Genomic DNA, 121,896 nt, shown 5'->3' on the forward strand with positions numbered 1-121,896 from the left:
CTTGACAGGTAACGGTCCTGTGGTTTTGGATACCAATCAGTCTGCGAAAAATGTTTACGTTTCAGCTGTGCTTTGACTCTCAGGTGCCCTGTATTGTAGATTGCACCACCACAATTAAGATCTATCAGAGTGAGAGCGGTTTTACATACAGGACACACACACACACACACACACACACCCAGACCTACAGTATATGGAGTGTTCCGGTTTTGTTAGCTGTGTTGCCTTTTTCCTGCCGGATGGAGACAAACATATTTTCACCGTTAGAGGTTTGCGATCACTCAGAATGAATTGTTTCAAGCATCCTCTCTGTTAATTTCACTCACGAGATTAAATCGTCCCAAGCAGAGACTCGACCAGCCACGTACGCACGATTTCAGTCTGTCTTTCATGTCAGTGTGGTTCGACGGCGCGTGTTTATGCTTCTGTGTGTTGGATCCTGACAGCTATCACTTCTGACACAAAGTGGTTGTTTTTCTGAAGGCTTTGCTCCGTTTCATGGCGTAATAGCTTCCCTGTGATGACGGCGAGGACCTCTGCTCCACGCTGCTCTCAGCCATGACTCCTGCAATATTTACATGTTTACGCTCACAATTTCCATCTGTTGTTTCTGGAACAATCAGCGGCCAGCCGGGGCCCGGAGAGAAGCACTGCTGTAAGTCGCGCTCAACTTGGGTTTCATGATTGGGGAGGCTGGGCCTGATTATGCTCGACTCGGCTAGAGGGGAGGGAGGGGAAGGTTTAGGGGAGGGAGGGGAAGGTTTTCTTTCCTTCAAGGCCCTCTCAAGGTTTCTGACGGAGGGCTGGAAGAAAAAAGCAAAGGGGCTCCGGGGATGTGTGCGAGCTCGCCCTCCGAGAGAAGCCTCACCAGGGTGAGATCAGTCACTGCGGGCCCCGTGACCCCGCTCACCCCCGATCCTCCTGGCCAGGGCCAAAATCACTAATGGATTTCAGATACATTACAAAAAATCAATCGCAAAGTTCAAATGTGGTCAGAAACGTTTTAATGCGGCCGATTATGATAGAAATCAGTACGTTTATCCACCATGAAGTTAGAACAACAAATTTATGAGGAGCGGAATAAATTCAGTCATGGTTAAAGGAGCACTACGTAGTTTTGGGTCACCGACCGAAACAAAACAAAGCAAAATAAACAAACTCTCTTTGTTTTAATGACTGAATAAACCAAATAAACAAAGTCACCTTAAGAGGACAGCATTGTTACATACTGTTTAACTTTGTTTTTATTTGGCGGACCCTGCCACCTTTCCAGCTTCAGGCAATGTTATTTTTCTCTGGGAACAGCTTGTTTATTTAGTTATGGTAACAAATAAGTGTGTATTATTACATCATTGATATTGTAAAAGTTAAAATTCTCGGTTTCAGTTTGTCCACAGACAGTCCTTTTCACCTTCTACATGTGCAAAATATGAAAAATAAAACATTTATATTTATTATCAGTTTTGCCTTTCAAAAAACAAAATGAAGGAATCCGGAAAGATTTTTTGGAAAAAAAAAAACGACGTTACCTGCAGCCGAGATGTTATCGAAGTACCAGCGGCAGTGTTATGTGCTACAAAATGGAATGCTAAATAATCATTTAGAAGTCAAAAGAAAACTATTACTACTGCGAGGTAAAGTTAAACCCCCCGAGGACGAATGGGAGCTCTCAGAGAAAGGCTGATACTGATGACTGTGTGGATAGAGGGAGAAAGAAAGCAAAGAAACACAGGCAGGATGAAAGGGTGTGTTGGTCCCTTGTGATGTGGCTGCAGACGTAGCGGGTCCCAGCGTCAGCCTGGCCCAGCGTCGGATTTCCCTATGCCGGAAGTGGCGCGTTTCCCCTGGCGACAAGCTCTTCCTGCAAAATAAAGAAATCATTAGGAAGATGACAGCTGGGCCGGCCGGCAGAAAGCCCAGGGGGCCCGGCCTCAGAGAGCTGCCACCCAGCATTAGCTAGCTGCGCTTTGCTTCACCATCACCTCTTCCAGAGGGTAAACAACGCCGCAGCGACGCGCCTCTCAGAGAGATCACCACTCACTTTGTCACACTCCATCTCGCATCTAATTTTTCTTTTTCTATCTCCGATCTGCTTATCTGACACTTTGGCTCTCACTCGCACACAACTCCTTACGGTCCCAGAGGATGATGGGTGGAGGAACAATGCGAGAGGTCGGCCAACAAACTGAAAAACTGTTCTGACATGTGAACCCCAAATCATGCGTAGTGAGTCCGGGGCTGAAGGGTCCGGGCTCTGGCGCTGACCCCTGGCAATCACGGCGTGTGGCAGCCACACTGGGGCCTCCGCAGCGCGGCCTTCTGGGAGCGCGCCGCGCCGCATTCCAGCCTGAAGTCCTCCGCAAGCATTTCCTCCACAAGCCATCGCTTACTTCTGTCTGCCAGGCACACGTAGCCAGAGAGCCAGAAGACTTAAGGCTGCATTAAGAGAGCTCTCCCGAAAACCATCAGTACTTGACCTCAGCTGAAATGATTACACTGTAAGGAAGATATTCTGAAGTTGATCCCAAAAGATAGTCTCATCTTGTGCTTAAGGGCCTATGGAGGATGAATGGATGCTGCCCTTGGAGCAAATGATGCTGTTCTTGCATTTAGTTGCTTATTATTTCAAGAGACGGCTGAATCGTTCAGAAACCTCATTGACTTCTTTAATTTTTAATTTCATTTGGTACCAAACACAGAATGATAAATATATTAGAAAAATGAGTCCACATTATTGAAAGTTCACTATCTTAGGAGAAAGAGAATAAAAAGAAAAATAGACACTACTCTCAGATTCTTGCAATGTGAACCTAGAGCTAGGAGAAGTATAGCTCAGTTTAGCTTAGCCTAGCTTATCTTAGCATAAAGAGTGAAATAAGAGTAAAAAAGCAGCCTGGGTCTTGAGCTCTAAACAATCAGTGTTTAGGCACCTAAAAACTAAAGGAAGTCAAGTATTAACGTACATAACTGCCAATAAAACCAACAATTTTACACTTATTACACATATTTTTTTACAGATTAAAAGACAGAAAATAAGAGGAAGTGTGGAGTTAAGCACCAAACTCAAACTGAAAAACACACCCAAGATTGTAATCAGTCTGATAAATGATAATAATGAGAATAAACCATTCCATCAATGTCAATCAAGTTATTGTTCCAGCTTCTTCCCTTTGGATGGCACTACAGCCTGTACACTGAAACAACAAAACACAGGAACACTTTACTCCCACAGGCTATCACTGCGATGCACAGTTAAAGGGTAAGTCTGCCAATTTTAGATAATCAATTTAGTTAACAGGTTTTGGGGAGTACTACTGCATAGGTGAAAAAAGTACTGAGACCTGTAAACATACTTTAAGGTGGAAAATTGTTGTAGTTTAAATCAGTCATACAATGTCAATAGTCCACCAGAACATCCACTTGCTTCCATTTTAGCTTATACGTTTACATTGTTTAATCACAGAGTGTATATTTTCGAAATTCTGTCTGTCAAAACAGTGACACCAAAAGTCTGATGATGTTGTGAAGCAGTGTGGGATCATGGGAGTTCTTATCTTCATTGTTCCCAAACCTCTGAAAATCCATCCGACTCAGGCTGAAACCAGGCTCACAGACGAGGTCGTACATTAAAGTTTTATCCACGTAACGCGCAGCCACGTTCTGGTGTATACGATCAAATGGAACACACCTTTACCTGGAATACATTCCTGGAAACATTTGGGACAGTGTAAGTACACAACTCAACAAAATATATAACAAAAGTGTAGTCCTTTTTTGGGACATTTTACTGTGGAAATGTTACGTACTATATCTTTAAATGCACCGTTTTTTTACACAGCAGGTATTTACAGTTAATGTAAACAAAACATAATCATCCAATCCATGTGTCGTAAATATGCAGTCATCTGTATTAATTGTATTGTTGGGAGCTCAGAGTACACTTGACTTGTATGTAGAGTTTTTATTTATGTTTCTCTGTTGTTTATCAGTGCTGCCGTTTATTATAAATTTATTATGAATTTATGTACATTTCTTACTATTTTACATCTTTGTTTGTTCAGCTTTGCTCTATTTGTACGTGTGTGTGTGTGTGTGTGTGTGTGTGTGTGTGCGCACTGGGAGCGGGGGTGATGATCAAAACATGACACAGCCTCACAGACACCTCCAGGTGCCGCGACTCCGTTGCCGTGGCGATTAGGCCTGACATGGGTTAACACCTGCTAGCGCTCACTCATGGAGATTAATGTGGCCGCTCAAACAGGACACACACACATGCACAAGACACAAACACAGGCGCACACCCACACTGGACCCCTGTCCCCTCTAATGGGGACTGATAAAAGACAGGCTCCATCTCTCGCAAACAGGGCTGACTCACGGGCAGCTCTCGGTCAGCTCCCCCTGCAACCATTTCCACATGCTGCTGCATTTAGACATACGGGCCCATGACTAGGAAGCAGGACGCACTTTCTCTGGACTCACTCTTCACCGCGGCACTGTGGCAGAAGGCTGGCGGCTGCATTTTCTCGCCTGAGATTAAGTTACAAAAACTCATGTCAGCAGGTCACCGAGGCCGACAGGTAGACAGATGTTGGCCGCTCTTTACTGTCTCTCCCGCAGATGTTTTAAGCAAGCCGCACACATAAAAGATACAAACGTCAATCTATAGGAGAGAGGCCGACTGACAGGTAAAGACATCCTGAATGAAGCAGGATGAGCAGGCTGAATCTAAACTGCTTTGAGGCTGTTGACACACTGGGGCTCATTTCCCTCATTTCCATGGCCGACGTCTGAGCCAGAGGCCAGCGTGGCCGAGGCTCGGGCTTATTTACACACACAAATGAGGCAGAAGTCGCCCAGATGGGCAGAATGCCAGGATCTGCGTCTGACAGTGTCATTCAGTTGAATACTCGATAGACTAGATAGCTTGGATTTTATTTGTTCAACTATTTTTTTCTGCCCTTTTTACATGGAACAGAAATGACACTTTCTCAATTCTTTTTTTCCAGAAACGTCTCAGACAGATGGGAAAAAAACAACCTCTTTCCAGAGACAGCGTCCCTGTTACTCTGGATAGTCCACAGACCTTTGCTGTCAACAGATTTAAAGGGACTATTTCTTCCAAAGACGTTTAAAAAAAAATAAAAAAAAATAGGATAAGGTCTGTGGATCATCCAGAGTAACTTTGAAAAAGGCATTTTTCCAAAGCTTTGTAGCCTGGTTAATAGCACTGCTCCAGGGATGGCAATGTCAGCTTGTCCAAAACTAATGACGTCTCCCACTAATTAGATCTAATAAGCATCACACACTGCAAAATGAGAGCATGCTAACATTCTCACTGTGAGGGGACAAATGTGAACATCATTGACATAACTCATATTTGTTACGATGTCACGATGACTGCAATATACTGACAACCACCACTGTGTGGTCGTCACTGTATGCCCCATTACGGTTTGCTGCTCTTTGTTTTTTATTTGACATCGAGACATCAGAGCGAGGAAGATGTGGGTGCATGACATGATCCTTAGGGAGACTAAAAGAGTACCAGAGTGAACACAAATGAAGGTTCTGTGTCGCTGCTTTAAATTCCTTTTTTTTTTTCTTCTTTTAATGTCGCGAGCACCACAGAACAAACTCTACCCATCTTGATTGTGTTTGGGTGGTGGCAGAAATCTCAAACTCTGCGCACATACAACCGTAACCATCTCAGGTCAGTCAGAGCACAAAGATTTTCTGTCACTTGGATGAACCTTTTCACTTGTACTGCCAGCCCTTTCAAATAACACTGATTGAATACTGTTGCCCTTTCATTCAAAAGTGCACCTCCGACCCCACAAGTGGTTTTCATTGGGCCGCGCAGCCCGGAGCGGCTCCTAACCTCCATGCCGGCATGTGTCCCAGAGCACTGACTGTAAAATCCATTTGGGACACTAAGCCCTTAATGATGAGGGGATGCTGAGGTAAGGCAGGTACCCTGACTTCCCTCCTAAACGCTGATGGTTTTTGGACAACTCTAACTCCCCTGGACTCGGGTGTCCATCTGGGCCAAATCACTCACATGGTACTGTTTATTTGGCCTGTTAGAGACTCGGGGATAATCGGACCCCCCTGGTTTTTTTTTTTCCTTCTTTTTCCCCTGGTCCTAATAGCAATTGATATGCGCTATTAGAGGGTATTCGCTGTGTAGTTTGTGCTCACATGAAAGCGGTGGTCTGTTTACAGAATTCTAAATGATTGGGATTTGGAAAGCATTGTCATCACGGTTAAGACCAGGGAAAGGATACAAGGCACTTAATAACAATGAAGAGCCGTGGGCACGCTTCACTGACGGGGCAGAATGTTAGAGCGCCTAAAGATACACTGACATAACCATGAAACTGTGGACGGGCACGTTTTTTTTTTTGTTTTGTTTTGTTTTTTCTGTTGTTGCATTCGCTGGAGAAACGGAGGAAACAGATTTGAGTTCTGTAGTCGAACGCGCCTCATCAGCCAGAGTACTCTTGCTTTGCTCTGACACTCTTGTATGTTTCTTTAGGAAACCGATTTGAACTCAACATAATGTGAAAGACCTTCCAAAACCGCTCCGACCGTAGTTATAAAAACAAGCTCATTCTGGTTAAAACGGACAGTCATACTTCATTTTTGAGGAGGGTGCTTCCCATCAGCTGAATCAAACACTGTAGGAATGATAGTCATAATAACAGTGGGGGTTTTTTTTTGGTTTTTTTTCCATTTATAGTATGCCAACTGCCGCACTCTAACACAAGCAGCATGGAGGATCTCAGTCTGTTCGTGATTATCAACAATACGTCAGCTAGCGTTAAATCTGAGAGGAGCTGTTGTCGCAGCGCTGTCACGCTATGGGCTGCCACTATAATGCCACACAGCAACAATAAGGCCTTTGGGGTTTTTTGTGGAGCTGCCCAGTGGGGCACACACTTATTCCAATGTTTCTGAAGTTTTTTGTTTTTTGTTTTTTTTTTGTCATCTATTGATCAGCCCTGTCATTGTCATGTACATTTCACAAAGTAAAGGAGGAGGGAGGACAACAAAGCTCGGAGGTGTAAAAACAGCCTCTGGGCTTCTGGAGGCATTGTTTCGTGTCTCAATACAAAAAAGGGAGGAGTGAGAGGAGCTGAGGCTGGGAATCACCCTAAGGGGCGAGGGCGCTGGGGTGGAGGCACGCTAAGAAACAAAGTCCAGGTGACATCCAAGTGTCGGTGTCGCCCATTTAGGGGACGGAGCGGCCGTATCGGTGACGGAAAGCGCTGCGGGGCGTACGCTCCGTCAATGCTGGCGTGATCCTGACAGGGAGGAAAAGAGTCGAGGTTTTCTTAGGAGGACAATGTGTGTCTTACACAAGGCCCGACTTATTGTGCAGGTTAAATGTTGCCCTCTTTCACTCGGTGATGAATGTGTTTTTCCTCTGTAATTGGTCCTTGAAAAACAGCCATTAGGATTGGGACAAGTGGATTATTTTTCTCGTAAATTATGAATATATGAATGTCTGTGTCAGAGTCACCAGGCTTCTCCAGCAGAGCCACACTAACTCTGAACAACAGACCTTTGTTAAAGTTAACACACATGACAGTCTGCGGTCATGGAGACACCTAATGTAGTCGGAACCAACACAAAAGAGGTTTTGAGCACTTCACTTGGTGTTTATGTCGTGGACATGTTATTGCATTACAACGGTGCAAGATGGCGTCATAAAACTTTATAGTGCGCAGAGCAGAGAGATCAAAATGAAGGCTGAGCTGGAAGCTGGCTTTGGTTTGACCTGTGAGCACTGAATACTTGTGTAATGATGATATTAATGACTACTGAGTACTCGTGTTAAGATCTTATAACAACTGAGTATTTGTGTAATCATTTATTAATGATAAGTTCAACAGAGCCAAATTAAGGGAGCACCAAACTGGACACTCTCCGCACAAAGCACAGCCATATTTATTTTTAAAAAATCTAACGAGGAGAGATATCCTCTAACTTGGAGGAGACCCAGAGAGTGTTCACATATTTTAATTGGTAAGTCTCAGAACCTCCATGAAGAGTCACAGTCATGACTATGAAGAGGGATGCTACAGGTATTATGAGTCAGCAGCCACCTTGTGATGGAACCATACACGCAGCAGAAAACTGATTCAGGCCAGAGGAACTCCAGTTTTGCCTCCGTCTCTCTCAGGTGTGAGTCGTTTTTTTTTTTTTTGTTCTGAGATCCAGGCTGGGCCTCCGTCCAATCGCCCCGGTGGTCGGACGTTTTCCTATGACGAGGTCTGGTCTGGAGTAATGGATCTATTTAGCAGTAATATTCCTTAATGGAAACAGCCTAATTACGACCGCAAATAACCACATGCCTTCACAAAGGATTAAATGTACAATAGCAGAAAAAAGGCAGGTATACATTTTCCAAATTATGAAAAAAGTGAAATATGTGCCGTTCGTAGCAGGTTTTTAAAAAAAAATCTAAAAAACGTCTCGGAGCAAGAGAGAAAAATGCTTTGTCACTTTAGATTTCACAGCGCCAGCCTGAACCACAAGGCTGCTGGTTTGGATTTCAAAGCCCTCTACTTCGAGGGGGAAAACAAAAACAAATATTTGTTTTGTGGTTTATTGTGTTTTAATACGGCAGCAGACGAGACGCAAATTGAATGCAGAGAGAAGTAAGATGCAGACCGGGGGGAAAGGATCCGTCTCTCGCTCAGAGGAAGATTTGTGATTTTGATTACCGGCCCAGTTTGATCATTTGGGTTTTTAATCTTTTTGATCGTGTTACTCAGATACAGATTTCATAGGAAACGAGAGCTTTTGTTAAAGGCTTTGCTTGATTTAGCTCGTCCCGTCCTCTCAGCTTTAGTCTATATTCATCCACAAACTTTCTTTAGAGCCTCTCTGACTCGGAGGGTACAAAGCGAAACTATCTCTCCCAAACAAATAAGAGTATAAACCCCCGCCCTTGCTGTGTGGATCATCTCAAATAAGGCCCGAATAGAAATCCGGGGTTATTAATAGGGTCACAGTAAGTGGCAGGTATAGTGAAATGAGGCCGCCGGGGACTGCTGATTGTGAGTGAGGGCCTGTGATCATCACTCATCGCCAGCAGTTACACCCCTGTCGCTGCCGTCGTTTGGCCCCACTGGCTGCTAAAATTGAATCTCAAGTTGTGTCCTATTTTGGTTTGAGGAACAGGTGATGCTCTTGGCCCCCGGCATGTTCCCTCGCCTCCACACCACCCCCTTGGGGCTGTTAGCGAGTGCAATGACAACATAGTTTTTCCTAGAAAAGGAGCGGAGGCAAAGAGGGCCCTCCGCTCCGCAGCTCAGATCAATACCTGATTAGCCTCGTGGCACGCATGGTTTTGTTTAACATGGGAGAGGGAGACATTTTTTCCCATGAGCACCTCAATAAGAGGAGATTTGTCTCTGCTTTTGTTTGGTAAAATAAATCCGCGTTGGACAGCGAACAGTAATCAGCCCAGCACTGTTTAATTCGCTGTCAGCTTGCGTAGCGCAGAGCTGTCCGTCTCGCTTTGTTGGCCTCTGTTGACAAATGCTTGACTGACTTGAAAATATCCACTCAAATTAGGCAAATCCTTTGTTCCCCCCGCGCGCTCTGACGGAGAGTCGCGGGCTCAAGATGATGAAAGCATAAGTGCAAACGAGCGAGGGGATTGGATACTTCGTTAAAGAGGTCATTTTCCGGAATTGTAAAATGACATATTCCTCTGGTTTGTAAGAAGACAAACAGAGAGGATGTGTGTCATTGTCAGCAGCAGCACACCTGGACTCTCCTGCGCTCTGCACCTGCCCGTCTGCTCTCAGTGTAAACTTCTCCCAGCCCATTTACATGCCGGTCAAATCCTATTCAAATGGCTCCATCTAAACTCCCTCAACTGACTCGCGATTACACTTCAATTTGTATAAATTAGAAATAATCAAATTAATGCTGCAGGCTACGATCTCTAATTGTTTACACTGTCATAATGGAGCATTTTGTGTGTATTCGTTTCTTTCTAAACCCAGTTTTATTCCTCTCGGCCGTCTTGAATCTTGCTTCTGACAGCCGTAAACAAATACCTTTCCTGTTACTCACAGCAGGGGTGGGATTGGAAGAAATAATGCGGCACCGGCGTGACAAAACAGTTGTTATTAGCCTGGCGCAACTACCTAAAACTTTCCTACGCTCTCACAGTTATTTCTACCATGTGGGTGATTACGGGGGAGAGCAATAGATATGCACGGACAAATTATAGTCCAATCTGGGATGCTTAGGTTTGAATGCCGGCATGCTTAACTACAAAGACGATGACGGGGAAGAATCATGAATCATATAAGCGGAGGAGAGTGCGGAGCCAGAAGTTGAGCATGGATGGAGTATTGGTGCAGAGTTATACATTATGTATAACTATGAGAGTGAATTTAAAATGTTCCGCAGGATGCAAAGAAAATTACATCCCAGGGGAAGGTACCCCCGATGCTGTAACTTCATTTAAAGAAACAAGCCGTTTATATTAACCACAACGAAGACAAACTGGTACAGTCCTTTCTGTGAAAGTGATCACATCTTTATGGCTCCCGTCGCTGCTCTTTACAGATCTGTTTCCCAGAGGTATTTGATGGGGAGAGCCAAAGCGGGAGGAAGTGTGGGTCTGCAGCCCCCGTGTTAACAATGGCTCTCCTCAGACCCCCCGGCCCAGGCCCAGCCAGTCATGAAACACCATGGAGATGTTATTGACCTCAAGGTTAACTCTCCTCAGGTAAGCCTGGGAGATAATGGACAAAGAGCAGTTCTTTTACAGGTGGAGTGACACGGCATATCCGCGCCGCGCAGCTCCTCTCGCATTGACAGATTTTCTAATTCACTGCAGATTCCCATAAAACTGGGTGGCCAGGGCCAGCTCTGCCCAACAGAGGGCCCATTCATGCTGGGTGGGATGAGGGGGCCCGGCCAAATTAACCTGGATTAATTTAAAAGAGCAAAGGGGTCCTTACATCCGAATAAAATGAAGATCAATAAATTAAATGTCCGGGTCAGGATGTCAAGTTGCAGCGATGATCGACTGACACACAGAAAGCTTACGCTCCTTGGCTGAGAGCGGGAAGAAAAAAAAAAAAAAAAAAGAACGGGGCGAGAGATCCTTAATTACTTTATTCCAAAGGAAGAGAAGTGCTTCCATGCGTCTCTCTTTACATGCTAGAGTTGCGCTCCTATAAACACACTCACGTCAGAAAAGAATGCTCATTACTTCTCTCATTTGGCCGCGGGATTAGTTGCTGCAACAGAAAGAGTCATCAAAGAAAACCACTCGGAGAATTTTAAACTTGTTTGTTTTCCCCAGTAAGAATTATTGTTTAATGTGTGATTTATGTCTCTCAGGATTTTCCAGTAACTTCTGTTTTTTTTCTCCTCCATTTTTATGGCGAGATTGTTTTCTTCTAACGTGCAGCTGAGTTGGGGAGTAACAAAGCACAAATACTTGTACTAACTAACAACAACTTTTGACTTTTACTACCTACATTTTAACACAAATATCTGCACTTTTTAATGCATTTGGGGGGAATTATCAAATACTTTTCATTTTGCGTTATTGCACACCGCTTTCCCAACATCACAAGACTAATCTCGACCAATAGCAGATGCAGCAAAGGAGGAAATGACATAAAAGACAAAACAAGATGGAAGCAGACAGAGAAGCAGACTTAAATGGGAAGATAAAGACAGCGACATGGCTAAAACTAAACCGAGCAACATTTACTCTGAGTACATTTCAGAGCCTGTACTTTCTGACTTCTACTCAAGTTGAAAAGTCTTTTTTAGTATCTGTATTTCCACTGAGTAAAGAATGGAAGTACCTCTGCACCACTTCTGCTGTACAGACAGGACATAAATGAAATTGTGCCCATAAAATGTATCAAATCTTCCACTTCTTCACCTTTTAACTCGTGTCATAAGGAACGTTAATTCGTCCAACTGACACTACGAAGTCGTCACTTCAAAATAAAAAGGTGTGCCGCAAAGAAAAAAAAAGTTGATCATGACCGCCGCAGTGGAGCAGCACGGACCTAAACCTGAACCACATCATGTCATTCACTACATGATCAATTATCCAGTGAGGGCAGCCTTGTAAGGAGGCCATCTCATCATGCAGCCATTAATATCTAAACAGTGTCTGCCTGGAGATGACATATAGGACAATGGAAAGAGGGCCAAAGAAATGAGCGAGTGGCCCAAGCCCAAGCTGTTAGCAGATTAAAGTGACTTAAAGATGCAGGGACCCGAATTCTCCATGACAGAAGCTAAGGCGGGTGGTACAGAGATTTCGGTAAGGTCATCTGAAGGGTTGTGTCTGCCTTTCTTTAATATGTTAGAGTACTGTAGGGTCACTAACAAATAATGTGTTAGAAATGTTTATTGATATTGATCTATGACACAGATATTTAACTTCAGTTTCAGTTTGTTTTTTAAGTTGTATTTTGGTTTTGGTGATGATGTTTTTAAGTGACCTTTTCACTGTTTTCACCCACCGATATATAACGACTTTTAATTTCACATGTAGAAAGTTAAGATCAAATGCAAAGAGATCATTTGCACGTTGGATGACAACGCAGAATCCAGCAACTGGAATCACACGTGGAGAGCAACGCTTGTCATGTGACAGCCCCCTGCCGAAGTTGTACGAGTCATAGGTACAATACCGACATTTCAACAATATATGTCATATCATGCTCACATGTTTATGAGCTGTCTTTGGCTGGCGACGGTGGTTGTTGTACGGCTAAGCGAGAAGGCTGCCAAGCCAGAAACCACTGGTCAAGGCAGCTCTTCAGCATTTGTCAGCGTGAAACCACTGGATGTTTTTAATGTGACAGAACTGCATGTTGTTAATGAGATGTTCTGACATTTGTGGTGACAAATCCAAGTTTATTTATAAGCTAAAACATGATTTTTCCTTGACCCTTCCTGAATGGTTTTCGGGTCTAAATCTAACCAGACCAAGAGCAGCATTAAGAAGACATAAGATTGAAAACTGAAAGAAATGTAAAGTTACGACATGTTGTGGTTTTTGCAAAAAAAAAAATGTATTGCCCACATTTATTCGGGCGATTGGGTTGCATGTGACGATTCATCAAGGAACAAAAACAGAAAAAGGGATTCCATTTCTCAAGTGATGCCTGCCCACAAATGGACCCTGCTTATGATCCATGTAGGCAGCCTCCAGCCTCGCTGCTAATCAAGCCTGTGCCCACTTGCTGCACTTTTTGGCCTTTCCCCAGAAAACACAACCCTCAAGTGGCCTTGCCCTCTTTATTCTCAAGTCTAGTCGGCTGATTAACCTAAATTAATCACCAACCAGTCATCCACCTTCTCAAGCTAACTGCATGTGATTTATTTAGTTATTTACTCATTTTCCCTTGTATTTTCTTTTTTAATCAGTGTAATTCATCCCACTTATTTTCAATTTTACCCAAATGACATTCTATTGCTATTATTAAACCTCGCTGCTACACCTTACCTCGCAACTAACACTTATCACAGCTGCTGGAGATAATACAGCTGCTCTTTGTTTAGTTGTGATTTTTTTACGCATTATGCACGTGATTGAAGTAAAGAAAAAAGGTTTGAGACTGTTAAAGGAAATTGGATTATTTAATTTTCCCCCATCCACTTGCAGCTTTATGATGGCCACGATGGTTTCCTAAATTAAATACCAAACCTGTCGCTAAGGCAGGCTTCACAAATATGCCAACAGGATACTTCCTCAGATTAGCAGGGCTGTTTACACAGTCCCCTGGTAATCTGGGCCACAGGGGACATACCTGTGCTGTGTCAGAGACAGAGCTAGAGTTACACAGTGGGACCAACCAGCCACAACGGCCCACACCAGAATACGATCCAGAGGGTCCAGCGGGACTGGCCTGGCTCCAGAGAGGTTGGCACTGGGTACAACTGGCCTCGTCTCCCTCAGCCAGACAAGGGGAGGAGCAGTTTGTGTGTGTGTGTGTGTGTGTGTGTGTGTGTGTGTGTGTGTGTGTGTGTGTGTGCGGCTGAGGGGTGTACCGGCTGCCACCTCTACATCCTTCCTTCCTGCTCTTGTTTTTTGAGGGGGGCATACTTTGGTAATCGGCTTGTCTACAGGTCCATAAGCAATACTGTTGGTACACACACACACACACACACACACACACACACACACATGCACCCACATAGAGGAAGCTTTCCGTCAGGTAAAAAAAAAACAAAAAAAACAAGGGCAACTGTGCCTTGTGCACCCGGACAATGACAGCACACAGAGAATACTGGTGTTATTGTGCGGTGAGGGGAGGGCAGTTTTAATGGAGCCTAAAGCTGATGGAAAGATAATCGGAGAGAGCAGCCCTGTTTGAACCGCACGGATTATAATCAGACGCACAACACACATACATAACTGTCTGCTAATGCATCCACACACTGTGAACAAAAAGAAAGAAAGGTGAGAGGACTCAAGGCAACTGTCTTAACTGAATTTTTGAGTTTTGAAATTAAGTTATTGAGTTAAGAAATAAACTCAATAGAGTTCTAAACTTGTGTTGAGATATTTAACTTTCTTCTTTGGTCTAAATCTGTATTCGAAAACTCATTAAAGTGAACAAATCGTCTTCAATTTTTGATATACAGAATTTTAAAACGCAGGAGGGTTCCCAGAATTTGTATCCAGTGGGCCGTGTCCCTGAAGGCAATCCAGGCACCCCAAACATCCAACAAATGCAATGACTTAGGACAGAAGGGTTAAAAAGCCTTTAGTGTAGTGGCACAAAATATCTTTGGCCTTATTCTGTAGTAGCAACAGCCAATGGGAGGCAATCATGACCCAGTTAATAACATGACAGGTGAAAAATTTGAAAAAAAATGATTAAAAAAAACAAACATGAGCCAATATTGTATAGAAATATATGTACATAATAGAAATTAGATTTCCATATATATAATTTTTTTTTTCATTATTCTTTAAGAGGAAAAATAAATGTTCTTAACACAAGTTTAAACATTGGTGAACCTTTATTTGAACCCCATGATCATTTTCCCTGCATCCTCCTGCTGCCTCTCCATATAAACAGATGTCAAATGAGGACAAAGGACGGGGATGAAGTGACAGACAAACATCATCTGTCTCCTTGACCAATCATAACAACACACACTCCACCCTGATATGTGTGTGTGCGTGTCGAGCTCTCCTTCACCACAGACCAGCACGGGTCTAGTTCAGGATTGTTTTACCTGTGTCCACCTGCCCATCAATCCATCCATCCCTGAACCAGGTGGGGTCTTTACATTCAGTTAAAATGTCCAAATAAGTGATAGTTTCATACATTCATAAGCAATAATAAGCAGACACTTGTGTCTACTTAAAGTTTATAATGAACATATGCAGCTGCATCTACTGCAGTTAAACGGTGATAAGAGAAGAGATGAGAGATACATAACAATGCTAATGACAGTGACAGTGATAATGATGCCATTACGATGCCCGTCCCTGCCTCCTCCCTCTCTCTAATGCAAAAAGCAGCTACGGCGGTGTGCTCGCAGAGGCAGGAGGATGATTCTGGAGTAAATCACTTGTGGAAAGGTGAAATGTGGCCAGCACGAGCCGGCCCTAATCCATGCCAGACATGTGCAGAACACCAGAGGAGCAGGTGCAAACAATTGAAGCAGCTGTCAGTGAGCTGCCGTGATCTCTTTTGATATCTTAATTGTTAGTCAATCCAAGAGCAATTTTGGCAACATTGCTGTCAGCCCCAGGACTCGCCCCTGCTCGGCTCCCATCTGTCAGGGGGCTCGGGCCGGGGCCATGGCGCTGCCGACCGAGGGCCCGTGTCTCTGGGATGTGTGTGTCCAGCCCATCCGGCATCTCTGAGGGAAATCGGGCCTGATTGCCGCCATTTCCGCTCACTTTGGTGGTTTGGGTCGGGGGTGCAGGCTAATGCTGATAATTGCCATGTTTCAGAACTACTGGAATTCGTCAGGCCTCCCACCCCAAACCCTGTCCGGCCCTGTCCCGGCCCCCTTGTCGGTGAAATGTTCCTAAACATTGTGATTAGCATAAGAGCAGAGTGTGTGTCAGGATAGATTCGGGTCCAGGATCTGACACTCACCAGATACCCCCGCTGCAGAGTCGTTAGGACAAGGGTGATCAGGAGCTGCGTGGCCTGACCTGCACTGATGTGAGACCAAGCAATCAGACGGTAAACAGCACCACAAAGAGAGCGCTGAGCTAATGCAGCGCTCTGCCAAAAGCAGCAAAATGTCTTTGAGTTTGACTCAATGTTCAAAAAACGAAAGCTGAGGAGTTCCTCACAGGCTCGCACACATTCACAGACAGCCGAGAGGCGTCATTATAAAGAGATAACTCACGGTGCAATGACAGTGAGTGACCTGCCTCTGCCCATTCAACAGGAGGTGAGGCCCGACTCCAGGCCCAGCCTGACCCTCTCACTGATTTATGTGGCCCCAGTAAGCCGGGTCTATTTGAGGGCCCAGCGAGGAATGAAAGTGTTAACAGCGAGTGTTGGGGAAGGTGGGCGCTGAGGGGAGAGTTATGAGTTTTCTCAGCTGAGCGACCAGCTTTGGGTTTCTGACATTGTTTTCATCCGGGAGGGAGGAGAGAGCAGGAGTAGTAAAAGGTGGTGGTGGTGGTGGTGTTGGTGGTGGAGGTGGTGGTGGCGGCAGAAGGGGGGAGAGGCAGGCAGAAGGATGGGGTGGGTTTGGGTTGGGGGGGAGGAAGGGGGGAGTCCGTGGAGCCCGCAGGCTTGAACTCCACAGCTGAACCAGTGACCCCGACCATCCATCAGTGCAGGGGTGTGACAAGGCAGGGGCAGGGGTATGTGACAGGAGGGGGGAGAGCTGGTGACGGGGGGGGACTGAACTGAGGGGCTATAATGGGCTTTGGGACATGGGAGGGGTGAGTCACAGAGCAGACAGGGGTGAGGAAAGCAAAGACCAGTGTACTGTAGAAGGACGGATGGGTGGCGGGTGTATGAAACAATGAAATAGATGTGAGTGTGACACAAAAGCTCATTAAAGAAAAGATGAAATTAAACATCTTCCAGAACTAAATACTTTTGAATTTGTTACCTGTCGTTATCAGTGTTGCTATAACACATTTAGGTCAGAAAAGTAAAAAGTTTAAGAGAGACTCCAAAGAAGGCGTTCTGTCTTTCGTTCTGTAACATCAAAAGAGGTAATATCCATTATATATAATATTATTTATATTTTAAATTTCCTACCCAAAAAAGTTCACGTTCTTTGGTACTTTGATACACCTTGGGTGAATTTAAAGTGACCAGACCTGTTCAATTAAACATGATTAATCAAGGATGAGCTGAAAGAGATTCATCATCGGGACACCAAAGTAATGGCTGCTAAAATTGGGGTCTTGCCGTTTCATGTGAATAATAAATTATAAATCAGTCATTTGCAGCAGTATTAGCCATTTCCGAGATTACTCAGTTATATACAAAAAAAAAAATCATGGTTTAAAAAAGTATAAACTTTTCTGACTGATTCCAAACTTTTGAATGACGTGTGGATTATAATTTGCCAACTCAATAAATCCACAAAAAAACAAACCTCTGCTCCATACAACAACTACGTTTTTGTGTCATACTGTTTCCACTTTGGTGAGTTTTAGTCAGAGCTCAAAGCCAAGTCGAACCCTCCCCCATAAAGGCTCATACTGCCAGCGTCTTTCAGCTGTTGCCCAAGACTCACTGTCACTTGTCTTTGCACAATGCATGGCCAATGGCTAGACTGGATCCCAGCATCCGTCCTCAGAGGGGCATTGGCCCTCGGCCAGACAGGCCTGAGCTGGGGGCCCCTGTCGCACTGAAAGACTAGAGCAACGCTAATGGTTAAGTCCGAATCGAGAAGGGGAGGTTCACTTTAATGTGATCCAGTTTGGAAGTCCATAACACATATTCCGGTTTCATTAGGGGCCAAAGATGGAGCCTTATGTCGACGGCATTAGCAGTTATAGGGGTGACTGTGTTTGTCTGCTTGACACTGTGTAAAAGAGGGTTAAGGCGCAGAGGATGAGGAGGGAGAAGAGGGGGAGATAGAGAAAGAGAGAGTTCGTGGCCCTCCCAGTTAGGTTATGGCACTGCAGCACGGACAAATCCATGAGCAAGCGAAACCACTGTTTTAAATAGCAGGTATCTGGTGTCAGCGTGCCCTGAGAGAGGCCCTCTCCATCAATATGTTCCTTTGCCCTTGTCTGCTCCTGATATCTTTATCTTGTCAGGACCTCTCCTGGATGTTCCACCTCAATGGCTTCCGTCTGCACTCGCCCCGTCCTGTGCAGATGGACCGCTGCTGGTCGCTCCGCTTTAGGCCCTTTAGGCCGGATGGGGCTAGAGCAGAGGGAGGGAGGGACTGAGGGAGGGGGAGTTAAGGTGCAGCGGGGCCCAGCTGAAGGCAGTCTTATGTCAACCTGTAGTCTACAGGGGCCTCATTACACAGACGCCAATGGAGAAGCTTTTAGAGGGTAATTAGACCATTACAGATAGCCGGGGGAATAAATGAGCGCTCCCTATATCCTCTGAATAAATGAGATGTTAAAATGTGCAGCTATTTTCTTTCTTTTTTTTTTTTTTTTTTCGATTAGCCATGCATTTTGGACTGTTCCTTTTTCTTAAAGGTACACACTGTAGTTTTGAAGGGAAGACATTTTAATCAGTAGAGAAAGATCATTGACTGATTTAAAAAAAAAAAAAAAAAAGTCTGATCAAACTAAATAAACAAACTCTCTGCTCTCGCATAAACTGAATAAACAGACTGACCTGTGTACTGGGGACCTTATTTTATAACGTGTTACCACACAAATTGATATTCCTGAGATGCGTTCTCTTCACTGGGAGAGTTTTGTGCATTTATAAAGCAAATGTGAGTGGATATCTGTGTGCGTGTGTGTGTGTGTGTGCGTGTGTGCATGTGTGTGTGTAGGTGTATCATATTTAAAAACAATTTAAAAAAGAAGAAATTAAAACTCAGATTTCCAATATATACAATACCAATAAGGTTCTTATACAAAGTAAATACTTATCTTTTTCTATAACTGAGCAAACAAGCTGTTTGCTGTTTGAAGCTAGAAAGGTGGCACGGTCCGCCACGTATAAACAAAGTATAAAACAGCATGAAACCGTGTTGTCCTTTAAGGTCAGTTTGTTTATCCAGTTTATTCAGGCATGAAAACGAAGAGAGTTTGCTAATTTTGTTTGTTTAGCATTAAAACTCTTCCGATGAAAATTCCCCCAAACTACACAGTGCAGCTTTAAACGCCACAGACATAAACAGCGTGCATATTTTACAGTCTGGTTTCTATCACAAATCCACTGTGCTGAAACTGACTGGACTCCAGTCTGGTGGCAGCAGGAAGCTTCCACTGTTCTTTCCTGTAATTTCGGGCTTACCCTGAGATGAAAATGGGAGCGGGGATTGTGGGAAATGACAGATGCGGCTCGGGAGGGCCATTGAAGAGGTCATATGTCATCACGGGGTCGCACACGCCCTTTGAGCAAGGGCTGGGGGGGGGCGGGATCCCACACTACCTGGAGAGATGAGGCCTGGGAAATGCAGCTAACCTGGACTCGACTGACTCCGCTCACCTGTCAGTCTGGCCATGATGAGTGTGCCCTGGATTTATCCGTCCATCTTACCACAGAACTGTTCCAGCAAAGTGTTTTTCTTCTACAAAACATTTTGCCTTTTCTAAGTACTTTCTGTATCATCCACACATAGTGGAAAACAAGCTCTTGTACTGTGGGTTTATCAGATATTACACCTATAAATCATTAAAACTATCAGTGCCATGTTCCTCCGTCTGGTGTGTCCTGCCAGCGTTAGAGTGTCTGAGACCGGCGCCTGCCCCATATTTCATCTTTCCTCCTCTCTCCCCTTCGGTTTTATTCTCTTCGCAGTGTGTGTGTGTGTGTGTGTGTGTGTGAGTGAGAGGAGCTCAAAAGCGAGTGTGTGTGATTTTTAATAGCCGTCGGTTACCTGCTCACATATGATACCCCTCCAGCCTGCCTGGGCAGATGGCTATTACTTTCCAGTTGTGAAAATCAAGCTTATACAAACACAGGCAAGACTGAGACGCGCTGGACCAAGTGTAGTATCCCTCTGATAGATAGTGTTAGTGCGTGTGTGTGTGTGCGTGTTTGTGTGTGTGTGTGTGTGATGTGATGAGGGCTGATTCTCTGGTGTCTGTCATGCGCAGCCTATCCTGTGGAAATCATTAAGTAGGAGCACTAGGCCGTCACTTCCTGGCAAAGCATGCAAGTGAGATGAAGAGCTTTATCACTTTCCAGGACAGGTGGGGACATTATTGAAGGCCGGACAGTATTGGTGTCAGAGCGGAATCAAAAGTGGAAAGGCATTTTTTTTTTCTTTGCTTTTGATTTTTTTGTGTGTGTGTGTGTGAAAGTTGTTTTTGAGTGTTTTTAATTTCTGCAAGTGTGTGAACATTCAGAATGTAAAGGTGCAGTATGTAATTTGGGGGGTTTTAATCAGAAGGAAAAGATCTTTTTATGCTTCCTATGCTTCAACAAACTAAATTTAAAAAACTCTCTTTGTGCTCTCGACTGAATAAACTGAATAAACAATCTGAAATTAAAGGACAACACAATTTCTAACTGTGCCACCTTCACAGCTTCTAACAGTGTTCTGGGGACCTTATTTTCCTCTGACAACAGCTTGTTTACTCACTTATGGATATGGAGTTTGTATTATTACCTCATTAATATCTAAAATATCATGAGTTTTATTCTCCAAAGTTACATAGTGCCCCTTTAAATCAAGCTTTCAGACACTTTTGAACCATTTCAAATACCATTAAAATGTGCCAGCTTAGTATTTCAAATTTACTACCATTGTTGCAAGCACTAAAATCAAATATCTTAAACTATACAACTTGTATAGCTTTGATTTGTAGATGTGCAACAGCGATCTGTAATTTTCCACTTTCATTAATCGTGGCCACTTCATTTTAGGTATGAAACCTGAACGTCCTGCTGTCTTGAAACTCAATAGTCCTTTTAGTGTCAAGGTTGGCCCTGTCCTGCTGCCTCTCTCATGGAATCTGCCGTCATGTGACTTGCCCCCACTGTCCCAAACCGCCGGGGTTATTGATCACCTCGCTGCTGTGAGTGAGACGTTTACTGTAGCCCATACCGCTGCACACCGGAGAGCCACGCACGGATCACTTCTTTTCTGTACAGTCAATCGATAGATAATATTGTGGTAAATTATTCAGCCTCTTTCGACATGTCCACAATGTCATGTTTGTACAATAATAATAATAATAATAATAATAATAATAATAATAATAATAATAATATTCTCGTAATTAAAGTAGCTAACATCCTGAATATTTACATATCATATCACCAAACTAAATGTTGTCATGAATTATATTAACGCAATAACTGCTTTAGTTTACTTTTGCTCTAATTAATAGGTGAGTCAAAATTAAACAGAATATAGGATTAATAAAAGAAAAAGACGTTTATGTAATTATGTAACTTTTTTCATATTTACAGCTCAACCTTTTTTATATTACACAATCCTAATTTCAGCAACAAGAATTATAAACCTTTTGTCAACCTTTTACTTTATATTATAGTGTCACAATAATTGGCTACTGTGTAGTAATTACTAACATTAACTATGCTGATAACAATTTACTATTTTTAAGTATTATTATTTTAAGTATATAAGTATTTCTATGTATTCTCAAGAAGCTAACAGTATTATTACATTCCTGCAAGAGAAAGTTTAATTTTCCAGTTTGATTTGATAATTTAATTGTCCATACATGTCCATTATTTCTGCTGTCTTCTTTGCACTGTATAGATCATGAATTATACATTTCTGTATTTCTGCTCTTGAGACTTTAAAAACAATGTATGTCAATTATTTCCACATTGAAAACCTGATCTTGAGGGTTATTTCCTTAAAGCAGTTCTTACACTAAAAGGTATTCATTAAGAACTTCATTAGCCAAAGGACAGTGTGCTGCCGGGCTCATTAGTGCAGAGTGGTGATGAAGGTAATGAGGTGGGATCAGGTGTCGCTCTGACCGCTGGCCCCTGCAGCCCTCAGACGGGGGCAGACAGTGACTGGAAGCCCTGGAAGGCCGAAGCCCCTAAGCTCATCGGTGGACAGCACTTCCATGTACATATACCGCCATCTACTGGCCACGTATCAGCCAGTTATTAGCAGCCTCTCACGGAACTTTATAGAACATCAGCGCAGAGTAACAATCAACCAGAAGGGTTTTTTAGGCGGTGACAGTTTCTGATTATGTTCATCTTGCAGCCGTCAGCACCTCCAGCACAATAACATATTCACTGCATATGAGGGAAGGACACTAAAATCTAACACAGCAAAACTGTGAGACTAGACGTACTTTGATCATTATTTGTAGCCAGTGTTGTAAAAAAAAAATACCCAAAAGTCATATTTGTTAAAAGCAAAGAGATGGTGTTAAAATATTACTGAAGTTTCTGGCAATATAGTAAGTATCAGAAGTAAAAGTCAAAGTAAATTATATATTTGTATGTGTGTATGTACTGTTCTCAAGAACAATTTTGCACATAGTTTACTTAAGTATTTCCATTTTATGTTTACTCACTACTTTTTCTTGATAACTCAAGCTACTAGTCACTCTGCAGACTGCATGCTACATCGGGGTAAGAGAGGCACATTCTTAAATGCTATTGGTAGAAGGATGAAAAAAACACTGATACATTATTAACATGCATGTACCATTTACTTTTATTTTACTATTATTATTACACAAGTACATCTATTGCCAAAAGGTTACATAAAAGTACATTTAATATCTGACTCTTCAAACTTTTAGTCAAGTACCAAATTAGCAATTTTACTTGATATTGTTACTTTTATTCAATCATGACTTCTGGGTCATATGTACAACACTGTGCACGCTACCTGGCCAAGTGTTTAAATAATCAGACTGTGTTGTTTTGGCTCTGATGCAGTTTGTAATCTGCAAAGTAACTTGTACCTAAGCAATCAAATAAATGTAGAGAGTGAAAGATACAATACTAACCTCCAAAAAGTAAAGAAGTAAAAAGGAAATATTTTGTGTTGCTCTTCTGAAACATACTACCATTGAGGACAATCAGCATTATCTTAAAATGTATACGTAGAAATTTTACAATATGGCATTATAAGAACTAATGAAATGTTACATATGCTGGAAATTCATATAATAGAGATATCATAACTCTCCTTATTGGTCCCTAAGCATTGTTCAGGTGACAAAAGTGTCATTAGTCTTAAATCTGCATTTTGTTTTTTTTAACAGGAAACAACAGGGGTAGGTAATCTCTTACCTTGTCATAATGAATCAGAACAGATTCCATTTAGAGCTGTCTGGTGGACCATATTCTCAGAAAAAGTACCTTTATGTTCTCTGCGTCGACCCCCGTACGTCACCCTGTGGGCCAAAAAAGTAGGAAAGGACTTTATAAGTGACATACTGTACACAAGCCAAAAATTCTGAACAGAGCTTCTATAATAATTCTGTGTGTGTGTACGTGTGTGTGTGTGTGTGTGTGTGCGCGCACTTGTGTGGGGAAAGTCCCATGTGTGCCTGCCTGAACTCAGAGTCCTCTCCGGGTGTATACGGTTGAGCCCGGCCCCGGACAGGACCCTCGGGTGGCGTAAAGTACACTTTTGCTTCGCACGGTTCATAAAATGATCAATAATAATCATAAGTCAAAGTTAGAGCTCCTATCACAGAATAATTTGTTAATATTGGGACACTGGGGAGTGTTTGTTCGAGATCCCTATTGACTTTTTAAAGAAAAGGCCATTCAGTCATTGCACGTTCCCTGAACTTCACACAAACTCACACAAATTTCAGCTCGAGTGAAACCTTTGCATCATTACCCTTACTCTGCTGGTCAGCTTTCACTCAGCATCACCCCTGACCGCACTCCTATATCGGAAACCTTCATAAACTTTCCACATATTCCTCCAACAACACAAACTCTCAAACATCCTTGGCACAAGTCAAAGTCTGCGATCCTTCTGGCAGCGGCAGCAGAATACAAAATAAACTGCCTCTAATTGTGATGCTGTGACCATCTTCCCCCCCGACAGTTATTTAGCTTGGCTGCTGCCTGGGGCTTTGTGGTTTCAACCAGAATAGTCAGTGTGAGAGGGAGAGCACATTATTATTCCTGCTGCCCGCTACGCTGCACATGCTAATAAGGGAGAACCACTGGGATCTCTTTTTTTTTTTTTCTAAATGGGGGAGACGGTGATGTCATCAGTGGGCTTTATCAGAGTTGGGATCTGAGGGGGGTGTAGTTTCCTCTGGTAGAGACTCTGGGGCCCAGGAGTGAACCCGTAGGTTTGCCAGGGAGCCTGTTTAAGGAGATTACTCAGTCACCACACCTTTGTTGCATTATGGGCCGGAGTGAAAGGCCATGCACTGTGAACACCCCAGTGAGACGGCAGACTGACAGCTTTTTGACACCAAAATTCGACAAGGACAGACATCAGAATTCATTTGAGCCCAGTTCTGTATTCCCATCATCTAGGATGGAGGAAGATTATACCTTTTTAGGCAAGACTTGCCTTGATGGAAAATGCTTGCATACGATAGGACTTTGTTAACCATCTGAAGTCTGGCTGATTTTCTATCAATCACCAAATGTTTGATCATGCACAATATGGAAACGTTAGCGCAATATTATACAGCATTAGCTGTTCATGGCAGGCTCTTGAAATCTGATAAAGACTCATACAGTACATTGGTGGTGGTCTCATACAATAGGCTTTATGTTACCTGATCCAATCTGCTTGAGAAAAACCTACAAAATGAGAAAGACACACTTTGAAAAAGTCATTTTGGAAATAATTGTGATCCCACAATTGTATTAAGTAATTTCCCCGTTGTCTGGTAAAGAGATGGTTAAACTTCTCAGTTACACTCGGCATTCGCAATATTTCAGAGGTATGAAGTGACGTCTAAATCATTGGGTTATCACAGGTCCCATCTAATGAGTGGCGGCTAAACACAGTAGCTTGTACATAATTTTAACTTTCTGTTAATGCCTTATTTCTGTGAAAACAGCATTTGAAATGCGTAGTCACAAAAGTTATACACTCTAACAAAGTCAACTAGACAGCTAAAGCAAGAGAGCTGGGATCAAGCTAGCAAGACAGTAGCCACACTGAGCTAGCCTGAAACTTAATTTATATAGTGATTTTTAAATATTGATTTGTCAGCTATCTGTAAATGAAAGCAAAGTCTTTGTTAATTAATTTAGTTATTGCACCTAAAAAAAAGAGGCAGTCACTAAATCCCATTGAGTAGAGCGAAAAAAAAAAGTGCTTTAGTCCTGCTAACGCTAACTATGCTACGTTATTATGGATCCCAGGGTTTTACTCACAGGACTCGCCCTACTCCACCTCTGATTGGTAACCTTCGTTGGTTGTGTCTTTTCACTTGACCCGAACTGCTAACTCATAATATTTCCCCCGTCTGTTTTTCCTGTGGCAACCCGTTAACAGCAGACAACCGACTGCAACTAAAAGAAAAAAGTTATGGTTGCATTTTTACGTGGTCTTTATAGGGTATATGGTGCGATGTTTGGCTTAAGATTAAGCTATTGTTATGCATCTAATCAGACAAAAACTTGAAAACACTTCCCTCTCAGCTTCACCACATTAAGGACAAAACCCGGGGTAAACTTTATCCTTATTTCCCATGGCAGTCGAGGAGTGTAGTGACAGTCTGAGACTCCCCGTGGGTGGGGGAGTTCCACAATGTATTCCAGCCACACAGAGCCTGATTTTATTGCCCTGATAAAATGTCCTCCGGGGTAATCGTGACAGGCAGTTGCCCCTTTTCATGCCCACACTGCAACGGCGCTGCAAGAGACCGGAGAGAAAAATCACACATCCCATTTCTCACACCGGCTTGTCCCTCTTACTCCGGCCCAAAATGCGTTTTATGGACATTTCCCCCCCGTTTGCTGCAGATGGGTTAAATATTACATCAAAGCGTCTTTAATGTTTCACAGTACCTCTCACATTTCTCCTCAGTATCGAGTTCAAAACTGGTGCAGCCTGCATTTTTACAGTAGATTTAATGGATCAATGTCCATAATCACATTAGCACTGGCTTAACATATAACAAATTTCACCGTACCGGCATCAAAGACCTGAACTCTTGTTATAATCAGGCATAGCATCTTTTTCCTTCCACTCAAGATCTATGGGCCTTCTGATACTGGGAGAAACAGAAAAATTGTCAAGGGGGTGATAAGCTGCAGTGCGCGCTAGCTGTATGTGAGAAAAACATTTGTCCCCCATAGTCACAGATGCTTTGAGCACCCCCTCAGTGTTTTCATGGCTCTCGCTGATAATCCTCTCCTTCTGCGGCTCTTATCAAAATACTGCTCGGCACACAATCGTTGGCGAAGTAATAAAAACTAATAAAAAATTGTACAACTTCTAAACAACAAAAACTTTTATTCTTCAAGGCAGAGGGCAGTGGAAGGCGGGCCGACTGAGAGACACAATTTCTTTTAGTCAAAGAAAAAGAAAGCATGATGTATGATGTCCGAGTGAAATAAATACCCCGACAGTCTTCACTCGGCACTTCCTGCACGAGGCCAAGAGGCCATCAATGAATAATACAGATTAGCACAAAATTCAAACAGACAAACTGCAGACAAACTAGAATTGATGGCTTCCATTGAGCCACTCAGGGAACGGGCCATGACGCAACCGGAAAAACATGTCGGGTTCCCCCGGCCAGGTTAATCAAGACAAGCTTCCCCTGCAAAACAGTATATGTGTGTATACATGTGCGTGTTTGAACCCATTTCTCATTCATAATATGCAATCTTATTTTCCGGCTGATTGTATTTGCCATACATACACAGGCCGTATGCATGAGGTCTTTGCCCATAGTCCTCTAGCATAAATAAACAGGAACACTCCATAATCCATCATCCCGCGTGCTGTGGGAGCGTGCCCAACACAAACACGGCTTCTGTTTTCTATCTGTGTGAGAGGGACTGTGTGTGAGGGCTGGGATGGGTAGCACTATTATGTTAGTGCTCAGCCCATGACTGTGTAACATAAACCGCCTGCACTAAATGAGGATTATACAAATGAGCTTCCTCTTTGCTCTTTGTTTCTGTGTCACACTGTCTGGACACGACGCAGAGTAGACAGACCAATTAGTTTAATTCTTTTTGGAAGCCCTTTTAAGATGACTCCCATCAGCGGCTGATGATATGTTAAGATGGCATATTGGAATTAAACCAGTTTAGTCGTGAAGAACTGTGTATGAATTACATTGGCCAATATAATGATCCTCTACAGCATGTCAAACAACCAGTGTACTTAAACAGAGTGGTAAGTCCCGAGCTGAAGCCTGGCTGGGAAAATCTGGAAGCAGGAGGTGATTAACTACTGCACTTTCCTTCCTCAACAAGTATCGTTAAATTCCCAAAGAGCACTAAACACCGACGGCTCCGATGGAGCTGCACTGAGGACAACAGTGAGGGGTGGTTGTTCCAGGCAGCTTCCAGGTGCGAGTGGTCTCAGCTGACATTCAAGGATAATAAAAAAAATTGTCGAACGTTTAATAGAATAAACAGAGGTACAGCTATGTGGCCTAAACTGTTTTTAGGGAAACTTTGCTTGTCTACATATTGGCTTGTTATCTTCAGCTATCAAACTGTAGCTCGTCTATCAATTACCCAGTAAAGTGTAGCAAGTAAACTTCTTAGCAATAGTCAGCTACTTAGCTTGTACAGTCCAGGCAGTAAACTGTTAGCTAGTAGATGAAACGAATTTGCTTGTAAACCAATTACCTTGTTAACCACCATCTGAACTAGGCTTTTAGAGAGTAAACTGCAACTTGTTGACTGTAGCTTGTAAGCAAATTAGCTGAGTAAACTTTACCTAGTAAACTTATTAGTTGCTGAACTAGCCTAACTGGCTCATGAATGGATTAGCTTAGGCTTTATCGAGAACACTAGGATAAAAATACATCTTCTTATGTTCAAAACCTTTGCAAAACTGATCCACTGTTCGCTGTGGTGAGAGCTAATTAGCAGTATGCAGTAAGTATGCTAATATGCTATAGCTAAAAGGGAGGACGTGGTAAATTTTATCGCAACTTCATTGGAATCATGCGAGCACACTGACCGGAGTATTTAGATGGAAGTTCCACCTTATTTACATGGAGCTTCACAAAGCAACTAGCATGACTGTAGACTGTGTCTTTCTGTTACTGTCTTTCTACTGTATGATGTGGTGCAGGCCTTTTTGTACATTCGTTGAGTCAGAATAAGAATAACTGAATGGGCGAAACAGTCTGTCGCTCCCAGTCTGACACTCCGCGGGACTCCCTGACACTCCAATCTCAATAGTTCCCAGACGTTAGCTGCAAATGCTAGCTGCCCAGTAGAGTTGCAGCCAAATAGGCCATTTGGGATGCTCTTTTAAAAGGTAAGACCATAAATCAGTCAAGTTATGTATTATTCTCACATCTAGATCAAATTATCATTAGTCTCTTTAAATCACTTGACAATCAAACATTTTGGATATCCGTCGTTACAACTGGTCTCTACTCTCTGGTTCTGGTTGCGACAGTTCGGTTTTGGCATAAGGAGTGAGATTGGTTAGTGTAATCAGCCAGATGGAAGCAGTGATGGGCGGGTCATGCCTTCACCCCCCTGAGAACATGTTGCATGCTGGATGGTGATTGCGCTTAAGTACTAGTGCCAGTGTGTGGTGTTAATAGGACCTACAGGAATTATTAATACTTGACATGATACCTTTCAAAATAAAGGAGGAAATACATTTTCATCATAGGGTCCTTTAAAGCCCCAGAGATTAAGCTACATCCTTTGTAAGGCTAATTCTCTGTAGTATATGAGTGGTTACTGAAGGTAATTGGTGCCTTATGTCAGATATATAGTAACAACTGACCTCATGCGCAATGTTTTCTGCTTAAACCTAGATTGACTTCGTTGTTGCAGGTCTTGTCATACAACACCATCAGATGCTCCGGAGCACAAATTCAAAAGGTAACAATGGTCGGGCCATTGTACCCAGCATAATGCACTTCACAATATCCTCATTCATTGCATGGGGACTTTATTTACAGAACCCTCCGGGTAACGCAATGCCATGCTCTGATCACACACCACCAGCCCACTGCATGTAATTATCCTCAGCCAGCTCTCCAATCTGTCACTGCCCAAACTCATTTGTAAGTGTGCATGTACAGTGATTAAAGAAACTTCTGTGCCATTGTGGGAAAAAACGGGGTTGGGGGGGGGGGGGGGGCGCTTCTATCGCTCTCCTCCTGCCTTCCTCCACATTCGGGGAATTCTCCAAGAATGAGGCGAAGCTGCCTTGTCACAACGAGCCAGGCAGACGTGTACAGATCGCCAACATGGCTAATGCATCTGCGGCACTGGAGCAGCAGTCGAGTCATAATAATTAAAGACATACAACATCTCAGGACTTCATTAATCATGGTTTATATGGACTTTGAAGCCCTAATGAAAAACAGCCTGCCTCTCTGGGTTTATTGTGTCTGTACAAATTGTGGGGATGGCGAACGCCAGGAATGCCCCCCTCCTGACCGGCTGTGCAGGATGTGGTGATGGAAAACAAAAAGATAAGATTTGGTGAAAAGCTAGTGATGGTTACGGAGAGGTCAGCGGTCAAGGCTGTTTATGTAGACGCTGAGCGCCATACAGTCAGACAAAAGTGGAGCCGCTGACAGCGACGGCTGTGTTTGCACGTTTGTCCTCTTCAGTGGTCAACGTCTGGCACAACACTTTATGTCCTAGTCCTCGCAAAATCAAGGCCTGTGGTGCTCTGGAGATTCACGCACTGTCGCATGTCATCATCCTTGATTTGCTATTAGTTCCTCGGATTCTCACCACACTCTCAAGCCCTCTTGGAGGTGCATTACAGCGAGATCAGAGCGAGAGATTACTAAGTATTAAGCTCTCAGTGCCAGACGTGGAAATTACAGAGGGATTGTCAACGCCAGACTTCTCTCCGCTTGTTTTCTCGGAGAGAAAGAGAGCGGTAATGCTTTACTCAACACATTTCGTCCCAATGGCTTGTGACTGCTCCCTGGCATTGCTGTCAGTGGTGAGTCACAGCCAAGAGCGTGTGTGTGTGTGTATGTGTGTGTGTGTGTGTGTGTGTGTGTGCAGCTTCAACAAAAGCAAAGGAAGACAGATAGGGAGAGACTGCTCAGGTCTCCTGCCCGGGCCGCATGCATCTTCTCCCAATAAAAGTCTCTTTGGCAGGTTTACGTCGCATTAGCCCACCGAAGCCAAGGAAATATACAGTGGAAGGGAGAGACGGGAGCATCCATCATCAGCAACGCAAAGGATGAAGTCATTTTATTATCTCCCTAATGATGTGCCCTGCCTACAGGTGCAACAGTGCAATATCCTCCTTTTGGTTCCAAAGGTAAGCTCTCAGAATCACCCCGGGGTTCTATCCATCAAATACCTCTATTTGCACGATTACTACTCTCTCTATACGCTTTGTAGCTATTTCAGTAGTAACATATACCTTCTCTAAATACACATTTAATAGATAAGTGCCGCGCAGTCAGAGTCGGTCCTCCACAGCTCTGCAGTAAAACTGAAGTCTGTGTGGTAACCACCTGGCAGTGATTCATTTCCTCTCCGACGCAAGCTCCTCACTTAAATTTGTCATTTTATGGAGTGCCTCTGACAGAGCGCAACTGACAGATGAAAGTTAAAGTGGCCCCTCGGTGTAAACAAGTCAGAAAGTCTCAGAGTTTTGGCTGAATTAAAGGAGGACAGAGAGGGAGAGAGAGCGTTTATCTGAGAGCCAACAGGCATGGTGCACTCTGGGCCCTGCGGTTTTGGTCGGCGTTCCTCCCAGGTGAGCTCACCCTGGGCCAAACCTCCTTCCCCCTCTCACCCCTGTCCTGGAAGACACAGAGGACCTCGGCTCTCCAGCTTGACTCACCCAATATTTTGCTGGTAGTCAAAACAAAATTAGCGCCGGCTTGTTATTTCTAGTTAGCTCACCCGTGACCCCTGTGTTCATCATTTCTGTGGAGCAGGGAAATGTTTAGCTGTCACCTTTGGGTTTCTGGGGGATTAGGCTGAGCGATCGATTCGCTAAATTGATCATCAATAAGCTACAGAGAAATTCTGGGGAGGGAAGAAATAGGTGGCAGAAAAAGGATGAATACAAGAAGTTAGGAGTCAAAAGTGAATACGAAGGACTGAATAATCACATCATGAAATCAGATTAATTATCTTATTTAATAAATTAAGGCCTAACAATTATTTACGCATATATACAAAGAAGAAGAATATATCTAACTGAGCACTGAAGACATCAGCGTGTAAACTTGGGCCCGGCAGCATAAACGCTCACCCAGAGAACTAAACCTAGACAATAACGCCACCCTGTGTTCATCATGTGCATTACAACCTTTTAAAGAAGTTCACTCCCATACATTCTAGGACTGTCAAGTATTGCAGGGATATTGATTGGTATGATATAAAGGTTAAAAGATCCTAAAGGTTGACATCCCAATAGATCATGTGTTGTTTGCTTGATTGTGGAGGGTTTTTCTCTCCAGTTTTGCTATAATTCAATGTCTAAAGGCTCTAATGGATGTAAACAGCTGGTCTTAATGTATCCATGAAACTGAGATTGACAACACAAGTTACAATATCATAATTATAAATGTGCTTTCTAACACAGAAGCAGTGGAAACCAAATGATTTTGAGTATTATATGATTCTAAGATTGGATTTTTATTGCAGTGTTAATGGACGATTTTGTCACTGAGGTTTTCATAAATATGAGATTAAATACATAATTTATCAGCAAGTCTGTTAAAACAAGAATAAATAAATAAAATGTAGACATTACATTCATAAATATTGCACATAATTGCTCAGTGAGAAACTTCACCCCGCAAAATGGTAAGACAGCTGATAGCAGCATTAGTGTGTGATGAATAACAAGCAATATTAGGAGAACATGTCTCTGTCCCGGCTCTATTGTTCTTTTCCTTGACAAATTCTTTGGCAGAGTTGGATTCAGAGTTATTTAAAAAATAAACTACATCAAGGCTGTAAAAAGCTCCTCATCCTCCTCATGTTCTCTGTCTCCTTTTTCAGGCCGTCCACCTCATCTTCCTCTCGCCGGTTCTCTCTGGGATGCAGGTGGAGGTAGTACAGCACGAGACACACCAGCCCCAGCACAGAACACACACAGATTATACAACTGACTGTCAGAAGTGTTTCCATCTGTAGCAGCTCTGGCTTCAAAAAGGCCACCAGCAAAGGTGCTGTAACGTTAATAATAGAACAGAAGGAGTAGTAGATGATCATGGCTACTCTGGTGTCCTGTCCTTTGACGTTGAAAAAGGTGAATGTGAGGATGACTCCGATGATGGCTCGGTACAGATGCTCGAGGCCTGCTGACGAGCAGAAGTTGGTCTGGAGCAGGTGAGTCCAGGTTGTCCCCAGCAGCCAGACGACGGTGAGGCCAACTGTGGTGTAGGTGCTCAGTACGAGGAGGAGGGCGTAGCTGAGGATGTGGCTGGTGATGGTGCAGAGTTTGTAGAGGAGGTAGACTGCTGTAGGGGTGCCAGAGGGCATCTCACTGACATGGGGGAGGGATCTGCGCAGGCAGCGGCGATAGTCCACCAGGGCCCAGGCGATGTTAAGGAAGGAGAACACCATAGATAAATCTGGAAGAAATGGACAGGGGGTGTAAATAATGTTCCCATGTTCAAATGTGTACGTTACACATAGCACACCGACATTTCTGCAAGTTTGTGTCACATTATGTGAATATCAGACGTTCATGTCGAGAGGTGGAGGGGATGATGGTGGCATTAGAGCTTACAACTTTCAACATATCTAAGCCTGAAACCACTGGACATTTTTAAAAAGATGGAATGTGGAGGGGATGGTGGCATTGTTGCAGCTTAGTGGGAAGATTGCCAAGTCAGAGATCGCTGTTCCAATATTTCTAAGTGTGAAACCGCTGGATATTTTTAACTAGATCTCAGGATGTGGAGGGGCTGGTGTAGAGGTTTCAGCTAGGTGAGAATGCTGCTAAGCCAGAGCCCAATGTTCTGAGGCAGGATGTTAACATTTGTGAGCGTGAAACCACTAGATATTTTTATTTTAACAAGGAGCCGGAATGTGGAGGGGATGGTGGTGGTTGTACAGCTCGGCAAGAAGGCAGCCAAGCCAGATACTGCTGTTCAAGATAGCTTTTCACTGTTTGTAAGCCTGCAACCACTGGATATCTTTGACAAGACGTGACATTTATTTTTAGCCATGTTTGTGGCAATATAACCGGGTAAGCCAAAACGTGATCTTTTCTCAACCATAATCAAGACCATAAGCCAATCACAACATGAAATTAAAAATCAAGCCTAAAGACATGTAGGGCTGCAACATTGAGAAATGAAAAGTTTCTACATATCTGTGGTTTGAAGAAAAGTACTTTGCCAACATTCAACACAAGTTGACATTCTGCCCCTACTTACACTGCAAGACTGAGCACTCAGCGTGGCCCAGCACTATGTATAGTTGTAGAAGCAGCTGGGGAGCGCTCTCCAAGAAAGTCTCGAACAGTTTGAGCATGCTCAGATCAGTAGCCAGGCAGAACAGCTTGTGGTGCACATCTTCACTCTCTTCCACTGTGTTTGTTTTTGTCCAAACCACTTTGAAGCCTTGTTTTAACAGATGATAATACCTAGCAACATGCCAAACACATAGAAAACAAAGTCAGACTCATCACTCATCTTTTTCTGCTGTACAGGCGATGATGCATTAGAAAGAATGTTTTTTCCTTACAGTGCACTACAGCTTAAATGTGGTTATTCCAGTTTGCACATTTCATAATTGACATGATTGCACACCCCTGTGCACGCTAAGCATACTGCACATTGCGAACTGTAATATGCAGGCACTCCTTATTTAAGGGTACGTGAGCAACTCCTTATTATTTTCTCCTTCCTCCTTGTTATATGCAAATATAATTACAAGGGTCAGTGCCCTCTGAAGCAGCAGCTCTCTTATCAAAGTTGACACCATTTGTAATCATTGTTCATTTCATACCTGGTGAATATGCCTATGCCAAGTAGGTGCAGGGCAGCAAGTCCACCTTTGGACATGCCTGATATGGTTTCTTTCTCTGCCATGTCGTCCCTGTACCAGGCATAGCTGAAGATCTGCGTCAGCAGCAGCCCCGCCAGAACGAACATTAGAGTCAGTCCAGTCCACACAAACTCTCTCTCTTGAAAATATTTCAGTGCCAGTACAACATCTGTCCAAATGTCCATCACATACAAAAACAGCCCAACAATGGTTAAAAACCACCGCAGTCTTGTGTATTGATTTTCTGAATGCAACATTTTGTTGAAAAATTCAACAACTCTCTGACGAAGGCAGAAATGCAGCTGCTTTTTGAAGGTTCTGAGGAAAAGCTGTTGTGGACAGTGCTGCGTTGGACCTCGGCTGTTCAGGTGCCATTGTGGGTGAATCTGCAAAAGTGTAATAGTGTGTTAGGAAATATAACAATCATGAAAAAGACTGTTCTCAATATGCACTGGCTCTCTGTCACTATCGTGTGTAACTTTACCACAATGTAAAAGAAATGATTGCATAATGATGAGCTCTTCAAATACAACGTGACTGCAGTCAGCTGCTGTGCACATCATCCTGACCCTTTATCTCCACCATAAACACTAATAATCAATTATCAGCAGGAATTACAATATGAAAATGAGCCCTGCCTTGTGCACTCAGAACAATTACATAACATAACCATCCTAACATATAGGTTCTTACATTTCTCACAGAATGACATTTCAAAACATTTTTCACTGAATCCCAGGCTGTTTCTTCACATCCTCAAGTTTCACTGTCATGTTAGACTTTTTGATCAGTTGCCATTGGTGATAATGATATAACTGACAAAGTGTGAACAAATTCAAATGTGACACTCGTAATCATCTAATAAAGCCAAACCTATGTTAATTCAATATATTTTCATTACTTTTTGTCCTCAATTGTTCTGATATATTCATAAATAAATCCTATATTGATCACTTTCTGCCATAAAATACACAGAGTACTCCATACATTTCATCTTACAAAGATCATAGACACACACACAAAGAAAACACAGTATTTGAACTTACCACTATATTCTGTCCATGGTAGACTGTTATGTAGCCGAGGAGGCAACACTTCTGAATGCTGGAGTTTCGTCTTCTTTTTCCTTGTAACTCACAGCTAGCTCCACCTCAGTGACAACCCTCCGAGCTAATAAAGTCAAGTCGGAAGTATGTGATTACATAATGGACCTTGTGCCTGTGTGCATGAGTGTCTGGTGTGTATGAGGGTGCGTGTGGGTGTGTGTGACTGGGTGTCAGTTCATACTTGAAATTCCCAGCCAAAGCCTCATTTTGTGATGAAATTTTAAGGTATCTCCTGGACAGGTTGTTTTGTTTTCAGCCTGGAAGTGAACTCGCCAGGCCCAGTTTGTCTTTTCGACTTAAGTGAAAGAGAAAGAGTGACGTCACACCTCACACAGTGGCTTTCCTGTCATTTCAGTACTTACAGGAAGTCACGAGGATATCCTGGCCTGAGATCAGGAGCCTTGTCATGAACTTCATATTCCCAAAACTGCCACAATGTAAACCATCAAATGCTCTAAAAAAAGAATTAGTGTAGCTTTATTTTGACAAAATAAATCTTACAAATTAAACATTGAATTAATAAGAAACAAAAAGCACCAGTTAAGCCTTAATGGTCAGGTATGACCAGTAGCTTATGCTTATGAGTGTTAACTAATATTGCTAAACTATAACTAAGTCAGGTTCGGGTCATAAAGGTACACACCAACTTGTTGTAGTTTATTTATTGATTTCATATTCATTTATTGTGTTAATTAAGTTGCTTAGTAAGAGGGACTGTTGCTAACCTAAATGTTGTTGTGCAGCAATATGCAAAGACATTTAAGGTAATTTTATCTCGTTACTGAGTCAGTATACTGACTTTATCACTGTTTTCTACGTGTTTTACTGTCATGCTACAGTTAGCATTGATCATGACACTATGACTGCCATGGTCCTGCTTTGAGTCTGCACATTTTTGATATGCATCACTTCCTCATGTGCATTCAAACAAAAATCGATGCAGGCCTAATGTAATTCAAAATGCAGCTGAGAGTAATGAAATCTCGCAGTTTTGAAGATCTGGCCATTGTTTTACTGTGTGCTTTATTATTGTTTATAGTCTCGGCAGATGAAGCTTACCTATGTGGATATGTTCTCTACTGTAACCTCTGGATTAACCCAGCAGGAGGCCAAAGGGGAAAAATTAGCCATTGGTCCCCTTTGAACCTTGTTCCTCCCACTGTGTGGACATAAGCTGACATACACATAGCCCCACTGTAGCAACTTTGTAGTATTTCAGTTACAGGAACAGGTCAACATTTTGGGAAATATGATTATTGGCTCACTTTCACATGGTTGGATTTGAAGATTACTCCCATGTCTGTAAGGTAAATATATAAGGCATATAAAACAGGGTAATGAGCCAGACTAGATCCAGGAGCAGTGGGCTACTTCCTGGAGTCTTGTCATCACACCTGAGGTCGGGTTGCAACCAGCATCTAAGAAATACCCCTGGATAAAACCCCCTGCAAATCCACAACCGTTTTTTTTTTTTTTACACTATGGTTTTAGTACCGAATTAGATAATGTGTTATTAGTTAGGGAGCTTCAGAGATACTTTTTCTCACCACTGACATCAAGTGTTGGGTCTTTGTAAATGACTTCATTAAGTGTGTTCTCAACCCGCTCCAACTGAAAAGTGTCTGTTTGCTAAGCAAACCGGTTACTTGCTGTCGTTCCACAGTAACTGTAGCTCTGTAGCTGTAGGGCCTGTAGGACAATAAACAGAAATGTGTCAAACTATTGGTGATGCAGCCTTGTTTATTCTGCTATAACACAGAGACGTGGACTCCAGCCCGACACTGTGACCTTGTTCTGACGAGCTGAAACTACATAAAGTAAATGACACGAGACTCTACTCAAGAGTCAGAAATGTTGTGAAGCTGAGGTATCGAGGAGTAAAAGTAAGTGGAACGCAAGGTGCAAGAGGATAAGGTGCAGTTTTTATTTACAGTGATAATAATATAAAGTGCAAAAAATATTATGTCTGCTGTGCAGTGTGCGTTATAAAGGCTGATGGCACCAGGCAGGAATGATTTCCTGCTTCTGTAACTGGGGCCAGTTGCTCCCCCAAAAGATCTCTCATGTAGACTACGATGTAAGTTTTGGTAGTAGCAGTAGTAGTAGTTTTCACAGACTTACTCCGGACCTGCAGGTGGCGATAGAGAGCCCCAGCTGTTTCTCTCCCGTGCGTAAAGCGCGTCGTTGGTCAGGCGCAGCGGCTCTCTCTCCGCGGACCCCTCCCACTAGCAGAAGAGTGACACGCCATTCAATCGCAGCCTGGCCCTTCGCTCGTAGGAAGCAGGAGGGAGCTTTGAGCGTCCTCGCACTCCACGACAACAACAGTATCCGACAGAAAGCGACCACATCGGCGCTGCGCGACGCAAGACAAAAAAAAGTTGGGCCGAATCTCGCCGAGATGGGGATCCGAAAGAAGACCACCAAGAACCCGCCGGTGCTGAGCCATGAGTTTGTCATCCAGAACCATGCAGATATTGTTTCCTGTGTTGCTATGGTGTTCCTTCTCGGGCTGATGTTTGAGGTGAGTCCACATGTTGAATGGGGTCCTGGTGTTTGAGGGAGGGGGTGATGATCGCGGACAAGGATGCCGAATGCTCCCCATCTGCTCTCCTGGAAACTGACATGGCTGTCTGATCTGTTCTTCACACTACTTCCTCTCCTGATCGAAAAGTTTTTTCTGTGCACGGTGGCCTTCATCTCTCCTCTCTTCGTGCTTCTTTTCTTCAAATCCCGCTTGATCGACTCACCCAGCTGGTGTATCATCACCCCCCTTTTTTTGTTTGTTTGTTTGTTTTTACGCGAAATGTTTGCCTGCATCAAAGCGACTTGGGGAGAAAACCAGAGTCCACTTTCCATCTGGCTGCTTCCCCACGTTCAGATCGATACCTCAAATCGTCCGCAGGCCCGCGGTTCCGACCAGAAAAACACAAAGTTTTTTAATGCGCTGCATAATTTATACAAGTGTCTCATTATAATGCATTAATGCGACGGTGTGTGGAGCTCTGTGGTCACGTTATTGTGCAACGCTCTCCACTTGGTTACTTTAAGCGTAGATGTGTTACGTGGCAATCATACAACGACTGAGGGAGAGAGAGAGGGCTGTCATCACACAAACCCCGCCAACTGCTCAACTCAAAGTTGCCTTCAGGGCCCGGCGGCGGTTTGAATGCAAACACATCGAACCGGTCTCGGTACACACACGTCCGGACCCCCCTTGTGTGCGCCACGCTGCTCCACTTTCACACACATTTATGGCTCATTTCAAGCGCGTTTCTTCCCCAGTGAAAAGCAGCGCCATTAGCGTCAGGGCGACGTGTGTAGCTCACCCACTTCCTGTTTTGTGTCTTCACAAAATAAAACACCCACAACGGCAGCCGTTTCGACGCTTGTATCGTAATTTTAAAGGCAGCGAGGACTAACGGTAACCACTCAAAACCGTGTGTTTTCGTGGCATTTTTACTCGACTGCGAATTCTCCTTCTGTTTGTTTAGCATCCTTCTCCTTCTTCTTTTCTTTTTTTTTTGTACACGTCGCCCTTTTGTTGTGAAGGAGGAATCAGCAACTTCCCAGTTCCACCTGCGCACACTTCACACGGTTGTGTCGTGTTTGAATGCACATCACACATCATCCTTATAACCCCTGTTTTACATAAAGAGTCTTTATGATCCAAACAGTTAATTTCTTAAGCATGGCTTTCTCTTGTTCAGATTTGGTAGAACTTGGTCCCGTTGTTCTCCCTGTTGCTCGCTTAAGAAGCAATAATATAGCATAGTTTCCATATGGTCTTCTAGTTTTGGCATATGTTTGTGTTTTATCAGCCTCAAATAGGTGTAATACATTGCTAAAATAAAACATGAAGTGTTACTTAAACTAATATTCATTGCATAAGTCACTCTGTGTATTAGTAGTCTTGCAGGAGATCCGTTATGTCTTCAACCTTGTTGAATAAACAGTCAATTATATTTGGTCTGATTCTTGTTTAAAGGTGCTCTATGTACTTTTGGAGAACAAACTGAAAGTCAGAATTCTCTTATTTATGAGATGAGTCTAATTCAGAAATATTTCTTTTTTCCATGACTAAATAAACAAGTTTCTCAGATGGAAATAAGTTCCCCAAAACACTGTTTGAAGCTAGGTGGCAGGGTCCGCCACTTGTAAACAAATTAAAACAGTATGTCTTTTTTTCTAAGCATAAAAACTCTTTATATGAAGATCTTTCTTTTCTGATTAAAATGTCCTCCCCAAAACTACAGAGTGCACCTTTTAATTATATGCTCAGGCTCTCATCACGCATTTGTTGTTTTGGTTTTTTTTTTGTTTGGTTTTTTCTACAGGTCACTTCAAAGTTTGCAGTGTTATTCATAACGGTCCAGTACAATGTCACCATATCAACAAATGGTAAGTTGAGCATTAAACGGACAGTGTGGTGTGTGAGAACAGATGATGATGCATGCAGAAGGCTTTTGGATGTGGCGCAGTGTTTCCTTCAAGTTGTCTGGCTGAAAGCCTCTCATTTGGATTCTGGAGCGGTACTTGCGTGGCCTTACACAAACCCATTTGAGAGCTCTCTCTCTCTTTTTCCTTTTTTCCCCCTTTGGAGCTAAATTTAGTCCGCCTGATTTATAAAGTTCTCTTGTGGCAAGGTTGTGCTGGGTGAATTTGGGCTAAGGTGTAATACAGGCCTCTCAATTCGAGTCCGGCTCGTTTCAAGGTTAACAATCTCTTTGCCAACTTGAGATAACTGTCGGAGGAATGTTCGACCTCAGAGGTTTTTTTGCTCTCTGGCTCGCCGGCTGGAGGTTTGCAGGCTGCCAGCTGGGTGATTCACTTCTTATCTGAGGGACCTGACCACTTACCTGCCTCTGTAACTTATTTACAGCATGTATCAAATTAAGTAAATAACATGCAGCACCTGCAGCTCTCTGTAGTGCAGCGGATTCAATCAGGCCATCATATTTTTGCTCCGTCTGTGCTGACTTATACAAACAGTCGGATTGATTTCTTGATGTAGTAACATTATGTGGTACCACTCAAGCTATCTCAGACTTTGTTCCTGTTGTATCGTCTATCTCTCAGCTGCAGGGCCTCTCATTAATCACAGTGCTTCACGCACACTGCGTTGGAGGCTGTATAGATAATATGCAACTTTAGAAAGACAGAGGAGGCTTTGTGTCGAGGAAGTCGATGATTCTGGCGGTTTCGGAGTGGTGTAATCCTGTGCAGTCTGGACTCGCTAATCCAAACACCTCTACCTCAGGAATTAGGGATATTAAACTTATGAATCACTTGTCTGAATGTAATTGAAATGGCTTGGTGGTGCATGTCAAGGATGCCAGATCACAGCACATTTTCATCTTGGTCCTCTGACTCTGTGACCCCTTTTCATGCAACATAAAGGCCCAGATGAGACGGACGTGAACCACTTCCACCACGGCATCAAGGACCTGGCCACTGTCTTCTTCTACATGCTGGTGGCCATCATCATGCACGCCATCATCCAGGAGTATGTGCTGGATGTAAGTGACCCGCCCACAAGCATAGGGACTCCAATCCCTCGGGTCTGTTCTCGCATCGTTTTTTATTGTTGATTGTCTTTGCAGAAAATGAACAGGAAGAAGCACTTCTCCAAAACGAAGCACAGCAAGTTCAACGAGTCCGGCCAGCTCAGCGCCTTCTACTTGTTCTCCTTCGGCTGGGGGACGAGCATCCTGCTTTCTGTACGTCCAGTAGATAGACTGGTCTCGTTTGCATATGTTTTAATCCCACAAACTGTCCACAAGTTTAATCCAATAGCTTTTTTTGTTTGCAGGAAAAGTTCCTGTCCAATCCAGTCACCCTGTGGGAGGGTTATCCCCATACACTCATGCCGTAAGTGTGAATGTTGCATGATCTAGATATTGTGTCTCCTGTAATAAATCAGACATCTGGTTATGTAAAGGTGCCACCTGGTGAATTCATGCTGCAAAATGCAGGCCAGGGCTAACTGGTTTGCATGTTAACTTTAATAAACATCTCCAACATAGATGCCACAGTTACTCGTACACATTCTGTGGATATATTTTTGTTTTCAACTATAATTCTTACGTATTGGACCTTCTTAATTTATGCACAGTGACACAACATGATTAAAAAACATTGCACTGAATGTGACCCTTTACACTGAAGCCATGTGATAAATGGAAAACTTTCATGATTATTTTCTAAGAGCTCTAAGTGTGGCTCTGGATTCTAAAAGCTTTTTATTTTTTGTGACGTGTGTTTTCCTTCAGATTCCAGATGAAATTCTACTTCATTTGTCAGCTGGGCTACTGGTTACACGCTCTCCCAGAACTGTATTTCCAAAAGACAAAGAAGGTGAGTGTGCGCCATTCTTCCCATCGTGTGTGCGCTGGGTTCATCGTTTTGGAATAACAAGGCGTACTGCTGCTTGTGTTTGGACCCCGAGGCTGTATCCTGTTTGACTTCCTTGGTTATGTTGCATTGTTTTCAAAGAATCCCACTCTTCTTAATTCTACGTGCGGAGCCGCATCGCTGTAAATATTTTGACCTTTTTTTTGTGTGTGTTTGTTTTTGGTTTGCCTTTCCTGTTTAGGAGGATATTCCACGCCAGCTTGTGTACATCGCTCTGTACCTGGTCCACATTGCAGGCGCCTACATTCTCAAGTAAGAACCAGCCACTTAAGGAGGCCTTAAGTTACATGTGTTACTGTGTTGTACCTGTCAGATGTGAGAAGGAGAATCATGTCTCCCTGTGTCTTTCAGTCTGAACCGTCTGGGTCTGGTCCTGCTGGTGTTGCACTACTTTATCGAGCTCCTGTTCCACGTCTCCCGCCTGATCTACTTCAGCAATGAGAACAGGCAAACGGGGTGAGTTTCAGTGTGCTGCGTTAGTGATTTCAGATATTTAAATGTGTGCAATAGGAAGTCTTGAATGTGGCGTCATGCTCATCCTCCTTGTCTTCCAGTTTCACCATATGGGCCGTCTTGTTTGTCCTTGGACGGCTGCTCACCCTGTCCCTGTCTGTCCTGACCGTGGGCTTTGGCCTCGCCACAGCTGAGAATCAAGGCTTTGACTGGTCTGCAGGAAACTTTAATGTCCTCTTTGTTCGGTAAGTGTGTCTGAGGAAGAGAAATCGCAACAACTTGGTGTTGAAATTAGGGTATAAAACTTGTAACGTTGATGTGGATTCACTCTGGTCTGAAAATGTGCAAGCCTTAAATCAAACACTCATCAAGCCACAAAAGATTTCCACTCTGGATTATTTCTTATTATTAGAGTTGGTGATTGTGATGCACACTTAAGTCGTTTGGGGTTTTTTTTATATCTTTATATTGAGCAATTCACTGCACAGCTGCTGTTGGGTTTATCTGAACATTTAAGCCACTTTCACCATCATCCTTCATTTAGAAGAAAGGAACAGGGGATTATTACCAGACTCACCATGTAGCACAGAGTTTAAACAATCATACAGGAAGGGCTCATTTGTAAAAGGGGAAGTGAAATTATTCACAAGCTTCAATAAATTAGTCTGAAATACAACCACAATGAGTCTTGAGGGGGAGAATTCTTCCTCTGTTGCACTTACTAAGCTGTCAATCACTTTCACTGTTCTTCAAACATAATACCGGAAAATACAGAAATACAGAAAACTATGCTAAAAAAGGGTGTCAAGAACTGGATTGGATATGAATCTCTGAGGTTTAAACTTGTGTCTACTTTTTTTTTGATTGCTGACTTTCCCCCCTCTCTATCAGGATAACTGTGCTGGCCGCCATCTGCCTCACTCAGGCCTTCATGATGTGGAAATTTATCAACTTTCAGCTGCGCCGGTGGAGAGAGCATGCCCAAGCTCAGACCTTGAAAAAGAAACAAGTTCCTTCCAAGAGCAAATCGAAGAAAGACAAAGGTGAGCAACAAGCACAAAGCGCTGGAAAAAGCGTTCCGTTTAAAAGTCCCATACTGTGGTAATTTTCAGGTCCATCATTTTTTTGGGGGGTGTCTATTAGTAAGTCTTTACAATGTTCTCCTGCTGCACACTGCTGCAGGACCTCTATTCACCCGCTGTCTGAACGCTCCATTTTGGTGCCTGTCTCTTTAAGAACCCCGGTCCCCAAAAAGCTTAATCTGTTCTGATTGGTTAGCTGTCACAGGCCTGAGCAGGCACAGCCCATGTGTTTCAATTGCAGCTCTACCATTGTTTTGAAACCACAGCCGTGCTGGGGGCGTTGATCAGGTCGCTCACTGTATAGTAGTGACATCACAACCTGACATGTCCTGACAGCTCATTTTGTATGTTTCTACATGAAGGCTGTGTGCCTATCTGGGTGGATTGAGGGTTTTGAGACTTTCACATTATTTGTATAGCTCTTTGAACGGCTTTATTATAAAAAAACAAAACATGGAAATCTCTCTAATATGGGGTCTTAAATTGAAACGAGTCAAACAGGAAGTAAAAAACAGGAAGCCACAGGCTGTGTGAACATGATAATAAACGCACAGTGTGCATGCCCACATACACTTATAGTAATACCACATGAGTTAAATGTAACTAATCTGAATGTGTCCTTTGCTTTTAGCCAATGGAGTAAACGGAGTCTCCCACGGAGCTGATTCACCAAGAGCAAGAAAAGAGAAGTCATCATAAATACATTCCCATCAGCCCCCTCTATCACCTCCCTCTCAAAGAACCCCCCCCCCCCCCTCCCACCACCACCACCACCCCCACCCCGTGCCTCTATGGCTGTATCCAACCAACACGTCCTCCAGCTCCTCTGCCATGAATATCCCACACAGGACTGACCTCCCAGCTGGACTTCCAGGGCCAGATTGCAGTTAGCTTTACTTTGTCGCCAGTCGTCCAGCACGCCTTGATTTCAGAATCATCGCTGCGCTGTGCCATTTCCAATGAAAAAAAACAAATTCCGAAATAAACTTTAAAAAAAAAAAAAAAAAAAAAAAAAGACCTTATTTAAGAAGTGCCTATTGATACGGATTGTTTTGTACAGGGTGTGTAATTTTAAAATATCAGGAATGATGACTTCAGTGTTTAATGTTCCTCCCAAGTCAGGTCATTTCATGCTTTTTTTTCCCCTAAATACTGTATATTCCAGCCTGTTTTAATTCCCTTGTCCTTCTTGTATGTGCTCCTCTTCTTTACCACTGACTCCTGTCCCTTTTTTGAGGGTAGTTTTTTTTTTTTAAACATTGTATGGAGTTTATGAATTTCCTCATAGTATCTCCTATTTTTCCATGAGTGGCATTCAAGTGTTTATTATCTCCAATTCAGGATATGACTGGGTTCACACACCAGACTGTTCAAAACTCACCGACATTGATGTGATGTCTCCACAATGTCAACGGCCAAAAAAAATTAAAAAAATAAATGTAAAGCGATGTAGCATATAAACATTTTCAGTATTGATAGGGAAGAGTGTACAGAAGCTACACGAGGACGACAGGAGACATCACCCTGTAGGACCACACGTAGATTCACGGTTCAGTATTGTGCAAAACTGCCCCGATGTAGCATCTGGTTATAAGAGTTCAGAGCAGCTTTGTAATCACAGCAGACTAGATTTCCCTCGCCATGAAATTATACTTAATAGCTCTGCCTAAAAACGCTGTCAATAAATGTACGGACCTCCTGTGTTTTTTCGTGGATTTGAGCAATTATCAGAAACTACAGGAGATGGAAAAAGGACGAAATCAGGCAAAACATACCTCGAGTGAGCTTGATTGAATGACTGTCTTGTTTGATGTTTAAGTGGAATGGGTTTACTGTACTTGTTTGGCCTTGCATATTACTTACATAAAAAGAAAATAATAATGTCCACAAGATTTGTTATAAAAGCACAGACTGGGATTAAGAAAACCATATTTTTGTTTGGCTCTTTTCTTGTCCTCTCCCCCCTCCACCCACTGTTGACTGTGCCAAATGAGCCTGATTGACTGTTGATATTATACCTTTTTGTACTTACACGCCATGACACGAATCTACAAAGCTATGGAGCGCAGTTGGCTGTATTGTAAAAAAAAAAAAGAATCACCAAGGTAACACGAGAAATAAACCCTGTAAGGCATTTAAGGAACACAGCAGGGTGGCATGGTTGTCTCCGGCAGCGTGTGGTTCACTCGACTTGTCCGGATTATCTGTCGTCAAAAGAATAAAAACGTTTTATTGGAAATAGAGCTGTAAACTATTATTTTGCTGCCATAAAAGTAGCCGAGTATCACACATCTGCCTGAAAGGGGTTTTACAGTATGTGCAGCATGTGATGCCCTCCATACTCAGTACAGAAAAGGAGGAAAAACTAGAGAGTTAATTTTTGACAGAAAGCCCCAAGTAATAGACAAAACACTGGTTTAATTGAGTTCTTGTAACCGTGATGAAGAGGAGGTGTCAGAGTTATCTGGCATGTCAGCGCAGGTCGGTCTGTCCAAAAATTACATTTTAGCATCAGTGATTGCCCTAGAAGCAGGGCCGTCATCTGGATTTTAGAGGTACTTAAGTCACGTGCCCCTTCACCCCCAACCCATCACTCATTTTCTATTTTCATTTTTTTATTTAGCTGATGAAATCAGTATTTCAACTTGATGTAAAAGGTGTTCGAAAGCCTTCCACGCGCCGCCAGGAATCTAAATAAAAAGGGGACAAGAGCTGAAACTTTGAGTTATTTGCCATTTTGTCAGCCGTACAGTCAAACACAATACATATTGAGTTTGAAAACACTGAAATTGGCAGGTAAAATCTCCAGCGTGTGAGCGCATATTTAAAAACTGTGTTGACAGGTGCTGCTGATCCTCTGGCAGCCACCCTGCCAAGAAGCAGCACCGAAGCCAGAATTTTAGAAGCACAGAGGTCATGTATCCCTCCAACCTACCTCTAAAAACTCTAAGAATACTCCATTTTTCTTTTTTAGTTACTTCAGTTATGATATCTGATTAATTTGGTTAATGGCGTGCAAAATTTAAATTGAAACATGGAGGCGTAAAAGGTGTTTGAAAGCCTTCTGCACACCGCCAGGAATAAAAGTATGTGGGAGAAGTGCAAAAAAAAAACATCTGTTATTTACTCTTTTGGTGGTCTAATAGTTACAATTAAATATATTGCATCTGAAAACAGTAAAATGAACTCTGTTTTCTCCTTTTTTGTTTTCTTTAAAGAGGACGACACCTCAGTGCTGTCATCGGTCGCTACGGCCCTGATTTCGAATGTAGCACCCTGGGCACATATATTAAATAATCCAGGACAAGAATTGCTTTAAACACTGAGCAGACCCTGTCCTCAGGTACACAAACACAATAGTATCACTGTCAAACGGGAGCAACTGCGAGAAACCCCTGAATACAAATGGTGAGTCCACATTGAGTTTGAGGTGGCTCTCACCGTGCGGACGCTTCCTCTGCCCGCCGCTTGGTGGCGCTGTTTTACAAGTTTTTGACGTGAAGTAAACGCCTGCTGGCTCGTGTGATCCGTGCCGTGGATGGTTGACCACACAGTAAATCAAGGTAGCTACAGAAGTAGGACACCCTCATTTGTGACACCTCTGACGCCTGCAGTGGCGGTTTTCTGTTTGTGGTTTGATGATTTGGCTCATTTGTTTTTAAAGAAAAAAAAAACAGCAGATGAAATGACAATGACATGGGGCTAGTTGGGGGGGAAAAATCCCAGATATATTGCACGTCTCTCTCACGACTAGTTCAAGTGTTAAAGCAGGTCCTGCCATTAAAAAAAAAAATGAACAGATATCTGAATGGAGGGAGACACGAACAACCTTCCCCTCACCACACTTGTACATTTGCGGCACTTTTATGGGTTGATATAAATCTTTATGACCTTACATCTCGCAGTGTTCCCACAGGTGAAGTCGTGTTGCTTTTACATTTAAAAACACTTTTTCCTCTCGGTAGTGAGACCTGGCTTGAGTTAGGAGGGGGGGTCGTGCGGTAGTTTGTCCACCGCGGGTCATAACATACGTTTAAACATAACTGACAGTCGTGACGCGGCGGTGTTTCAACTAACTGGTAACGGTTGTCGCGTTTAATGTAAGTAAAAAAAATAATAATGTTATTCAGTCTCGTGGGCAAGTGCCGTGTCATCCTGGCAGGTAAATCTCCGTAGTGCTTGCTCGCGGACCCCGGCGGTAAGTGAGTTGATACTGCCGGAGCCCCGTGATGTGGTTTGGTGTGGGGGAGGATAGCAGCTACCAGCCAGATAAACACTCAGCATTGGTTTGCACAGCAGGAGTAACATGGCGGCACAGTTAGCCAGCAGAAATGTTGTTTCACTACCACGAAGGTCAGAGCCGCGTCTGATAAACGGAATTTAACAGCGAGGACACGGAAGAAAGTATTCAATCGTAAGTAACCACGCGTGTCGGTGCGGCTTGTCGTGACGGGACGCGGTGTTTTCGTTGTGAAATCCGCGATCCAATGCGAGGTCCTCAATCTCGGTTGTGTGTCTTGTCTGGCACAGGCTCTCGCTTCGGCGTTAGCTTATTAGCAAGCCGTTAGCTTGTTGGCTAAGCCCCGCTGCCTGTGTCAGTGGTGTTTTCTGCAGCAAACTCAATCAGACGGCGGAGACAGCGGGCTTGCAAAGCGAGTTATTGCAATGTTTGTCAGGGTCGTTTTTTCATTAAGTGGCGGTGTGGCGACATGTACATTTGGCGTTGGGTACGCCGTGGCGTGCACAATACTTTCATATGTCATTGTTTTTTGTGCTGAGTGAGCGGGTGACCGTGCACACAACACCGGACTAAGTTCGCCAGCTCCAGCAGGAACATAGTTAGCATGCTAGCTGCGGGGCTAGTCTGGCTTTAACGTCGTTGTCAGAATATACGAGTGAGTCAGGACACTTCTCACCAGCATGTGTTTGAGCGGGCAGTAAACCTTGTTTGTTGTGGTGTTAGCCATGGCTTCGCAGGACTCGTTACGTTAGGTAAGTTGACAAAATGTGTGTATTTGTTCAGGGTGCTGGGACCACTCTTTTTTTTTTTTTTTTGCTGAACTAATGTTTCTCTTGTGTTTGCCTGGAGTTCCTATGCACTGTCGAGGTGCTCCACTCATATGCTAGCTAGCAGGCGAGCTATGATGTGAGCACTTAACTGAAGCAGTAGATTTACATTAAATTAAATAAATAAATAAAGTAAAAAAACATATAATTTCAAAAAGTTGACTCAGCTCCACACCAGGAGTTCAGACTGTGGCTCCAAGATTGGAAAAGGAAAAGGCCAGCACGGTGTTTTTAGCAGTTTGTTGTAGCATCGCTTTTTCAAAACATCACATTTAAAAACCCAGTCACTACCGCTTCACGTTAGCTTCATTGCGGGCATGTAAATACAGGCACAACTTTCAAATCGATCACGTTGAGATTGCTCCCTGATAATGCAGGCTCAAGGCACCCATGCAATATGTGGGGGGATGCTGCTTGTGTGTTGCTCTGTTGTGCCTGTGTGGAGGGGCACACTGCACTCCTTTTAAGGGCTCTCCTGCTTGACTGATTCGGGACTATACAGGCAGACAGCTTGTGCCATTTCGATGACTGTCAACGCAGCTCTCGGTAATGCTGGAGGAACGCATCCCGTGGAACCAGTTGAGCAGCTTCTGTTGCATCACTCTGCCCACCTGATGGTGTACTGTATGCGGGTCATATCACTGATAGCAGATGTGACGTGACTTGCTGTCCAGCTGCAACTCCAGGGTCTTCTGCGCAGTTGTGATGGATCTCAGGTCAGAGCTGCCAGTAGTCCTGTATGGAAAGTGAACCCTCCAAGAGGTTGCACGAATACATGAGTTTATTTAAAGTGTTGTCTGTTAACCATTTTCAAAACAAATCTCATCCTGCCCACTTGAGTCATATTATATCTCGAAGGCGCAGTACCTGAAGTTATTGACTTTTTGATTTGCAAGGAAATAAATCTCCCTGAGTATTTATTTTTGTGTATGGTGTCTGATCAGATTGTCCTTGAAAGGCAGGACAAGCAGTAAATTATCCTCCTCCACTGACAGGATTTTAACTTACAGGGTGTGTTAGGTGAGGACATGGTACATGCATGTGACAGGAAAATCTAGGCGGTCACGTACAGATGCACTGCACTCCAACAGTACGTTGTATCACTTGTTTGCATCGTTTTAAGGTCAAGGCATGCTTGTCTGTATTAACATTAACACAACACTGGCTTTAGCTTCATGTAATTTCAACTTAACAGCGCCAAAGCATGACAGTGTTGGAATGATGACAGTCCAGGAATTCATGCAAGCGTGTATGCTACTATGTGGATGTTTACACAAGGATAACTGACTGGAGGTTTTCTCACACTGCCTTGGCACAGTGCGTATAATGGGTGTTACCTAGAAGACTGCCTGAACACACTGCAAACTACAGCTATAGCGACAGGTGTGTGACAGTAATGCCCAGTTTGTCACATGATTGAGGAACAATCTCTACATTCGTCCCTCGCCCTCTTGCCTTCCCTCAGTCTCGGCTCCAGTAAGCACTGTAATTTCCTTCACAAAAACCCATCAATCTGTGTTTCTCTGTGGCTCTTTTTGGCTGCCTGTCCCCTGTTCAATGCAAGCTCCTAATTGGAGTCAGATCTCTCTCCTGCAATCACAGGACTTTTGCCCTGTGGTCGGTTGCTTTGTTGCGTCACCACCTAAGTGATATAGTAATCGTTTGACCCTTGGTCTGTAGCAAATGCTGCTAGTTCCTGGATCATTCTCTGTCACTATTGGTCTAATGTAAACCTCCAGTGATGAGTTATTTGTACAGCAGCTGTACCCACTATAACTTAAAATCAAATTACATATTTGTATCGGGGGCCATATGCTTTGTAATTTGAACAGATTTGTCATTATGCGATATCTTCAAAAACAAACACATTTCTTTGTAAGATATTAATAGGCTAGACTAACTACACTGTAAAGACATCTTCAACATTTGCCTATTAACCATGTAAAATGGGTTAAATCAATAAAAAGAACTCACAAATGTGATTGTTTTAATTGTCCTGAACCCTATAATGGAGCCTTCTGAAAATGTATAGTAATTGCTGAGGTTGTCTGTGAACTGGCATCTCTGAATTTAATTTGAATTTATATACATTTCCTTTTAATTTCATTTTGGGGGGAGGCTGTTGTATTATACTTGAGATCAAGATGGATTGATTGAATTTTGAGGCAGTGAAATCTGTGGGAAATTCATCGGTTTAGGTCCTTAAGTGAAATGCTGATTTTGCGTATCCCAATTGAATGCACAGCATAGCACAGTACATGTTGGGGTGAACACCTAAATCACATCAGTTGCCCACGTAGATGTAGCCAGTTTTACAATTAACGGGCATATCTTATTAACTGAATTTATTTCAGGCCTGTAACCAAGTCATAGAAGAATTTAGAGCACATCTTCAAAATTCACCTCTAAACTTTTAAACTTGATTAAATCTTGAATGATTAGTCAGTTAATCAAATATTCTATCAATAGAAAATTGGCGATAACTTTGATGGGTGATTAATCATAAATCTGAAACTTTTCTGGTTGCAGCTTCCAATTTTTAATATTTGTCCATTTCCCATCAGGGAAAATTTCTTTGCAGCTTGCACTGTTGGTTGGCCAAAACAAGAAAATTTTAATATGTCAACAGTGTTATTGATAATGAAAATAATAATTAGTTGTGCCCCCAGAGTTGTTACTGCGCTTCTTTATTTGACTGTTCAAAACAAAATACTTTACAATTCAAATCTCCCTCTGAGAAATGCCAGTTGGAGAAATTTTGCCGTATTATGTCAAAGGTTATGATGATGAATGTGTAACATATATGCAATCTAAGAAACACTGTTTAAAGTAGGACATTAGTCCCCTTTTAAAAATGTCACATTTTACTACTTGACTACACTGTTCCTCATTTCAACACACTTCTCTTTGCTAACAACATCACGTTGACTCATTTGACCCTGGCTGGAAAATGACATCCCTGTCTCAGCTGCTTAGTACAGACAGCTTCTGAACAACACCATACCCCTCCATCTCACACAGGCTCTTTAATGTGTACTCTTGGCCAGGCTCCTTTTTTAAAAGCATTGTCAAATGACAGCTTCCAGAAGTGAGGCTGGGAGGAATTTGCGGGACACTACTGCCCTTTCATGCCAGGAGAAACTAGAAGGACTTCTCTGACCACACCAGTGTCAAAATCATTTGAATAACGAGGTTTACATTTGGAAGGAAAAAAAGAGAAATGAATTGGACCAAACTGGAAGATTGACTTGGCTGCGCGATAAGACAAGACAAACAAACACAGAAGAAACCATGCGGCTTTCAGTCAAGTTTAGATGTAACAGACTGGACCACATTGTGTTATCTGCCCATCACATGCTGCATAAGGTCCACAGAGTATTCTTGACATGATGCACCGCTCCCCCCCGGTATCTGTTTGCCTTGTCTCGCTGGGCATCTCACCCTGCTGTCTCTGCGTTTGTGTTGTCATGGAAACAGCAGTGTGACAGGTCCTGGGTGGGCGTGAGGGATGAGCAGTGGGGAAATGGCCAGGTTTTTACAGTGGAGGGAGGAGGGCGGCGGGATGTTGTGGGGTGGGTGACTAAAGCGAGGCAGAAATGGTTGATGGAAAGCTGAGAGGGCTTTGACATGGAAGAGGAGGAGCAGGAGTATTTACTCTCTCTCTGCTTCCAGGCATGTTGTTATTGTGTTGTTTAGCTGACCTCAAATCAGCCGAACCATCTATCTGTGCTGAGAGTAGGTCTTGTCTTGTTGACAACAGGGCTGTACAGCAACATTTTGGGAAAGCTCTATGTTTGCAAACAAGTGCACTGTTAAGAGGGTTTTTATTCTGTCTTGAAAGTTTGTAAAAAACAAACTTTTAACAGTTATGTTTTCAAGGTTCATTCTCCAACACGGGGTTGTGCAATGAAAGCAAGCCGTAGTCTCTTTAGGCTGCACAAGATGGAGTGTTGAGGATGAATTAAGGGGTATCACAGCCCGAGGAAAGGAACTGCTCCATAGTGTGGTCGTACGGCAGCGGATAGTTCTGTATCTTGTGCCAGACGCCAGCGGGATGAACAGACTGGCTGTGGTGGTTTTTGTCCTTCGGTGGCCTTTGGGATCTGTGTAGAAACCGCATCTCACCGACAACACTGACTCTCAGTAGATGGGTACGAATGATGATCTGGGCAGTTTTATGGTTTTCAAAGTTATGAATTTGAAAAACCTCCTCGAAAAAAAATACTCAACAGAGGGGAAACAGAATCTGTTATTTTATCTGCATGATCACTCGTGTAAACAAAATGGATTTTAATATTTGAAACGAAAGAATCTTGGCATATTTGTTTTTCTCCTGGATTTGAAATAAGGGAGCATTAAATAAACCTGATAAAAACATGCTATTAATGTAAATATGAACAGCTGGTAAAATAACCAAAGTGAAAATATAAAATCAAAGCTGTGGGTTTAAATTAATTCTGTAAACTTTTATAGTAACAATTTAGATGTGATAAAGGCTTCAAGAGCGTTTTTTCTTTCTTTTTGTGCTTGAATTTTATTCTTTTAAAAGCTGTACCAACCCTTTGTTGACATAACCTTGACATCTCTGCGATAATTTCTCATGTAATTCCCTGCGGCAGTCGGTTCATGTTAGAATGATACGGCCAGTTATTTAAATCTGTAATGTTTTTAAATCTGAGATTTGTAACATCACACCGCAGGCTGCCTCATGCTCTTACTCCCATGGAGACACCACCGGGGGCTCCAAGGATCTTGATGCTTGCAGGCAATCCAATGATTTCGACAGTCGTCCACACTCCTCCACTTATGTAGGTCAGCTACTGCAAAGTGCATATTGATCTCTCAAGCTAAATGATATTGTGGTGTCTACTGCTCATCGACGAGAAGGTGCCCTCAGCCGCTTTGGCTTGAACAGAGGAGGCAACAGAGGTCACGTGACTATGTGACAATGCTTCTGCAGCTGTTTTTCCCCTCTGTTGTGAGGCTGGTATTGCTTAGCTTTACAATATAGTAGATCTAATAACTGATACTGCTTTGATTTATATTGTAAGTACCTTAAAGGAGCTGGGCTTCCTTTGCTTATTCCACGGTCATAACTGGTCTGATAGTGGTGATAAAATATGCTATTTATAAAGCACTTATTTAAACATGGAGCCTTTAAAGTTCTTTATGGAAAGGCATAAAAACAGCCCCTCGAGAAAGGGAGATCATAAAGGTTTTCTTTAAATTAAAGCATGACAGGATCTACTTGTACATAAAGGTTAGGCAGTGTGCTTTGAAGTCTCAATCTGTGTGAGTGTATTGCGCTCTCCTCCGCCACAATGTGTTTGTGGCACTGGGTGCTAGCATGTGGTTGGCACCTTTCCCACTGCCCAGGGTGGAATCCTTGGCACCGAGGGAGGGAGAGAGAACTCGAATTGAGCAAGCTGCCTGCTGGAGTCGGGTGGGTGGTCCAAAAATATGCAGCGTGAATCGGGCCCAAGAAAACCTTTTATACATTGTGGAGCAGAGGGAAACGGCACTCGTTCACCACCATCGTAGGTCGGGCTAAGGTAGCACAGAATGACATGTGCAGAGCACCAGCATTTCTCACTCGCTCGTCATAAAGCCAGAGGAATGCGGGGATTCAGTTTCAGGCTTTTCATTTCTGTACACATTGTGAGGGTCAAACTCTGACCGGCATGATTTCTCTTTCCCTCTCTCTCTCTCATTCTCTCTCCCTCTGTCTCTGGCTCTCTGCTGACTCAGCAGTGTTCCTTCAGTGACCTATAATATGGTTTTGCTTGCTTTAACTTTACAGTTTTCAGTCGAGTAGGGAATCTCCTTAGTTGACCTGTGGTTTCCACCTATACTGTACACTTCAGGTATGCTGTAGGTTGTTACGTCTAGATTAAGCACAGGGCAATGAGCTGAAGTACTTGTTATCCTTTTATTAATCGCTGGGAAAATAAAATGTTGCACAGGTTCACAAGCATCGTATCACGCCCCGTTAACTCCCACAGTGAACCACAAATGGTGAGTGAAACGACCAATATGAGTAGGTGTGCATGGCATGCATGTGAATCAGCTATTCCTTAAGTGTTGTACAGTGACATAGAACAGAATGTACTAATTATTTCCACAAATATGAGATGTAATCAGACAAGTATCAGTTTTCATATGATCAACTAGACATTCATAACACATAAACACTCGCATAGCATACAATTATGAAATGCCTACTGCACATGCTGAACACTCGAAGAGAAACATAAAGAAAAGTCACAAAGATACTATGAATGTATCTACATTTCAATTGCAGAATGAACATGCACTACATATGTTTTCGTAACTGAGGTGCTTTGAGGACACCACTGTCGCTGCAAATACCTAATAATGGTATGATGGCAATTCCTGATGTTTGTTTTCAGGATGATTTTGTGTAGTAATGCTAACAAAACAAGCAGTGATTACGTTTTGATTCATATATGCAAGCAATGAAATTATGCATGATTTAATTGCATTCCATCCTTAATTGAGTGTGTTACAGCACATGTATTTGTTTTTGTGTTAAAGTGCTACCATTCATAACTTTTTACTCCAGAGGTTTTTGGTTTTGGCACCTGGAGATGTGGACACCCTCCCATCTCATCTGGCAGTGGCGAGCAAAACAAAAGCACTCATTGGATAGGAGATTACACAAGAGAGTCAGAGCCGTGATGCTACACTGATGTTCCTGCTACAACAGCTGACAGACAATATCTTTGTTTTAAAAAGTCTGCGAAGGGTTGAAATTCTTTGACTCGTACTTTGTTTGGGAAGTACTTGGGACACTTTTAGTCGCTTTAGCACACATTGAACCTGTGTTTTTTTGTGTGTGTCTTACTAGTCTTGACAGAGAAATTGTATTTTCATTGTTAGCAAGATTTGAACACATGGAAAATAATAGTGCAAAAGCACTTTGTAAAATCTATGATTACTTTGTTGTCAACTCCATAATGTTTTTGTACAGCAGTATGTTATGGCCTTGTTTTTAACATTAGAAATCCCAAATAAATGCTAATTTGATAGCTATTTGCTAATATGCACACTCTAATATTAGTTTATTTATTGCAGGCTTGAACACTGTTGCCTCACATTGCAGATTTTCCCCATGTCGTGCAGGCCTATAACATCCACAGTTAACTTAAATTGGATATCTTTCCATGCACTGTGTTGTGGTAATACAGTCACATGGCTAGTTAGATGCCACCACAGTGTTTGAAATTACGACCAGAGGGTTTCATCAGTGGTCACTGGATACTGACTGGAAATGGAGGAAATTAATTAATTGTATAATACCTTGTTGGTAATTATTAAAGTAGGTCTTATTAGCAAGGATAGGAGTTGTCAAACACTACACCTGTTTTCTAAATGTTATACTGGAGACATCTCAACAGATGTACTTCAAACAGGGGTGTTGCCATAATCACTTATTTCACAGCAAACATAATTTTAGCTCCTCTTACTGACTTGTCAGTGACTTGCTTTGCTAAATAGCTAAATAGAGGTTAAATAACCGTATTTGTTGGTCTACCTGACCTGGCTGTCACCTAGTATTTCAGCAGGGGACTGTGAACGGAGAGAAGGACAGACAAGAGAGGGAGAGAGAGAACGCTGCTTCTCTTTGCTCTTTGCTCTGTCTGGTCCAATTACATGTTCCACGGTCAGAGCAGCAGCACTCTTAAGCAGGTAATGCTTAGATTTAAAGGCATACCCCTAAACATGCTCCACAGATTATTACCCTGCTCATATGTTGGTTCACCGGAACATACGAACAACATGAACCTTCTCCACCTGGTCCAAATCCAAATTTGGACCGTCTTTTTGTTTAGATGGGTTTTTTAGCTTCTTCAGATGCTGTCTGTGCGTTCGCTGTGAGTCTGAGCATTGGCCTGTCACACTGTCTCAAGTCTTTGGCTGATAAAGTGACATAGTTGTGTCAGCTGATCTCCTCTTCCCCTCCCCTCCGCGCTAACAAGGCACCTCCTTATCCTGAGTCTGCTTCCACTGTACCGCCTCAGGCCTCCACAGGAACTAATTCCTTACAAAGTGTGACAGGCAATCAAAGATGGTGGTCACACACACACACATGTACACACACAGGCACGATAGATATACAGTTGACATGCAGAGCAGTCATGAGATGTGCTCCAAATCATCTTAAAAGCATGATACAATCAGCTGTGCGCACAAATTGTTCTTTCTGCCCACACCCGTTTTCACAGGAAAATTCTGCATTTCCAAGCCTGTTTCAGCCACACGCACGTTCACTTTCTCCTGTCTTTATGACTCACCTTTTTACAGCACGTCTTATCAGTCTCATTATGTTGCTTACACATTTGTTGACTGTCCCTGAGGTCACAAGCTGAAGAAGCTGGCTGTTTCTATTTGAGCAACAGATGTAAGGACACCTGGCACGTTGGTGCATCTGCTTAAGAGGAGCCCATTGAAACCTGCAGGCACAGTGCCAGATTTTATTAAATAAGAGGTTTATTTGAGGATCTTTGATGTCAACAAGACTGCAGGATTTACAGTCAAATTAGTATAAATAAGAGCTTGACCAATATATTAGTCGGCCTGTCACAGATTTATCTGTATTGGCATGTATGTTGTCAAATCTGCACACATATAAAAACTTTTTCTGTAGATTGTTATCAGCCAATAGATATTAAACTTAGAATTTTCTTACTCTGTAATATTGTTATGAGCATCTTTTACACCCTCCTCCTTGCACTTTAACGGTGAATGGTGATTATGTTTGAACCATTTTTGGATTGAAAACTTTTTAGTACAGGTGACTTTTTACTTATTCTAAAAATCAACTCTGATCTTTTAATTGTGTTTTTGTGAATTGCTTTATTAATGTCTGCGCTGTGGCTGTAGCTCAGGAGGTAGAGAGGGTCTTCCAATATCCGTAAGGTCACTAGTTTGATTCATGTCTCTGGCTGCATGTTGAAGTGTCCTTGGGTAATACACTGAATCCCAAATTGCTCCCAATGGCCGTTCCATCTGTTTGTGAGTGTATTAGTGAATGGCTGAGCATAGAAATATTGTGGGGTGCGTTAGATAGGAGGCGTTGAATTGCTCCTGATGAGCAGGATGGTATCTTCTATGGAGAACCTCTGACATCAGTGTACAAATGTGTGAGTGAATGGGTTAATGTGGCAAGTGTTGTGGAGTGCGTGTGCTGGTGGTTTGAGGATGGAAATAACCATGTTCGGGGTACGTTGACCATTTTTTTATATAGAGATGAATAATAGAAGTGTGTTCTTAGATTTTGTCTTTTTGAATACAAAAAAATGTATATCCTACCAGAGCCATAAATGGGATATTTTTTTGCTAGACAGATTTGTGGGGGAAAAATCTTGCTCTCAGAAATCCAATATTGTATTTGTGAATCAGAAAAGCAATGACAATGCTTTCACTTTCCAGGCCACATGTTAAGTTGTTATGCAATTTTCGGATGAAAATTATTGACTTAAGCAATACGCTGTGTTCTTGTTAGTTGTCAGTAAAACAGTTTTGTGAAAACATTTTTCACAAACCAGCTCTTCTGTATCTTTCAAGGTCTTCCTTACCATGGGTGCCTTTTTCCACTGTGATTTGCTTTACAGCTCTGCAGTCGAACGTCAAACCCAGTACAACCACATTCCTGTAGTGTTTGCGATTGAGCTATCAAGTGCTTTGTTCTGGGGCATCCCAGCATGAAGCCAAGGCAGTGATGTTTAAGATTTTTCTACTTGCCCAAGTCTCATGGCCAGTCCATGGGTTGAAACTAAGCTATGGGCTTATCAAACAATACTTCTGAACCTTTAAGCTGTCACAAGCCCCATTTTGTGGCGAAACATGTACACTTCTGTCACCCTGTGCTGTATACATATATGATAAAAATCTGTTTGTCTGAATAATCTGATGGTGTGGTTTACCTCACCTCAGCAGCAAACCCCCCTCAATGGAATAAAATCAATTGATTATTGGTTAGGAAGAGGACCTTGACCAAATCTTGTTGACTAGAACTGAAAGACCAGGTGTTTTCATTAGGGTCGACATCAGCCTTTATTCTTATTGAATTCAGGCCATTAGTGGGCCATTCAAAAGGCACCCAGTAGGGGCTCCATTGGTGTTTAGCCCCTCTGTGACCTGGCCATTACGGTCAATTTCTAGCACATGAACTATCTACCCTTTTGTCCTATCTGAACCTGATTAGCCGGCTCATTAGCATTGTTAGCCCAGCCGGAGTGACAAAGCTTTTCACTCAGAAGGAGCCTGTTGCCAACTCTGTAAGAAAGAAGGGATTACAACTACTCCCATGGCTTGGCTTTAGTAAACATTTCTGCTCACCTCCCATGATCAATCTGCATTTGTCAAAGGAAATGCCAGTTGTCGTGAAGAACGTATACCATGTTCAAGGCTGCATGAACTTAGAGGAGAAATCTGTTTTCGTTTCATTCATTTTCATTTCAGTAGTTCTCTCTCACTTTCATTAAACTGGGATAATTTGTTTGTCACAAACAATAAGGATAATGTGAGGATTTATGCTGCGCCATGAAACTGTACTAACAGTTATGGTTTAATTAAGGGGAGCTTGAACTTTTAACCTGCTGATCTTTGACCTGCCTTTGAATACCAACAGATGGTTGGACTGTGAGTGTATCGGGCAAATCAGATACTGTCAAGATCTGGTGTCGGGTGTTGGAGAAGGTTTGAGCTTTATTGTCTTGGTGTATTTCTGTAGTGTGTGTATATTTCCCTGGCTTCATCTGTCTTCGTCACTTTTCTTATTGGTTTTTCATTGTTTGAAACAGGCCTCATCATTAACTTACAGGTAGCTTTATTGATTGTCTTCCCAGGATTCAGGGTAACATAAAACTCAATTAATGTCACTGCTAAAGCTCAGCTACAGTCTTGGCAGGGTTGTGTGTTTTTGTTTAGGTTACACCATGTGTCACTCAACACTTCTGTGCCGTCTTAAATAGCCCTTCAAGGATAGAAAGCTCCTCTGGTCTAAAGGAGCACAGCCCTTTTCTCCTGAGGAGGTCCTCTGTCTGCTCCGGAGTGTCTAGATGATTTGCACACTTGCATGCGGACATATGTGCACGCATACTTCTGGTGTGACTTGCCACTGGTCTTGGCTCACACCACTAATGTCACCAGCGGGTCTCCACCCCTAACATCACAGGAAGTGTTGGCATGGCTCAGCTGGTTTAATGTGTGAGAGAGGTGCTTTCATACAGTCTAAGACAGTGAATATTGTCAGTACTGAGTGACTCAGATGGGGCAATACACTCTCATATAAAAATATTGTAATTGATGGCACAGGCTACCACACCAAGGTTCTGGATGGCTCTTGGAGAAAGTGAAAGATGTAACTGAATATACAGTAGGGATTTATATATTTTCTTCATTTTTTTTAGGGCCAGTCCTGATTATTATGAATTAAACTGATAGATAACAGATCCTAAATCTATTGGAGCAGAGATATAATGTGAGACATAATGAGTTAAGTGCAACTACCTCAAAATCATACTTTTAGCTTTACTTACAGAGAGAGGGAGTTGCATTAGAGCCAGAGTAGTTCATTTTTAAATTAATATGATTTATCAGTAACCAGTGGAAAAATACCTCTGATTCTGATAATCGGAAAACTGCTGATTACAAGATACAGATTATCAGTCGATCTGTAGCGCAGACACTTGAGTACTGCTTGTAAAATGAAACATTTCTGTTTTGCATTACAGCAACTAGTTGTGGTTCATTTCTTCCTATTATGCTCTTGACTGGAGCTACAACTAACAACTCATTTCATTGTGAAAGTGGAAAGAAACCAGAAAAATATTCACATTTATTAAGCTCGATTCAGAGCCTTTTGAGTAAAGAATCTTAAAGAATCACTCCAACCAATTATTTGAGTATCAAAATATTTGGTGATAAGTTGAATAGCTGACACACTTATTGATTGATTGATGAATTGTTGCTGCTCTGTTGCTGTTACACTAGTTCATTACAGTGTTTTCACACTGCCTTATTCTGTCACTCAGTCCACAGATCAAGGGCCGCACTGAGACTGAGCATGTGACAGCATTAAAGCTCAGAGGAAATTCCTCCAGAGGATGAGAACTAAGAGCCATGCAGGAAAGGGAAAAGGAAAAGAGGAAGGTGGAGTTGATAAATACAGAGTTAAGAAATTTCATTCAAAAGATGATTGACTATTGTGTCTGAGACTTATCAGCTATTTATACTTTTACTATACTTGATGTGAAGTGATGTATACTGATGCAAAAGAGGAGTTTTGTCGAGATGTCATGTTTAAACTGTTTATTTGGCTGCCCTCCCCCACTCATCACAGATCTGAGCTGTTTTGAGTGTGTTGTGAGCAGCAATTCAGAGTGATGAATATCACCTTTCCACATGGCTTCTAGCTATGGACTGGTGCAGGGTTCAAAAGGGGAATCGGTTTACTCTCCAGTTATGTCAGCACATGACATCACGTGAGTGCATTCCTCAGCTGGCTCACTTGGCAGGTATTTGGGAGAAATCACCCAGGCCAAGAGGAGGCTGGCTGGCTCTCCCTTCATCAGGCTACAAGACGAGCTCTTCCACACAAACCTTTCATTGGGAGCCTTTTTTTAAGCCTAGCCAAATAGCCTGGCAGAGTCCCCTTTTTTGAGTTACCAGTTGCATTTTCTAATTATCCAAATGGGAATATGATTTAAAATTGAAACTTTTCTCCTGTCTAATTAATTGTGTGCCATGATTAAAAAGGCACACACTGTTCCACGATGTAATAGGCTTTGAGGCCCCTGAGGAGATGAAAAGACCCTGTGGACACTTTACTTGCAGCTCCATGCTAAGTTAATGCAAGTTAGCACTAGATAAGATGACTTATCTGAAGTTAGAAGCACATTAACAGTTCACTAAATGGCTGTGACTGTTGAAGTCGCTAAAGTAAAGCCTAGCTGGTTGAGAAGGGTTTCACATTTTGGTGCATGTACTTGAGGTTTGCGTTCTGTTGACTGATTACACTCCCGCCTGTAATGCAAAAGTACAGCATTTTGTGTTGATGGGCCTGTTTTCTTTCTAATTAGCTGTTTTCAACTGTGTGTTGAAACTCATGAGTCATGAGTTTACTCAGTGGGGCTTGGCTGTGAGAACCTGCCATATGATTTGCAATATGCATACTTTGTTTTCCTCATTTTTCTTTGCAGATCTTGTGCAGTTTTCACTCTAGGGGGTTAAAGTAATTTTTATATTTTGTGTAATGATAAAACACTAACAGCATGAGGATAAATCCCTTTTGCCTGATGAGACAGCCTCAGCACAGCTAGCATCCTTGTAGGAGTACCCCACTCTGCGGAGTTATTTCAGGGCTTTCTCTTGGCTGGGTCCCTGTCCGTAGTCGAGGGCCAGTATGTGAGGAGGGGTTTCATTGTGGGACATGTTGTTTTCAAAATGTGACCTCTTTTGGAGAATTACCATGCTGCAACAGTGAATAAAATCAACACAAGGAAAAAACATAAAAAATGGATAGACCTGAAGAAATGAATCAGTCAGTTGATTGATTTTCATGCAAAATTGCCAATAGGTTTGAGTTTGCAGCCACAATCTTAAAGCATTCCTTTGCTAAACATTGTTCTACGTGTATAATGAGAGTTTTGCTGATTAACACTCTGTTCAGTACATCCCATTATTGCTGTTATTTCTTCCAGCAGGGAGAAGTGGATGATGCTTAAAGGTTTCCTAGCATTGCCATCTTGTAGCAATGGCCTGAGGGACTCTCTGGACTGAAACCAAGGTGAGAATCAAGCATAGTCAGCCAGCTCTCCTTTTTTACGCAACTCCCCTGTGCGATGTGGCAAACACAAAATGACCAATAGCACAAATGATGCAACCATCGAAACAAGAAAACCTTGATTTTGTTTTGAATCTTTATAGATTTGACTTGACATATCCTTATTCAGTTTTAAACAATGTTGTAGTTTGTGTCTTGTTCAGATTATACTGTTAGGTGGATGTCTGTTAAATTCACTCTTCTGTTTCCACACATTTCCTGCTTGATATTCTTCTTTGCGCCCATTAGCTGGCAGATCCAGCAGTTCTGTCAAAGTGAGGGCTTCATCCAATAGTCCCGTTGGTCTGCAGTATTCATCCATCTTATGTGGAAACAAAGATTTAGTCCTGAAATCACCATTTCTTCTCCGAGGTTCTGTGTTACTTTACAGGTTACAGTTCAGATGGTTTTGGCCAGAATGTGTCTTTTAGGATTACTGTATTGCCAGAAGCTCTTACAACACCATTTCTGGGAGGACTTATCCCCAAACTATTAGTTTGTATTAGTTGACATGAGTTTGGCTGCTCTGTACCTTCTTTTCAGTAATGTCCTGCTCTATCAGAAAATGTGCAAAATACTTTTTTTCTTCACCTCCTCTCAATATGAGTCATCTAATGCAGAGCGCGTCCTCAGATTCTCAGTCCAATATTTTTATTTTCCTACATAATGCAGCTGACGCAGTGCACATGTAGCTTAAAATTGACCTACATTAGAAGTTTTGACATCAATTCATTTTTCCATAGTGTTGCTTGTTGAGTTGAGTGTCACGAACAGAATGGAGACATGCAAATGTGTTCAACTGCAAGAATTTTTCAAGCTTCGAGATGTTTCTTTCTGCTCCAGTTTTAAAAGGGAACTCTTGTGAAATTCTTTGTCCGGGGGGGCTCCACTATAGAACGTGAGTACATTAATATTAAAAGGCATGAAAGAAATGAAATGTATAAAAACAGAATGTAAAGAGCAATAAAACGTATTACAACAATTTCAGATAAAAACAGAATATAAATATAGTAGCGAAAAACCAAAGTGAAAAGTATGTATTTAATGCAGCTAAGCACTGTTTGAGCATCAGCATCTTTCATTGAAACTGGTGGCTGGTTGTTTGTGCCACTCTACAGTTCATTAGCTAAGACACCCTGACCGCACTGTGTTACACTAAACAAAGGATATCTGGCAGTATTGATCAGTACTGGGTCATTAAAAATGACATGATTCACCGTTCAGATCAGCTCAGAATGTCCCTATACATAACTTCATACAATAACGCAATTTCCACAGTGACATCTGAATCCTCCCCTCAGGCAGCGCTTACAGCCACAGATGAATTGTTGACCAGATTGTTGTGGAGAGGTGCTTATTTATACCAGTTAATCAATTTTGTCTCTCTTCCCCTCGTTGATTGGAGCGCTCCTCTCCATTGAGTGTTTCTCTCTGACAGCCGGAGCATTCTGTGCTTATTATACAGAAAGCCTTCCCCTTCCTATCCTGCGACATCCTGAAGTGACTGCCAGTGTTAAAGATTCATGAGCATGATCAGCTTTCAGTAAATGGGGAGGAGGGGGATTGCACTCCGGCACTTTAGAGCCATTACCTTGCAGTGATTCTAGAGTAGACAGGCGCATTCCTCCCCATGTACTACGTCAACAGTTTGTGTTTTTGTCATTTTATTGACGTAGATTTGTGTACAGAGTCACCATGTAGCTGTGGAGGTAGGCATGTTGTAGTAGTTGGCAAGTGATAGAGAGTGAGCTTGAGGACAGAACTGAGAGCACATTACAGGCACTTATATAATATAGCTCTGTTCTTTAGCAGCGATGTATATGGTAATACTGTCTCTGAGCAGTAAAACCCACGGTCTGCTGAACACAACGTCATACACTCAGTGAACCTTCTCTGTGAAAAAGGCCCATGACCTATTTTTATTCCCTTTGTTTCCTCATCTTTCCTTTGCTCCCTCTACACTCAGATTTTCGCCCTGGCCTCACTTGCTGCCATCGATCTGATCCCTCTTTATGCCCATCACTCAAGTCTTGTTAAAATTCTCCCAAAGATTCAAGGTTTCAAATTCACATTGCCCTTAATCTCTTTCAATCCATCATCACATTCTTCCCCGTGCCTCTGCTTTGACCCAAGCCTAATATCAGCACATCTGGTTCAAGGTAACAGCAGCTGTCAGCAAGGTCAGAGTTCACCACAGACCCCCACCCAAGTCGCGTTCAGTGGAAATTGATACAGTTTTTGTAGCTACATGTTTGTCTTTAATACCATCTGACGTGGTTCCAGTGTGTTGCTGTGTGTTTTGGCTCTCTCAGCACTTCTTCTCACCCTCGCAAATATTGAGATGTAAAATGAGACTTCTGGGCCCCTCCCCTGTCATGATTTCCTCTTCACTTCAGGGGAAATAAATGGCCCATGTTGCAGCTCTGCAGAAACACTCCTGATCGGTGCGCTCTTGTTCTCCGATTCTCTCAGGGGGCCTGTTGTGCCAAGAAGCCATGTGAGGACAGATTACACACCAGCAAGACATTGTTCAGTGCCCCACAGAGGTTTTGCACTTTCTGGAAGGACCCCTCATTATTATAGTGCATGAGACTTCAAACACTCCCCCAATAGCTTTTGATGCAGTTTAATGCACAGTCATGCCCAGCACTCTCAGAGCTCCAGAAGCACTGGGTGTGTCTGTATAATCAAAGCCCTGCTAACCCACATGATTACAGGAATGGCACACTGGCACATGCCCTCTCCCCTTGGCAATCAGACGCCGATTTATTTATTTTTTTCTTCTACCCCCTCTACATCCGTTTTTTCCCCCCTCCATTACACTATGACTGGAATTGGTGATTCAGTGTTTTTGAAGGCCCCCCTCTGGTGATGTGCACACAGCCTGGCTCACTCCGTGTGGTTTTTGGCAGCTGAATTTTGTTAAATAAAAACGGTCTAGTAGTAGTAGTTATAAGGCGGTATCACAGCTGCACAGCATTTTTGTTTTCTTTTTCTTTCTCATGGCAAGTCATTACAAAGGTATACAGATGCATCTGATCTGGAAGAAAGATTCACGTGGTCTAGAGTTGAGTGATGAGGCTGAAATGAGTAGTAGAATAATATCATAGAAGAGATGCTGATGATTATCGTTGTCGATTAATCCCTATTAACAATGAAACCGGCGTGAGTGAGTTAGTGATAGATAGCTAGATCACAAATACATCAGAACTTGGAAAAACATTTGTATTTCATATTTCACATATTCTGTAATTTACCATCAGCCGAAATCTGTTGTTAAGGCAGCCGACTAATAATGAAAGAAATTGCTTGAAATTTGCATCCTTCTAATAAAGCCATTAATTTATATCAATGTACACTCAGTGGCCAATTTATTAGATACACCTGTCAAATCGAATCATCAGCTCAGCCATGAATTCCTTCACAAAGACAATAATGTTCAGTTTTCATTTACACGGTCACAGGGGGTTTAACTGAACTGCATTCAACTGAGTGGTGTTTCTAATGTTTTGTTTATATTTATATATCAATTCAAAATATTTGAAACTGTTTCAGTTCTCTTTTATTTTTGCACTATCAATACAACAGTCATTGCTGCGCTTTTTCACTTTCTCTTCTCTGCGACAGCAACTTGACACATGCACTGCTGCAGGCCACGTAGCCCCACCTCCTTCAGAAGTAAATGAACTGAGATGCTGCTGTGCTTGACACATAGCACACAAGCCCTGTTATATGCCCCCAACGTTTGCCCCTGTGGTATAGAACACGATATCCAACGTCTATTTTTTTCAAGGTGTTGGCTCAAAGTTAGAAATTCCAGTATTGAGATGACACTATTACAAACATGAATGAGAGGGGGAAAATACAGGAAACACATTCCAGTATAATGCAATTGATTTAAAACATTACTAAGAATTCCGACCTCAATGATAAACATAGTCGTTATTGCATTAATGCCTGTCTGACTGCTTTAACAGAAACTTGTCACCGGAACATGATAAAAAAATGTATATGTTCAGATCTTCACAGCATGAATTGGCTCTAGTCAATGAATGATTTTGTTGACTAATTATCACACGAAAGAGGCTCGTACTCTTTCTTTGTGTGTAATTGTCACATTTTGGTACTAAATTTTAAAAATGACTGGCTAATGTATTGGCATCACTGATCAATCACCTTGATTTAGTTGGTTACACCTTTCAAAATCAAAAAAGCTTACTTTCTATCATGAAGAATATGTAGAGATCTCGATATGTATGCCTCCATCAAACATGTTATAAAACTGACACACAGGACATGGCATTCCAGTGATAGAGCTCCACATTTGTGGTCCAAAACAGGCCCTGGACTCTCACTGTATTTGGCTATGAACTCCTGAAATTTGGACAATAGCAGCATGATGCCATCCTGGGTGGTTTTAGCCCCCCCTGCAGCCAACAGCACCATGTATTCTGCTGCCAGAAGAGCTCAGCTCACCAATTGAAAAGTAAATTTCCCTGTGTCCTCTGCTGGGTGATGTGTGCTCTGTACTCAGATTCAAGTTGAATTTGTTGTATTTATGTGGTGTTTAGTACAGTCTGATACAGGATGTCACGTACAGGTTGTAGCGGCTGAGTTTGACAGGAGGAAATGTTGTCTCAGCAGCAGCAGCAGCAGCCCCTTGTTGTCTCTACATTCCTCCCTCGCCAGACTGGTTGGCTCCAGCTCAGTCCTGGAGAGTCTGCTGTTGTGACACCCAAGACACAGGCAATGACACACACCTATGATCACCTCCCTCAAGTGCATCTGGTGCTTTCAAAGTCAATTGATCCTCCCCTGCCCAACTTTAACTTGTGACTTCATCATCATGTGTTCTTTTTTCTTCTTTGCTCACAGTTCACAATAGATATTACATATTTTGCATATCTCAGCTTTTTTTAATTACTTCCTTAAAGGAAGTAATTAAATCAAATTTGTGTGCATCAGTCTTCAGTATTGTGTTGCTGAGGCAGAACTTGTGGTTGTTTACAGTCGTTTAATAACCTAACCCTTCATTTAGCCTGCTGAGTCAGTCCCACAAATAGAAGATGAAAACCTGTAATGAAGTGAGAAGTGTTGAGTTCACACTGGCAGGGCTGACCTGTCACCACACAAATATACAATTATGGTTACTGTCTTATAAGCCTGTGTTTGTGTTAGAGAGAGAGAGCGATGGGAAGAGGTGGGGAGAGAGTGGCTGGAGGTGTTTACTACACTTATGTAAGAGCAGACTTGAGCTCATCGCAACTTCAGAGGTGCAAAACAACTACATGCAGAGGCTATCTACCCCAATAGACCTCACAAAGTGTAAAATGCATCCACCCTATTAGAGTTTCTTTTTATGGAAGAATTCAGTGTCCAGGACAAATAGGAGAAATTCCAATCAATTACTCGTTTTTATATAGCTTTAAAACACTTCACGGAGACCACTGATGCCGTGCATCGCCAAACCAAAACATCAGTATCGACCTGACAACCTTGGCATGAGATTCAAAAATCAACGGTGGTTGAAAACACTTCCAAAACAAAAATAAGCCTGTATCATAAATGCAGACATATGATGCTCATGTTAGGTTCCTAACTTTATTTTGGGTTAGTGCTAGAATAGGTTTTACATGCTTCAATTCCCAAAAAACACATCAGTTATCTCACACTGTCCGGTACTGCAGCACAGTGTTCCCGCTCTGTCTTAAATGCTCTATTTTAGCTCCTGTCAATTCAATACCCAATCTCCTCTGATTAGTCAGCTAACACATGCCTGAGCCAGCACCGCTAACAACAACAGAGCAGCTTTGCTAAATTAGAATTCGAATAGATTATGCAAATGTGTGACATGGAGACGTAGTGTGATGTCACAAAGTCAGGGAAGTAAAGGTGGGACTACTGATGAGACGCTTCAGGAGCAGTGTTTTGTGTCAAGAGACAAGCTTCTTTGACCTTTTTTAAGCCTTTTTATGTGCATAAGAATCAGAGTACAGAGAATCAGAATACTTTATTAATCCCCGGGGGAAAATTGTTTTGTTCCAGATGCTCCATACAAGTAGAAATAGAAATACAGCATCAATGGAAACAAGAGATAAAGATAAAGATATAAATAAAAAAGTAAAGTAGACAATAAAATAAGATAATGAAGTAGACAATAAAATAAGATAATAAAGTATACAATCTCAAGTCTTCAATGACCACTCCAATTATTTACAGACATACAGTTTATAGAGAGAGAGAATAAAATATATAATATAAAAAAAACTCTGATCACCAGAGGGAAGAGATGTAAAGTTGAAGAACATATAAAACACTGAAGGAGAGGATTAAAAAAAAAAAAACAACAAAAAGCATAAAAAGACTCCCTTAAGAAAACTGTCCATCTGTGCATTTTACCTTTACCCTTCTCTCCTCTCTTGGAAGCTGAAGAACTTCCCTTCAGTACCCTAGCTCAGTTTATTTCACACCGCCTTTGACTAACATACGGTAGCTTGCAGTGACTGATGGACCATATGTCTCTTCTTACAATACTAATGAACTTAATGAGCTGACAGCTTGATGAACGGAATATTTAGTAGATGCCTTTCAGAATATGCCAATCAGTGTTAAACATAATGAGGCTACTCACCCAGCCCCCACTTAGCCTACATTGCTCAGAGTCACTGATATCAGCACGCAGCACAGGTGTATGAATGGATGGCAGCCTCATAAGCAAGGATCTATGCTTGGCACTATTAGTTATGTCACAGTTTATTTTTACATGTGTTGAGGGTAATAATCATTTTGTATTTTTAAAGGCTTCTCAGTCGGTTAGTGTCTTTCCTCCCTTTAATTGTCCCTCCTTTTATATTAATGTGTGTGCAGTAAATAAAATGAGGTAGACTGTGTTGTAGTATTGTATAAGTGTTGGTGAGAGTGCACTGCTTAGTGTTGAGGAAGAAATTTAAATTAGATGAGAAGGATCTTCCCTGACTGATGTTTATGCCTAAACAAACTAAATAAACAAATGTATTTATTTTCTCTGAGAACACCTTGTTTATTCCATTCTGGGCAAAAAATAATAGTATGTGATTTAACATCACTAATATTATAAATATTAACACACTGAGATTACTTTTTTTCTCCAAACTACATAGTGCCCATTTTAAAAAAAAAAGTCTCTTCCCTTTTTAGGATGCTTAAAGAGCCGCCATGCACTCATGATTGAGCTGTGTCGTCCTCTTATCTTTACAGCCTCTTAGTTGTATCAGACAAGACTTGCCCTCAACTTCTTTTTAAATTGCCATGTCTGACGAGCTGCAGTTGGTTGTTGTGTTTGTCTTTTTTAATTACAAAGTGACAGGAGCTGTAAGTGAATATTGCAGATCTATGTGTTGTGGTTGATGTAGATTGGTAGGCGTCATTGTGTACTAAGCTAAGAGCTGTACTGCTTTCAGAGCCATACACATGATCGTTTGTGTCATCATCGAAAGCTCCATTATCATCCTGAACGTCACTGCCTTGATGTCTCGATGACTCAGTGTGTGTTGTGTGCGGCCGAGTGTGTAACAGGCAGCTGTATAGATCTGCAGTTTTATAGGGCATACTCCTTTACATAATTAATTTTGATTAGGCCAACAAAGGATTTTATATAGAGGAAACGGATGAGAGAAGACACACAAACATTGAAGCGACATGCTACTTTCCACTTTATTCCAGACTTGCTGTCGCCTGTGAGAGCCCTGGCAAGAAAGAGGTACTCTCCCCTAGTGGCCGATGTTGACAATTAACTCGGTGACACAGCTCTGTAGAGTGAGTGCTAACACCAGCGCCCAGCTGTTTATAGCTGCCCTGAGATCCGGGGCATTCTCTAGGATTAGAAATCCCTCGCTAGTCTGCCCGTGTGAAGATCGGACCCCCCAGCAACAAAAAAAGAATGGCCTGCTGCTGGCCGGGCTGTCTGGCTGTCTGTGCTGGTGTCATTGAGACGTGCCTGCTTTCTCCAGTCCCTCTTATTCGTCTCACTCTGACCCATCATTACTGCCATGTCAAGGAGACGAAGGCAACCAATCATATCCGGCCCGGCGGGACGAGCGCAACCAATCAGGTCTAGAATCCCCATGGTAACTTGGAAAGCCTGGGCACAACCAATAGGAACGGGCAGGGACACTTAGCTATGAGAGTTTAATGGCCTGTTTCTGTTGTCATTAATAAAAGAGCATAACCTCTGCTATAGAGACTTATCATTTCAGTGGACAGCACAGTGCCACAGCATACAGAGTGATGGAATTCAAAATGGAAGGAATAATGCAAGGACATATGAACAGCAACGTTTGTGTTCATTACCTGTGCATACACCATACAGGCCAATCGTGTCCTTCAGAGTCTCCTCTGCCTCTCTCTGGCCAATCACAATTGCTTTGACTCCATCCATTTGAGCACAGACCCTACCATTAGCTTAAAGTAGGTCACTCCAGGCCAGGAGGGAGCCACACTCAAGTTTGCATGGTCACTAGCTCCCTTTTTAGTTTAGCCGGCTACTGCTAGGCTACGCTATTCCTCCCCTGCTCTACATTGTGCTGTGCTGTACTCTGTGTTATGCCTTATGTAATGGCTGAGCAGCGAGTGGTGTGTGTCACAGCCGTTTCCATGGTTAGAGTGGCTGAGAGTGTATCACAACACAGCATGCCCCAGCCTTTTGCAATGTGCAGGGAGACAAAATGTATCTTTTTTTTTTTAATGTAGGCATCTTATTGTGTCTTTTTCTTACCCTTCCTTCATAACCGTCTGAGAGCAAAGGGCTGCATGACCCAAGAAGAGATTAAATTGATGCGTATATTTTATAAATATCACCATTCGCTTCACAAGACAACATGTGTTCACATCTGCTATGCAGCAGATATCATCCTGTTGAAATCTGAGTCCATTAGCCAACACCAAATTTTGGTGCAGATGATGGTGGTATTCAATAAGACATTACTTTGATCAATAATTGATTGACTTTCATTTAAAAACCTGAAGTTCAGCCTGAAGCTTCCGCTAACTTGCAGGGTGAGAGGAGAAGCAAGAGGATGGGTGCTCAACATCTGCAGAGTGACAAACTTCCCCAAGTCTCTGATCGCTCTGGAGTTGTTCTGAATGATTTAGATTAAGAACACAACTTGAACTCGTGCTGTAACCTAATGGCATTTCATCTTGCGTCGCAGAGAAACCCCAAGATAGTACTGTGTGGGGTGTTGGTAATTGAAACAGCCCCCAGCCAGCTTGTCACTTTAGATAGCATAAAGCCGTCTCATTGTGAATCCTTACTTCATAAGATCTCAAAGCAGACAGGAGATTATCCTTACGTTTGATTTTTGAGTGACACTCGCAAACCTCTGCAGGTAAAGCATCCTCTGAGGCACTCGGCAAACACACACAAACACATGTTGTGATTATGAACCCACCCGGCTCTCGCTGCGAGCTGGCTTTCACTTGGTATCGTGTAACGAATGGGTTTTTCTTGGTACATGGTTGAGCGCGCAGTCTGGTGCTGTGGGCAAAGCGCCGTGTTCTCATTTCAGTCTCTCTGGGGAGAGCTGCACCATCAGAGAGAAATGATTGAATCTCTTTCTCCGCTCCATTTTCACTCATTTCTCCTGGAGTGGATCAACCTGTGCCCCCAGCGCTGGAATGTGTGTGTGAGAATGTGTGTGTTGTATGCAGATATTCTCGTGGGCATGCTGCTACACCTACAGTATATAAGCAGTGAGTTTGCAGTTGATCCATAAAACGTCACGTTTTTTTGTCTCTGTGTGCTCATTTTCCAGACGCTGATATGCATTGAGGATGAGTGGAGTCGGTGAAAACTCGTCTGACCCTGCTAGGGCAGAGTCGCGAAAACGTAAAGAATGTTCTGCCGAACTTCTGGGACCCAGGTAAGACTTGTACTACTGTCAACAGTTGATCATGCCTTCCTAAGGGCGATGACCCTTTGATGTCAACTCATCTGACTTCCCAATGTTTTAATTCATGGATTGATCTCTGAATCTACAGAAATATTGAATTCCCACAGGTCCACTGACATACCTACTTGATTAATTCTAACTCTCAGCCATGTGGTTACCATCATTGGCTACACTTTGCCAGAGTGTCCATTTCCAAACCCTCATGTATCATCTATTACTGATTATAAGACTTTGAAATAAAGATGATGTCAAATATTTTAAGACCCATAATGTAAAATCAGCTTCCAGCTACTTACATCCTGAAATACTGTGCTTAGTAGCATACCAGTAGTTTCAGGAATGGCTGTATGTTACTGTGGCAGCTCACCCTGAAGCACTGGTGACGTCTGTACAATAAATCTGCATAATTTATCTGTAGATAAGCACTCAAGAATGAGGCGTTTCGTTATTGATGCAGTGCTCCGTGCATATGGAGAATAATTGACCCTCGCTTTACCCTCTTTCCCAGGCTTAGGTTTGTGAAACATGTTGTGCACTTTGTTGTAATTTTTAAGTGAAGAAATTTTGAGGGATCCTTGCTCTTACAATGCATACACGTACCCACACCTGCTCCTCTATTTGTGTTTTGGGTTTTTGTTTAATCCCTCCTGCTGTTACCGTCTTCATCACTGATTTCATTTTCTCACCCACGTGTTCGCTTTGTCTCCACAGTCCAAAGCGGAGCAACGAGAAGCGCAACCGGGAGCACGAGAACAAATACATCGAAGAGCTTGCCGAGCTGATCTTTGCCAACTTCAACGACATCGACAACTTCAATGTCAAGCCTGACAAATGTGCAATCCTGAAGGAAACTGTGAAACAGATCAGACAAATAAAGGAGCAAGGTACAACCATTAATGTTTTTTCAACAAGTTTTAGGTCAACAGTGAAAAGAGTCCTATGTGACCTTTCGGCAGGCTGTGTTCATATCACAAAATCTCTTCCTCTGCAGTCTTTACCTTCTGTATTGTGCAACATACAGCCTAGCTGAAGTGAAAACATGCACACTTCTGGTTTGTAGCACCTTATTCTGTGAATATGGTGCTACAATATCAAGAAAATGCTCAGGATGTTGTTGTGGTTTTAAGGCTCCCAATATTAACCACAAGTGCCACAGGTGGCTCTCTGTTGGCAGGAGCTTCCTGTTGGACTGCATAAATATTATGGTTTGGGATCTGCTCCATGCACTGTAATTGATGTCGTTATTAAAGGGCAGCACAATTGATTTAATGTTCCCTCCCATCACCTCATCATATAATGTGGATGAACCAGAGCCGTTTGTGTGTTGGCTGCCGATCCTTCCCGCGTCCATCCTGAGCCAGAACATCAGGCAAATGGATCAGCCTGCTCAGCTGTACTTGCCAACTTCTCCCTTTTAGTAGTTGTTAGCAATTAGTCGAGGTCTGTTTTTCTTACTTCTTCATGTCGGATTTAACAGACCAAGATGAATAGAACCCCAGTGTTTTTAACTTAAACTGCTCCAAACATAGCTAAACATAGCTGTAACGCCGCTCATGTTAATATCAAGACAAATACTAAATTGTGAATAAGCTTGGATAAAAAGCAGCTGACTGACTGGTAGACAAAGAGCGGCCCGTTCGAGGCATACATGAATCAGACCGGCTGATGATGTCATCTTGTTTCATATGACTCACAGGGCTAAGCATTATGTAATGGATGCAAAAATCACTCACAAACTCTGGCTACTGTCTGTCCGTCCCTCCTCCCTCCCTCCCTTCAACCCTTCCTTTCCTTGCTCCCATTTTTTTTTCTTTTTTTTTTTTAACGCGAGGTTAGAGTGACGTCCCCAGTCTGCCTCTGAAGGCGTAATTGTGTTTGTACAGCAACCACTGAGGGAAGGGCTAAACAGTGAGCAATTCTTGCTGCTTTGCTTTGTTATTCAGACCCCAGTAGCCACCTTTTTCTAGGCTTTTCAGCAGCTCCTCCTCTTGGGTCTCAAATTCAGTTGCCCTTCATTCTTCAAGCTACACTTGTTGTTCAAGCAGGGACACACTTGAAGCTCATTTAGATGTCTTTTATTGTCCTCATCATTTTACCACTGCCAGTTGTTCTTTTCATTGCACCTCATCTGTCATCCAGTTAGTGGTGCGTTCCAGCGTTTGTGTATGGTACACAATTTCTCTTTCCCTGGCACTGTTATTGTTTTCCCTCTGAGAGCATCATTACCATGTAAAATACATTTTCATTTTATTGTGACATAAGTGAATGTATTAAATTACACTTACGACTTAATCAGTCTCACTGATTGGTGTCACAGCCCTGCAGGGAGGTGCAATGCAGTAATGTTGGCCTTTGAAAAAGTGGCCTCCTACTGAAAGCTTTTAATTCATCCCTGTTTGTTCCTTTCATGCTGTCTGCATACATTTTGCTAATTGAACTCAGTGCGGACTTGTTAGTATAGCACAGGCTTTTTTCTGTTTCCAGCTTGTTGCATCTTAATAGACAATATGTTGAGTAATGATATCTTTATAGCACCTATAAAATAATGGCATAGCCAAGAGTTTTACAGCTTTCTTTACACTCTTAACTGCCTGCTCTTGCCAGCTTAGCAAAGGCCAGCTCTCATTGGATGGAGGCTGAAATATACAGTAGCTGCTGAGCGGCAGCAAGTATGTTTTTATTCAATATTCATGTGTGAAAAATGTCCACATACACCGCACGTGAAATTTTAAATAAGAAAGAGAAGAATAGGGTGTATGGCAAACGTCCTCCCAGTTACTGATGAAGTCGCAGTTATCACCAGTCACATAACCCTTTTAATTAATCAGCTCCTCCCTCTATCAGTGGCACAGCTCTGCAGACGGACAGAGAGCCAGTGAGGGATGCACTGACATTGAGTGATGGGCCTGTACCCAGGGCAGCTGTGCTGGTATACCGGGCCCCGCTGGGCCTGGAGAGGTCCTGCTGATGCACACATCATTAATGCTGAAAGAGATGAATGTGGGTCTGTGCACTGTTGCACGAGCCCACAGAGCAGGGGGGAAACCTGCATTAGTGCATCAGCTTTCACACGTCTACACCCAAAAAAAAAAAAGAAAACAAAAAAAGGAAGGACATGATTTTGTTTGCTTTTCACCACAACATTCTCTCACCATATGGTCAGTCCTCTTCTTGGCATGGTGCGACAGTTAAATGTGTCCCCCCAACAGCCCACTCATATTCCGCCTCTCATCATCATCTCCAAAAGTAGGGCAGCCTACGCTCTGAACATAAGGCTTCTCTGCATGGTTATTAACCCAATCACTCACATGGACAAATGCACAGCACCATGGCGCAGGTACAGGAGTGCACAGGATACTCCGATTTTCATTCCTAACTAAATGGGTCACATGATCATTACATCAAAGGGTTTGGGGCAGTTAATTAAGCCGTTTATTCAAAGATGAGCTGTTTATCATTTGGAAACTTCAGCGTGGAGCTAATCAAGTTATTGTAATTGTGTTTTGCAAGGGTCCGTTTTAGTGTTAATTAAGACCAAAAATACCCATATGTGCATTAAGCCATACTCGCTACATTCCATACTTGGAAATCCAACAGGAGTATAAGCTCACATGGAGATACTGCCAAATGAAGTTATTTGAGAAAGGGAGTCCATATGTTAAGGAAGGCTTCTCATAGCCTGGCAGTGCTGGAGATCTTTTCAAAGTAAGATGCTGCTCTGTTTTTCAAAATAAGACTCTCAAAAGAATGCACATGGTTTATGATCTCCTGATATCAGCATATATTAATGTGACATGATAAATAAGAACCTTCCTGTCTCTCTTGGTAGCCTATACATCTTGTGGGCGATGTGGATGTGAGGTTTTTAATTGAGAATATTCAATTTCCTTTTCTTGTGGTGTAAACACTCCCCGAGTTCCCAGTCAGAACCATGAGCTGCTAGGTTAAATTAAGCTAACGTGCTATGGGCAGCTACAGTTAACAGCAGTTTGCAGTTAATTAGTGATGGCCAGTCCTTACATATCGCACCTTTTATTAACCTCTGGAGTAGGTCCTCTTTCACCAAGTCCCTGTGTTGCACCGCCAGGATTCTCTGGTAGCCCAGAGTGGAAAAAACCAAAACACTGGCTTTTTATTCTTTGGGACATTTCTCTCAGTGAAATGAGATGTCTTCAATTGGTTGCACTAAATCCTACACACAGAACCTTTTTATGGGGAACTTTTTCTGTAAACGAGTTCTGCCTTTGCAGCTTGACCACAGAGTAACAAGTTGCTGCTCTACTGGGAGCAGGAGTTGTTTACACTCTGTCAGTGTTTCCATAATACTTTTTTTTTTAAACATGACAGTGCAATCCATCCAATGGCTGCAACCAGCGTGCCAGCTGCGTGCTCTGACACACTCATTTACAGCAACCTTTCACTCTGCTCAGTGCTCAGTGCTTGTGTTTGCGCCATGGCAATGTGCTCTGACAAAGGGACGAAATGTGTTTGCTTTGTAGCCACAAAGATACTTGTTAAAAGTCTTGTCTACAGATGACCTCTTTTAAAATATGTGGGTCCACTTCAGCAAGGAAAGCAAAATGTTTTTTTCTCTTTGAGATGCATTTAATGGTGTTTTCATGTTTTCTTTATTTTGCCTCTCAACTTTTTATGACTGACTCTCTTGTTAACAGAAAAGGCTGCAGCAGCAAATGAAGAGGAGGTACAGAAGGCTGATGTCTCATCAACAGGCCAAAGTGTGATTGACAAAGATGCCTTGGGACCAATGATGCTGGAGGTGGGTAGAGGGCCTTCTCATGATTTTTCACAGTTTTGTATCAATATGACACAGACTGAACACTCATACAAACACTCACATAGGAGAGAGATACATTTCACTTTCAGTCCTGATCGGTATGTAATGAATAGTCCAACCCACAGAGAACAATCACAAATGGGCAAGGAGTGGTTGTGTCTGAGCGTAGCTATGTGATGTAAAAGCCGCCAGCATCTTGTATCTGCCCTGGATTGGCTGTAAATCACCGAGCAGAGCAATGGCCTCGTTGTCCTGTGGAGGGCCACTGAAGTGCTTACGTATAATGAGAAAGAAAGCAACAGCCTGGCGAATGAATCAGTCCATTGAGCCCATCCTCTCACTCACTTCCTCCCTCCCTTTCTCTCCCTCTTACTTGTTCGCTTCTCTTTTCTCTCTCCCTCCCCATCTCCTCTCCCTTCGCCTCTAGATCTGTCCTGTCATGGAATATTTATAGCTCTCCTGGTCCAGCGTCACTGAATCGACATACTAACTCGCAGCTAAATATAGCCCGGTGCAGCCTGCATGCTTTCCCATCTGTCAGCAGCCCCCAAAAACACAGTGATCGGCCATTCACACCCGCTCCGCTTTAGCCCCGGCCTCTTGTCCGCCAGCCCGGGCTCATTACAGGATGCTCCGAGGAGAATGGTCGTCGGCAGGAAGTGCACCCACGCGCCCCATGACCCTCCTCTAAGGGCTCTCTGCCTCCCACTCTCTTGTGAGAGCGCGCAACATTAGTGCGGTGTTGTTTTAACTTCCTGGGAGCAAGTCTGGTTCTGTCACAAGACCTTTGTGGCATATATTTTTCACTCCTGATAGACTGCGCGGTATGGTTGCTGTACAATATGATGGCACTAGAAACTAAGGCCTGAGTATGTTTTCAAATGTCTTGAAACTGGAACCAACCGGGTTATTATCCTATCTGAAACTCAATAAAAACAATACCCTTTCAGAACAACTAAAACACAACAAGCTGTTATCTGTTTCAATTTCATCTGTCTCTAAGTTATATCTGTCTCTGAAGTTATAGAAATTGGTGAGAATGTAAATGGTTTAAAAAAAGGGGGACTATCATTAATTGACCTGCAGAAGTTTGGGGAGAAACTAGTTGAAAGTTAAGCTGCAACAACGAACTTCAATTTAGTGCTCTGCTTAAAAGTCAGACAGAAACTAGAAATTATAATGTCATGATTTGCAGAAGTTAAGCAGAAAACCAGCTGGTTGTTTTCTGGAATGCATTAAAAGAAATGACCAGCAATTTATTAACTGCTTGTGGAAAATAGCAGAATGTTATTGAATTCTGTTGCTGTAATTGTCAATAGATTTTGAGCTCATTATCATGACATCTCAAATATGTTGGCCGGTAATTGCCACCAATTTACCATCAAGTTGTGCATTACCCAAAACTGTTATAATCTTGATACAGATAGAACAATATTTATTTGGATATGTTACTTTAAGAAAAATTTATATTTAATTTAACAAAAGAAGCCAAATCTCTCAAATGTTACACATCGACAAGAAGCTGTATAATAATGGTGCCCTAAAAATACAGTTAACTTAAAAAAAGGAGACATTTGATGCCGTCGTTGCTAGACAGCCAGCCAAATTCCACCAGAGTTTTCAGGACCATCACTTAGATTGATGGCTGTTGATAAACAGTAGGCAATATAAGGGAGGATGGCATCTCCCCACTCCTTTCCTGGACGCAAGAGTGCAGAGGGGTGGTTTAGCTAAACGTGTTTCAGCTGGCCTGCCGGACTCATTGATCTGACTGAGGTTTGTGTGAGTAAGAATCTATGGCCCTGGTTTAGTTATTGCTTTCTAACTGTTGACTACCACTTCTATGCAAGGTTAATCTCTGAAGTTCATTCTGTCCTTGCTGATGTCCTTTTGGACAGTTGGTGGGTCCTTTGATGTTGACTCATAAGTATGTTTGGACTTAAAAGTATTAGATTTGTCTATAAAAGACAGACTCTCGTAACAAAGTCTTGGACTTTTTCTGACTCCACTCATCTTTTTGGAACTTTCAAAAACCATATCCTTGTGTTTTTCTGTTTGTTTCTCTCTATAATCAGATGCAACAGATCAACATTATCCATTCTCTTCAGATACATGCTGATACAGCTGGAAGGTGCAGCACATGCTCAGCACCATTGTTGTAAAAAGTTACTGTCCATCAGTGTGTACGTTCACACTGTTATCGTACTCTCCAGATACATTTCTCTTTGTAACGAAAAAGTGTTGAGGTTCAGCACTGATCCCTACTAGAGACCTGTTTGAAATGTTAGCAATGCAACAGTCATGCATTGTCATGTAGCACTTCAGTAAGAACTTATGTTAAGAGAGCCGCTGTTTGCAAAACACCAGTATCATGTCATGAATAAGTGTACCACCATGCAAATAGGAGAGATGAGTCAACCTGACCCTACTCCCTAAATATAACAATTCCCAACCCACTGTACATTGCTGTTGGAGCTATATAGTGTCGTGTATGAAGGCAGTAGGTACCAAGCAGAACAAAGAGAGGATAGTGGCTCAGAGCTACGGTGTATATTTAAGCAGGCCATTATAAATTAAGCTATTGGCTAATGATATTATGCAAGACTGTCTGCAAGAAGGCAATACTTGGCACTAAAGAGTGTTTGCTCTGCTGTTACTATTTGCCCTGCTTGTCCAGGACATGGCCTTTCTTCACACTGGGTGGACTTGCACAATCACGTTGCGTTTTGGAAACGCTCTGCTTGATGCCGTGGTAGATGAGTTCTCCTTAAGCCTATTTTCAGCTTGTGGTGCTTTAATGCAGGCGAGGGAAAACTTCTGTCTCAATCTGATCATGTCTTTTGTACATGTGTAGCCCTGGATGTATGAGTTTAGCCCGCTGGTTGATTGCAGGTATGTTACTCAGGGTCATTACAAAGACAGAGACTAGAAGTCAGCATACAATATGTTTTAGATGTTTGTAATGTGCAGTTAATTATTATGTGTGCAGTTAATCATTATAAGCAGAGGTGAGGAGCAGACACTTTGACAGTAGTCTCTTTTATCTTTACAGTAGATTTTATAGCTTTACAACCTCCAGAATTTCCTTTTTTTAAGAGCTTGGCGTGATTTGATGGCCTAATTGACACCATCCTGTGTGTAATGGCTGACCTGGGGCTGTATTCTTTCAATTAGGTGCTCCTCCTCCTGCACATCCTCCAGCCTCTGCAGGCATCTCCTTTTATCTTGCTTTCTATCAGACACACTGATGCTGAGCGTCTGCAAAAGTGATGGAAGTACCCAGCACAAAGTGTACTAATCACCTGTTTTTAGATATAAATGGAGATGTGCTGCATATTACGCAGCTTGATAAGACACGTGCCAAGATTTCAGTACTGTATGTGCATGCTAGGGATGGACAGTAACCACAAATGGGGTACAAATGGCACATGATTAAAGATAATAAGTTAACAGTAAGGATCTGTAAACAGGAAACTGTATTTTTCTTCTGCTACTTTGCCCTCCATTTCATTGTCAAATATTTTTGTACGTACCAGTGTAAAAATTCAAGACACAACCTCTAACTACTTTTCTCAATCCCACCTCTCCAGGCCTTGGACGGCTTCTTCTTCGTTGTGAACATGGAGGGCAACATCGTGTTCGTGTCGGAGAACGTGACCCAGTACCTGCGCTACAACCAGGAGGAGCTGATGAACACCAGCGTGTACAGCGTGCTGCATGTTGGAGATCATGCTGAGTTCATCAAGAACCTGCTGCCCAAATCCCTCGGTTAGCCTCCGACTCATTTTTTTTCCTGGCAGCATTTGGCTTTTTTTTCTACCTGTCACTTTTCTGTCTCGCTGTGTCACTTGTGCTCCACATCTTTCTCTGTTCTCCTAATCCCGCATGTGTATTCTCCATGTTGCATCATTGCCCACCTCTGCTCATAATTCAGCAGGCTCTCCCTCACGCGCTTGCTTCGTCTCTCGCTCTTTACATCACAACACTCTCCTCTTCTCCTCTGCTCAGACAGGTATGCTGTAGGTGGCTGTTTATTAGTGATGTCAGTTTAATTAAACTGCTAAATTGTTTATGGTTGAACTGCCACAGAGAGGATTTGAGAAAGCTGGCTAATACAAGCTGTTACGTAAGCTTTATATACAGGGTTGGCACGGTGCATAAAACCTATAGGTTCTTCATTTTCCCTTTTGCTGATGCTCAGCCACCCAGACATTCACTCTCGCTCCTCTCTTCTTCCTCCCTCCCTTTTCAGCTAATTAACTTCCTTTTTCGGCGTCTCTCCCCTGTCAGCAGCATCGCTCCCTTCCTATATTCTCATCTCATGCCCTTCCTTCCCCTTCTTTTCACTTTGTGTGTTATTCTCACCCTCACCCAACTTCCCATTTTCATGTTTCTCGCTTCCAAGCATCCCTGAAAAGCATTCTCCTTCTCCCAGCATTGCTCATCTCACGAAAACAGACCGACAGACATTTGCCTTTTTCTTCCTCGCCTCCAGTTTTGCCCCCTTCTTTTCCCTCTGTTTCCTTCCTCCTCTTTCATACCTCCGTTCCTCTGCCACATCTTACCTCTCAATCTTTTCTGCGCAAGAGGTGATTGTAATGTATGTCAGTGCACCCCATCAGGAGCTCTTTCTCGGTCCCATCCCCTCCACTTCTCTCCTGGTGCTCCGGATTGAGGTCTGAGTGCCCAGCCATCTGGGTGGGGGAGCAGCACAGAGCGAAGTACCCTGGAAACGATCAGTGGGCTGTGTCCCAGATACTGAGAGATTATCAATGCACCGAATGAGATCACAAACCAGATGGAGTGTGATGGGAGTTTGAGTTAAATGAGTTGTGTGTGTGTGTGTGACTGTACATGTCTCTCTTTCTTTTCTTTGTGTGTGTGTGCATACACATGCATGTACATGTGTGTTTGCTCACGCCTGTGTAAGTGCTGGAGAGAAGAAGAAAGATTGGCAATGATGTTTTAGAGGACATGCATATGGAGGGCTGGCTGTGATGCATGGCTGTGGATAGATGGCACAGGGCGGCGGGTTCCAACTGCTCATTATGACTGATCTCTACCCAGCAACTGCTCTCTCCTTTTTTACACTTTTTCCGGCTTCATTCTCTCTGTGTTGCACTCATTATGTCTTTCACTCGCAGTGAGGTAGCCTCTCTTGGCTCGCTCATTGCAGCTCTCCCTGTTTTTGTTGTTAAGTTTTTGGCTGCAGTAAAATTCATCAAATAAAATCCACAGGAAGCCACATTGTAAATCTCCCTCCTCTCCTTCCTGTCTCTCCCGTAGTGAACGGTGTCCCGTGGTCCAGCGAGGGTCCGAGGAGGAACAGTCACACGTTCAACTGCCGAATGCTGGTCAACCCCCACAGCGAGAGCCAGGATGAGGCACACGAGCACGAGCCTCAGCAGCAGAAATACGAAACCATGCAGTGTTTCGCAGTCTCCGAGCCAAAGTCCATCAAGGAGGAAGGAGACGGTATGCAAGAGGGGAAAGTTGGACCCTACAAAACAACCTTGGACAAGATTATTTTCACAATTAATTGCTTAGTTTGTTAAACGTAGGGGGAAAAAAATCTTAACCAACAAACAGCCCTAAACGCAAAAATGGGTCATTTATTATCATACACGACAAAGAAAAGAAGTCATGTGACATTAAAGATGCACCAGTCGACCAGCTGGTTTTCAGCTAAGGTCAGCGACTGGCCGATCATTGTCAGATATACCCCATTCCGTGCCAGTCGCATCTACAAACACATCGTCATTTGGGGAAATAAAAACATTGTAGCAGAGGGTTATGAATCACACATTTACTTTGAGGACAAGGACCCATTGTCTGAACCAGAGCAGCACACTTTATTAAGTTCACTTTATTATTGCAGCAAAATACAGACAGTCCCAGATATACCAGTATGCATTGTGTAAATGCCTAAAAGAGTTGGATAAAATGTACTCAGACATTTTAGTAACAGGCCATTAAAATGGCTTACAAATGTTATTTTCCTTTTAAATTTAGTAATCAGTGTTTTATTCTGAACATATAATTGAATATTCCATTAGACAAACGTTTTAAAAAAATGTTTGTGTATGCTGCTAATTATTTTTCCTCAAAGACAGAAAATCTAAATCGGTCAAGAAAATTGCAATGAGTGTATAAGTGACATGTATAGAACCGTCATGATTTTGACCATCTCATATTTATATGTAAACATCTAGAGCAATTATAACTTACCTACAGTAGTCACTCAAGAAATGTTTAGGAAGAAACTTTTCGATCTCAGAAATCGCAAATAAAAATTGGAAATGAAAGCATGTGGGACAATTTCGAAAACGCTCTGTTAACAGCAGCTCAAGTCTGCTCACAACAGACTTAAGGTTATTTATTGTGACTGAAGAATGAGACATTGCTAGAGAGAGAAGGTGGCCCATATTAATCCTTGAAAGCTGATGCTCATAATAAAATGGAATTTAGAAAATAGGCTAAAACTCAAAGTTGTCTGGCAGACCAAGAACAGAAAACACATAACATCAGACTGATTGTTGTCGTCTTGAATGGATGAATGAAAGTCAACAGAATTAGAATCCCCGATGTCTGCAAGCAGAGCTGATTGCTCACATTGAAGCTCAGAAACCTTGATTAAGGCAACAGCGAGTCATGCTGCAGAAAGGAAACTTGTTTTAAAAATGTTTTAAAGCTACTGCCATTTAGATTTATTATGAATAGATCATTGAGATTTAGCTGTGTTAGTCTCATAGCTGGCCTTGTGTGTGAAAAGGGGTCTGAGCAGCTGATGCAGAGTTGTGCTGGTGCCACTCAACTTCCATCCATGAAAAGTTAAGTGACACGAGGGAGACGAGAGGCTGGGCAGCTGTCATTAAAGCACATCTATAATTCATGTACATCCCTCACAAACCTGAGCTTATGACTCCAAAGGAAGGATGTGGCTGTTTTTTAATCACATGTATTGCATCAATAAAGCGACCTTTTGATAACCTTCGGGTTATATTTGACATTTGAAACATGTTTTCTGAGCATATTTTAGCAGAGAAAGAGAAAAGCCACCAGCCTTAACATCTGCCTTTCATGGGAAGTTATTTAAATTGTATGTTGCTGTCCGTACTGTGTTCAAACACTGAGAGGTCACTGGGCTTTTCCCAGTGGTTTCATGGCTTTAGTCAGAAACTTGAGATCCTTTAGTTTGAGTAAATTTCCATCACAAGTGACCGTCCCTTATCCAGAACTTTTCAGTACTTTGTAAAGCACTGATACTTGCATTCTAGATCTTAACTACTACAATACGATTTGCTCAGTGGCTTTAATGAGCAGCCATGATTCCCCACTGCCAGACTATAACTCAGTGGTTAATTAAAACAATAAGTGGAAATGTTTCACTCCTAGTTGAGTCTCAACCTGTCTTTTCCCCTCTCTGGCTTCCTTTGTGCACCAGCTGCTTGCCAACCATACTTTGGCGAATAGACTGACTAGGACCCAGGCCAGAGGTGTGTGTGTGTGTGTGTGTGTGTGTGTGTGTGTGTGTGTGTGTGTGTGTGTGTGTGTGTGTGTGTGTGTGTGTGTGTGTGTGTGTGTGTGTGTGTGTGTGTGTGTGTGTGTGTGTGTGTGTGTGTGTGTGTGTGTGTTACAGTTGCAGATATTTGTCCATTTGTAGATGGAGACAGAAGCAGGAAGGAGAGAGAGAGAGAGAGAAAGCAAGAGAATGTAGAGAGATTCACAGATCTTAAGGGCCGGACCACCCAAGAGGCTCCGTTTACAAGTCAAAATGAGGAATGTGTGTGTGTTTGTGTGTGTTAGCCCTGGCATGCATTTCTTTGCTAGAAACATGTGTGGGATTGTGGGTATTACTGGCATAGGAAAGTCAGATGGCAGATTTTTTGGGGTCACCCCAGCCCTGGACTTGGCAGTTGTGTGTGTGTGCGCGTGTGCGTGTGTGGAGAGAGGCAACTGTCATGATTGAGTGATGGCAATCTTTAATGTCGGGCCAGGGGAGGTGTCATCGGTGTGAGATGGCACTGTAGGTGAGACCATCCAGAGACACAGGCGGCTCACAAGTGCTCACACACACATACACGCTCACACACACCTTCAAAGGTCACACTTTGTCATTTCCCTCGCCAGCGATAGCTGCTCCTCCTCATGAAAGGAGCGGAGCCCTGATCCCCATGCTCATTAATAACTGTATTAATTATGCTGCCTGGGAATAACATGCATTTCATTTTCTTTCCCTCCCTCTGTCTCTATCATTCATGCCCCCATCTCCTCCCTTCTCTCCTCTCCCACCCCCCCTTCTTCCTCCTCTCCTCTCTGCCCTGTCCTCTTTGTTGCATCCTCTACATGATCTCTTCTCTTCCTCCACCCGTTCCCTCTGTTTCCCTCTGCTCGTCCTCTCCTCCTCTCTCTTTTAGACTTTCAGTCATGCCTGATCTGTGTGGCTCGCAGGGTGCCCATGAAGGAAAGACCCATGCTTCCCACACATGAGAGCTTCACCACACGCCAGGACCTGCAAGGTACACTACCCAAAGCTACAGTTTACTGTTGCAGAGTAACAGCTAACAACCCACAGAAAAAAGTATATATATATAAAGGCTTATATCATGTCAATTATAGTGACCATTCTGGATGCCCTTCTGGAGCATTTACACACAAACTGCTGTAGCACTACCTTATTCCATGTCGCCAGCCTAAAAGTCACCTGCTGCCACAGTTTAGGTATTTAAACATTATTATATCCTTGGTAAAGACCCTTAGGATGGAATGCATTTGTTGAACAACTGCCCACCCCTGTCTGCACCCTGGGAGGTAAAGTATCTGTCTGAACACTGGCGCATCGATGCAGACAGCTGTCTGCATTTCACCTTGTCTTCTTTGATGTGCTTGTGCCACAACACTCAAAGGCACACTCATAGTTAGTCGCTGACATATAGTAATTTTCTGTAGTTGCCCACCCAGATTTCTGTAGGTGTGGATGTATGTGTGCCTACATTTTTTTATCTTGGTTTTTCAGGGCTGAAATATGCTGGATAAAATAAGTATCGTAAAGTTCCTAAAAAAATTTTTAAAAAAAACAAAAAAACTTACCACTGCAGTCATCTTTTGCCTATGAGAACTTGTTGGATGTTGTGCTGTAAAATGCTACTGTGACAAGTCTTTAGTAATTCTCCATGGCTGTCACTCATGCAGCCGTCTGGTTGTCAGCCCTTCAAATGCATCACTGCCTCCATTTAAATTGCAACCCAGTGAGGGACAACTGTTGCACTGCTACTAGAGTATACATCCATGTGTGTGTTTACGCACGTAGGCAGCACGGTTGTGTTTGTTCAGCTCTGAAGATAGTTGAGTTCAAGCTGCCCCAGTGATTAAATGAAGCTCTTTACCTGTTGTATAGAGTGGCAAACTTGCAGTTTCGGCTAATCTTTATCTAATTTTAAGCATCCAGGTCTTCTTTCCAGCTCAAGCTTCTGACAAGTTGTAATGAAATTGTCAATAGACTGAGTAAATCCTCAGTACTTCTTTAACCGATATCAAACCACAGAACTGTGGCCAAAGGAAGATCAACAAGCTGTTCGACATATTTATGTTTGAAAGAGAAATTGAATCCCTGTCAGCCCAGCTGACAGTTGGTTTGTGCATGTGTATAGAAATCCTGGCATTCATGTCTGAGTGAGGCCTTTTCTAATCCACTCCTCTGTGTTTAGGTAAGATAACGTCCCTGGATACAAGTCTCCTGCGGGCGTCTATGAAACCAGGCTGGGAGGATCTGGTGAGGCGGTGCATCCAGAGGTTCCACCTACAGAATGACGGAGAGATGTCGTTTGCAAAGAGACATCAGCAGGAAGGTAACATCACTCAAAAATAGTATCCTGTTTAAGTCTTTGCCCTTGATTGTTGCTTTTGTGTTTGGGGCACTATTAGATGACTGCAAGTAATTAATCACGGGTGCCTTGAGACCCTTGATTAGATCACTATTTTGTTGGAAAAAACACACCAGAAAAACAAAACAAAAACAAACTTGTGTGTACAAATAATCATCCAGGTTAAAAATGTGTATCCATTAACTGATATAAGTTCATTTGTTTCTGTAGTGCTCCGCCATGGCCAGGCATTCAGCCCCATCTACCGTTTCTCCCTCTCTGACGGAACCATCGTGTCGGCGCACACCAAGAGTAAACTGGTGCGCTCGCCTGCCACCAACGAACCCCAGCTCTACATGTCCCTGCACATTCTTCAGAGGTATGTCTTGCTACCTACAGAGAGAGACAGATCTGCTGCAAGAACTCGGTTGCATGTTCTATCCTGTTAGTGCCCTGCAGCATGACCTATTGGCTTCATTGCAAATGGGTTTATATGTTAAGTCATGCTTAAGTTAGTTTTGGATGCATTTGCCCAGTCACTACTGAGACTTGTATAACCAGTTTAATGAAGAATTTTAACAGCTTAAGGCAGGTGGTGTTGCCCAAAAAACATCAAATTTATATTTGAAAAGTTCATTAACAATGACCTCCTTCCAAAAACAGTGTCACACATGGATAATCCCCAAGACCTTCAAGTGTCAAATTTTATGTATATTCTAAATTCTGCAGAATATTTTTTTGTCAAAAAATAGTTTAATTAAGTGTTTTATTTGTTTGTGTTTAAATTCTAGGGAGCAGACAGTATGTGGAATGGGCCAGGACATGGGTCCTGGCAGTCAGGCCACAGGGATGGCGCCCAAACCGATGAACTCCTCCACTCCCTCCATGACTCCTCCAACCCCAGGCAGTTTGCCAGGGTCGGGGCCTCAGGGCCAAGACACTACCATCAGCAGCAACAGCACGCCTTTTTCCCCTCCAGGCCCTGCTGGCCCCAGAGAGCCAGCAGCCATGGGGGGCCATATGCAGGGCTACCGTTTTGGCTGTCCCCCACCACATAATCACACTGGGGGCATGCAGCCGCCACAGCAGGGCACTAACTGGAGAATGAACAGCCCGTCTCGTGCCAGCCCCAGCCCAGCCGGTGGGCCGCATCCACCTCAACAGAACTCTATGCTGTCGCCCAGGCACCGGGGAAGTCCTGGGGGGGCAGGCAGCCCTCGTGTAGCAGGTGGCCTGCACTCACCCTCCCCAGTAGGGATGTGTGGTGGAGGGCCTGGTGCAGGTAATAGTAGCACGACTAGCTCCCATGCTAACAGCTACACTAGTAGTTCTCTGTCAGCGCTGCAGGCTCTTAGTGAGTGCCACGGTGTAGGACACGGGCATGGGCCCCCTCATGCACACACGTTGAGCTCTCCAGACCGGAAGATAGGCTCCCCAGCTGGGGTCGCACAAGGATCAGGGGTAAACACTCATCTGATGTCAAAACTTGGTGGAGGAAGTGGTGCTGCTGCTGGCACAGGAGACTCATTTGGACCTCACACAGAGGTGGGCCAGGGGCACCCCCAAGGCCAGACAGAGAGCAACCTAGCTGAGCCCAAGGAAGAGAGGGATGGGCCCTCTGATTGCCACGACGCTCATAGCCGTCTTCACGACAACAAGGGCCACACCAAGCTACTGCAGCTGCTCACCACCAAGCCAGAGCCTCTGGAGACACCCCTGTCCCCTGGTGCAGGAGGGGAGGGTAAGGACCAGGCTGGGGCAGGAGTCCGGGGTGGTCTTACTGGAGGTAACACTCACGCCACATCCCTTAAAGAAAAACACAAGATCCTCCACCAACTGCTTCAGAACAGTACTTCTCCTGTGGATCTGGCCAAACTCACTGCAGAGGCCACAGGCAAAGAGCTTGGCCAAGATCAAGCCCAGGGTGCCGGTTCAGCTTCTGGGGCAGATATCGCACTCAAGCAGGAGCCCTTGAGCCCCAAGAAGAAAGACAATGCCCTGCTACGCTACCTACTGGATAAAGATGACACTGTACTGAAGGACAAGGTCCCTAAGCTGGAGCCTGGGGAGGTGAAGGTCGAAGGGGGCAAACACCCCCTTGTCAAGTCGGAGAAACATGACACAGGATACGACCGGGCTGAACAGGTCAGTTTGTATAAAAAACTCTACTCCCGTTTGTGTGTAAAGTAGCCCGTTTCCTGCATCATTTTCATCTTTGAAGTGATGAAAGATTTAGAGTTGGCCTAAAACTGATTTTCTAGCCTCCTTCTCTGTAGCCCATTGCAAAAACCAGAACTTTTTGCCCTGTACTGCTCCACTTGCTTCTGTCTGAGCGTTAATCTGGGTTAGGTAGCAGATGTCGGCTCCTCCAAGTCCCACGTCCACACAGGATGCTACAGCTAAACACACAAGCTGTCTGGCAGCATAGCGGTCAGACAGTATTTGTGGCTTATATATGATCTTGCCATATACACTTAAGACATCATGCATGTTTTTTCATTCACGTATATAAACACATCTGGTCCTTTCACTGCCTCTGTGTTGGCAGCACAAGCAGAGGGAAGCTGTCTGCCAGCTTCAAACAACTGTGACATTTGGAAGGAGCCCCTGTGGTTCTCCAGCCATTTGATCCTGGTCGCGTTTGGCCAGAATCCGCAGGTTTGGCACAAAGTGCAGGTCAGGCCTGGCGCTGAAAGACAGAAGAGGAGAAAAGAGTAAAAGGAAGTGAGCAAGGACAGTGTGTTACTGGTGAAACTCACATTTTTCTGTGTAGAGAGGTTTCAGCTCTAATGCAGGAAGAGAACCGTTATGTGACCTTTTTATGCAGGAAACCTGTGTATGACGTGCTCCACAGAACACACGGTAAAGATACGAGTCTTGCAAATGTAGTTCTATCACACACATCACTGCTAAACCACAGAATTACATAGAATTACATAAGATTACATGAAGGCTCTCACTAGCTTTGCTGTCTCTGTTTCTTTCATCACCTCCCTCTTCTTAGACCAGTCAGTCATTTAGTTGTCATTTGTCACAGAAGTCAAATTTTTTCATAAACTTTCATGTTCATCCTCTCATTAAAAAGCAAAGCAGCAACCAAACTGCTCTTGATGCTTGTACAGATTGATTGTTGGTCTTAAAGGGTGTTGGTTTCTCATTGTTTCTTACCGTCCTTCTAGAAATGGGGTAGAGCGGCAGACAGAATATCAGCCAGCTACGCATGCTCGCTGTGTATGTTCAGTATGTGCGTGGCCACTTGGGTACATATAAAGAAAGAGGAAAAGGTGATTGGATGGATAATAAGAGCTGCTGTCAAACTGAACAAAGAAGGAGAGATGAAGAGAGGTGTAGATACCCCCAGGAGAGCCCAGCCTCGGCAGGCAGAGTGAAAATGATGAGCCATATGCTCCTGCATGTCCTCTCTGCTACCATGGAGATGGAGGGGAGAGGGAGTGGAGTGTTTGTAGAACAAGCAACGTAGAAGAAACAATAGAGGGGGAATCAAAATTGAGAGGAATAGATGTTTAATGTGTATGTAGTGATGTTGGAGGTTTTGTTGTCTGTAAGTGGCCGATGTGTTGAAATGTGTGCGGTTTGGGTTCCGCAGTAAGATGGAGATTCAAGCAGTCAAGCCGGTGGCACAGTACAGCTTAACGTATTTCACCAACGGTGCTTTCCAGCCCAGAACAAGAGCATTTGTTAGACGTGAACTAAGCCTCGACTTCATTAGAGCCATTACACTTGTGTGTGGGGGTTTCACTTCCTTACTGGTGAATTGCTGCTCGGCCATGTGCAAAAGCTGACTGTACAAGTTAAAAAGTCCACTCATCCTTCTCCCTGCTAACCTCACCCACTGTTCTCTACTGTTTCTCCCTCCCTCCGCCTCTCTCCTCCTCATGATTGTTTGAGGGCTGAATTATTGATGGCTGGAGCCGAGCTAAATGAGAAATCAGAGCAGAGCTCAGGAGTAGCAGCTTAGCTGATGGCTGAAGGAAGTATAGGTATGGTCATATAGTCCCTTGATCCTGTGGGAGGCAGGATTATCTGTGTGTTTTATACGTTCATGTTGCTCCAGTTAGTGCATCCGTGCAATCTAAGCACAATGTCTACTGGAGCTGAATTGACCTAATTCCACTACAGTAGAATCCTTATTTGACGGTTCAGTCTACACCGTATTATGACATGAAGTGGAACATGTATTCTTCTTTAGTGACATTGATCGAATCCATCAAATTAAACAAATAATTATCAGTATACTATAGAAGTGTTCTTTGTGTTAATATTAGCTTTTAATGAAAAAAATATATGTCAAATGTAGGTCACATAAGTCATTTACCGTCATTTTACAGTCTGATGACTTTTGTATTAATTGATATATCATAGTTTCTGCTGTCTCGAATTTACTCTCTTTATAAACGATTATATAATGTCAAACATGTCATTTCCATTGGCGTTCACAAATATAACCACTGTATCTCACATCATGCAGGTCCATTTCTACACGATATGTCAAGAATGTTAAAAGATAAGTGAGCGTTTAATCCTGTGAAACACAAGTGTATAAAAGAGTATTTCAGAAGATGTCAAAAGTATTTTAAAGATAATTGCTCCTCCAACATAAGTTGCAGAGAATGTGCTGCCATCAGAAAAGAATGAAAGCATATTACATGTATAAAGGCAACTATGTGAACCTGAGAACAGGGTTACTTACAAAGCGTTGGTGAAAGCATGGAAAATGCTTTAATTTAGCCCTAAAATTTTGAAGAATGGGTTTGAAATGAAACAAGCCTGTTGTCACATTTATTTGTCTCCTGGCATTCAAATTGGCAAACATTAAGTCATGATCAAAGCATAACATTAGAGTTTATGTGAACAACTGGTAAAATAAACAACATGACAGTACATATTGATTGCTTTCATTGTAAAAAGAATTTAACTAAACTTTATTTTCACAGTTAGATTTTTTTAATTAGATTTAGACAATTGGACAGTAGGATGTAATGTTAAATGCTAAGAGAGTCTGGATTTATTTGACTTGGTACTGATGTTTAAGGTTTTTAGGGAAAACAAAGGATTGTATTAGTATGAATATAAGCTTTTTGCTTATAGGCTTTCCAGGCCATATTTATCAAGAAATTAAGGTTTTTATATGAAAAACTAAGTTGAATTTTCAAGTTATGTCTCTTTTAACCTCTTTCTCTTTTTAAATGTTTTCTTTCTCGTCTTTAATGTTTTCCATCTCACACCATAAATTCTTGGGGCAAGGAGGAAAGGGAATTGATAACAATATGTTTGATTTATATAATGCACCTGACTCATGAATTAGTTGTGTGAAGTATTTTATTCTGTTTTGTGTCTCAGGTGTAGGTACCTTGAAAGTGCTTGAATTTTACTTTTTAAGATGCATATCCTTCAGTCTGTTGTAACTGAAGATGATGTGCTGTGTTTAACTTCTCTTTTCAAATGTGTCCAAAGCCCCTTGAGATTAAATCAGTTACCACAAATTATTTTAAATTATGTAATGGGGTCAATCTCAGCGTAAGGGAGGAAACGGAAGTAACAATAATAGTATATTTTGTTTATAGTGCTTTTCTTAGTAGTCAAAAGGCCGTTTGAAAAAGGTGGGTTTTGAGTAGTGATCAATTCCTAACTAGTAAGACTTAACCAACATGGCAGATGACCTAAAAAAAACTATAGTGCGCAAACATGAAAACTTTTCCTGTGACTTTAAAGGTGTACTATGTAAGAATTGGCCACCTTCAATTTCATACTCCCAGCAAATCGGGGGCAGCACATCACCAGAATAACTGCTAAGTGCAGCTAACGGTTTTCTTTCTATACAGTCTTGCATGTAGTTAATGCGAGCTTGTTAGCTCAGTTAGCCCAGCAGGTAGCTGGACTACCAGGCGATTTTTGGTGTTTGCACCAGTAGCAAAGCAGCTTTGGGCCTTGGGCTAAATGGTTAGCATGCTAAATTAGGTAGATGTTTCTTCAACACAATACATCAACGCCTTTGACATAACATCAAAATTGTTATTTTCTTTATGTTAATAATGTTAGTTAATTTTGGGATGTTTTGAAGTATTCTTACAGATTGCCCCTTTTTAAAATTGCTGTTTCCACTCGTTTGGCAGTGAGTATTAATTGTTTTTGTTCCATTTCTAGCTGACATAATGCCAGCAAGATTTAGGGTAAAATGACTTTTCCTTTTGCCTTTCTTCACAGTGGCAGTTCTGCTTTACCCACCCTGTTTTCAGTTCCCTTTCCTATAAGTGCCTGGGTTAAGTCAAAGAGGCACAATGATCCTACTGCCTGTCAAGTCCACGTTGACATCAGGGCACATACCACAATTTAATGATCACAGCTTGCTCATTTACAGACGTCATTGGTTTAAGTTAAATCTAGGCGATTCTTATTTGTCTGTTGGGTGTGTGGATGAACAAAGAGACACAGTGTCTTCAGAACATTCCGGATTTTGAGGTATGCATGTACCCCTAAACAAACACTATGTTGTTATGCACAGTATGTGTCCTTAGCTGCTCATCCAGTGTGAACACCACTCTGACATGAAGAACTTTGTTAATGATCTTGCTCGCTTGAGACTAAATATTTGATAATGGTCATTTGGACTCACAAATCTTTGCAATTTTACCCAAATACAGTATGTCATCCTGGGGTGCAGCAAAGACATGGATTGCATTACATGCGCTGACATGCGTTGAAAGAAGAGCATAACAGGGATTGAAAGAAATAGGACCCATTAAGGGTAAAAGCAACCAGAGAAGACGAGAGAATAGAAAGTGGGAGGAGAGAGAATCGGAGAGGAGGAGGAAAAGAGCAAACTGAGAGCGTACAGGAGCATTACATCATTCCTGACCTCATTAGGGCTTTTCTCTCTCCCACCACCACCACCACTCCCCCACCCCTCACTCTGCTACTCTCTCTAGCTCTCCCACATATCCTGTGAGCTTGTCGGCATTATGTGGCTATCCGTCGGCTGCTGATGATATAATAACAGAATTTCTTTAAGGTGGAGGATCAAAAGGTCTCATTTAAAACACATGCAGGCATTTGGCACACTAAATATGAGCATTCTCTCAGGTATTCTTGGCAGCCTTGGAATCTTAAGTAACATTTGCATGCCTAACATTCACATGTCATTATCTAGAACACTGAAGTACGACATGGAAACAGTGGCTGCTGTGCTGTTTTCTGTGTGCTGTACAGTATGTCACGATGAGGAGCCGTCAGTGATTCACAGTGTGCTGCACTCTCGTGGCCAATAACAGCCAATGCAACTTATTTACCTTAAGTCTCTCATGCCTCTCTAGAAACCACTGGTCACCTGTGTTTATGTTTCTGTTCCGTTTTGAAACATAACCTACATTTTTTGTAAAATTCATTTCAATCCTAGTTGATTATGTTCCACTTTTCAGTGATACTGTCCTCTTGGTGTTGAATGTACATGAATTACTTTGGGGAGGAGAAGAGGTTCCAAGAGATTCATCTTTCATAAGCTGTTTTTATACTGGGCAATAAGCTGCCAATTGGCCGTTTTTGCGGCTAGGTCCCCGAATTTAGACAGAAGGCGGTAAATTGGGGGTCTGTTTTGGTCTGTCAATTTGCCGTCTTGGAGGGTACACTTATTATACACTTATGCTGGCAATTGCGTGAGATGGGCGGAGCTGTCGATGACCTGCACTGTTGTGCGACCCACAGCCGGGGAGTTTTAAAACCAGGAAACAACTCATCACAGCAGTCAGTACATCACTTCATCCACGGTCGTCAAGATGAGCAACTGGAAAGCTGCTGAGATCCAGGAGATGCTAGCGTCTCCTCGGTCTCTGTAGCTGTTTGGTTGTGTCCGCTTGTTGTTGTAGCGGTAAGCTACTAACGGTTGCTACTTTCAAGCTAAAAACCCCCCACTAAAAACTCAGTTCTAAACTCCAGTGGGGTGCAATGTAAAGCTCTTATTTTGAAGACAAATTTGTTGTCACTGTTCACTGCCCAACTTCGTGCTTCACATCACGTCACATGTTTACACCTACCCCAGTGGTGGCTTTTGGAAAAGGAGGAATATTACACCTCCCTTTTAGAAAGTCGAGACGCCACATTGCCGCTTTTACCTTGCAGCAAATGCGCCACCTTTTCTATCTAAAAGGGGCTATAGTCAGAGCTGTTCTTCAGTTCAGCTTGTGAATCCAGATCCCAGCATGGCCTTGTCTTTGTTTAAGATAGTTGTGTGAAAAACTAAACAAAAACTGGCCACATAGTCCGTCGCCCAGCTGTGTGTGACTGAATGCAGCCTTGGGCTGTGCTGGGTAGGATCAGTCCAGCTGTTTGCAGTAGAGGGGCACAGAGTAATTCTTACTTTGGCACAAACCAAACTCTTGCCGCCTTGCGCTGCTTCCACATTACTCAGGAGAAAGCAGCTTCACCTTTTCTGCCTTTGCTGTGGCGCCAAACAAAATTGTTCGAATTGATCAAGTATTTCCTGAATATGTGTGAAAGGGGGGCAGAGGCCATTTGAAGACACAAGCCAAACACAAGCAAATGTAGTACATGTCTGATAAGCTAAGTCAAAGCGAAGTGTGGCCTAGATTTGATGGAAAGTGGTCCATTTTATCCCGGGGTTACAGCTGTGTTATAAACAAGGCCAAGCCTGCTGTTCCCATCTTTCAGATAAAGACTCCTTGTGCAAGTGTTGTTGTGTTTACTGGCTCAGTTTGCGCTCAGTAAATGTGTGTGCCCATCACTTCTGTATTTGTGTGTGTGCAGGTGAAGCAGCAATTACTTTTTAAATGGAGGCCTAAGTGGTTCATCTGTTCTTGTTTTCACACTTGTCCCCCTCGCTCTCTCTTTCTCTGCTCTCTCCAGTCGTCAGAGCTGGATGACATCCTGAACGACCTGCAGAATGCTCAGCCGCAGCTCTTCTGCGAGCCGCGACCCGTCTCGTTGCCCAGTCCCATGGACAAACAGAACATCATCAATGACATCCTGCAGATGTCCGAGACGAATCCTGCCATGGCAGCACAGCAGCACCACCGGGGTATCGGGCCTGGCATGGGCCCAACGAGTGAGTCCACCACTTGCAGGGGCAAAAAAGCATTATATAAAACATTCAACGTGTGTTCGTAGTTTTAACTGATGAAACTGTTATTTGTTGACTTTTCCATTGTTGCACACTTGGCTAAAACCCACTTGCTCCTGTCTGCAGACTTTGGAGGTGTCCGACCAGGCCAGCCAGGCAGGGGTCTGCCTGTGAGGAGTGTGTCTCTGGACATGAATGTGTCACCCCAGCAGCCATCATTACAGTACCCCATAAGGGCCTCCAGCCCATATACACTCATACAGCAGCAACAGCAGCAGGGCATGGTGGGAAGTCACGGCATGATGGCTAACCAGGCCAGCATGGTCGGCACAGGTGGGTGTAATGGTCATGCCTTTGCGGTCACAGTTTATAATGATATAACTCCAGATTATTGCACTGCCCACATATGATTCTAGAAACACCAAGGTTAGAAATATACCACATGACAAACTTTATAAGAATCATGAGTTCTCTCTAACACATTAGTAAAAATCTATCAAACACACATTTTCTGATCATTAAACACTTAAGAGCAGACAACAAACTAAAATCAATGAAATGGAATTAAGAATTGAATAAATTTAATCTAGTATTATAGAGTATCAATGGAATACAATATCAATGTATCTTTTTTTCTATATTGAATGAAAATCTACTCTGATATCTCTTGCTGGTAAATCTCACAGCAGCAAAACCAGTTGAGAAAGCACAATTACTTCCGCTCACACTTGTTGCTGCTTTCCAAATTCTGAGGAAATACCTTTTTCCCCTCATGTGTCTGTCGCCCTAACACTGTAACATATCATGTCATGGCACCGTGACTCACTTCCTGTGACAGGAAGTATTGAGTCACTCACACTGGCACGTTTCTCTCACTGTCACTCCCACATATTAGAAGCCCTTAAACTTCCCCTGGTACAAAATACATGTATTTTCCTCTTAAAATCACACTATTGCATCACGGGGACTGAGGACTTCCACAGAAGTCTGTCCTGGGGCATTTCTAATTGTTTCTCATCTACCTGTGTGTATGTGTGTGTGTGTGCGTGTGTGTTTTTGTTTGTTTGTTTCTTCTTTCTTTCTTCTAGGACTGATGGCTCCAGGTGGTCCGCGGCCGGCCATGCAGCAGCAGGAGGGTTGGGTAGGTTCAGCCTCCGCCCCTCCTCTGGGAGCAACGGGCCCTGGGCAGCAAGGTGCTATGCAGGGCAGGATGGGGCCCAACGGTGCACCCATGAGACCCAACAGCCAGCCAGGGCCCCGACCGATGCTCCAGTCCCCGATGATGGCCAATGGTGAGAGCTCAGGGCACCTTTCAAACACGTTACATAGAGTTCAAATGTAGAAACTATGTGATGGTATGGCATTATATTGAAGATTCCACATGGACTAATAACACCCCCACTAAAGCATTTTTAAAAACAAAAACAATGATGTAAGCAATTCAATTTTATAGGTTTTCTTAACGGAATTACCAGCCACAGTCTTTGCAAAATGTATGGTGCATGGAGACTGATGATGCACAGAGGACCTCAGCTCACCCATATTACAGTGTATCAACACTGTTCAGTGTTAAAGGTTGTCACCAAGTGGTTAGTCATTGAACTGCACTCAAAAATTAATGATGCAAAACTTTGCCCTTTGTGCTGATTGTTCTGGGTTTTTAGAGATAATTGACCATCATCTGTGATGCCAGATTGTTTTCCTTGTGATAACCAAAATTGCAGAATTATTTTCATTTTGGATTTTTCTTTTGATCATTTTCTCAACAAATCAGTTCAATGTTTGGTCCAGTAAATGTTAGAAAATGTTGAAAAATATTTCCTAAAGCCCAGGATGACACCCTGGGATGATTTTATTTTTTTTCTATCTTTCGATCCAAAAATTGATGCTAAGGATTAGTAGATTATCATAGATTATCAAATAGATGCCGTTAAATCAGTAGTTGACAATCAGCTAATCCCTGCTGTAGTCTACAACCCTGCCTTTATCTGTTTTGTCTTTTTCCCTTATTCAGCCCAACCTGATATGGATATCGGTATGGCTGGCCACCATTTCTCCCAACAACAGGCTCCACCCAACCAGACAGCCCCTTGGCCTGACAGCATGATGCCCATCGACCAGACTGCTTTTGTAAACCAGAGCAGGTAGGCAACTTGCTTCTAAGTTACTATTACATGCTAACAAAATCTTATCAAAATTAAGTTTCCCCATTTTATTTGTTCTTTTTTTCCTTAGATTTTTCTATGTACCATCTTTGTCTCCCTTTCTGCCCAGGCCGGTGCACTCAGCAGCACAGGATGAATTGCTGTGCAGTACGGGACTGAGCTCTGGTGAGGGCAGTGCAGTCGATGAGGGGGCCCTGATGTCCCAGTTGTACACTGCACTAAAAGACTTTGACGGCCTAGAGGAGATCGATCGTGCTCTGGGGATCCCTGCTCTAGTAGAACAGGTGACACCAGCCTTCCTAACTTGCATCACCACATTAAAGCACTTTTAGTTTTTAGTATTCATTTTAAATGGCTTTATGTTTTTAAAAATCTGTGTCTGTGGCTTCCCATTTCAGAGCCAATCAGTTGAGCCTGAGCCGTTCCCCCAGGACCCCTCCATGATGATAGACCAAAAGCCCCCCATGTACACCCAGCAGTTTGGTCCCCCACCATCCCACATTGCCCAAAGGGGCTACCCCGGTGCAGCCATGCAAGAGCAAGGCTTCCATCCCATGCCTGGCCAGATGGGTCCAAGGCCGGGTTACCCTATGATGAGGATGCAGGCCCGGCCCGGACTCAGGCCAACCGGGGTCGTCCCCAACCAGCCCAACACACTACGACTGCAGCTCCAGCACCGGCTACAGTCCCAACAGGTACATGTGCATCTGACACTGCTGGAGGAGAAATTGTCCATTGATTCGTTCCTTTTTCTGACGCAACCACACTGTTTGATCAGGAGCTGTGTGATTGAGTTGTGTAATTATCCTTGATGTTGACATTTTGGCAGGACGTCTGTACAAACAAGAAATACCTTGGACATTTAAGTCCACCATGCCACATGCTGGTCTTTGAAGGCATTTACTCCATATTCAATAGGCTGTAGTGCATGATGAATTAGATCCATTAATCTAATCAGTTTTATTGAATCTGATCTATCCTTTCAATCCAAATTGACCCATGGCCTTTTTGTTGATAACTATTATTAGGGCGTCACACCTGCTGAAAAATGTCATGACCTATTGTCGTCCTCGATTTCCACCTCTGGGCGGCGCTATAATCAAGGAAAGTCTGTTTTGGCTTACAACTTATATATACACTTTGTCACACATTCAAAAACCTTTCATCCACAAGTTCACTAAATTGTGCTGAATCTTGTGGTGTGGCCACCTTCACTTCCAGGTGCCATTTCCTGCCTACCTTTTTTTCCGAAATTTCACGAAATGTCACAAACCCACTTTTTAGAACTACTTCCCCATGAGCCACTCAGGCACTGTGAAAAATCATAAACTTACTTTTTTGAACTCCTCCTAGACCATTTCACTGATTTGCAACAAACTTTGCAAGTAGCATCTGTGGACAAAACTGAAAAAAAATGTCACACCTGGTTGCGCGGTCCATTTTGATGCTTTGCCATAAAACCATTAACTCGTTATAACTTCCACATACAATTTGCCATCTACTCCAAATTGTTCAAACATGTAGAGGGTCTTGCCCTGAATACATCTACACGGCACACCCCGATGGCAGCATGCCCAGATGCGCGTGGTCTGCGAGGGCCGGTTTATCGCTGCTTGCAGCTTTACTGTTTTGTTTATATATTTTTAACTATTCACTGGCTGGAAGTGACCAATATAAAATGAAGGATTTCAAAGATCTTTCACTACCTCTTCTTCTGTTTCTTGTCCCACCAGAACCGTCAACCAATGATGACTCAGATGAGTAGTGTGTCAAATGTGAACCTACCTCTTAGGGCCAGTGCTCCAAATCAGGTAGGTCACCACTGCCATGGTTCTTGATGGCTTGCAGATTTAATTTCATTTCATTGTCGGTTATGTCATTTAACACATTTTCTTTTCTGTGTTCCTTTTCTCCCGGCATATCGTTCTCCTTCCAGGGGACCATCAATGCTCAGATGTTAGCACAGCGTCAGCGGGAGCTGCTGAGTAATCACTTGCGACAGAGGCAGCAGCAGCAGCAGCAGGCCCAGCAGGTCCAGCAGCAGCGGAGTATGGCCATGAGGGCCCAGGGCCTCAACCTGCCTCCCAACATGGCTCCCGGAGGCATGAGTAACCCCCGGATCCCCCAGGCCAACCCCCAGCAGTTCCCCTACCCGCCCAGCTACGGTACCAGTACAGGCCTGGCCTCGCCACCTCCCCCTACCAGCCCCTTCTCCTCCCCTCTCTCCCCCAGCCTGCCCTCTATCCCCCCAAACCCCCAGCTCCACCTGCATGGCACCTCCTCCTCCTCCTCCACCTCCTCCTCCTCCTCACAGATGATGATGGGAAACACAAACATGATGGGCGGACAGTACGTGGCCGTACTCAGCCCCCAAATGCAGCACAGTGCCTTTCAGTTTCCCAACTCAGGTACTGCTCCCACACCCCAGCCTACCACACACGTCACGCTACAGCCTGTGTGTGTGTGTATGTGTGTGCTATTGTGTCTGTGTGTTGATGTGACTCTAGTTGCACAGCATCACATGCTTTTTAGTCGCGGCTATCATCTGATTTGTGCACGGATGAGCTGGCATTAAATGATCCGAATCATACTAAACCATTTTTATTCTCCAATTTGAAAACATATTCTTATTCTCCTTGTTCTGTGCACTGTCCAAAATGGTGTCCCAGTGATGCACTCTAGCTCCACCAGGGGGCACCAAGAGCTCAATAATCAAAGCTCAACACCAGCTACACACTGACACCTGACTCGTTGCTGATTGTGAGCAGGCAGGGCTGTAATCAAGGCTGTGCCTGTCGGTCTGACAGTGTACCGTGTAATCTTACCATAATCTGATAATCTCATATAATAACATGTTTGATTTATCCTTCACTCCCTAATCTGATTCTGCCTCTGTGGGTCCGTATAGAAAGATAACTTCCACTAGATACTACTTCTGTCTTGCCCCCTTCTCCCAAGCCATCTCCTTGTTCCCTTGTTTCCTAGTTCCTTGCCTGCTTTACATGCATGTAGGAAGTAGTTACTGTCTGTCAATAATTACAGGCTGGAACGGACTGTCTTCACTCATAGTAATCATAACGCTTGCTCAGTTGCTCTTACTCTGCTAAAAAGTTTGTCTTCATGTGGCATGTTTGTGTTAATTACCTGCAATGCTCACTACATTGGTTTGAAGTTGCTGTAATTTGCTGGTTGACCTGTCCTGATGCGTCCATCACAGGTATGAGCCAACAGGCCGATGGAGGCTTTGTAGGTCCTGGCACACCACAGAGCCCCCTGCTTTCTCCCCGCATGGCCCACACACAGTCCCCGATGATGCAGCAGGGCCAAGGAAGCGCTGCTTTCCAGGGTTCACCTGACATGAACGGCTGGCCTCAGGGCAACATCGGAGGAAACAGGTAAAAATCAACAATACTTCCCACATAAACTCTTTAGTCTCAGTGAAAATCCTATCACTTCCAATGATATTAAGTGGTTTATGGATTAATGTCCATAAATCTCTTTAGAATCCTTGAAAAAACACACTTCCTATGGATGTAAAACTTGCTCAAAGCTTCCAAAAACAACTTCCACCCTACTTTTAAGTTTATACTTGATCCTGTGCGGAGATGTTGTAATGCGACCTGCTGACAGACATTAAAGGCACAGCATGTAAGAATTTTGGTAGAAAGTATTTAGAGAGATTGCAAATAAATAACAGTTTTGATATTCTATGCATTGTGTTGCAGAGATATCTATTCACAGTAAGTTAGCATGCTGACCAGCTAGCCTGCCCTGGTCCAATGCATCTGTGCTGACAGCGTAAACAGCAGCAGTCCATTACAGAACCACTTGTTGTACATCAAACTGAACTAAGTTGCTAAGGGCAGCTACAGTTGGCAGCAGTAAGTGGTTACTCTGGTGATATGTTCCCCAAATTTTGCTTTAGTCATGGCAACCTTATTCTTTTTTACATGTTCTACTATCTGCAAAAGGTCAAAGTTTTTCTAAAAATAAGTGGTCAAATAAATAATGTGTTCATAAAAATGTTAACTGCTAATTTCAGTAGTCAAAATTGCTTCTTGGAAATGTCAAACTTGAATGTTGAAGAACTGCTCAGATTCAAATAAACGTTCCAACATGTACTTTCCTTAGTGCTCCGAAAGTGCTTGGATAAAGCGCTGATGTGGTAAGAGAAAAAAGCGGTGCATTTTGGTTTTGATTGACATTAGCTAAGTAGCTATTTGAACAACACGCTTACAACGTTCTTAGCAACATTCATGTGGATTTGAACCCACAAATGGACTTTTCTGTCTCCGTAATGATGAGTTGATGATGATGAGTTTCTGTCAGACATATCAAGCTCGGGATAAACAGTCAGAACAAGCTTCTCCTCCATTTTCCAGTGTTTACCAGGGTTACAAGTTCAGGTTATTGATAACGTGATTGGTAGTGAGACAAGGAATGACAGTGATGACAGCAGCACATTTTTTAAAAGTTAAGATCATTTAGAAAAAAAAGTGCAAAGAGCAGGCACAGAAGGGGCCTAAAGCATCTCCTCTGCTCTCATCGCAAAATATAGGATCTTATTTGACTTTTTTGCTTCTCCTTCCCTCTCTACAGCATGTTCTCACAACAGCAGGCGTCACCGCAGTTCACCCAGCAGAATAACGGCAACATGTACAACGGCAACGGCATGAGCCTCAACAACGTCTCGATGGCCTCCAACATGGCAACCAGCAGCATGAGCAGCATGGGCCAGATGGCCGGACAGATGAGTGTCACGTCCATGGCCTCAGGGCCCTCACCCGGCTTGCCCTCCATGGGGCAAGAACAGGTAAATACCACACCAGTCTTGACACATGAATTCTCTAAATGGGGTAAAAGGTAAAGACAGTTTTTTTAACTTGTTGGAGCTCAATGACATGGACTGTAGCTGTTTTTCCAGTTTCCAGTAATATCCTGTATAGTGTACATTTACACTTGTCCCTTGTAGGAATATAGCCACTTTAGCATTAAGGCCTTGGAGGTTTGCAAATTGGACGCTTTACAGTTTTACACAGTAATCAGGGGACCAAGAAAACCTAAAAGGTTGGTCTTTGTTCCTCACGGCTCCAGGCTGCTCATATCTGTGTTTGTCTAATCGTAAGACTCTAAGTGTTTGGGTACACTTATTGGACAGCCGTGCTAGTGAATAATTTACTCAGGAGTTTACGTAACTCCTCCGGCTGCAGTTCTGATGCTTCACTTGAACTTAGAGGACAATGATGTAATTAGCATTAGGCACTTTAGAGCCAGACCATTTAGACTATATAGACATTACAGCATGGTGTTCAGTGGCAGGCCTGTCTGGAATTAAGATTTGTCAGCTGGATCACTTTACATCGAAAACACGACTCCTTACAGCACCGATCTGTCAGACTGGCACACTCTTTACACACATACAAGTACCCTAAAACTTGATTTGACCAGGTGACATGTCAGACTTTCATTTTACACATCAAAAACTGACCTCAGTCACTCTCTGAAAATCAGGTAAACATGCAAATATTTGGTCAGCACTCAATTTCTGGTGATTATATAATGTCAACCAAGTTAATCTTTCCTCTGTCTCCTTGGTATTGTTAGCCTGGTATGTGGAATGCACTGTTGTCCGTAATGCTTTTAAGCCCAATAAAAGGCCATGAATATTTAACCAAGGGTGCTGCTGTTTGACTGTCTGCACTTCAGACTGTTGTAGCATACCAGTATATCTGTCACTTGATTTATCCTCCATCCAGGATTATAGAAATATATTGGCACTTAGATAATTTCAATTATTTACCGTATGGCCATTAGCTCTGACTATTGTTGATTTACCGACTTGTTTTAGGCTGGACGGTGTGTTCCAAGATGGTTGCTGATTGTTTAAAGTCTTTTGAACTGTTCTACTCAAGTTCAAGTTCTGCAAGTTAACCAATCACTTTTGCTGTTAGAGGGTAACACCAATTTTAAACATAAGGTGTGTTTAGAGGTGTTGGAGAGCACTACCGCATAATGTGTAAAAAAAATAAATAACATAAATAGATAAATAATAAGTAGGATAATGCCTTTTGTGACTCCAGATGGACTGCATGTAATCTGATTGCTTCCAGTGATGTCATTCAGTGGCTAAGTTGCATTGTGGGTAATGTAGGCAACAGGGTCTGAAAAGTATTCCACTATTCTAGTATTGCATTTCTGTAATGCTGTTGGACAAATGAAGTCATTTCAGTAAAACCAGAGATGCCTTTTTGATTCAACACCGTCCTCATCTTTTTTAAAACTTTACACCGACATTACCCACAATGCAACAGGCTGTGGACCTGTAAACACAATTTAAAGTGCAATACGTAAGAATTTCCCACCTGTTGAATTCATACTCAAAACAAAGTATGTTGCTAGAGTAAATGCTAACAGAAATATAAATGCTGTTACTTAGTTAGCTCAATTAGCCATGCAGCTAAAAGTCCAGACCAGGACAGGTATGTTAACTCTGGTATACCTTATAACTTATGCATAGTCTTGATGTCAGATATTTTTGAATGTTCTCAACTAAAATTTCTACATAATGCAATTTTATTGTGGACAAATGACAGAGTTGCCCTTTAAATGCTTTACAAGTTGAGACTCAACATGTGTTTTTTCTCTGCAGAAATACTGTTGACCCTCATGGAGCTCTTAACCTGAACCTCAGTGATCAGCTGGTGCAAGGAGCACGTCGGCCCTTTAAAAATTGTACAAACATGTAACCAACCGACTGCCCCTTGACCCAGCCAGGCCGTGCCCTGACCCCGTCTCCCCAGCCCAGTTTTTTGCCGTCTGTCTCAGCCGGGCATCTCTCTTGGGCAGCCCCGAACAGACACCGGAGTGTGAAGAGGGCTGGGGAAGGATTGTGGATCTCTGTACAACATGCCTAACCCTCCTGGAGGAGAGCCTTTGTGATGAGCCAGTCTGTCTGCCTGTCCAGCTGCATTCACCGTAGTGTGACTTACTGTAGGGCCTCCTGGTGGGGGACACTGACCTAAGGGGGGCAGCAGTGGGTGGGATCCCTTGTTCTGATGAATGTATTCCTCTCACTGGACAGCGGCCATTTACAATCTCATCTCAAGAAAAATGATCTACACTGATTTTTCTTCTTTTTTTTCTCACGTTTGTGACATTTCCACATAGTTCCAAAAATGGCAGCAAGGACTCCAAGATATGTTCCGATTTATGGCTGGAGCTCAAACACTTAGCCGGTTTTGCCTTTTTGCTGTTCTTTATTTTAATATTATTTTAGTTGTTTGTTTGTTTGTTTTTTTCTTCTTCTTCTTCTTCTTGAGAATTAAGATGTAGAATGAAGATATGGTTGAAAAAACTGATCTTGAAAAACACTGCAGAAGAATGGTTTTGAGTGGAATGGTGATTTGTATGGTTAGACTAATTTAGTCAAGAGGTTTATATAGTGTATTAAATTAAGTTTTATTTTTCTGTATAGATTCATTTTAATTATTGTAGATGATTCTTTATCCTAGTAGCAATGAGAAAAAATATTTCTAAAAGTGTGAAAGAGGCACTTTTTTTTTATAATTTTAACAGTAATGGTTGTATTCTTTCTGAGAAGATTCTTCTATTAACCTGAATAATGGATTATGCTTTGGTCCAGTAGTTTCAGAAGAAGATGTCAAAATCATATATGGTTTAAAGATGAATTACAGAGATTGTACATAACAATAAGAAAAAGTGTTTTCTTTTATTTATTTTATTCCTTAGGGTTTGGTTCCCCCGTCTGGTAACAACTGCCTCTTGAAGCAGCGCAGGATTTTATTATTTTTTTTCCTTTTTGTTTCTTTTTGTTTTTGGGAAGTGGAGTGGGAGCCTTCACGTTCTGTTGTTCTGGTACGATGCAGACAGGGGTGGGTGCGGGAGGTAGGGAAGGGTTGCTGGAGGGTGTGCTGTGTATACAGTGTACAGATTATCGCTTGCTTCTCTGCCTTTAGCATAGAACACCACAAAAAAGGAAAAAAAAACAGACACACACACACAACTTCAACACAGCCATACAATAACTAAAAAAAGATAAATAAAGTGTGCTTTCTATGTTGTCTGGAGTGAAAACTGCTTCATACAAGCTGCTAGGTGCAAACTGTTCTGGTGTGATGTAAACAAGCAATAACGATTACTTGAGAAACTCTTGGGTTTTTGTTTTTTTTTTTCTTTTTTGTGTTTTTCTTTTTGTAATTTTTGTACAGTTTCCTGAATAAAAAGGACACATTTTTGCTCCACGTTTGGATGCAGTATTAAAAACACAGTTTTTTATTGCAGTTTGTACCAAGAAAGTCTACAGCCACACACAGCGTTCCTGTTTAGATTATGCAGCATTGGCTGAGGCCTGGAGAGGGAAGGAGTTTGTGATCCCCTTGTTGACACACACACCCTCTCCGCCTCCAGCCACTCTTCTATAGCAGAGGTCAGAGTTAAGACTGCACGGTTCATGAGACCTTCTCTGACAGACACTTAGCCATATTTTATGACCTCAGGCAGTTAGTTCAACTATAAAGTGTTCAGTAATGACATGCTGTTCTTGTGCCCCAGTAGGGGTTTTGGTTTGACCTTCACAAGATGTAAAGCAAGTCATCTTCTCTAACCTCAAAAGTACATTTTCCTCAACAACAACAAAAAAAAAGACAAACTTTTTATATCAACTATTTTAACCCAGGACAAACTTGGAGCAAGCCAAATAATCCTCACCTTTCAATTGGATTTCTGAATTCTACCAGCTTTTATTTTCATAGTGAGAGACGACCCGTTGGTTAGCATGCTTTGAGGCCCACAGGAAAAAAAGAAAACGAGAAATTTATGATGATGTCACTTAACAGAGTCTAATGTGGATGTGGCAGCGTAAAACAGGAAGAGAATCATTCTGAATGTATTGTCATTTAAGGCCTACGGATGTGACTGATGGTGTGTATAGTCGACATGTTGACAACATGGTGTTGTATACGTACACCGTGCTCTCCTCAGCATTTAGGTAGGAAGTTGCCCGTTGTTGCTTCTTTTCTTTTCATTCAGTTTGACATGAAATTTGAAGCTGTAGCAAGTCAACTTTGGGACACAAAAAAGTCTGCATTAATGTGTTGCTTCTCGTCATTGCAGACGTCCTGCGGTTGTTTTGCTGCAGGTCTACAGGTGATCACACTTTTTTGATAAAATGCTGTTTTGATTGTATCATACAGTCGTGCAGAACAAGCCTTTTTAGAGCCATTTTGAAAGAATGATTCACAGCCCTTTGCAAAATTTCCAAAGATTGTCAAGATTAAAAAAAAAAAAAAAAAACACAAAGAAAAAAAAACACGATTTAAAGCCATGTGGTAGCAATGCATTTTTTAGCATTTATAATGAGGACAGGAGCAAATAAATGATTTCTTTGCCCCTTACAAATATCCAGGCTTTGGACCCACCAAACAAAATTATTATTTTTTTCTTTTTCTTTTGGTTTTGAAGAACTTTAAATGCCCTTTTGTATTGTCTGCCAATTTCTTAGAGCTAAGATGCAACCTTGAAATGCTAAAAACCCTAGCATAATGCCTTAGATTTCGTCCGTTCTCGTTCTTGTACATTACACCGCTGTCTGTATAAATTTGTATAATGACTTGTGTACAATATTGAATGGGTGCATCATTGTTGAACTCTGCTCAGTGAAGCTGGAGACTCGCTCCAAGCTGCTCTGGTCCTCATCATTGCTCTCTGTTCTGTGTTGGGTTGAAGATTCTGTTATCTCATCCCCTCCCCCTCCCCACCACTCTTTGTATGGAAAAGATGATACATAGGGATATTGAAGCAATATGTAAAATACTATATGGACTTTCTGAAGAAAGCTTACTGTTGTGTTTTCTCTCCCCCCCCTAGATTTTTTTTCTTCTGCATTGTTCACAGGAATCACACTGTATACCCGCATCCATCTTTGTATCCCTAGTGTGTGTGGGCGTTTTATGCAAAATTAGATATACAAGAGAAGTTAAAAACCACAGTTATGCAAGTTGTGAACTAATATGGCTTCGCTGATGCTATTTGCCTTGTAAATAAAGAATTCTGTTATTGCAGTATTTAACCGAGTGACTCTTGTTTCATGTGTTTGAAGCAGGTTCTAACTCAGGCCTCCATGTTCCTTTTCACCATATTCAGTGATACATACATACAAAATGAACGAAGGAGAAATATGATTTTTTGTTTTGTTTTGGTTTATTTTTTGTTTGTTTGTTTTACCAAAAACTATTACATTTAGACTAATTAAGAAAAAAACATTCAATCCAATTAAACTGTAATGTGAATTAGAATTTGGCAGAAAATAATACATTTTAATACAACAGCAGACTGATGTAAAAGAAATGGCACAAATCAGAATTAAGCTTCCTTTACTGGAGACTCTGCACAATTCAGACATCTTAACGAGATTTCGTTTTGGGTTTTAGCCTGTATGCTGCATTCACAGTAATTAATCTAAAAGGGAAAAACGAGTTTTAACACATGAATAAGTGTGTATACTTTTCCTTTATTAATCCGATGTCTGCAGGGATTATTAGGCCTGTATAGACCAGTGACACATACCAACATGTTGCCTACAGCCAGAGCTGTGTTAGGTTAGGGTTAATGTCTCTCCATAGGTGATCTTTAAAGAAATTAGCCTACCAAACTCAATGAAAAATAATCTATATCCAAATACATTCAAAACGATACCAATGATGAGACATCACTCCCATACAGGTAAATGATGATCACAATATATACGGTGTGGTCTAAATTAAACTTAATTGTTGCTGGTCATTCGTTTTTTGTTTTTTTTGTTTTTTTTAGTTTTGATCATTTTTTAAATGGAGTTTGGCTGATTGGCAGACGGGGCCGATAAATGTCCTTTTCTCTCCTGCTAATTCACCACATCCAAGTCATAACAACACATGTCTATACTCCACGGGGGGCGAGCCTGAGATAAGATCCTGCAGTGTGTGCGTGTTGGAGGTGGGGGTCCTCGTATGGAAATGTTTCGGGGAACCTCTCTGGATCAGCTCCATTGTGTGTCAGAGAGAAGTTAAAGAAGGGGTGGGTCGTCCCTGAGAAAATGTATTCCTACGGGGGGCTTTGAGATGCATGAGGGCGAGCTGATGCCTTGGCCAATAGGAAGGAGGCGCAGGGGGAAGCATCTCCAGCAAACCCGAGTGTGTACAGTGAGGATGCCCTCAGATGACACCAGAGGACGCTTCCCGGAGCACGTCATCTGAAGTTTGGACCTGCTCGGCTGATATCTGCACGGTTAGGAGGTTTATCGGCTGTGACTGATTCCACACTCGGACTCCGTTGAAACTCCAGCCTGTGGACATGACAGAGACAACTTCACTGTGAAACACCTCGAAGTCATTCAGCAAGGTAAGCCTCTTTTACCCACAATTAATTCGTGACTCATTCTTTTGTGCCGTGTTTTCAAAATACCACATGAGGTAGATAGTCGAGATTTCTTACCGCATGAAACATTTTTTTAAATCGTTTTCTTTCTCTTCTGGTAAACTAAAAAAAAATTAAATCCTGTTTTGTTTTTCCACGATTGTAAAATAATTTCCCTCAGCCCAGTCCTCCTGCTGGTGTCTGTGTGTAAGCATATAATTGCACGGTGACTTTAAGGTCCATAAACAGCTTCATTAATGCTGACCTCTGCTCCGGCCGACTGTTCTGTAATTAGTGTCGTGACCCTGGTTTGTCTTTCTATTTACTGGCTGACCTGTGAACGGTTTTACCAAACTAAAAAAAAAGAGAGGGATCCCACCATATTCCAGCCGTCACTGATGGTCATTTGATGCGTGTCCTCTCAGCTGGAAATATTGCAAAATCGCTCTCAATTAGCTGTTTATTGCTTTTACCTATTAAGCAACGGCTGTGTTCAATATTTGACCAATATGTCTAAACGACAGGAGTCCATTTCACCTTAAAACTGTAATTCTGGGTGTTTAATAAATGTTAAGATCCATGTGTTAAATAACGTATCCGTGGCAGTATCAATCGCACCACTTGAATAACTTCAGTAAAGATTTACTCAAATCAAAATGACTAAATCAGGTGCGGTCAACCTTCCTTGATGTCATGCTTCCTTTTTTAGATTTCGTGCATTAAACTTTTATAACTCACCCCTGCCTCCCCCCCCTGTTCTCCCTCAAGGATACATCTCCATTTGAACCTTTGCCTCACCCCCGTGCCGTCATGTCGGTGTCCCTGTCCAGCATCCCTGTAGTCCTGAAGGACAGGAGCTACCAGGGCGGCATGCTGAAGGGCAGTCCGGCCCGGGGCTTCTACCCTGCCCCTCTCCCCGGTCCACCCCACTACATGGACTTCTTCCCGCGCACTCACAACCTCCTCCACCCGCTCAAGTCCCTCGGCCGCCTGGTGTCGGACACTCAGGCGTCCCTGCCGCTCAACCTGCACGCCGGAGGAGCCCCTCCGTTCCTCGGCCAGGGCGGCCACCACTCCTCGGTCCTGCACGAACACATGTTGAGCGCGCCCGGCTTCCCCTACCTGAGCCAGATGCTGCCCGGACAGCCTCTTTACTCCAAACCAGAGGAGCTGGCGGCGGTGGTGACGGAGCACGCCGCCGGTCCGCTGTCCTCAGACTTCAGCAGCCCGGCCAGTGAGAGGTGCCCCTCCGCTTCCTCCTCCTCATCTTCTTCCCCGCCGAAGGAGAGTTTGTTTCGCCTCCGGAGCGAAGAGCTGCCCCAGCAGAAAACGCGCACCTCGTATAATTTCAGCGAGGACGACCTGTTCATGGTGCTGTACGGGTACTCCGGCAGCCAGGAGCGGAACGTGGGCCACGCCATATCAGGACTGGCCCTGCCTGAAAAGTCAGGTGAGAGTTGTGCTTGAGTTAGTGGATGTTTTGTGCAAAAAAACAACAACAACAACAACAAAAAAAACTCGATCGATTGATGTCAACTTAAAAAGGGGCAAAAACAAACTGAAGAAACAAACTGATATGAACACAGTTTCATACGGGTTCATTTTTTTATATATATATGTGGCGGACCCTGCCACCTTTCTAGCTTCAACCTTGTTTTCCTTTGAGAACAGCTTGTTCATTTACCTATGGAAAAAATAAATATTTCTCAGTTTGCGTCAGTTTTTAAAATATGAATTTGAATTTCTTCTCCAAAAACGTCATAATGCCCCTTTAATGAACCCTGACTGTTTGCTCATCTGCGGTTCATTTCTTGTTTTTTCCCCCAGTTTCTGACTCTCACATTCTCCAACTGGACAAGGAGACACTTGAACTTCCAGAAGGTAAGACCTGACAACTTCTCTGCTCACAGATCATTTTTAATCCTCTGCGCTTGAACGACTGAGGCTTGACGCTGCTCTGACTTGTGTGTCGCAGGGTTAACCATCCTCCGGGCCTCTTGGGGAAACGTCTCCCACAGCGGGGTTTTCACCGACAAGAGCAGCGTCGCCAAAGGGACGCGCTTCGGACCTTTCCGAGGAAAGCTGGTCAACACGAGCGAGATCAAAACCTATGACGACAACACGCTGATGTGGGAGGTAGTGTGCCGCACTCTTTGCCAAAAGTCCTGCATCAAGTCCTCACATCAAAATTCATCTGTTCGTTTAAACTTTTCTTTTTTAAAAAACTCCTTCAGGTGTTTGAAAACGGCCGGTTGAGTCATTTTGTGGACGGCAGGGGAGGCTCCGGGAACTGGATGTCTCTGGTGAAGTGTGCTCGTTTCCCAGATGAGCAGAACCTGATCGCCGTGCAGGCCCAGGGTCAGATCTTCTACGAGGCCTGCAAAGAGATCCGACCAGGCCAGGAGCTGCTGGTGTGGTACGGAGACTGCTACATGCAGTTCCTCGGTATCCCCCTCACGCTGAAAGACCCCAGAGAGGACAGCAGCACGGTCCCCCCCGCTGAAGGTCAGAATCTAACCTTCATCAAGCTTTTATCAACACATTATTGTTAAGTCTAATCACAAAACCTAACTGATTTTTGTCTCTGTTGTCTCCAGACTGCGGCGAGGGTTTCAAGTGTGACAGGTGCGGGAAGGTGTTCGCGTACAAGTACTACAGAGACAAACACCTGAAGTACACGCGCTGCGTGGACCAGGGCGACAGGAAGTTCCCCTGCCACCTCTGCAGCAGATCCTTCGAGAAGAGAGACCGGCTGAGGATCCACATCTTACATGTTCACGAGAAACACAGGCCTCACAAGGTACTGGAAACGGTGCGGGAGTTGTCCGCAACCATCCAACATCCCCAAAAATTTTGCCTGGTGCTGAAAGAACAGCTCCCCGCAGCGTCGCTTAGAAACGGATGCTTCAGGTTCTTTATGAGGCCTCGTAAAAAGGCGAATTACTGTGGCTGGTGCTAATATAGCCTGAAGCATTGCAACTAAAAACAGAGCCTTGTTTAGCTTGTATTAACATTCACATAATACTCCAATTTTTACTGGTATGAAGAACAAAATCGCTCTCAAATGTGGACGAACTTTAAACGACGTTCACTCGTACTGATGTCTCGTATTTGTCTGGTCTGCAGTGCTCGGTGTGCGGGAAGAGCTTCTCCCAGTCGTCCAGTCTCAACAAACACATGCGTGTGCACTCTGGAGAGCGGCCGTACAAGTGTGTGTACTGTAATAAGGTAAGAGGAAGACATTTTTTTTCTCCTTTTCTAAAGCTGTATTGCTGTATTAGCCATTAGCTGAGCAAATTTAGTGCAGTCGGCCTGCTAACAGCTTAGATTTAACGGATAAAATGCATAGTAAGGGGGAAGAAGAATTATTACACGGACGCCTGTTGTAGTGACTTTTAAAAAGGAAATTTCTTTAAATTTCAAGCACGAATTATGTTTGAGTTTCTGGTTCTACATGCAGGCCCTTAATGTTTTTTTGTTTTGTTTTTTACTCCCCTCCTCACTTCCTCTTTACACCGTCACCATTTTGGATCCATTTACTGCGCCCTTGTTTCATGGTGCATTCGGCCTCAGCCCCTCGTTATTGTTCCCCTCGCTGGGCACGCTCCACGGAGACACTTACATGCTAATTATCGCCAGATGTACACCCACCCTTTTGTCTGCCGAGATTATACTTTAAATTTACGGCCCTGGAATGAGCAGAAGTGTTTTTTGTTCTTGATATCATCCCCTTTTTTATGCACCCGAAGCGGGTTTTGTTTAAACTAATCCCACTGTCTCCCCAACTGGCGGCACGAGACCAGGTTGGCAGCCATTTCAGTTGGGCTAACGTTGGAAGACGTTGCATCTTTTTTGATTCATAAATGGTGGCAAATTAAATTAAATTAAACAAAAATGTTGAACGAATTTTTCTTGTTTTATAAATAGACTTTACCTCGGCATGAAGTCAATCAGTGGTATGTTAATCTTCTGTAGCTAGAGAGGTAACCTTTTGGCCAAGTTAGCTTGATTAAAAGTAGCCGACTAGCAAGCTAATATAAAAGATGTCTTCCCCTATATAATCCAGCGTTGCTGTTGCCATTACTGTGAATTTAACCTCCCAAAAGAAAAAAACAAAAATAAAACGCTGACTGTGTTTTTTTTTCTTTTTCTTTTTCTCCTCCAGGCCTTCACAGCCTCCAGTATCCTGCGAACACACATCCGCCAGCACTCCGGAGAGCGACCCTTCAAGTGTAAGCACTGCGGGAAGGCCTTCGCCTCGCACGCCGCACACGACAGCCACGTCCGGCGGACCCACGCCCGGGACAAGCCCCATCCCTGCGACCTGTGCGGGGCTGCTTTTCAGGAGGAACAGGAGCTCCAGTACCACATGAACAATCACAAAAGTAAGGAGTTAGTCTTTTTTTTAAAAAAAAAATGATAATAAACGTACCAAAAAACAGAAGAATTCCAGCTTTTAGGAGGCACATTTGATTATACGTGTAGAAGTCGAAGTTGCATTTGTGATCATTGTAATTTAAGCAATCGAATATTAAGATGATAAGCTGTTAAATTCAACGTGTTAATCGTCAGCAGTAGGCCTGTGTGTGTAGAAATACATGTTTTGTTTTGTTTTGTTTTTTTAACAGACTCTGGTTGTTTTTCTCGTCTTCAGCTGATCGTTTCCGAAATAATAAATATTCAAGGCCGCAGACACAAAATGTTGCATTCCCTCTGACAACTATTTATTTATCAGCTTTTTTCTTAATTTTCCCTGCAGAAACCCTGGACAGCACAGTTCTCCCGTCTTCTCCAGGGAGTGGATTACAGAAGGACTCCGTGTTTCCAGTCAAGGACAATCCAAAAACACAGAAAAGCGCCGGACAGAACCTCCCTTACACCGGGTTAACAGCCTTAAACCCAGAATATCGGCCCTGGAACTAGTCCTCATGAGCTCAAATGTACCCAGAGAGCCATTTTGATGGTGTGTGATAATTTAAGAACATTGTGCTACTGCCACCAAAGATAAATAATCAGGCCTATAAGGTAGGATCTTGTGGTTCTTCTTTTGTAAATGCTGCTTAAGAAAAGAAAATGTCGTTCTATATAACAGGCCTATTGAAATAGGCTCATTTTAATTTAAATTGTCGTGTCTAAATCTATTTATAATGTGTTAAGATATGTTGTCTGTTGTTTTGTGGCTTAAAGCTTTTACTCTGCAATGATTTTGTGAACCCACTGTGATGCCAAATGATAACTATTATTATTATTATTATTATTATTATTATTATTATTATTATTATTATTATTATTGTGTTGGATTTTCTTGCATTGACTAAGCTTGAAAAGCAAAGCTGTTTTTTAATCACTGTAGATTTGAGCTTATTTGTGTATAAATTAAATGTCAAACCCTATCTTAATTTATAATGTATAATCATATTTTTTACTGTAATGCAAGGCTGCAGTCGAAAGTGTCCTCGTTTTATTCCCTATGAGCGTCTGCCTTTACATGACTAACAAATAAAAAAATCAGCGCATGGAAACAAAATGTTGGTTTTGGTTTAATGTGGGAACTGAGAAAGTGAAAACATATTAATTGAAGGGGCACTGTGTAGTTTTGAAAAAAAAATGTTTTAAAAACTCAGAATTTAAATATTCACAATATTGATGAGGGCATAATACAAATGCATATCTAGTTATTAAGCTAGACAGGTGGCAGGGTCCGCCGCGTATTAAAGTAAAACAGCATCAAATTGTGTTGTCCTTTGAGGCCAGTTTGTTTATTCTGTTTTTTTTGTTTGTTTGTTTGGTTTTTTTCAGTCATGAAAATAAAGAGTTTAATTATTTAGGCTTAATAACTCAGTCAATGAAGATATTTCTACTCTGTTTAAAACGTCTCTCCCGAAACTAACAGTGCTTCTTTAAAATAGCACAAACGTCCATTATGGGCTATAGGAGTTTTAAGAATCTATTTAAAAAAAATCTGAATCGAATAATAAATAATAGTTTAAAAAAAAAATGTATTTTTTCTCAACTTATATTTTTTTAATTACTTTGTTACTTTCTGTATCAGTCACATCACTGCAGTTTAAAAGAGAGCGTTAAGTTGTAAAATTCAGAAAAACGTTCCACAGTTCGGGCCGTGGTTAACACTTCACTGCCTGTGTGTGTGTGTGCAGGCCTAGTTATCGCCATCAGTCCATTCAGTGCACGCCTCCCTTTGTGTGCGTCCACTGTCTTCGTACATGTAGCCGAGTGATGAATTGGAGTTTGTGTGCTCGCAGTAAAAAATGAACAAACCCCACTGGACCCAATGAATGACAATAGAGTGCAGCAGTAAGGTGGTCTATTGCTCCACGCACAAAGGAGATCCCTGTGACTGACATCTGCCCTCACACTGTCACCAACTTGGCCACATGTGTTGTCTTTAGATTAGATAGATAGATAGATAGATAGATAGATAGATAGATAGATAGATAGATAGATAGATAGATAGATAGATAGATAGATAGATAGATAGATAGATAGATAGATAGATCTGTTACAGATTATGTGTCTGTCTATGTGTGATGGGGTTGATTTGAGGAAAGCCCCAACTGGTTGCGGCGGTCTCAGCAGCATGCGGTCTGACAGGCTACACAGTGTCCGGCCTTTGTCTCTGTGCTCTGTTATGTCACCTTTAACCTCTGGGTCACTGTACGTCACACTGAGGGCATGTAGTCGCCGTCATCACACTGCGCTGCGACAAAATGCTAACTGAGCACAGATTCAAATAGACGGAGAAGAGAGATAAAGTAGGAAGTTTTCACCCTGCCTGTTTAAAGAGCTAAAATTTTGGACTTCTTTTTGCTCTTCTGTCCTGCGAGGAGAAGAGCAGTGAAGTCACTCCTGCCAAGCCTGTCTGTTAATTTTTCTGTAACGGATGGACAGCAGCCTTCAGGGTCAGGGGTCACCTCCTCACTGAATGTTTAACAGCCTCCCTCTCCCTTCAAATAGCCAAAATATGGCTGCTTGAACAAGTGTAGATCACCCTTCATTGGGCCTGCGCCTCCCATGTATACAACCCCCGAGTCTCCTCGAGGGGCCTTGCTGTGAAAAGGCTGGGATACTCCCCTTTGTGGCCATCCAGGAGCAGAGGGGTGGAGGAGAAGGATGGCACAAGAAACAAAAAGACAAAAAGAAAGACAGAAGGAGAAAAGCGGAGAATGAGCTGCCAGGGCTGAAATACTGAGATTGTTAGCGAGCTGCGCTGAAAGACTGGTTTTACTAGCACCTCGTTGATTGGCTGATTTAGGACTCGGAACTTTAATCCAGGTCATTTATAAGGATTGATTTCACACTTAACCTCGGGGCCAGTTAACAGGGCCTCTGGAGGACGATCCGTCTGATTAATCTCTATATTAATGTGATATTAATGATAGGAGCAGTAGGGCTTTTATAGGTCAATTCCCTCTGAGGCCGAAGCAAACGGTGATAACTCTCTCCAAAACAATTTGTGATGTTTTATAACACTCGAGTCAGCCCATAAATGCGGCCACTGAGTTTAATGCTCTGATCAATTAGTAATGTCTATTGATATAAAGAGGTGAGTGCTGTTGCAGGGATAATCTTACATCTGGGGCCAACCTGTGTGCTTTTATGCCTGTAAAATGCATTTCATACAGCATGATTGATAGACCTCTCCTCTCCTCTCCTCTCCTCTCCTCTCCTCTCCTCTCCTCTCCTCTCCTCTCCTCTCCTCTCCTCTCCTCTCCTCCTTCTCTCAGACTGCTAAGCTAGTGGAGCTGAGTGGTCAAATGCTCTGATGTATTAGCTTGTATTGATTGCCTAATAGCTGTCAGTGTAGTGCGTGTGTGTGTGTCTGGCTGATGCTGAGGCTCGCCCCTGTTTCCAGACAGGCCTCAGACTCTCAGCTGAGTGGACTCGTAAACTATAACCACACCAGCTCTCAGTCCATCTGTGCCCCAGTCGGCCTCAAACCGCATGAAAACTCAGCAATGATGAAGATGGAGGAGAATTGTCATCATTTTTCAAAGATAAAGACACAATTTAGCGCAACATCAGCTTATGTACCCTCTGAGAGCTTCCTCTTAGTAATGGTTTGGGGTTTTCAGGCTCATTCATGCACAGGTTTTTTTTCCTGCAAACTCGCATTTTTTTGTGTTCCTTTACAATAGAAACCACCCAAAAAGCTTTAAACATGTTTTAAAACTCTTGAGGAGTTTTGTTTTTCAAGATTAGCCCATGCAGCTTCTAGGTTTTACATACTGTAGATTTGGAAGCTGCCTCGGACAATTGATATTTTTACTTTTTCACCTTATTTAAGATAACTCTGTTTCCTGCAAAATGATATGACAAAAAGACAATCTTTACAGAAGTGTGTTGTTTGAGTTGCTCATTTATTTGTTCTTATAATATTTTGAATAATGCTGCTTGAGGCTGCAAGGATTGTGCTGTATATAGTTCTCAACTTTACTGGATGTAATATGTGCAATATGTCTAATTCGTTTTGTTTGTGTTTGTTTGTGTAGTATGTGCTGCTCTTTCTCCATCTGGAGACAGCTATATGTGCACAGCATTTGAGTCCAAGACAAATTTCCAGAGAGGACAATAAAGTGTATTGTATTGTATTGTATTGTGTATCGTATCGTATCGTATCGTATCGTATCGTATCGTATCGTATCGTATCGTATCATATCGTACCTACCACACCCTTTCATACCCCTTGAACTTTATCGTACCAAACTGTAACAAATCGTATCATATTGTAGCGTCATGTGGATCTTTTTGCATCTAATTCCTAACTTCTTACATCTTCTCCCAACTTCCTTTCTTTTTTTTTTTCACTTTCTGATTTTGTCTCATTTCTGCCCTCTCCTTTTGTAATCAGCTCTTGTTTTCTCTTCCTATTCTCCTCTCCTCGTTTCAACTTGCAATGGTGATATGGCAGTGTTTGCACAGTACATGGAGACTGAAGGAACAGTGAAGGAATTATCTTATTTTATAAAAAGATTAATTGCTGAAAAATTAAGGATACCATATGTAATATTTTTGCATTAACTGTACATTTATTTCCTTTCTTGAATTCGGAGCTTATATCACTGTAACTGTATCTGTGGCTTATTATTATATGTATCATTTTGTTTTGTGTCATTTTATATTGATTTTTCCCCATTTCAATTAGTTATATTACCTAATAAAGATGAGTTCAAAAAGTACAGTAAATGCTGACATCATTGCCAGAAAAACAGCAACAGAAATAAAATAAGATCAATTTCAGAAAAATAAACTACAATGAAAATTGAATAGGAATTAACAAATGATATAAAATATTGAAAGCGCTTTAAAATACCTCAGTTCAAAAGTGCTAAACAAATAAACGTACTATGCTTTTCTATACAGTCTATATTCAATATTTCACGAGGCCTGGGAGAATGAATGGGGTTGTTTTAGGAGGCAGTCTTTGCTGTTGCATGTTTTCTCTTCTGTCAGCCTTTTACTCCAAATTTCTCTTACACATCACAGCAGCCTGCTATCTGTGTGACTTCCACCTTTAAAGAACCAACACTGGAGTTAAGTCATTTAAGTTTGAATGGTCCCACTGAGCTCTGCCGCTCCCCCCTCCAGTCAAGAGATGAGGCTGATCAGCTTGTGTCCTGCCATTCATGCCTCAGGTTTGGAGCTGCTGTTATCGGCTGGTGATTTCCACTGGGACGGTGGACAGTACAGCGGGAGACACACAGAGAGGCTCAGCGGCCCACGTGCTGCTGACTGGATGAAAGGCAGATCAAACACTGTCTGCAAAGCCTCTCCAGATTGCAGCCCTGCACTCAGTGTGTGTGTGTGTGTGTGTGTGTGTGTGTGTGTGTCTTCTAGGTAGGATTGATGCGTGAGGAGGGCAGATGGCATTATCCTTCTCTGTGGGGGCTGGTGTGAGGTTCCACTGTGCTCCCATGGGGCAACATATTTTGGCCTACCGCTCACCGACACACACACACTGTCACACACACACACACACACACACACACACACACCACCCGTAACCCTCAAAGTAAGCTGTCATAAAATCTGCTGTATATCTATCTATCTATCTATGAGAAACACTATTTCCTTGCTCCTGTTTGAACTATTTAACCCCTGATGGACTGCCGGGCTCTTCTTTTTAGGCCGATTCATATGCAACAGGGCCGAAGGGAGTAAATCTGCTTGTAGGTTGACATCTGCCATTGTCATTCGGGATGTTAGAAAGTGTTATGGGGTTCTTCTCCCCATGCGTCGCGCTTCACAATAGTTCTCGGTGTGCTATTTGTGTGTCTTTATGCGTGAGGCCATTGTGTGTGCCCCAACTGTTATTCCTGTGAGTGATGGAGATAGCAGAGGAGCTACTGTTACAGTACTCCCTACCTCCTCCTCACTCTCTCTCTCTCTCTCTCTCTCACACACACACACACACTTAGGTTAGCTAATGTTTTGCTTCTATTTTTGTCTCTTTTTTTCTGCTGGTGGACATTATGGTGGACATTATTTCTCACTTTTCGAGGAAATCTTTGTTCTCTCAAACGACAGTAACTCACTATTGCTTCTTTCATGGTACAAAGTGGTCTTATGAGATGGGACAGCCCGAGGCTAGCTGGCTAGCATGCTAATTTCATTAGAAACCTCTGCAACACACTGACACCTTTGACTTTATGTAAAGACTAATTTCCTCAAACGCTGTTGATTATTTTAGTTAAGATGCTCTGTGAAGCCAGTTGTGTAACCAAAATCTTGGAGGTACTTTCCATTGCACTTCCATTTAACTTTCCATTTAACAACTTTTTATTTCTACTACTAGCTTTACTTACTAGTTACATCAATTGCCCAGCAAAAAAAACATCTATCTCCATATTTGGGGAGTTGGAATTAGATTTTTTTAAAAGTGAAATAAATTATTTCAAGCCTGTAGAATTACTTACAGGATGCATTCACTAGAAATACCTGGTTCTCACATCACAGCAACACTATGCTAGTATCATTATATATGTGATTTCAGAGAATATGATGCATAACTCTAGATTAAACTACCCAATGGTGTAAAAAGTTAGTTAAAATGAGCTCAACCATAAACATGTACAGCACTAAAATGGAACATCAACATTAATGCAACAGCAACATTGATCTGAAAACAGCTTACTTTCAATACTTTATGTACATTTTCCGATAATACTTACAAACTTCTGCTTAAATAAAGTTTCACTTTCTTATTTTAACAGTGCAGTATTACTACTTTTGTTGAAGTAACACATCTGAATACTTTTTTTCACTGCTGCTAATTCCCGTGTGACAGATACATCATGGTTTTGGCCGCCCCTGTTGAGCCGGGCTCCATTCTCAGGCCAATGTTTCTCTCTGTGGGGTCGCGATGTTGAAAGGACCTGGGATGTCTTCAACTGATACATTAGGACAGTTGGACCTCATGCTGCTGCGACACTATAGGCCAAAGGAAAGACACTCGCTGGCGCATGCCTGCATAAATTCACTTGGGTGAAAGTCCAGCAGAGTATCCCCGCGGAATCTAGACATTCAGACATTAAGATTCCAGTTTTGGGTGCAATTGATAGTTTGGAGTTACAGAGATCAGGGAGGGATTTAAATGTTAAGAAGGAAGCCTGAGATGTGTACTTTCTGCTGGTAAAAGAAGGACTCCATGTGTTGTCCCTAAAGGAAGGATTTACACCATATGGACACTGTACTCCTGCCACATGCGCATCCATGCACAGACGAGATGACCTCCCTGCCGCTAAAGATGTTTGCTGTTAGTCCAGCTAATCCCAACTAAGCTGTCCATTTAGACGAACACCTAGAGGACAACACTGACGTATGGCGGACATCGACTCTGCACCATCCTGTCAAATAGATCTGTTTGCTTTCTCTCTGTTACTGTCAGGGAGGGGGGGGGACAGGGAGTGTGTCTTATGTATTTCAGGAGAAGAATCAGCCGTGTTTCTTGTTTTTCTGTAACTGTGGCATGAAGAGGCAGAGACAGAGCAAGAGAAAAGTGAAGGAAGTGGGAAGAGTAGCCGATAAGCGCTCTTTTCCTCGCCTCCTCTCTTCTTCCCGGAGAATGCACAGTCACCAGCCGCACGGGACAGCTGATGATTGACCCCCCCCCCCCCCCCCCCCCCCTCCCCCGTGGACCATCATGAGAGTACAGGAGCAAACCACATGCAACCATGTAAAAGCAAGCCCTCATATGCACACCGACTCTATTCATAAAAGTCTGCACATCCATGACAAAAATGGGCTCAAGCCATCTCAGAACACACACGCACATGGAGTGATGGACAGAGGAAGGCAGGTCAGCGATGTGTGCATCAATAGCTGTCAGTCACATTTAACAAAAGCTAACAGCACAGAGACAAGGGAGGACAACTGCTTTATCAGCTAGTTAGTTCCCTCCTCCTCCTCCTCCTCCTCCTC

General features: G+C 42.8%; 4 protein-coding genes and 1 long non-coding RNA gene across 29 annotated transcripts; 3 read left to right on the forward strand and 2 right to left on the reverse strand.

Moving 5' to 3' along the window:
• Window positions 1–31,851: 31,851 nt before the first annotated feature.
• xkr9 (XK, Kell blood group complex subunit-related family, member 9) lies at window positions 31,852–35,836 on the reverse strand. Of its 3 annotated transcripts, none has more exons than XM_037079058.1 (5): window positions 35,523–35,836; window positions 35,282–35,405; window positions 34,197–34,621; window positions 33,623–33,831; window positions 31,852–32,812 (listed from the first exon to the last, which is right to left on the reverse strand). In XM_037079058.1, exons 3-5 carry the CDS (start codon window positions 34,490–34,492, stop codon window positions 32,184–32,186), a joined length of 1,134 nt encoding a protein of 377 aa, XP_036934953.1. In that variant the 5' UTR covers window positions 34,493–34,621; window positions 35,282–35,405; window positions 35,523–35,836; the 3' UTR covers window positions 31,852–32,183. The 3 variants fall into 3 exon arrangements, with proteins under 3 accessions (XP_036934953.1, XP_036934954.1, XP_036934952.1); XM_037079059.1 differs by having other exon boundaries at window positions 35,704–35,776; XM_037079057.1 differs by having other exon boundaries at window positions 35,282–35,836.
• Window positions 35,837–37,455: 1,619 nt separating this feature from the next.
• Window positions 37,456–45,216, forward strand: tram1 (translocation associated membrane protein 1). The gene is made up of 11 exons (XM_037079055.1): window positions 37,456–37,862; window positions 39,676–39,739; window positions 40,739–40,857; window positions 40,942–41,058; window positions 41,151–41,209; window positions 41,611–41,695; window positions 41,934–42,004; window positions 42,104–42,208; window positions 42,307–42,450; window positions 43,097–43,248; window positions 43,919–45,216. The coding sequence occupies exons 1-11, from the start codon at window positions 37,740–37,742 to the stop codon at window positions 43,984–43,986; spliced, it is 1,107 nt and encodes a 368-aa protein (XP_036934950.1). The 5' UTR covers window positions 37,456–37,739; the 3' UTR covers window positions 43,987–45,216.
• Window positions 45,217–47,287: 2,071 nt separating this feature from the next.
• Window positions 47,288–107,358, forward strand: ncoa2 (nuclear receptor coactivator 2). Of its 23 annotated transcripts, none has more exons than XM_037078567.1 (23): window positions 47,288–47,387; window positions 60,414–60,531; window positions 62,082–62,167; window positions 71,995–72,102; window positions 72,844–73,016; window positions 76,806–76,909; window positions 80,518–80,695; window positions 82,214–82,402; window positions 85,345–85,446; window positions 86,635–86,775; window positions 87,022–87,169; window positions 87,582–88,935; window positions 95,668–95,866; window positions 96,008–96,214; window positions 96,970–97,173; window positions 97,896–98,025; window positions 98,156–98,330; window positions 98,445–98,741; window positions 99,780–99,857; window positions 99,983–100,454; window positions 101,264–101,441; window positions 102,646–102,859; window positions 104,696–107,358. In XM_037078567.1, exons 4-23 carry the CDS (start codon window positions 72,014–72,016, stop codon window positions 104,705–104,707), a joined length of 4,644 nt encoding a protein of 1,547 aa, XP_036934462.1. In that variant the 5' UTR covers window positions 47,288–47,387; window positions 60,414–60,531; window positions 62,082–62,167; window positions 71,995–72,013; the 3' UTR covers window positions 104,708–107,358. The 23 variants fall into 23 exon arrangements, with proteins under 23 accessions (XP_036934462.1, XP_036934457.1, XP_036934461.1 ...); XM_037078562.1 differs by having other exon boundaries at window positions 47,350–47,485; XM_037078566.1 differs by having other exon boundaries at window positions 47,350–47,485; window positions 62,085–62,167.
• Window positions 107,359–108,554: 1,196 nt separating this feature from the next.
• On the reverse strand, window positions 108,555–110,719 carry LOC119008376. The gene is made up of 2 exons (XR_005071405.1): window positions 110,581–110,719; window positions 108,555–109,387 (listed from the first exon to the last, which is right to left on the reverse strand). It is a non-coding gene; the product is annotated as an uncharacterized LOC119008376 (long non-coding RNA).
• Window positions 110,262–114,979, forward strand: prdm14 (PR domain containing 14). The gene is made up of 8 exons (XM_037078584.1): window positions 110,262–110,908; window positions 111,286–111,339; window positions 111,434–111,594; window positions 111,693–111,963; window positions 112,056–112,258; window positions 112,585–112,686; window positions 113,624–113,843; window positions 114,218–114,979. Exons 1-8 carry the CDS (start codon window positions 110,269–110,271, stop codon window positions 114,379–114,381), a joined length of 1,815 nt encoding a protein of 604 aa, XP_036934479.1. The 5' UTR covers window positions 110,262–110,268; the 3' UTR covers window positions 114,382–114,979.
• The last annotated feature ends 6,917 nt before the right edge of the window (window positions 114,980–121,896 follow it).

The sequence above is a fragment of the Acanthopagrus latus genome, chromosome 19 (genome assembly GCF_904848185.1).
Source record: "Acanthopagrus latus isolate v.2019 chromosome 19, fAcaLat1.1, whole genome shotgun sequence".
NCBI lineage: Eukaryota > Metazoa > Chordata > Actinopteri > Spariformes > Sparidae > Acanthopagrus > Acanthopagrus latus.

What these genes read in the sequence shown, in the direction of transcription:
- ncoa2 (XM_037078567.1), top strand. Translation starts at nt 72,014, where the DNA reads ATGAGTGGAGTCGGTGAAAACTCGTCTGACCCTGCTAGGGCAGAGTCG. An exon ending in CAGACAAATAAAGGAGCAAG is followed by an intron (nt 73,017 to 76,805) that starts GTACAACCATTA and finishes TCTTGTTAACAG; the next exon opens with AAAAGGCTGCAGCAGCAAAT. An exon ending in CATCAAGGAGGAAGGAGACG is followed by an intron (nt 82,403 to 85,344) that starts GTATGCAAGAGG and finishes TCTCTCTTTTAG; the next exon opens with ACTTTCAGTCATGCCTGATC.
- xkr9 (XM_037079058.1), bottom strand. Translation starts at nt 34,492, where the DNA reads ATGTTGCATTCAGAAAATCAATACACAAGACTGCGGTGGTTTTTAACC. An exon ending in GGCATAGGCATATTCACCAG is followed by an intron (nt 33,832 to 34,196) that starts GTATGAAATGAA and finishes GCATGTTGCTAG; the next exon opens with GTATTATCATCTGTTAAAAC. An exon ending in TGAGTGCTCAGTCTTGCAGT is followed by an intron (nt 32,813 to 33,622) that starts GTAAGTAGGGGC and finishes CATTTCTTCCAG; the next exon opens with ATTTATCTATGGTGTTCTCC.
- tram1 (XM_037079055.1), top strand. Translation starts at nt 37,740, where the DNA reads ATGGGGATCCGAAAGAAGACCACCAAGAACCCGCCGGTGCTGAGCCAT. An exon ending in GGACGAGCATCCTGCTTTCT is followed by an intron (nt 41,059 to 41,150) that starts GTACGTCCAGTA and finishes TTTTGTTTGCAG; the next exon opens with GAAAAGTTCCTGTCCAATCC. An exon ending in TTTAATGTCCTCTTTGTTCG is followed by an intron (nt 42,451 to 43,096) that starts GTAAGTGTGTCT and finishes CCTCTCTATCAG; the next exon opens with GATAACTGTGCTGGCCGCCA.
- prdm14 (XM_037078584.1), top strand. Translation starts at nt 110,269, where the DNA reads ATGTCGGTGTCCCTGTCCAGCATCCCTGTAGTCCTGAAGGACAGGAGC. An exon ending in GGCCCTGCCTGAAAAGTCAG is followed by an intron (nt 110,909 to 111,285) that starts GTGAGAGTTGTG and finishes TTTTTCCCCCAG; the next exon opens with TTTCTGACTCTCACATTCTC. An exon ending in ACAACACGCTGATGTGGGAG is followed by an intron (nt 111,595 to 111,692) that starts GTAGTGTGCCGC and finishes AAACTCCTTCAG; the next exon opens with GTGTTTGAAAACGGCCGGTT.